The following is a 105,074-nucleotide window of genomic DNA, read 5'->3' as shown; positions in this document are numbered from 1 at the left end:
AATTCTTCACATTATCACAACATATTTTCTTATTAATTTAACAGGAAATTCAGCAATGTATATAATCACATTTTCAGAATATTCTGTCATTGAGAATGACAAGGCTGTGACACTAGACACTGACAAACTCTGTCGCAAGAAACAGGCACATTCTTCACGGGCCTAATTCGGGTGTAAATGTAACAATGTATTATTTTTTTAAATATCTTGACTACCGGTACTACTTATAATTATCATTTTGTAGATTTAAATAATATTATTTCCAGATAATTTTTATATCCAGAGAACCTTGTTGCTCCATAATTCGTTCCGACTGCACTCTGGCGATGATATGGAGTATTACTATAATATTTTAAATTTGTTTGTTTATATACCGTGTTTTGTCTATGATTATACCTTGCGATTCCATGAACGCACTCCAGACGTAATAGCTTTCTGGGTGTAAATGTGTTTTAATGTGATTTAAATAGATATTAATGAAGTGTTTTACGCTTGAAAGTTTGTTTGTGATATGTGTATAGATAGTTTTAATTGATAATATTATTAAACATGTCTGTTACACGCTCTCCAGGACCAGCTCCTGAAATATCGCATCCTACACACTCTACAAAGAAGGTAAGTTTCACACATGGAAATGAGATGTTTCTAATTGTTATATCCGCATCATCATATTTTTAATTTAATATATATGTTGTAAGCAGCTGTCATATATCGTACAGCGTATAAACATTTTTGGATGCAACTGTCAAAGATAAATATAAATGGGCGCCATGTTTTGAATATTATGATATGCGTGTGATGATGCTTTGCACCTTTGCCATTTAAATATTTTTGTAACATCGTACTAAAATTGTTGAAATATGAGGCATTGACACATTGCACGTAGCTTTTAGCAAGTGGGAGGAATAGACTTAATATATATCACATTAACATATCATACCAATCATAGCATTTTACATAACCTATTACAGTGAGCACCACATGTAAATGTGTGATATACTAGTTATATATACATCATTGTATATGTGAAGTAGCCGTGAAGTGCAATACTGCCAAAATTAAGGTAATCTTACAGAAACCGGTTATTCATTGTGGCTGCTGTGAATTTAAATGACTTCCGGAATTGGAATTGTTATTGTACTGTAGCAAACATTAGAAAGACAGTTTGGCAGTGAGAAGTAATGAAGAAATCGTGGTAAATAAGCAGAGGAGCTCCATTTCGTAGCACTTTCGTAAATTTCAGTATACGGATTCCTCACTGAAAGTTATATCTTAAAATACTAAAAAGAGTAGATTTGTCTGCGTTTGTCGAATGCGCATCATCATGCTTACGAAAAGGCACTTTTCAGTGCCAATAATTTATTTTGTGTGCACAAGGTTGAAATTCTGAAGTAAGAGGGAAAGGAAGGAATCCGTGTTCTGAAATTTATCCACACTTTGTAAAATCGTTCGAATAATCTGCATGAAAAGTGAAAGGGGACAGCTCTAGTGAGCTTCCCAGTAAAAAAAAAATAATAATAATAATGATAAAATAATTTTCACTCCATTAGTATTGAATTTTTCGTCCAAGGAAAATACTTGTCTTTACGAAAACAAGCGTTCTGTACAAGAACGGTACTAAAGAAAGGCAAATGCTATTCCTGTATTTTTTTTATTTTATTGGGTTATTTTACGACGCTGTATCAACATCTAGGTTATTTAGCGTCTGAATGATATGAAGGTGATAATGCCGGTGAAATGAGTCCGGGATCCAGCACCGAAAGTTACCCAGCATTTGCTCGTATTGGGTTGAGGGAAAACCCCGGAAAAACCTCAACCATGTAACTTGCCCCGACCGGGATTCGAACCCGGGCCACCTGGTTTCGCAGCCAGACGCGCTGACCGTTACTCCACAGATGTGGACGCTATTCCTGTAAATGTATTTAAGGTCCAGGGGAATTCTGTGAAGGATGAATTTATATGTTAGCAATACTGGAAAGTACAATTAGATGAATTACATTTCAAGAGTTATTCATTTGCAAACATGGCGTGCTCAGGATGCCACGTGAGGTTGTGTGAGTGTTTAGGTAAGAAGATAGAGGGCGAAGTAGTGGGTTTTTGATTCCAAATTGGCGTCGACCCTCAAGTTTTGTTTTGTTGTTGGTGCGTATAACTCCACTAGAAGCTAAGTTAATAAATCGTGCTTACCTTCGATAGCACTCTTTTACAGAAATAAAAAGGAGAGTAAAAGAATTTTCGTGAAAGATGAGTATTTTTCCTGGACCAAATAGGCCTATACAATACAAATGGAGTAAAATAGTATTTTACATGCATGTAAGTTTTTTCAAGAACCATTGCTCACTGCAGCAGTTTCCTTTCAGTTTTTGGTTACCTGAGAGATTTTACAAAGTGTTATGAAATGACGTTCATTTGCTTATCCAGGGTTCCCACAGACCTTGAATGTCAGGGAAATTAAATTTGGCCAGGGAAAGTCAGGGAATTTGTTTTTATAATGATGTCAGTGAATTTTTGTGAATTTCACTAAGAGTCAGTGATAAACATGAATATTAGATGATCATCCCAACGAAGGTTAACTGAGGGACAATATCATGCTCCAGTCTGCTTTAACCCAGATTGTGGTAGCACTTTTTTTTTTTGTAGGTGTTCCTTCATGGTACTAGCAGGTATGTATTTACTATTTTATTATCTTTTGTTCTGTTTCATCTAACCTACTCTTTGCAGGTATAGGAAATAGGCTAGTGCAAGATGGCATCAAAGAAAACTGTTTTCAGAGAACAGTGGCTTGATTTAAATTGAATCCTGAGTTTGTTGGCTGGCTTTGTGAGGGACCAGATATATTTCAGGGACATTGCAAACCATGTAAAAAGATAAATTAAATACTATTATAGTCGCAATCATGCCATGGTATGAAAGAAAAATTTCACAACCTCTCTGAGCCTTTGGCGTGAGACGAACTCGATAGCTCAGTGGTAGAGCGCCTGACCGGAGAACAGGAAGTCGCAGGTTCGAATCCCGCTCGAGGTTGTGAAATTTTTCTTTCATACCATGGCATGATTGTGACTATAATAGTATTTAATTCATTAATATGTCATATCAACGGACGTATATACGTCACCCAAACATCGTAAGATGAAGATTACACATGTAAAAAGGCTTTTGGACTATATAATATGGGCCGCCAGACTTTATTTTCACATGCAAAAGGAATGAAACACAAACAGCTGATAAAAATGTGACTCTGTCATTGAAAAACTTTTTTTAGTGCTGCTGATACAAATGTCTCATCTCATAGTGGTCAAAATACAAGTAAAGAGAAGTGTAGTAAAGTAGATGTAAGTCAGCCTGGGTCTATAATTTTTTAATACGAAAAAGTTTATGTAAGCGTATGTGCAGTGGTCAGGGAAATGTTATAAAATTAGCCTTGAAAGTCAGGGAAATTAATTTCCTTATTTCTGTGGGAACCCTGTTATCATTCAATTAGTCATGTAGCCTACCTATACTGAATTGCATAGCAATGTAACATAAATTAGAATTATTAGAATGTGACACTGTACATGTATATATGTATTTATTCACACTGCAATGGGTATATACCCGGTGGCAGTGGTAACTAATTACACTCAATAAAGACAATAAAAAATACAATTAATAATACTAATAATTAATACCAACAATAATTAATAATAATAATAATAATAACAATAACAGGGAACATCCTAAATTAAATGAAGCACGATCGGTTAAAATAACATTTAAAGTAAATCTAATTTGTACCTTAAACCTATGTTCGAACTAAAACCCACGAGTATGATATGTTCATATCTGCACAAGTACCTTTCAACACTACACTCATTTCGCTGTCAACTCACTCACTGCACTGCGACACATTTCACTGAGTCTATCCTGATTTCACTAACACTTCAAAAACATTTCACTGTTCAAATACTTTGCACTGCCACTATAAACTATAAAGCTTCACTGACAGGAACACGTTTCACCTACTCAACACACTTCACTGACACAAAATAATTCTTCACTGATAGAACACTTCAATAACATAGTACATAGTAACCACCTCAAAACGATATCACAGCATCCATAATAAGTAACATTAATTCTGGTGTAAAGTCTCTCCATGCATTTTAGAAGTTCTGGACATGTATAATTATACTATATGGTTTTACATGTTTTAGATTTTTTAAATTTTACGTAGTTTTGGACAGTAGCGTAATGTTATGTTGGTAGGCAATGTTTACTGCCTGGTGGCGATCAGAGTAGTTTAGTCTAGTTTATGTTAGCTTAGTTTTGCTTGGATTAGTTAAGGTTAGGTTAGGTTATGTTAGGTTACAGGCGAAATTATGTTTTTCCGAAATTTTTTTTGTGCTGTATTACATTTCGAAAGTCGATTATAAAATCGTCGTTTGTGAAAAAAAGAACGTTAGAAAATCGTAGAGTGGTCGTCCTCCAGAATTACCGGTGTTTCGGTACCTGATGTTTTAAAAGCGGAAAATACTGGATTATATAGCGAGTCCCAGAGAACGTTACCGGTGTTTCTGTCAGCCAACCAGTAGCAGGTCCCTCTTCCTGTTACTATTGCTGCTTGCATCCATGAACTCACAGCTGTTAGCCAGATTAAAACTTACATATTCGGTTTTTCCTTTAATGCAGTTATTTCTTCAGTAAGCACACGAGGTTGCTGGCTTTTCTGGTCATTTACATAACTTGTTTTATTGAACCTGCAGTTTATTCTCTTACATTGTGTTGTGTTTTGAAATGTTACATATTCAGTGCTTAAACATATACACATTTTGATAATGTACATACAGAAAAAGAAATTTTATGGTAGGACAAAGGAAAAGTTAAATTTTCTGGCTGATCAGTTCTGTTTAAAAAAGCAGTGCTAAGTTTAATTGAATAGGTTTAGTGACCAGGTTCTGTGAATGACCGGTAAAACAAACCACAACTTCGTGTGCATACTGAAAGAAAACTGGATGAATAAGGACTGCCTTGGGACATAGTCCTAATATATCATATAGTACATAAGGTTTAATTTGGGAAAGCGCTGTGATTTGACCGATGCAAGTGGTGGGTGGTGGGGACCTGCAGCTGGTTGGCAGAGAGAAGCACTGAGAAAAATTTAAATTACAGTTTATTTAACGAAGCTCACAACTGCAGAGATTATGGCAGCGTTGCCAGTGTGCCGGAATTTTGTCCCGCAGGAGTTCTTTTACATGCCAGTAAATCTACTGACATTAGCCTGTCGCATTTAAATACACTTAAATGCCATCGACCTGGGCCGGGATCGAACCCGCGACCTCGGGCACAGAAGGTCAGTGCTATACCGACTATGCTACCGAGGCCGACAACACTGGGAATCTATATATGGGCTATTCCATCTCAAATCGACCAAAATATAGAGAAAATTGACCTTGCAATTTTTAAATACAATGAAACTCTTTCTGTCCGTTGACAACTGTGATACAATGCTTTGTGCAAAGTTTGAGGCATCAGAACTTCATAGTGTTTAAATTTAAAATATTTAAATTTATCGTATTTTCATAAAATTAGCAAATTTAAACTGTTGTGATTCCGAAACCCTTTCACCCAATGATCAAAATCATGGTTTATTTTGATGCTGAGAAATTAAAGTTTATATTGACATGTAAACAGTTTTTCTTACTTTTTATGGAAATGGAGAAATTTAGATTTTTCTTCATTAAGATGCCTTTGCCCACGAAAAAAATATTTTTAAAATATATGGTTAGATTCCGCATTGAAAGTACAAATAAACACATATTTTTTTACTGATGGTATGTTGATAAGAAAGTATTGAAAATATCAAATAAAGAAAATCAATAGCTGAAGTAACCAGCTGACTGTGAGGCGGGAGCTAGCCTAGGTAAGCAAGGCCAGGAGACAAACATGTGATGTTTCGTCTAGTAGCGCATACCTGGGCTAACTTTATCACAAGTTTTCATAAACGCAGGAGTAAAATGACGCCCAATGCTAGCTTATCTTCACCTCTCGGCCAGTGCATGCGGTACTGCGTCGTTCAAGTCTAGGCGTGTGAAAATAATTTATTTAATACCCTCGAAACTTATTGCCAAGCCACTAAGAAAACAATGCCGAGTCCCTCTTAATAATGCAAGATTTTTTCTCAATATTTTTTTACATTTTTACAAATGGGCAAAAAGCCTAAAAGTAAGTAAAATCAGATTATCTGTCTCTCTGTATACAATAAAAATAAGGATTACTTCTTAACATAACCTACCAAATGTCAGCTTCAAAATGAGCTCCCATTCAATGTTCTACAGTAAACGGTTCCAGAGTTCTGAGCGCTGAAAGAGGCTTGTTTTTATAAAATACGCTAAATTTGTCGCTCAACAATACGAAAACCATTTGACTTTCGATAGTATATTTTTGCAAATGCACTCTCCTCAGCACTTTGTATAAATAGGGGAAAAATTAGAGTATTAAAAAAATGCGAGGTTTTTTACTGATCGATTTCATATGGAATAGCATATATATATATATATATATATATATATATATATATATATATGTATGTATGTATAGACACACACACACACACAGGCCTATATGGTTTTATAAGCTGATATTACTCATATAAGGTGCAATATGATACAAGTTTTTTCCTAAGTCCATGAAACATTTAAAAATTCACCATAAATAAACTATACAATGGATACCAAGTTTTATTTTATTGAAATAAATGTAAAAATCGCTTCTTCTTTCCTTCTCCCAAAATTTTTCAATGTGCAGACGTGGCAGACGTCTATCTGTGTGATGATCCATTTTGTCCCATGTCCATGTCAGCATATCACAGTCGACCAGAGCCACAGCAGTGGAGATACTTTAGCGAAGATCCTGGAGATTAGCAGGGAGTGGAGGCATGAAGACAGTATCCTTTACAAACCCCACAAAAAAAAAAAATCTCACAGGGTTAAATCTGAGGACTAGGGTGGCCACTGCATTAATGGGTCAACTTCTTGTCCTGTGAATCCTGTCCATCTTTGTGGCAAATTTTGATTTTTAGATAGGCCTATCTTGTTAGCTAGACAGCCATCTTGTTGAAAGATGTAATCATTACTCCTGTCTTCATTCAGCTGTGACATCAGTCAGTTTTTCAACATGTCAATGTAAGTCCGGAATTTCTTATACCATATCTTGATACTGTTGAAAATAGTTGCTTGCCTTCAGAAATTCTGTTCGAAATCGTTGCTGCATAGTCATAATGGTTGAGTTTCTTGCATATTCCAACACACAAAATGACTGCTGATGTTTATAGAACACCATATTTGTTAATATTCTCTCCTGGCGGGAAATCAAGACAACTATACATGCTGGGTTTTCTTTTAAAATCTTGGAGAGTTTCTCTATCTATCAGCATAAGAATTACCATCATCAATTGCGTACAGTTTGTGGTGAATTTTTTTAATGTTTCACAGATTTATGAATAACCCTATACGTCAAAGGGAATAGAATATTATAGATTATAATGCACTGCATAAAGGCTGATGGTCTCATACCTACAACGTTTTGAAGAATTGGTGTACAACACAAAAAGGGATGGTCATAGCGAAACAGTACAAGAATGGGGAAGTTTAGAACATGTAACATTTCCCCTTTTTACAGTGAACTCTTAAGAAATATACATATTGATATGTAAATATGTTTCTTTTACAGTTGCGGAGAACACCTAAGGAACGTCAGCCACCTAAGCTAAAACGGAGAAGCTACAAAGCAACCAAAACTTTATTTTCGCATGATGCCAATGGAATTTCATACCAGAGATCTAGCAGTAACAGTATCCTTGCTTAATCTTATTTTTTTTGTAAGGTACTTGATAATTAATATGTGTAATGCTGTGCACGAAATCGTGTATTATAACATGTTAGCTTTTAATTTACCGTGACCAGTGTGTTGAGCATTTCATTTAGATTTGAGTGTAGTATATGTAAAGTATGTAGCCTAAATGTTTGCTGCAACAAGTTACAGTCTTGCCTAAGTCTGTCTTGAAATTGCTTTTCACATGAACTGTTATGTTTCTAATTTCAGCGAATGCGACTGTACAATACAGTATGTCACTGTACTTTTATTGCTTAAGTTCTATTAATATTATCTGTACAATTGACACTCTGACATAATAATTGCACTTCTTTTTATGCATTTTCATATTTACTTATATTGTAATAATATTTCTTCAAGATATTATGGATTTGCACTATGCCATAAAATTGTCACAGATTATTTGACACTATGAAAGTGCTGGTAATGGAAAATTAATTGAGTTTGAAATTTAGCAAAGTGAGAAATGACATACAGTTGACGTTAAGTATCTTCCAGTCACTGAATATGTCAATTTTTTTTTCCTCTTCACCCCCAACAGACGATTAAGAAATAATATGCAGATTTCGTCTGTTTGCAATAAGGTACAGACTCTTCTTGCCATTTATTGAACTTCTGTTTGCAACAAAGAAGGTCATAGCTATAGAGATGAGTTTATTATGTGCCCAGGTACACAGTGTCTGGCATCATGGGCACAGCTATTAATGCCTTGACTCAGACTTGGCTGTGTGAAATCAGACATGCAAAGGGAAATACTTTTCTTTCAACTACATGTCAATGGAAGATGTCAGCTTCGACTTTGATTTTATATTGCTAAGAAAATGTTATGGGTAGACCTCATACTGTATATGTTGTAAATGTGATCTGAAGGAGGAGAAATTGGTCATTTTTAAAATCTGACTGCTAATATTATGGGCGTTTTTAACAGTGATTTTATAATTAAAATAACTTAAGCTGTTTAAATTTGACAAAAGAAAATGTAATGACAGTTTTTATAAGTAGTAACAGTAATATAAGTTAATGCTTAATGTAATAAAAGTTAACGCTAAAGTGTTTGTTGTAATCTGGTCATTGCATTTAGGTTCCTTTATAAGAAGTCGTCTGAATATGTGTGTTGTAGAATTTACAGTGACGTAGTTATTTCGATTTGTTGCTTTATATATATCCTTTTCTCATAAAGAAGGAGTAAAATCATATTTTCTTTAGGACACTGATGTCTGTTTTTTAACAATATTATTTAAATCAGATATAAAAGTGTAACTATATTTATTACCAAACTTCTTATGTAGCCTATTTAAAACAGCTTCTGTATTATTTTGTCTCTTGAACAGAAGTCTGTTTCTTAACAGTATCAGGAATGGATATTTGAAATATTTCGGTCCTGTAGTTGTTCAAACAGGAAGTCAAGAATCCTCTTTTTCAGAATAATTCTTGCATTAGATTTCCTATATATTTCAGAGCCTGCACGTAGCGTGCGGAAAATTCTGTTGCCACTAATATTTATGGACAAATACTAACATCTCGAAACTTCCTGAATGTAGAATTTTGTTCTTTATATTCCTTTAACTGCAACTTTTTGTACATGAGCTTCTAGTAGTTACTACTTGATCTTGTCTCGCTTTGAATAACAATTAATTCTACTAGTCGTATTAGTATTTATCATCCAAATCATAAGTACCCGAGTTTAAGAATTCCAGTTACTCCTGGGTGCATTATGTTAGTGTTTCATAAATTCATTTTGTGTTTATATCTTTCATTTCTGGCTTCTTCCAATACTAAGTGAAATGTAGAGATTTTATTACTAATACAATAAAGTTAGTTGTATGAAAGGATATCCTTCATGTACGTATAAAATAGAAATTTTTGAGAAAATGGAAACAAGAAATTAATTTTTCTCTGATGGTCATATGCTTTTTCGAAATTGAGACAAAAGGAAAAGGCAAACAATCAATTCGGATGAAGAGCAAAATGACCTCTATTTATGTATTTATTTATCAGGTGATAAGATATGTATAGGTGTGAATAATGTGTTCACAACTTGTGTAGAATGAATGTAAACACAGAGAAGTAATAATGCTGTAAGAGTAGTAAGTTCATGCTGGTACAAAATTCTTACAGAATTAAACTATACATAGATAAGTTGTGAGATATACTTTACCTGTATGTCTACTGTAAACATTGTAATAAACTAACAATAACCTTGAATTTGTAAATTACACTGAAGAGATAAACCAACTTTTTTTATGAACAGAAATTGGCAACACCATTCTTAAGTTCTGATTAGAGTAATTAGAATAAATTGTGTGTTGAAAAAAGAGAGATTATTTTCAACAACAATAAGCTATACATTATTAAAATATTTTATTTATTTATTTATTTATTCTTCTTTCGAATTTAAGTACTCTCAGATTGTTCATACTCCAGATTTACTCACAGTATCATTCTGGATGTATGTGCATGAAATGCAAGAATATTCATTATAATAATATAAGATAGGTGCAAGTCCAAGTTAGGATTTGGGGGTCGAAACTGAGGTTTGCTTTAAGTTTGCTCTAAAATTTATATCCTCCTCCCTTGCTCACAAGAAGTTGTGCCCAATGACTGCCCCAAAAATGACATACATTTTAGGTTCATTACTTATGTCAATTAATAAGGATTTTGAAAACTGCAGATTGTCAGCTGCAGAAAATAAACTTTTATTAGAGAGGATTGAGACAGGGTTTGAATTTGTCAGTTTTTGAGGGTGGTACACTTCATTGTTATAATGAGTTGCAGATTCCCTATGGAGAGATGAGGTAAGTATAGAACTCCAACAGTTTGAATTTCCTAAGTGATGCCAAAAATGTTCGCATATCTTTCTGTGATACAATGGTTATTTGAGGAACTGTGCCACATATCGTACTGTGGAGAGATGAGGTAAGTATAGAACTCCAACAGTTTGAATTTCCTAAGTGATACCAAAAATGTTCGTATATCTTTCTCTAATACAGTGGTTATTTGAGGAACTGTGCCACATATCGTACTGTGGAGAGATAAGGTAAGTATAGAACTCGCAACAGTTTAAATTTCGTAAGTGATGCCAAAAATGTTCGCATATCTTTCTCTAATACAGTGGTTATTTGAGGAACTGTGCCACATATCGTACTGTGGAGAGATAAGGTAAGTATAGAACTCCAACAGTTTAAATTTCTTAAGTGATGCCAAAAATGTTCGCATATCTTTCTCTAATACAGTGGTTATTTGAGGAACTGTGCCACATATCGTACCGTGGAGAGATGAGGTAAGTATAGAACTCCAACAGTTTAAATTTCTTAAGTGATGCCAAAAATGTTCGCATATCTTTCTCTAATACAGTGGTTATTTGAGGAACTGTGCCACATATCGTACTGTGGAGAGATAAGGTAAGTATAGAACTCGCAACAGTTTAAATTTCCTAAGTGATGCCAAAAATGTTCGCATATCTTTCTCTAATACAGTGGTTATTTGAGGAACTGTGCCACATATCGTACTGTGGAGAGATGAGGTAAGTATAGAACTCCAACAGTTTAAATTTCTTAAGTGATGCCAAAAATGTTCGCATATCTTTCTCTAATACAGTGGTTATTTGAGGAACTGTGCCACATATCGTACCGTGGAGAGATGAGGTAAGTATAGAACTCCAACAGTTTAAATTTCTTAAGTGATGCCAAAAATGTTCACATATCTTTCTCTAATACAGTGGTTATTTGAGGAACTGTGCCACATATCGTACCGTGGAGAGATGAGGTAAGTATAGAACTCCAACAGTTGGAATTTCCTAAGTGATATCTAACATTTTCGGATATCATTCTCTAATATAGTGGTTATTTGAGAAATTGTGCCACATATTGTACTCTTAAGGAAAAAAAAAATACTGGGATATTGGTTCAGTAACAGGCATGTATTATTATTATTATTATTATTATTATTATTATCTTTTTCAGTTGTAAGGCGAATATCAGGCAATATGATGATGAATTGCCTCATCTTACCAAATTGCATCTCACTATCACCAACTCCAATTTCACTGACACTAATATTAACCTCACACTTCATCCAGTGCTGTTAAGTAACTGATGTACAAGGTATAACTAAAAATGCCTTGTTTGTACCGATAGGTGTACAAATTTTATTTTTTTCAAGAGTATTGTCTAAATGATTGCAAAATATTTTATGTGCTTCATTAGGCACAGTTTCTCTATAGTGAGAAATCATGTTCCATTGATCATCTTTCATTGTTAATTGTATTTATTTTCATATGGTTATTTTGCATACCCCTCCGTTCCAAAATATGGTGCTATAGTAGAAGCTCCTGATCTATCAACCAGGTGAAATGGGAGTAGAAAGTCGAAAGCCCAATCCAGTAAAAGAGGAGTTGAAAGTCTAAGGCAGAACAGTTGACAGCTGAGTGCTGTAACTCTATTCTGCTGTCCCTGCTCCAGTTTAAAGAAGGTGGTAACTTGCAGAAGGGTGTTACTGAGGATTCTGTAGTTAAGTTTCAGGTAACATCTGTAACAGCCACCGGCATAACTCAGTCAACTGAAGTGCTTGCCTGCCAATTCAGATTCGTGCTCGGGTGCAGGTGCAATTCCCACTTGGGCTGATTACCTGGTTGGGTTTTTCTTAGGTTTTCCCAACCATAAGGCGAATACTAGGTAATCTATGGCAAATCCTCGGCCTCATGATGATGATGATGATGATGATGATGATGAAGAAGAAGAAGACTAAAAAGAAGAATTGGGATGTCACAGAGAAACTTCATCTCTCCAAATAGCATCTCGCTATCACCATGTTACTGACACTAAATAATCTAGTAGTTGATACAGCGTCATTAAATAACAAACTGGAAAAATGTGTAACTATTTCGTAAATTGAGCAACATGCTAAAACTCAATATGATGAAAAATTTTTGTTTGCTGATGTTAGTTTTAAGAAGAAAGAAAAGTGTGGGAGCAAATGGAAGGAGGAGACAATTGTAATTCAGCAGGATAATATTAAACCTGATTGTTCTAATGATATCTGACTGTGTCTGTCTGCAGCCAGATAATATGAATGGATTATTCTCTTCAGACTGCAGCCACCCACCCACCGTCCTTGACTTTAATGTTTTGGATATTGAGTTTTTCAAAGTTATCCAGTTCACTAACGGCTCTGTAGTTGATTGACTGTTTTATCCGGGCACTTAAGGAACTCGCCAGAGATAATCTGGAAAATGTTTTCCTCACCTTTAGCAGTGCGTAGAATACTCTAACCACGACGTAAATACCAGATCACTTATCTGTGGCACGCTAAATATACCTCTTCATAGAACATCTTGTTATTCCTCATCTTTTACAATATCCACCTCGCGTCAATGGAATTCCTTGTCACAAAGTATTAGGGGCTGCAAGACAACAAACACCTTTAAGAACAGCTTAAAAATAACCTGATTAGCATTTCACTCCAATCATACTGATTTAAAATATTACTGACTACACTGTTGCTTTTTTCTTTAGACATCATCCTGATTGTGCTGCATTTTCAAAATTGTCTCATAATAATCTCTTTCTATTATCTAATATCATTTGAAATATATTAACATTCTATGTATTTTAGTTTAATTCTGCTACACAGTTTATCTCAGTGTTTAATTAATAGTTCATAGTATTTTGTTGTTTAATTCGTAAATAACTCTTGTATACATGTAACTCTCATCTAAATCAAATTGTTGAATTCTTTGTAAGTTCATGCATATGTATATACACTTTTTGCTGGTTGAGTGGAAGAGAAGGCCTTACGGCCTTAACTCTGCCAGCTAAAATAAATCATTATTATTATTATTATATGATGTAACAAGGGAGAAGTCTATACAAGTTACATCACATGGGAAAAGACAAGCTGCAGTGTCAAGGTTCATTTCCTAAATCTTCTCAGCAGTGCAAATTGGATGTTATAGAAGCAGCAAAATTAGCTCTAGCCTAGTAAGGACTTGGTATTCACATAATGTAGCATGTCAATACCATATTTTTAAACACAATAATTGAAAGGATTTTATGCCATACTTTGGAACCGAGGGAATGTAAGATTGAAGTAGTTGCTTTTAGTTTTCTGCTGTGTCTGTTGTGTTACCAATTATGTTGCCATTTTTATTCCTATGGAAAGCCTTAATTCTGAATCTAGCGCCATCTCTTTACAAGCTTCCCAAGAACAGCCACTATCTAACTTATTTCAGGCAGAATTTTGATGATATGTGTCCTATTGGTGAAGGATCATTTGGAGAAGTGTTCAGGGTGAGATGCAGAACTACAGGATGCTATTATGCAGTGAAGAGATCGAAGGAACGTTTCCGTAGTGAATTTGATAGGTAATTAAAAAATGTGTTATTACAAAGATTAAAAGATAAAATTAACCTATAAGTTTAGGCCTTCGCATATAAGATTTTAGGTTTTTACTGTGTTTACGTTCAGAAGAAAATTTTTTGTTTTTCCACCATGTGTAGAGATGATTTCTCTGACATCTTACAACTGCTTATGGGTTCCATCATAACTCGTTTTTTCCAAGAACTGAAAGTATTGCCTCTTTTGTTGAATTGATTATTTTCGGGTAATCTGAAATTCTGGACCTTCCATATCTCAAGATAAAGTTTTTCTAACTTCTTTTAAATACAGAAAATCAGGAAAGCTTACCATCCTTGTTTTGTTCGTTATGCTTAGATAGATCACACTTAGACATAACAGCTCTGATGATGGAACTTATTTAATTGTTCTGAAACATATGCTTGAAAAATTGAAAATATTTTCCTCAGTTTTTACATTTTATAATTGCATGTATTAATATAATCATTTTAACTGATGCTAACAACACTGGCCAACAAAATAAAACTTTTTTTCTTTCACAATAACTAAATGAACGATCTAAGTGTCTTTGCTATGCTGAGTTCATATGAGTTGCTCAGTGCCAGAGTTGCCTAACCCACAAATTTTTAAACCTCTGATTTCTGCAAAGAATGACTGTAAACTATCATCTATATGTGTGCCAGAGTAATTGTTCTAGATAAATATTAGATGATGGTAAAGGAGAAATAATTTCCAATTGAGAGCATATAATTTAAAAAAAGACTTCTAAGTTTAGACTTAAATAACTTTTTTCAGTGTAATTGTGGTTTAGACAACTATGGCACTGAGCCACTCAAATAAGCTTTCAGATTTTTTTCCATCAAGTAGGGTTTTTTTTGGTGACACACATTTAAAAATGTTTATAGAATTAGTGCTTACATAATGCTAAATATACACCTCATTTTGGTTGCTTAAAATGTTTTATATGATGGTTTTCGGGCATATTTTGCCTTTGGGATATCACTCTTTATGGGCCAGCATACTGAGACTCCAGTGCCTTGGTATCTCCATTCCATCATGGAAATCTGCTAATGAAAATGCTCCCAATGTTCATCATTATAAGCCCAAAAATTTTCCGGAAGAAGTCTAGGTGGGAATACAAGAAGTGAATTTTTAAAGACATGTTACTTTGTATGAATTCACAAGATCACTATTTCAGAATAGTTTGCTGATTTGTGATTTCCGAGAAAACCACAGCAGATATTTTTTTTAAGATTTCCAGGCGTCTGTTTCCAGTGGATTTAACACTTTCTCAAAACTTTCATCATACAATATTACTGATCTTATTTGTGGTTCTATAAAAATTCCTTCCTTCAGTCTTACATCTCTAACTTCGGGAAATTTAGATTTTAAATAGGTATAAAATTTACTTTGTCATACGTTAAAAGTGTTAAAATTGTTAAAAAAGGTATATACCTTCGACAGACGGCCCGTTTCGACGCTATATGCCGTCGTCCTCAGTGTCTCTTGAACCACTGGTGATCTTGACTCTGCGATGTGCAGTTGTCGATGGTAGGGGTAGGGGAGTGTTGTTCCTATGGTGGAGGTTGGCTGTTTGTATGTTATGATGTATTATGACGTCAAATAATGCGTGCGTATCGAATTGCAGTTGTGTGTTAAGTATATATTGTGGGTATGCTATTATATTCTTATATATTTCGTACTGTTCTAGGATGTTTAACTGTGGACTTTTTGGTGTGATGTGTAAAATTTCCATATCTGTTTCTATATTATTGTAGTCATGATTATTGTTGGTAATGTGATCTGCATAATTTGATGTGATGTAGGGTTTGGTTATAGCTTTAATATGTTCATTATATATTGTATAAAAGGATCTTCCTGTCTGTCCTATGTAAAAATGTGGGCAACTATTGCATTTTAATTTGTAAACTCCAGTTGAATTATATTTATTTGAATGTTTAATGTGGTTATTTAAGTATTTCTGTGTTGTATTATTTGTTTTGCATGCAATTTTGTACTCTAGTTTTCTGAATGAAGTTGCAATTTTGTGGGTATTGGTATTGTGATATGTTAATGTTATGTATTTATTCTCGCGTGCTGTTTGTGTTGGTTTGTTCTGTTTTTGTTTTGCCTTTTTTTATTAGTGTGTCTATTATGTTAGGGTTGTATCCATTGTCTTGTGCTATATATTTTATTGTGTTTAATTCTTCAGTGTAGTTGTCGTTGTTCATTGGTATATTAATTAATCTGTGTGTCATTGTACGGAAAGCTGCATGTTTATGTTGTATGGGATGATTTGATGAATTGTGTATATGTGTTGTAGTTGTAGTGGGTTTCCTGTATATTTTGAATTCGTGTCTGTTATTCGTTTTGGTTATGGTGATGTCTAAGAAGTTTATAGCTTGGTACATAAATGCAGCAGAATTTTAAGTCCCAGTTTTATATGCAGGGGAGGTAGATACACTTTTTCAGGATTTACTAATGGTATATTTGACGCATTTTTAGGCTCTGCAATAAGAGATCCACCTTTAGACCATTGTTTCCTAATGTAGTGGGACTTTCTATCTCTGCTGTTCCATTCACACAACAAACAGCAGAATTTAATGTATCCAAGTTGCAAACCCAGCAATAAGGCTATTACATTTCAATCTCCACATATATTCCAGTTATATTTTATATACTGGTTTTTTTCTAGCAGCAATATCAAACTTTCACATGTCTCTTTCATTTCGGTGGCATGCTCCACATGTAATGATGGGAATTCTTACCAGTATGCCGAAGTACAGCCTTGACTAACTTTCGGTGAGTCTATGAACAATCTCCACTCATCTGGCTGGTGTTGATGACTGAACATGAATAAGTCTGCACAGTGTTGCCAACCCATTCTGAATAAGATTTCCACATTTGATGAAAAATCCTCACTTATTAAAATTATAACAAAAAAGCCTGATGTATATAGAAGTATATTATATAAAAAGTGACTCACGGAAAAACTATATCTGATGGAAAAATTCTGATTACATATTTGAATTCGGTATGAATAACTGCACTAAAATCAGTATTCAGTTTTCTTGTGGAAAAAATCGTGTTGACCAGAGTAATAAATTGATAAACAGTCAAAGCTCTCTTTTATACTACTAAGAAAATTTGAGAACATTTTTGGGAATTGAGAGAACATTGTGAACATAGAGAAACTGAAGGAACCAAATTACTATACGTATATTGTAGAGATGTAAAAATGAGTTTTCACTTTAATTACAATGAAAGAGTAATGGAACGGAGAAAAATTCTCTCCGGCACCGGGATTTGAACCCGGATTTTCAGCTCTACATGCTGACGCTTTATCCACTAAGCCACACTGGATTCCACCCCGGCATCAGAAGAATCGTCTCAGTTTTAAGTTCCAACTCTTGGGTTCCCTCTAGTGGCCGCCCTCTGCACTACGTCATAGATATCTATGAACCTAGGACCGAAGTCCACACCTGTGCTGAGGTGCACTCGTAATGAGTGACTAGTTGGCCGGGATCTGACGGAATAAGCGCCGTCTTAAATCACGAAGTGATTTACGCATATCATATATATTATTTTAATGTACCGAAGTACATATGATATTTCCATGCAGATACATTAAAATAATATATATGATATGCGTAAATCACTTCGTGATTTAAGACGGCGCTTATTCCGTCGGAGCCTGGCCAACTAGTCACTCATTACGAGTGCACCTCAACACATGTGTGGACTTCGGTCCTAGGTTCATAGATATCTATGACGTAGTGCAGAGGGCGGACACTAGAGGGAACCCAAGAGTTGGAACTTAAAACTGAGACGATTCTTCCGATGCCGGGATGGAATCCGGTGTGGCTTAGTGGATAAAGCGTCAGCACGTAGAGCTGAAAACCCGGGTTCAAATCCCGGCGCCGGAGAGAATTTTTCTCCGTTCCATTACTCTTTCATCATATTATGACGCAGAAAATCTGCATGGAAATATCATATGTATGTGTGTATGTATTTATTCACACTGCAGTGGGTATATTACCCGGTGGCAGTGGTAACTAATTACACTCCATAAGGACAATAATAAACTTATTGATTAAAAATACAATTAATAATAATACTAATAATTAATACTAACAATAATAATAATAACAACAACAGGGAATATACTAAATTAAATGAAACGATCACTTAAAATAACATGTACTTCAGTACATTAAAATAATATATACTTTAATTACAGCTGTCAAACAATTTTTAGTTTTAGATCAAAATTCAAGTCATGCAAGTCACTGAAAAAATGTTTGAGTGATGAAATTCTGACATGAAAGGTTATGAGTGATGAATTGTCAGAAATATATTCGGAGAGAGAATACCGAGTTAGTGTTTGTGACGATGAGAATGAGACTGGTGATTCTAATTATATCTCGCAAGACTATTTCTCGGCACTGTCCAGGAAACCAGGGAGGAAGACCTGTCAGATTGATGGGTGTCATAGCAGAAATGACACCACAGGTCTGTGTAAAAAGTAACAAATTTTTGTTTGGCCGCTGTTCTGAATGAATCATGTATGTGTTTGCAAGATATGATTACAATAACCAGTAGGTGATAGGTACATTCATTTCCAAAATATTTTATGTCAAATTGAGCGAACAGGAATAATTCATTGCACATGATGTTAAGAACAGAATTGCATCTGAGAAATGGTAGAATTAATATGCTAGTAGTTATACACAGTTAATAAAACAAATTTTTTCATCTAATTATAACAATTTTTTCTTAGAAGGGTGTATACCGATCTGAAATTAACTCTCAACTCTCTAATTACAGTCACTAAGTCTATAGTAAGATAATATTTCAAATAAAAGTTTCTAATAAGAGAGAAATTGACGATAAAATGTGCGGGTCAAAATGACCAGTGCTGATTGTACTAGGTAGTTTGAAAGTCCCAGTTCTCGTAGTGTTAAGTGTGAAAAAGCCAGGCCAGGTGTATGATATTTACAGAGTATGACAAGGTAACGAGACCTGTGTACTTTCCTCCAAAGAAGAAAGGAATACTTTGATGGAAGCATATTAACTTTCCTGCATCTGTAACAAAACAGAGATGTCATGTGAGTGCATACAAGCACGTCATGTGTGAGAGGTAGAGTATACCACCCTTGTACATGAACTTTTGTATTCATTTTGTGCACAGCCGTTATATACCTGATTATTTATTGTGCAAGTATGCAGATAAAATTTTGGAATTTTTAAAATCAAATACTAAAATTACTTCATTTCGAACACCCAACTTAAATTAGCATAAATTGAGGTCATATCTCCAAATTGGTTCTATTTTCTTCGCCTCTTGAAAAATTGCACCATATACATACCCGATACAATTCAGACCAGTATATTATGGATTCAGACATAACACATTGGTCCCTGTCTTATATGCATGGTATATAATAAAACGTAGAATTGTTGTATGCAACCTCATTTACAATGCTTACTTAGACCTATACTGACCCCTGCAGTGGCTGAGTGGTCAGACCTCCAGCCTATCATGCAGGCAGCCTGGGTTCATTGAAAAATCCATAGTTAAGGTACGGTTTGTTTATGGCGATCATCGTCGGACGCACATTGCCGGCGATTATAAACACTGGCGATGATTGCCGAGAAGTGGTTTCTTTATTGACGCACATCGCTGTAGATTCTCATTTGTTTATTCCTTCATCTACTATATATGGTCAAGTAAATTAATGTAGGCCACGGACATAACCTAAAAATTATAATTAATAAATCCAAGATAATGAAGTTGCTATTTATTCTAGAAAAGGGAGATGACAATATCAAAATCTCGCATGCGTATTATAAAAGGAACAAGCTACGGACTAATGAAATATTCAGGAATAGGTTTACAGAATTCTGTTTTAACACATTGATAATGAGACATCTTTATAAAAATGCTACAAAATTTAAGGAATATTTCAGACTCTCTCCTGACCAGTTTGATTATGTTTTGAGTTTAATTGAAAATGACAATGTTAAATTACCTACAAATTTTGTCAAGATCCCCGTAACTCCAGTTGAAAGATTGGCAGTAACTCAGGTTATGAACTTATTATTATTATTATTATTATTATTATTATTATTATTATGATACTGTATTACATTACATGGTGTATTCTAAACAATAATTTAAAAAAAATTGGCTAAACTAGCGCTGAGGTAGTTCCCTTCGTAATCCGCTTATACACTTTACATGTACGAACATGTGATAAGTTAGGTTTGGTTCGTTTGGGCTTTTATTATGCCTTGTATATACGATCAACTACATCTCTACAAAAAAAAAAACCGCTATATTTCAGAATACCGCGTAAGTACTTAGGTAGGCCTAGTCACAGAAAACTTTCAGAAGAGAGAATTTCCCCCTTACCCAACACTGAACGAAATTCTCTGGGGCTCGGGCGTGATAAAAATGTAATATGTAATGTAAGGGTTTATTGTTTAATTTGTTTATTAATTCACAAGCTCATATTAAAAAGAGCATTATGTTGTGACACGTATTCAATAATAATTTCGTCTTCAGACCGCAAAAAATTACAAAAGTCTTGATTTGTTTTGCAGCCAAAACGTACAGACGTGGTTAACGTGTACAGATTAGATATTCGATATTACAACATGACCTTGTCTAAATATCGATTATTGAACACGAATGCGGCGATGTGCGTCCTGAATTTGCTTCAAAAGCAACCTCCAGCGATCTGCACCGCGTCCAACGAACTGTGCTGGCGATCTTCGCTGTAAAGAAACCGTGCCCATTCATTTCAACTGCTAACAACTCCGGCGACAATCGCTGGCGATGTGCGCGCGGCGATGATCGCCATAAACAAACCGTACCTTTACACTTGTGGCAGACAAGGTTGCAGTTGGGGCTTTTCTCAGGGTTCTCCCATTGTTTTCCTATATTAGATATCTACAATATTCTGTCAACATTTCGTCATCATTCCATAGCATTCCCTGATCGCCGGCTGGTGACACAAGGAGGGGGGCTGTTCTAAGGACAAGGGGAGTTGCCTCCTCAAAACCTGGGTATGCAGCAAACCTTAATGTAGTCAGCTGATGTGGGTTTGGGGATTCACCTAGCGTAAGTGTTAGCGTAACAGATCGCATTGCTGGGCCATAGTGCCCCCCTTCGGTAAATTCCAGTCTATGCCATTCCATAGACCTATACTGAATTAGTTCATCATTGTCCTTGCAGGTATTAGGCCTAGTGGCCTGTTACGGTCTCCATCCATCTTTTCAGGGGGCATCCCAAAGATCGTCTTCCATGTCGTATATAGCGGAGAATTTGTCTTGGGAGTCTGGAACGGTCCATTCTATTGACATGGTTAAGCCATTTTTGTCTATAGTGGTTGAGATGTTCATAAATAGGTGTAATTTTCAATTCTTTTGTAATTAGTTCATTCCTTTTGTGGTCAAGCAAGCTGTAGCCGGCAGTCCTCCTTAGAAATCTCATTTCTGCAGTTGTCAGGCATTGAACATCTGAGTTTCGGACAGTCCAGGCCTCACTACCATACATGAGGACAGGTCTTGCTAGAACTTTATATGCTTTTAACCTGGTATGTCTTTGGGTTTTTGTGGTTGTGAAAACCTGGTTGATGGTTCTTAAGGCTCCATTAAAATGTTGAATATTTTCAGATATATCAGTAACAGGTAACTATGTCGAATTATAACCTAAATATTTAAATGAGTTTACCTGTTCTAACGTATTGGTTCCAATGCAAATTTTACTCCTAACTGAATTAGTTCTTATGTTTTGTAAATGTACAGTACATACTGAATTTATATCATACAGTAATAAAGGTGCATCACTGGTAAGTTTTTTTTTTTCAATGCTTGTGATGTAAAATTACGTATAGTAACACATTGTCTTTCCTTTTATCCCATCCCATAATTCGTCACTGTATTGTTCACTTTCTGGTGTATCACAGATAAGCTATAACCAACTTCCTTTTTATCGTCCTTTACTGCAATATAATGTATATGTAATGTTCCCAAAATATTCTGGTATGAAGTTAAGATTTTTAATAGTAAATTCTTCAAAATAGTCTTAATATATATCTGTTGTATGTGAAAAAGAAATATAATTCCTCAAACAACTACATGTCTTACAGGTAAATTAGTGCTGCAAATGCTCTTCTGTTCTTGACCACGATAGCACTAAGGAATATTTTCTGGTTCTTTTTAATACACTCTTTGCATCCAGTGCAGGACTACAAACTAAGCCTCACATTGACAGCCCATTGTATGTCCTATTTCTTGAGTTTTAAGCAGTGTTAATGAGTATCACATTTTTCAAATACTTGTACATCATTATTTTTTAAGATAGCTGCAAAGAGGTTGTCAGATTTATGTAATATGTTACTTGTTTGAAATAAACATTTCTTTCCGAGATAGAGCCCATATGTAATGATAATTAAGTTAATTGCAACATATCTTAGACAAAGTCGGCCTGGTTGGCGAGTTGGTATAGCACTGGCCTTCTATGCCCGAGGTTGCAGGTTCGGTCCCGGGCCAGGTCAGTGGCATTTAAGTATACTTAAATGCGACAGGCTCATGTCAGTAGATTTACTGGCATGTAAAAGAACTCCTGCGGGACAAAAATTCCGGTACACCGGTGATGTTGATATAACCTCGGCATTGCGAGCATCATTAAATAAAACATAACATTAACATCTTAGACAAATATTGCGTTAATATCTACATTACAATACCAGTATAAAAAAGGGAATATTTCATTGGATTTCATCCCATTGTGACTTTTTGACATAGAACAAGGAGAACATTTATTTTCTTTTAATAAATCGAGATCCGTACACTGAATTTCACTTCACCAAAATTTGTAGCATTATTTGGCAGTAAGTTAAACTTACTTAGCAATTGCATAAATAGCTTCATAATCGTATTATTAATGTAATGTTTGTGATTACAGAAAGCAGAAACTCGAAGAAGTTAGGAAACATGAGCTGATTCCGAAACATAACAATTGTGTACAGTTCATTAGAGCATGGGAAGAGGATGACTATCTGTATATTCAATTGGAATTATGCAGGACAAGCTTGGAAGAGTACACTTTAGTGCATCATGAACTCACACAAGCCATGCTGTGGGATATTCTTCTTGATATTGCTCTGGTGTGTTTTTAGTGTCTTTTCATTTCTTCTGACTCTGTCCTTTGAAGTTAATACTTAGCAATTTTTCTAGGACTAAATCTCTGTATGTGTTTATTGTTTAGTCAACTGTCCAGAGACAGGTCTGAAACTCACAAGTGATACCAACAAGGCACCACTAAGTTAATGGGGTAGGATGCCCAGTTCCTTTTGCCCTCCATTGTATACATCACTGACTAGTTACAAATTTAACACTAATCAGACTTCAGATGTAGACCTATACAGACAATTGTTCTTCCTCTGACACATATCGTCAAGTGAGATGTACTGTCTGATAATAGGTGTATATATGAGACAGAACCTCAATCAGAGGACATCTGTATGAGTGTGTTTATTAAATTAACACCGCTACTGGTGATTAGGGATCCAGATGTTATGTCAAACTTTCCCCATGCTTACAGCATAGAATTTATTTCCGACTTCAGTGCATCTTATCAAAAAACAAGAAAGAAAAATAAATAACATATTTTGTAACTCTTCTCAGTGTCAACAGCTGTAGTTCGGTGATTTATTGGCAATCTTGAATTTAAAATGTAACTTCTGATAATTCACAGTATTGATTGTTTTATGTCAATTTTCAATAAAACAAGACTTGAAACTTTGTACGTGAAAACATTTTATAAATGGTGTCACACTGACCTACTGGAAAAGTAAATTAATTGGGACCAGTATTGAGATTTTTTAAATTAAGAAAGACATTTAATATTTATTTTCGTCCATGTCAGTTTGAAGGAATAGAGTGTGTTTTTGAGTACTGCGCCTGTGCATGTGCACTGTGATGTTATGTGAGGTTTTATGTCCTCACAACGAGATGGCACTTTTCATATGGTTTTGTATGCATTCCCGCTAGATGGCGGTTTCCATATTGTTTGATGTGCAAACCCGCCAGGTGGCATATTTGTGTTTGCTCTATTGGGTCTGAGACTAACTATCCTAAGTTTAGTTTTGAGACGAGCGCTCTGATTCGCCAATTTAAATGTTAACGTATTTTTCTTTCTTTGCCTGCCGAGCTTGCTGATTGAGAGAGAGTTCATGACAGCACGCGGAGAGAGAGTTCACAACTGGATGCGTTGTTGGAGTGTTCACGACAGGACGTGGAGTCGGAGAGTGGCATCGGAACAGCGAACTTCGAATCTGGAGACATCTACGCATGGGAACGGGCGGTGTGTTTGCTCAGACAGGAGTTCATGCATCGTTGAGTACACGAATGCACATAAGTCCGTTCCAGTACGTAGCCACCTGAAGACTCTCGTATTCACGAATATAAGTGCTTTCGTGTACTCAACGATGCACGAACTCCCGTCTGAGCAGACATACCGCCCGTTCCCATGCGTAGATGTCTCCAGATTCGAAGTCCGCTGTTCCGATGCCACTCTCCGACTCCACATCCTGTCGTCAACTCTCTCTCCGTGTGCTGTCATGAACTGTCTCTCAATCAGCAAGCTCGGCAGGCAAAGAAAGAAAAATATGTTTACATTTAAATCGGCGAATCAGATCGCTCGTCTCAAAACTAAACTTAGGCTAGTTAGTCTCGGACCCAGTAGAGCAAACACAAATATGCCACTGGTGGGTATGCACATCAAACAATATGGAAACCGCCATCTAGCAGGAATGCATACAAAACCATATGAAAAGTGCCATCTCGTTGTGAGGACATAAAACCTCACATAACATCACAGCACTTAGCTTCCCATCTTTTTTTTTTTTTTTGTTATGAATTACTTCATTAATGAATGGTGAAATTTTAACCTTGTTTAGATTGTGCAATGATTTTACATTGCAAAATTTTTGTTTGTGCATGTGCAATTAGCTTTCCATCTTAATTGTTTTGTGAATTCATTAATGAATGGTGAAATTTTAATCCCTTGTTTAGATTATGCATTGATATTAGATTGCAAAATTTTTGTTTGCATTAATTTTTCCTTTCTGATGTGTTTTGATTGTTGCTCATTAGCATGCAATTGATGTAACTTTGGCAAAAGAAATGAGAAAACATTATGAAAGTGTACACACGACTGGGATTTTAACGTTTGTGTGTCCAAGACTGATATATAAATTCTTGAATTACAGTATTCTTATGTGTATAAGCCTATATAAAACTATGCAAAGTATACTGATAATAATGTGATATATTTCGAATCTAATAAGAAATATTGATAGGTTTTCTGTGTAGCACTTACCAGTAATTTTTTATTTTTTATTTTTTTCAATTTAATGTCTTGAATAATTGAGCTTTTCTTTGAAAAAACTAAATTTTTGTCCTTATGAATCCCGAAAATTTGTCATTAAAACCTTTATTAGACAACTATAAGAGATGACAATGAATTTCTTGATGTTTATCAAATTCACCCAAGAATTGAATGGATAACTGAAACTACGAAATCACTTACAGTACTTGAAATATATTTTACCTTGATTGGAAATTATCAGTCAGTAAATTTGTTTTCTTCTTCCAACAGGCTGTAAAACACCTGCATGATCACAACTTGCTTCATTTGGATATTAAATTGGAAAATATATTGGTGGCTCTTGATGGAACATTTAAGCTTGGAGATTTTGGTTTGGTGATTGATATTTCAAAGGTATGGCATGTATAATTTTTATTGCAAGCATTATGATTTTCATACATGAACTGTATACAATGAACCCTCGATCCATCTTTTGTAGGGGAACTGGGGGGAAAAAAATGGAAAAACATTAATACTGGGGAACCATAAAAAATTACTGTATTTACGCATGTAATAGAAACCACAGCATTATGGACGCATCTCACTGTTCTCTACAATATTTAAGAGAAAAATACATACTTACATAATCCATTTAATTTTTAACAATTATCTTAAATCAGTCAATCTTCTTAATGTATCCAGCTGTTTGCTGACAACATAATGTCCATTATAATCCACTGTAGTCTATTCAGTTGTTTTTCACGAGAAATGAAGGGTATTTTGATCGGTGTTCATTATAGATGCCTGTTGCTAGTAGCCAGAGGTGGGGTGTAGTCAATATATACTGCAGGGCTGTATCTTCTGCAACTGGTACTGATGATTTTAATTTACTTCTTTTGTGGTTTATGGATGGACAGTATAGAAGAATGTGTTCCAGATCTTCATCATGATTATTACACCACAGACAAGTAGGATTATCAGAAATGTGAAATCGGTGTAGGTACAATTGAGTGACAATGTGACCTGTTCTGGCTCTTGTTAAAAATGTTTGAACATGTCTGGGCAAGTTTTTGTACATGTCCAGGTCATTTGGTTTCTTTTGTACAGACAACAACAATTGTCTTAAATAATATGTAGGAATTACAATCTGGAAATATCTATTCTAAAATCAAAAGTTACGATATTTGAAGGCAAATTTCCGATAAGATCTAAAATAACTTTGGATAATGAAATAATGGAACAAGTGAGTAATTTTAAATACTTGGGATGCTGGATCTCATATGAACAAGAAAGAGACATAGAACATAAATTGGATGAATTTCGACATAATTATGTGTGGTACTATACAAAGAATGTTATTTATTTTATTTATTTATTTAACTAGCTAGCTAGTGAGTACAAATTACATTTATAAAACAAAAATGTTTCTAGCCACTACCGTAAGAGCCAGGCTCGTGTACGGTGTGGTCTTAGTCAATAATATAACATAAAATTTACAAGGACAGTTTACTAAATACAGTAAGTAACTTAATTCAAACCAATAAATATCACACAAGAGGAAGAATAAAGAAGAAAGAGGAAAAGAGGGAAAAATACACATTTAATATAAATTGACAATCAGACAGAAGTCTGTGATATTCAATAAAAGCATGAATATAGTAGACAGAAATAAAAGGTAAAAAAAAAAATACATTTGTTAATATTATATATCATGGATAATTTTACAAATTTATTTTTTAAAAGTTTCAATTTTAAAATATTTCAAATTTGGAAAATGGTTTGTAAAATTATTATAAAGTCTTGGGCCGAAACTAGCACCATGTTTAAGAGCTGCACTTGTTAAGAAATAAAATTAGAAGAGACACTATAATTATATTATGCAAAGTACTGGCGGTCCCTCTATTGTTATACAGGAGTGAAAACTGGGTCCTCAGTAGATCAATTTCTCAGGAGTATCTTAGGGTATACATTACAAGACCATATTTATAACATTCAAATATGAGACAAACTAAATATTTACAAATTAGAAGATACAATTAACAATATGAAATGGCAGTGGTTTCAACAAATAGATAGAATAGACAATAGTAGAATAACAAAACAAGCATTCCTATATAAATCAGATGGCCGACGTCCAGTCAGTTAACCTAGGATGAGATGAGAAGATGTCTTTGCGTCAGAACAGGGTTTATAGCCTAGCTTTGCAGAAGAAGAAGATCTTAATGTAAAATCGTACTGGATATGTCTTGTAATATCTTATTCTTGTTTGCATTTTAATTTACTCTTTATGCTATCTGCTTCATTTTGGTGTGTGCGTGCATGTCGTCACTGTGCCTGTAAAAACGACTATGTGATTTGAAGTCAATTTTATAGGAGAATGAAAAAACTTCAAAGAATGTTGTTTGTGTTTATATCACTGTGCTGAAACACTGTTCTTAAAAAATGTTAAATTCGAGTGTATGCACCAATTTCTATCAAAAGATTCATGGTCGCATGCGGAGAAATATGCGTCCTCTTTTTACATTATTGTAATAAAAATCTAAACACGAAAGATATTCATTAAAATGTGAAATGGTACTTCTATCGATTACCCACCTGCATTATAACACCCAAGTATGTTATATTTATTTACACTTACCTGACTATAGTCTTAAATTATAAATAACACATAAAATAACTATTACGTATTAATATTAATACTGACATTAATTAATTATTAGTACAGTAGAACTTGGTTATAGCGACCTCGTTTTGTGCGACACCTTGCCTATAACCTCAAATATTCTGTGGTTCCAACTAATTCCCCATAAGACATTTGCTTTTCTACCTTGCTTAATACGACAAACGTATATGCGTCTACCTCGCATATAACGTCATTTTCAACCTCAGTTTGGAATACAATTTTCTAAGAACCAAAGTATTTAAGAAATATTTTTCTGAAATCTGGCAAATCCTTTACTGTTCCCTTCTATCATAGACCTCTGGAATGCAGGCAGATTCCCCATCCCATTGTAACCTGCCCGAATTCATGCGGTATTAATGATACCTACATGCGGTCAGTTTCGACAGGAAGTTTTCACTAAGTGCACGCATTTTAACGCAGTATGGCCACTAAAAGAAGTGACACTTTAGAAGCCATTAGAATTGTGAACATTTCTATGAAGCTAGAGGAGGGAGTATGAAGCTAGGAGAAGGAGCAGTGAAATTGCAACTGAAATAATGGACATAGAATTTAATTTAGAAAGTGTATATTGAGCAAGTAGGAGACAACAGAGTAAAATGATTGATTACTTCACTCCTCAGTAAATAAGTTTTGGTGAGTAATGAACAAACTGTTTTAATACAGAATACTGTATTTATAATTGTACATGTATTTTATTGTGTTCATGGTATGCTTAAAAGTGAATACATAAATCTAAAATAGCCTAATTATGTTTATTATTGTTCATTTTCCACCTCACTAGACTGATAATATGAATCTCAGTTACTACGACACTCGTTTATAACAACATAATTTTCAAGGTCCCTTGGATGTCGTTATAACCAAGTTCTACTGTATTTTCAAATTTCACTAGCTTCCAATAACTGGCTCAGAAATCTAGTACAATTTTAATTTCATGGAACTCCAGTACCGACAATATCTGTCTCAGCTGTCAACATAACCATTACAAAATCACTACCATTTGTAATATTTGTCAGTATCGAAATTCGAAACGAAGTTAGCAAAAGAGAATTCAACCTACAAACTAGAAAATCACCACAATCCACTAGCATATGTAGTAATGGGGGGAAAAATGGTTAGGTTTCACCCTTAGGGTATGAAGTAAGCTGACCCGGACTATAGAAATCAGTTGCTGCCAGCAGACTCTGAACCTCTGATGTAATGAGGAATATCCACACCTGATGGCCTTGATCATGTAAAAAAATGCAATTTACAATGTACTGAATATTCTGTAACTCCAAAATGGCGATAGTTGCTTAAACAGCATAATGGTGATTATTTAATTATAGGAAGATACAGAAGATGCTGTTGAAGGTGACCCTAAGTACCTTGCACCTGAGTTGATGACCGGACACTTCACAAGGGCTGCTGATATATTTAGTTTGGGAATAACAATGTTGGAGCTGGCGTCAGACTTGGATTTACCATCTCGAGGACCATTGTGGCATGAGTTACGGAATGGAATTTTCCCTGATGATCACACAAAACGTAAGTATCACAATAAATGCATGAACACTCCTTATGCCTTCGCCATCATCATCAACATCACCGTCGTGACATACCTGTTGACTAAATAACATATGTGTTCGTATTTTTGGGTTTTAAAAAGTTTTATCTCAGGTGCATAAGAAGGTCAATTGATATTATAATTTGGCTGTATAAGACAAGACAAATCCTAAAATTTAACTGTAGAAAATCACCCTCTCAAAATCTTTTGCAACCTTGCATTGAAGAGCTGTAGGGAAAATTCATTTGAGGTGTTGTTTGTATAGAACAGGTTTTCTTCCCTGACTCTCAAATTATTTCTAGCCAAGCCCAGTTAGAATTGGCGGATCCAATTCCAGAACTTTTCAACTACAGTAGTGTAACAATCCAGGTACAGCAAAACTGAAAGATTGGCTTATTTTAAGGTCATTTCTGTTTTACAAATGTGTACGTCAGAGGTAATGTATGTTAAGTCCGAATTTTGCGATTTTGAGATAATAGCATTACTGAATTCCTTAGTGTGATATCTATCTGAAGGTATACTCTGTTAAGTCCTGGGACAACTTGATTTCGGATTTAATGAATTTTTATATAATAGGGATATACTCTGAATAATTTCAAGGGAAAAATTGTTCCGGGGCCGAGTATCGATCCCGGGACCTCTGGTTGAACGTACCAGGGCTCTCCCAACTGAGCTAACCGGGAACTCCACCCCGACACCGTCTCAACCTTTCCCTTTATATCCACACAACTCGCGTGGGACTGACGAAATGCCAGAGACCCACATTGAATGCACACAATCTCTGTGTGACTTGGAATTGTGGTTTTCTGTTAACGTACACAGTGACGTATATATTATGCAAATCTAGTCTTTCAGGTAAAGCTCCCTGTAAAGCAGGTTTGAATAATTTCAAGGGAAAAATTTTTTCCGGGGCCGGGTATCGATCCTGGGACCTCTAGTTGAACATACCAGTGCTCTCCCAACTGAGCTACCCGGGAACTCCACCCGACACCGTCTCAACTTTATATCCACACAACTTGCGTGGGGCTGACGAAATGCCAGAGACCCACATCGAGTGCACACAATCTCTGTGTGACTTGGAATTGTGGTTTTCTGTTAACGTACACAGTGACGTATATATTATGCAAATCTAGTCTTTCAGGTAAAGCTCCCTGTAAAGCAGGTTTGAATAATTTCAAGGGAAAAATTTTTTCCGGGGCCGGGTATCGATCCTGGGACCTCTAGTTGAACATACCAGTGCTCTCCCAACTGAGCTACCCGGGAACTCCACCCGACACCGTCTCAACTTTATATCCACACAACTTGCGTGGGGCTGACGAAATGCCAGAGACCCACATCGAGTGCACACAATCTCTGTGTGACTTGGAATTGTGGTTTTCTGTTAACGTACACAGTGACGTATATATTATGCAAATCTAGTCTTTCAGGTAAAGCTCCCTGTAAAGCAGGTTTGAATAATTTCAAGGGAAAAATTGTTCCGGGGCCGGGTATCGATCCCGGGACCTCTGGTTGAACATACCAGCGCTCTCCCAACTGAGCTACCTGGGATATACTCTGCTTACTTCTTTGTGTGTCTTATACATTTCAAGGTATACTATGGTTCCACTATATCAAAAATAAAGGGAATAGATTTGTAACTTTACCAGGAATAAAAGGAAAAAGTGAAATTTTTGTGCTCCCCCCCCCCCCCCACTTATCACAAAGCTGATAAAATGGATTTATCATACAATACTTGCTGAGGTACAAGTATGACAATAATTAATGATTTAACCTTGTGGTCACTGATACCAATAAATTGTAAGTCCTTTATTCGTGTTGAAGAACCATTTATTATCTGATTGTGAGATTGTTAATGTGATGTAAAAGTAAAATCTTTTGAAGATATATGAAACCTGCTGAATATTCCAATATTTCACATTTATGCATGACATTTTGGACACTGCATGATACTACACATGTTTTATGTTAAAGACACTCTCTTGCAAGTACATTTATTTAAGTGAAAAATAGCAGCAGTGGATTCCGCGAGTGATTTGTTTGTGCAGGTTTTCTTAATACAGTTGTTAAGAGGGAGTGGTGAGATATTAACTAAATTGCATTGGCCTTGATCAAACTTGATTAAAATTTAATTATTCGTTGCAGATATTTGTCCTGCTCTGTTTGACCTCATCAAAACAATGATGTCCCCAGCTTACACAGATCGTCCAGCAATAGATGATATTTTGGCTCATCCACATCTCAGAAAGTTGATGTATAAGCGACGCCGATTACATTATGTGAATCAAGTGGTAAGTTGACATATACTTAATGATCATAAGTGATACATTTACGGTTTACCCCGCATTTCAGGGGATTAATAGAGTAGATGCGTGTTATATCCAGTCATCTTGTTTGTAGTCCTCAAAGAACCTTTAAATGGTAATAAATAATATTACAGTAACTATAAAAACAATAAGAATAACTAACAAACCTGTATTTGATAAAAGTATTATTGATAAATTTAGGCCCAATTGTATAAAACTCCCTGACTAAAGATCAACTTTGATCGAAGATCGAAAAGTAAACCGAGTTCAGACACTTCTTCTATTGTATAAAACTTTTCTGCGATCAAATTACCTTGGTTCAAATGCAATCTAAGTTCACGTGAAAAGGATTTGGCAACATCTCATAAACAGGTGAAATACGTGATGCGCGGACCATGTTATACAGGTTTGTTCAGTGTTGCCAATCTAGCGATTTTAACTCTTTTTCAACAACAATTTCTTTTAACTTTTATATTGCTTAAATAGGGATTTAGTGACCTTTTTAGCACCCCATAGTGACAAAATTTAATCTTTCTTTGTTGATAATGAGAAATCTAGCGACTTTACAACTACTTTTTCGGACTTTCCATATTACACTCTGTTGGAGACACTGTTTTTTTTTTGCAATGTAAATAATGGCGGACAATAAGAAGAAGGTTGACTGTTCTCCAAGTTGTTATCATGTTATGGTGTTTGATACTGCTAAACATAATAAAGCTTTATAAAACGACAATTTTCGTTTAGTAACACAGTTAATTGAACATTTATGAATGTACCTATCATATCCATTAATAATTAATGGTTGTTATAAACATAATATAATTATAGGTTATGTTATTTGATACTGCTGAACACGATAGAGCCTTATAAAATATAAGCATGTTTGTGTATTAAGGCAAGAAATTGAAAGAAATATATATAAATGTACCTAACATATCTATTAATATTAATAATAATGGATATTTTATTTGCGCAATCTGTCACTCGTATATTTCAAACAGAAAAGAAATAACTGAACTTGGATCATCTAACTTAATCGGAGAAATTTCTTCAGTCAAAGTTGACTTTAGTTTGAGACAAATTAATCTCAGATTAGACTTTATACAACACAAAATTCCAAGTTCAGCTGAAACAAGGATCAATTTAACCTCTGATCTAAGATTAAATGGTTTATACAATCGGGCCTTAGTGTGTACGTGATATTGGACATAAAATTCACCTAAAGTAAATGCTAAAGTATTGTGATTACCTTGAATATGCTAGAGAGACGAAGGTATACTGCTGCTTTATATAATACCGCACAAGAATAATGACTAATCCCTTAAACCAATACAATTCCTAAATACACTTCGAGAAATCTAATATGAGTACTTCAAATCCTAATATCTGGGGTGTACCACTAATAAGTATTTGTTTGTTGCATACTTTTCCAATACCTTTGCTGCTACAGTTTTTGACAACCTTACATTTATACATTTGTTTCTGACAAACTAATATACAGTACTCATTTGTTTTTGTCTTTACCATTTAAGTATTTTGATATAATTTTTTAAAATGTGATGTTATCCCTACAGGGCAGCGGGAGGTTAGATTCCCATTTTTTCTAAGCAATCAGAATTAGTACTACTATCAGTGATAGTCCTACATGCTTCCTACCTTTACCATCAAGGAAATATTATTGGTACCGAGTTCTGTTAGAGACTAGTAAACCCCAGCCATAATGCAGTCAGAAGGATTAGATCAATGAAGAAAATCCATGACCCCATCAGGGATCAAACCATTTGCAGCACAATGCCTTATCTGTGTCGCTACAGTACACCATATAGTAATTGTGCTAGAAAAATATGTTGTGTTGCCACCATCTTTAAAAATGTAACATGTTGCAAACTTTAGTAGCACTAGAATACGTATTTAATTTTGTTAATAGAACAAAGATTATTGTACTTTAACAGACATTGATGAAACTGGTCACTAACCTCTTTATTTCAGATACAGTGAAAATAGCGACAGTGGCAATACATTCACGAACATTAGACATCTATAATCTCATCACCATTTTGTTAGATTTATCCTCTTTGTCACTTATATACAGGGTGGGTGGGAAGTAACTCCCTATTGTAATATGGTTATAAATGTGTTAATATTTATTTTATTTGACTGGAACAAATTTTGCTTTGTAGTTTAACATGGTAGGAGTCTGTGGATTAACTTAAAACTCCACATATGCTCCAGCATTTTCCACTAATGTTCGTAACCGGCGAGGGATACTTTCAATTGACTTGTGCAGGAATTCCTGTGGTATGTTATTGATGACTTGGCGTAGACGATCTTCCAGTTCATCCAAAGAATCGTGGTTTGGTGCGATAAACTTCTTCCTTCGCCCAACCCCACAAAAAGAAGTCGCACAGGGTGAGGTCGGGACTCAGTGCTGGCCACTCATGCGGACCACGGCGACCCAACCAACGTCCTGGGAAATGTCAGTCTAACCAGTCACGGACGTTGAGTGCAAAATGTGGTGGGGCTCCATCTTGCATCCAAATTAGGTCATTGATATTATCCCAGGTGGAAACAATTGGCTAAACTTCATCTTCCAACATGGCTAGGTACCGTTCAGAGTTCATGGTGTCTCGAAGAATGAACAGACCCACAAGTTTGTTGGATGTAATGCCACACCGAACTGTGACCTTAGGGCGGCTTCGAGACTTTTCAACTATTGCCCCTGGATCATGCTGTGCCCAGTAGTGACAATTGTGACAGTTCACAAACCCTCCAATATGAAAAATTGCTTCATCGCTCCAAATGATATTCTCGAACAATTGGGGCCAGTCTCCATACCAACCTAGCATAAGTTCACCATATTCCATTCGATGGTCACAATCTTCCGGCGATAGCTGTTGACAGTAATGTGGCTTCCACGGCCAGAAATTTAATTCTTTTTCCAGCACAGTTCTGATTGTGTGTCGGGAGAGACCACTTTCACCACTGCCTTGTCGTGTTGATTGTTGTGGACTTCTGGTGAACATTTCCTCAACCCTTCGCACATTTTCGTCCGACCTGGATGTTGAGGGACGGCCACTTCTGTAAATATCCGCCACAGATCCTGTGGTCATCAGTTTAGCATGACAGTTCTTGATTGTCTTTGGATCCAGTGTAGCGCGAGGCCCATGCTCTGCCCGCCACCATCTCTGCACCTGCACAACAGAACGCCAGACTTCATAGCGGGCGGCAACCTGAGCTCTCTCCTGCACTGTGATGTGGTCAGCCATTACAGATCACGTTCTACCACTGTAAAGAAAGCATGTATTAAGTTTCATAAAAAAATATTAATATATACAAAAGTTATAAGCACATTACAATAAGGAGTTACTTTCCACCCACCCTGTACAATTCCTAATCAGTGGAGAGCAGCAAGTGATCCAAGTCCACTTGGCTTCTTCTCTTCAGTCATGAATACAACATGGTTCAAATATGATTGGGACGATTTCTTTTAATACATTATTCGTCATCATTGTCTGTAGCACTGCAGTGGAGGTCTGTATTCCAATAAAAACAACCAATTGAGGGTCATGATAGTATGAGCGGTCATTTGCTGAATTCTATATTCAGCAGGCTGGCTGTCATGTGTACTGACTCCTCATGAAAGCAAAACACCCAACCGAAGCATCACTGTTGACCTGCTGGTCTCGGTAATTTGAAGTGTATCTTAGGTTGAAAACTGTCTTCGATAGATGTATTTACAGTATTCGCTATGGAAATATTAAATTGCCCGATGCCCTTTCACCTGTTTAGTGAACCTATTAGGTATACAGTCTATCAAATATTAGTCTTTATCCTGTATTTGAATGGGACTCTTGTAATATTTTGTAACAGCATTGTATTCGTAATGTCACAGGACGAAAGAAATACATTAAAGAAACCAAGAAGAAAATTCTAGATAAAATTGCACAAAAAATTTTTTATTTTAAAACAAGTAGTGATTTTTCCATTCATTCTTTTATTTCTGGAATAACTTCACCACGAATTGTGTTTGCTCTATCCTTGATATTTCATTGGATGTGGAAGAATAGAATCTTCATCCACCTTACTATATGTAGCACCAACATCAATCATTGCCTGTGATTAAGCATATCTTATTATACACTATTGTAAAAATTTTAAGCAAAGTGAACATATAGATTCGGTTTGTTTTTATAAAATAATATGATTGATATAGATTGTCTCTGCTTTTGATGAAATTTGGGATGCACCTAAAAATCTCTGTCCTTTTTATGCAATCACATACCTATTTACTAAGCTACAGTAAACATTTTCATTAGGCCTGCTGATATGAGTTTGACAAGAAGGATGTTGAATAACATCATTGATAATATAAAGCATTATTTCTTTAATGAATTGTGTTATTTAAAGATTGTTTCCTTATTTAAATGTTCAAATACATCCAGCTTTTCGTACTATCTGAAATAAAAACAAAATGGTACACCAGGGACAGAACATCTAGAAGCTTGGAAACCGTTACTTTTAAGCGGTCCGACTACCCTCTCCTCCCACTCTAGCAGGTACGGTACCATTCATCTGCAAAACATTTTCTGAACGGAAGTTATTGTATTGTGAGAGCGCAGCTGGATCATTGAAAGTAAGTGGTCAAAGTTTTCAGTTTGTAGTGCAACGAACAATTCTGCTGTGTGTGGGCTCGTCTGTAGTGACGTCACTGAAGCCTCTAGTTGTTCTCTCCCTGGTGTAACCTCCTTAGATTGGTTGTTTTGAGTATCGGGCATTAAAAGATGCTGTAATTGTAGTGTAACAATCTCGAGCACTCATGACTGACCGAGTGAAAACTTTAACCGATCGGTTATAAGTACTCAACTCCATGCGCTCGCACAAATCATTACCCAGCTGCCTTATTCACAACAGGCTGATTGGTGAGCTTCGGTTGGTTGTTTTCACGAGAATGCAAAGGTCTTCTCTACAGCCTGGGTTGAGCCTCGGCTTCCTTCAGAATCTTTCTCCACAAGTCCTTTTAATACATTATCACTGGTACAAAATTATCTCTGTTACACTTCAACTATCGAAGTATTCCACTCCAGCATGTATAACTTTTCCCAACATTTTGGGAGCTATTTTATCGCCTTTTCAAATTCGTTTTTGATTTTTGTACATATTCACATTCATAAAAAACTAATCATATTGTCATGCTTTAAACACTTCCCTTCTGTGTCATCTTTAATTCTTCCAGACAGCTTGAAATCGCATCAGGCCAAATATGGGCTATAATCTCGGTATAGCAATAGGTGCCATTTTATTTTTCTGATGGTTTCCATTCTTTCTTCGACAGTGTGATTTCTGGAAATTTAATGCAGGAAATGAGCCTTATTCCCTCTGGATTAGACCTGCTTCACTTCTTGCATAGAATGCCTGAATAATATCTTGCATTTACCTTCCTTCTGTCCTCGAGAAAATCGACATGGCTATTTATTTCCCTTCCAATCCTAGAAGAATGTCTCCATTATTTTACCAGCTGAGAATATCTCTCATGGTCTCTTCAGACTTGGTAAACTCGTATGACGTCAATCTCTTCATGATTACCAAGATTGCATAAAATAGTTCATCCAAGTCTAAATCAGTGATGACTGTTCACTTCAGGAATTCTTCTCCTTCTTCAGAACATCCCAAGAGAAGCGTGACAACCTTAATGCACATCATTTTGTTGTGTCCATCAAGTTGAATGGAACCCAAGGCATTAACCTGACTGTATTCCGGTTTGTTTTTATTGATGTGCACTATCAACATTTATGTTCAATATTCTTGCATACATCTGTACATTGCCCCGAATAATCTCATTTGCTTAGTCAGCGTTTTCAGAAGTAATGAAATTCAGTCAACAGTTATGTGGTTCATTCTCAACTTGTTCTCTTCCTTCTCTAAAGGCTGTAAACCACTCATATAGTCGAATTCAAGAAAGGCATTCTTTCCCATTTGGTTTTGAAAATTTTAATGAATTGATAATGGTTAGACCTGATTGAAATTTTAAGATGATTTGTTACATGCTCCACAATAGCTGCTGCTCACTCATGTGTCTTCGTAATCTCAGAACACAGTGAGTGGCGTGAGCTGCAGCAGAGGACTGGGTGAGGGTTGGAACAATAAACTGACAAGATTGTGGACTGTGTAAGGCATTACTGGGTTTAACCACTTCCCTTATTATCCCGAGTTAACTCGGGTTGCTAACATGTGTCAAAATTTATTAACCTGAGTTAACTCGTTTGAGTCCCATTGTCTATTTCATAGTGATTTTTTTAAGTATGTAAGAAAATTAGTGATGTACAGTGATTCTGCAATATTAAATGACCTCTTTACGAAAATAAAAAAATATGACACTTTTTTTCACAAAACTGGTAAAATATATAGTAAGGGAAGAGGTTAAAAAGAAAATTAATTTTATAATATTTTAACTACCGGTACCTTATATTTTTGTTGCACTCTTGTAATGAGATTCAGATAACGGTAAAACTACGCCACCAGCGTAGCTCAGTTGGCTAAGGTGCTTGCCTGCCCATCCGGAGTTGTGTTCAAGCGCGGGTTCGATTCCTGGTTGGGTTTTTTCCGAGGTTTTTCCCAACCATAAGGCAAATGTCGGGTAATCTATGGCAAATCCTCGGCCTCATCTCTCTCGCCAAATATCATCTCGCTATCACCAATCCCATCGATGCTAAATAAACTCGTAGTAGATACAGCGTCGTTAAATAACCAAGTAAAAAAAAAAGCGAGTAAAACTTTTGTATTTTGGGGTGAGAAAAAATTCGTAAATGTGAAGTTTGTGAAATTAAATAATTTTATATTTTGTGTGCATTTCAAAATTAGTGTTACAAGTTGTGATGGTAACTTGATAATTGTTCATTGTAATGTGCATTTTAACAGCTATCCCAGATGCAGTCATTGTACAACATGGGGCGTGCAGCTTTGAAAACCTTCATGGGAATGGTGTTGCTTCCACTTGGGTATTTGAACAATGGTGGAAGCGGAAGTTGCATCACAAAAGACTACATGAGCAATGGCTATGTAAATGGTGACAAGTTGAATGGGGAGTGGGGAAATTCGTATTCTGATGGTAAGTACGAATACATTAGGACATTGGAAATGACTTGTACACTTTAACTCTGTGCTAATATTGAACACGTCTTTCCTCTAGTCATAACCTTTCTTTGCATGTCAGTGTGCAAAATTCCATTTCTGTAAGACAAGATTCTGTTGCAGTCTTTAACAAGATGGAGGAGGTGGATTTTGCAATATTGTCCTTGAATTTTGCTTGTTGCCTTCCCATTCAAGAACTGCATTATTTTATATACTGAAAGACTGAATTTATGTCCCTACTAAACATAGTCATAGTAAAGTTTTATAACACATTTGCAATGTTTCGGAAACACTCGACAGTTTTGAAAGAGAAGTGCCACTGATATTATTCTTATTTACAGATGATAATGGTGGAAGAAGCACACCCGATAACTCGAGTAGTTCTTGCAACCTATTCAGTGCGTCACCAAATATGTCACCTATTGGAAGAGATGGACATTCATTTTTCAATATGTCAGTCCCTGATATATTGATAACAAATTCAACACCTACACGCACACCACCACAAACACCAAGAAAGCGAAGTTCAGATAGTCTCCATGATGCCATTGTACCTATAAACAATAATGTGTAAGTATCAATGCATGTACAATGGAAAATATCATTATGTTCCAATGACACTCTTAAGTGGAATTTAATTGACTTCAGCTCTTTCCGTCTAATATTGTTGCATTACATTTATTTGTTTGTGAGAAAAGGTGATTCAAAATCGTATAAGTGTACACTAAGTTTCAGGGAGTTCAGATAATATGGAAATATCCAGATGAGCTAAGTAGATTGGAAAGTTCGTAAATACCCCCACATTTCCGTACCAGGATTTTCCAGTTTTGGATTTCCTGTACTGATTTTTCCTCATGTTTAATTTTAATGAAGGAAAAAAGAGAAAAGATGAAGAGAGCAGAGCATCAAAAGTGCTGTTACGAATAATGCTAACAAAACGTATTTCTCTGCACACTCTCCCCCTATGCATGTCTGACAATGAAATGAGTGGGCCCAGGTTCAAACCCTAGTTGGGTCAAGTTACCTGGGGCCTATTCCACAAATTTATGGTGTTGTACATTACAAGTAAATTCTCTACTAAGTAGTAAAAATACTAGAGTTTCTGTTCCACAAAAGACTTTTCTACAATAGTACTTTACCACTCCATATTACAAATTACCAATGAAGTTTCATGATTGTGTTCTACAAAAGTAACTTATTAGTGAATTGTCAAGTAGTCTCTACCAATGAAAGGAGACTAATACCACAGTCTAGTATATACAGTCGCGAAGCTTGGGGTGATTTTTTGCATTTCTCGTGATAGTTGCTAGCCGCTTGGAGCACTGTGTGTACTAGGAACAATAGACTGTCTCACTGACATCATGATCTAATACAGGCCGTAAGGCAGACCATGTGACTCGCTTAACCCGATCACGAAGGGCGGCGTTTCAACCATATAAATTAATTGGAATGCATAAAAAGTAACATATATTTCTCTAAAATGTAGTGTAATTGCATTAATAAAATTTAAACCAGTGATTAGGAGACACTTCAGACATAATTCCTTGCGAGTTAAAGTGTAATATTATTTTTGGTGTGAAAATTACGTTTTTCGTATGTGTAATAGACCTACCTGCCTTTATTTCGATTAAATATTGCGAAATTATTGTACATTCATTTATGCACGATTCAATGATTTTCAGTTGCACCACACGAATATTTAGATATGTTGAAATTATAGGTTATGTTTACTGTACCAGTTGCCCCTTTCTGTCTAATTGTAGTGGTATTCAATGCCCTGCCATTCATATGGAAATATTATAGGTTATGTTTACTATATCTTATATTTCTAAATTCGCAATTATACATTATAATTAAGCATAATGTCATGTATGATACTCCGCACATTCAATTTGTCTGTATTTTAATACTACAATTGAGTATTGAATTATTGTATTTATCTACTACCTAAGAGACGAAGTAACAATCGTGCGTACACTAATTTCATGAGAGTGGTATGATAAATTTTCTGTCTTTATCAAGGAAGGTAGATGTGCTATATTAAAATCACAATGTAAATTCTTTTCTGTTAAACCTCAAAATAGCTTCCATTCTAAACTTAAAATTTTGATACGAAAAGATTATGTTAACATGTAAAATTCTCTTCACATTAAAATAACACAGTTTTGTAATTATTTCTGCAACATATTATGCAACAAGAAATAAAGGGAACTTATGGACACATTACACTAAATAAAACTTAGCTATGATACGCAATAAAGTTATAATATAATAATTCACTGAGCTCCATACACTGAAATAGAAAACCCGAACATATATTACGGCCTGGTCTAGATCGAAAAGGCATTGACTGTGCCGTATTTCGCATTGTTGTGAAAAGTTGTGTAAACTGTGAAATATTCGTTATCGGTTGTAATAACTGTAAATGGCTAAAATACAATAATTTGAGTAGTAATATGGGCCAAGGAGACGTTTGTTGCACTATAAATTCTAAGAAAAAGAGATGAGAGTTATCCTTCTTCCGAAAGATCCAGGAAGGTGAGTTTATAAAATATAATATATACTTTATGAAAATAAGCCTTATATGTATTTCGTATTTCAATAGTGGAAGGAAGGTGTTAATTTTTCAAAAGAACACGATATCATAAGTACAATACATTTTATTGTCTGCTAGGGAAAGAGTCTGTGATGAGGCGATATTAGCGATCCTGGTGGCTAGCAACTATCTATGGATGCATATTTCAACTGTTTATGTTTGCATATTTAGTAAGTATTGAGCCTTGCAACTGTATATACTAAACTGTGCTAATACATACATTTATTAATGCGATTTAAATATATTTATTTCATAATATTAAGATATATTTTGATAAATATGTCTGTAGAATGTATTTTTTTGCTTCTATTTCCTTCAAAAGAAAAATTTCATCTCCTTTGGCACCATTTCAACGAATTTAGAGTTTGTAATTTTGTAACAATTAAGTTTGGGGTTAAGATCGTTATTAGTGACATCTGTTGGCTAATATGGGAAACTATCAAGGAGCATTATGCGGGAATCACAGAAGAACATGATGCTAATTATAAGGAAGTAAATTTTTCATTATTAAAGAAGTAAACTAACATAGCCTAAATAATATTGCAGGGTTACGAAATTCACAGAATCCACGAATCTTTGCTGTAAAACCTACTTAAATACATTACGTTTAAAGAGACAAACATAACCTAATTCTATGAATGAAATACGAAGATACAGTAGCGTGCAAATTAATCTGAACAACGTAATTACTTATGCAAAAACACTCAAACGGGATAAAAAAAGGATCTAACAAGGGAACCTTCTTTCATGGTGAATTGAAAAGGCAATAATGCCGTATATTTTTGGAAAGAGGAGGCAAAACTAAGTTAGCAGGTGAAATTTTTCCACCTGAGCTCCATAGGAACAAAAGTTATGGGACTGTAAATCTAACATAGCAGTCTCAATGGAAGTGACTCAATGTTCACACAAAGGTTAAAATGAAGTTGTTTCTTAAAGCAATGCATTGCAAACGAGATATTACAGCTGTTGTACGTTTTAAATACTGGGTATTATCGCTAGGAGGCGATCACCTACTTTCAACTTACGGAGAGGTAAGTCTTGCTCAAGCTAATTCTGCAGAAAGCGCTCGACTATATGAACGATACAGTCGGCGGAAAGAGACGATTCTTCACCTCTGTAAAAATTGATTCCCTCTAATCATACAGGGGATGCTTTACGATTACGATGCAAAAGTGAAGAAGAAGAAACCTGAAATGTTAAGTACAGACGCTATGATTCCTGACCAGAACTATCAGTGTTTGGGGCCTACAGGTGAAGTCTCAAATTGATCCTGGTAACCATCTTAACTTCAGAGCTTCTGACTTGTGGGTATGGGGATTCAACCAGCGGAATCGTATCTTTCTCGTTCTGTGACGCATAAAGTGAGCAGGAACTTCGCATCAAAGGAGGCAGAGGTGAAGCAGAAATCAATTTCATGTCGAAGATGAAGCAGTTGTTCATCGATCGTGGCTTCACTTTTCGCCAAAAGTCGATTTGATCAAAGTCGATCTGAAAAAGAGATTCACTCCAGGTGAACCCTGAATTTCAAAGGAAGGAAGATGATTTATGCCACAGTAGGATCAGAGGCTGCTACAATGCACTGATATATGATTATGCCAGTCATTTCTATGGATGGACAAATCTTCTTCCTAATGTATCTTCTGTCAGTCTAATCACAGAAAAAGTTCCCTAAAAATAAACCTGCAGACCATACAACATCAAATCGGAAAAAAGTACATTCTTCCAGTGATTCACTGTCCAGTGTTGATGTAATTTTGCCCACATTAAGCGTTTTTTGCACATAACAGGGGTTAGCAGTTGCTTCTTAATAGGCTTACGAGCCCTTCGTCCAGCTTCCAAAAGCTTACGCCGCACTGTTGTGACGTGAATATTCGTCCCTGTGGTAGCCATTAACTCGCGGGTTAAGTCGACAGCAGTTAGTCTAGGATTTAATTTACTTTTCCTGACAATTAAACGATCATCTGCAGGTGAAGTCTTCCTTTTCCGGCCACAGTTTCCTTTTTCCTGGGGTGTGATGGATCCAGTCTCCCTGTATCGTTTTATGATCAAATTAACAGTAGCCAAACCAATGTGACATTCTGCAGCAATTTGCCTCTGTCTCATAGAAGAATGCTCTGCTAATGTTATAATTTTAGACCGTTTTCGTGGAGTTGTATCCATTTGTGAAGACGACAGAATGTACACAGGATTGCAGTATTAAGTCTTCAACACAACTGAAATGCTTATAAGTACAAAACGACAGGCAAAATGTCACATATTATAAAAAAACCAATGACAGACCTTCAACAATGGAATTACACGTACTACAGATGTCAGTTAAAGCGGTATGAGCAGCTGTGAGGCCAACAATGACAGAAAATGTAAAAATATGTCGTGTTCGGATTTAATTTGCACGCTACTGTAACCAGCTTCTTCATGTTATGACGTATGTTTATTGATACGACGTCACTAGTAGCAAGTCATTGGTAATGTATAACACACTTTAATTCTTTCGTGAAACAGAAAGATACAACTCCATGCTTTACAACATCTTTTATCAGTAATTGGTAATGTATAACACACTTTAATTCTTTCGTGAAACAGAAAGATACAACTCCATGCTTTACAACATCTTTTATCAGTAATTGGTAATGTATAACACACTTTAATTCTTTCGTGAAACAGAAAGATACAACTCCATGCTTTACAACATCTTTTATCAGTAATTGGTAATGTATAACACACTTTAATTCTTTCGTGAAACAGAAAGATACAACTCCATGCTTTACAACATCTTTTATCAGTAATTGGTAATGTATAACACACTTTAATTCTTTCGTGAAACAGAAAGATACAACTCCATGCTTTACAACATCTTTTATCAGTAATTGGTAATGTATAACACACTTTAATTCTTTCGTGAAACAGAAAGATACAACTCCATGCTTTACAACATCTTTTATCAGTAATTGGTAATGTATAACACACTTTAATTCTTTCGTGAAACAGAAAGATACAACTCCATGCTTTACAACATCTTTTATCAGTAATTGGTAATGTATAACACACTTTAATTCTTTCTGAAACAGAAAGATACAGCTCCATGCTTTACAACATCTTTTATCAGTAATTTGTAATGTACAACACTATACCTTTGTGGAATAGGCCTCTGGTGAAGATTTTTCCGAGATTTTCCCTCATCCCTTTAAGGGAGAAAGCCGAGTAACTTTGTGCACTCATTTCACTGGCATTATCACCTTCATTTCATTCAGACACTAGATAACCATTGCAGTTAATAAACCAATTAAAAAAACAATCTCCCCCTTTTGCTGTTTCAAAACCACCTTCCCACAGAGTTTTTTTTACAGCTTACTCTGCAGTGAGATATAAATTAATTTCCTATCCACACATATTAGTTTCAGAACGTGTCCCCAATGTTGTTTATCCATGTTTTGTTTATTGTGATTGGCATTACTGTAGGAAAGAAAATGGAAGAAAAATGCATAGAAGTTGTTTTGATTTCCGATAAACTTACATGTTCTATATTATCTGTGGTTTTTGTACGTCTGTATATTTCCAGGCCCCTGTTAACCTGGATATTCGGGAATTTGCGATCAATTTTTATACACATACAACTGTACTTGTGTAGTACTGTTGAGTCTCCCTGTCTTATTATAGGCATTGACACGTTACAGAATTTCCCTTTGATTACCTATACTATGGGTTGTCTTACACCAAAAAATCACATGGTATAATGTCTTGAAAATGAATTATCATATTGGTCCGAATATAAGCCGCATTTTTATCCAAATATCAATGTTGGAAAGTTAAGGTATGACTAAAAATTAACTGATTTATAATTCTTTACATATTGCATATACTGCGTGTTCAGTTCAAAGTGTGTCATGGCTCGCTGTATGCCGTCATGTGGCTAGTCGATGAGCCTAGAGAATTCAATCTTCCTACACTTCTACAGAGGCATATTACTTATGTGCCAGAGAAGTTGCCTAGCAAGTACGGTGTTCATTCTGAAGAGTACTTACCGATATGTATGGTAACACCTGTAGTGGCAGGAATGTGAACTGTTTGGAAACACGTACTGAGGTGAGTTTTTTCTTACTGTCGGGATTTGTGGAGAGGGTTAAGACGAATACTTACGTATTTGTTGACATTAACTTCGACGGTCAACATGGACACAGAGCATTTCATTTGTATTGTGGAATGTTGCCATACGCAACTGATGATAAATACCCTGCGTACGACTTGCCAGCACAAAACACAGTTCGAAAGAGGTTATGGTAGCACACAGACCGTACAGACCGCCATCTGTTGCTATGATGTTCAAGTTATACCATACACGTTCTCAAGTTCAGATTAAACGCCTTAATTAATAGGCAACTTCTCTGATATAAAAGCTGAAACTCACTTCAAATCGCTGACTCACAACAGTGATGTCATGACACACTTTGAGATGAATTGAATTAGATCAGCTCTTAAATTAATTTATTATTTCTTCATATAGATTTTATCTCAAATTAAATATACATGTGCTAGTCGTTAAAATTCAACTGAAGAATATTGCTGGAGAATCTTTAGTCTATTGTAAATATTCATAATTTAAATATGTATGTCACTATTGTATTGATTAAGGCCGGTTGATTGGAAGAGAAGGCCTTATGGCCTTAATTCTGCCAGCGAAAATAAAACATTCTAAAAATAAGCGTGATCTGATTAAAAATTGCAGTCTTGAAAATTCAACATACAATTCACAAAAAACTGTGTGCCACTCTGTAGTCTAGTTTATTCCAAGAATGTTGCAAAGTGTTCGGGATAGTTAAGTCTGAGTTTGTACTTAAAAATCATTTTTATATGACTGCACCACATTGTCATTCTTACCTCTCGTGTTTCAGGAAACGCATGTGTGTGTCACATGCAGAACTACACCCATACAGTGACAACAATGAATTTTCTGATGAAATATCACCCGACTGTTATCACTTCTCATTTATAAGGACAGCCACAAGAGCACGCAACCTGCTACCAATGTTTGGAAGCTGTGAAGATTGAGCTTGTACCAAAGTTAATATTTCAATTTTATGTTGAGAATGGATTTGAGGCACAAATTTAGTTGATAAGACCATAATGGTAAAACTTAAATAGAGCCTCCACTCTTGACAATATCATCTGAGTTAAGAAAAAAGTCTTACAGAATTGAACAGTGCCTTATAATATGATGTAAAACCTGAAGAGATTAAGTTTTCATATGTTATTGTAATTAATGAAGTATTTGTTAATTTTGACATAGTTCAGATTATGTCGATTTATTGAATGAATGCATTTGTATTTTGAGACAGACGGTAATATTGGGTATCACTTGGTAAAGATGGTTATTGTTAGGAGGTTGTAATCGAAAAAAAGGAACTTGATATTTAACATTCCCATGTATTATTTCTAACACTGAAATATTATTCTTTGTAAATTATTTTTCGTATAAAAATGTATATAGGTATTTAATATTTCATATCAAATTTTTCCTTTACACTAAAATCTGTTACTTTATATATAATCTGTGTGTAGAACTGATTTTACAACATTTATACTTGAATCGTTTTGTATCTCTTGTTTTCATTCTGTATTCCATGTTAAATACAAGTGTGTAAATATGTGTATACCTACAGTAGAAAGTATTGGAATCATTTTTTGGGCATATGCTTCTTCGTTAAATGGAATTCTCGTCTACAAACATATTTTGTATTAAATTTCCTGAAATCGATATTTTATTACAAGTCTGAACATAGTGTATTTTGTGAGAATGTTTATACCTCTTGTGAAAAAATTGTATAAAGTTTTCTTACGTGAATATATTTTTAAAGTAATATAGTGCAATTCCCTTATATTTTTCTGATCGCAAATCGTTCAGATCTTTATGAAAAAAATTAATCCCAGTTCACTGGATTTTAATAAACAGCGATATTTGTAATTTTTGACTACAGTAATTCTAGAAGTAACAATTTATACTTGAACCCTTATCTCTTATACTGTATACAGAAATTTTACATTTCACGGAAATGCTTGAAATCATTAAATAATATGAATTGTGTCTGTGCATTACCATTGGCATTTGTTTCCAAAAAATGTGACTCAAACAATCATTGTGATTACGTATTTATAACCGGTAACTTTAGAAAGATAATATTAAAATGAAATTGATTACTTGGCCAGGAATATTCATGTTCAATACGCAGACATTGGGTCCTGTTTACAAAAAATTATACCCAGAATAAATTATCGCTGAAATGAGACAAATAAGAGAATTCCATAGGAATTGTCTTTAGAGAAGGTTTTAGGTAAAGAAAACTTAGAAGAAAGGCTTTTTAGGTGTTTATAATTATTATATTGTTCATATGTGCCTATTATACTGTACTCCTTAACACTTTTATGGTAATCTCTTATATTTATCAAGAATTGACTATTCAGAAGAATACAAAGATGTTAAAAAACTGTAAACCAAATGGCACTGTTTGATGTATCTTTTTATGAGTACAGGTCACTGACTCTTGTAACTATCTGGAATATTGCGTAACTTTTATGCTTATTTTGCATGTTGAAAGTTCAAATTTGTTTAATGAATGGTGAACATTTCACAATCCATATTTTGAAATAAGCAAGATTAGTTTTTTTTTTCTTTTCGTGATAAATCTGCACACATAAAAGTCGATAAAAATGTTATTATTTAAACTTTAGTAGTTTTAAAAATCATGGTTTTATTATAATGTTTACATCAGTTTATCTTTGATGTGAATTCTCTGCAAATTTTGAAGTTAATGTAATTATTATTCTTTACGTAACTTTTATGCGTATTTTGCATGTTGAAAGTTCAATTTGTTTAATGAATGGTGAACATTTCACAATCCATATTTTGAAATAAGCAAGATTAGTTTTTTTTTTCCTTTCGTGATAAATCTGCACACATAAAAGTCGATAAAAATATTATTATTTAAACTTTTGTAGTTTTAAAAATCATGGTTTTATTAGAATGTTTACATCAGATTATCTTTGATGTGAATTCTCTGCAAATTTTGAAGTTAATGTAATTATTATTCTTTACGTAACTTTTATGCGTATTTTGCATGTTGAAAGTTCAATTTGTTTAATGAATGGTGAACATTTCACAATCCATATTTTGAAATAAGCAAGATTAGTTTTTTTTTTCCTTTCGTGATAAATCTGCACACATAAAAGTCGATAAAAATATTATTATTTAAACTTTTGTAGTTTTAAAAATCATGGTTTTATTAGAATGTTTACATCAGATTATCTTTGATGTGAATTCTCTGCAAATTTTGAAGTTAATGTAATTATTATTCTTTACACAGTCTTAAAATATATTACTATGACCGAAGCATTTAACATCACATCTTTTCACGAAATCTAAAAGCATTTATTCGGTGAATAAGAATTTATTTACATGAACAAGGAAGCTCCTTTTAAGAATGAAGTGAAAAAATTTTTAATTTTCTCTAATTATTGTTCTTCATAAAATCTTAAAATGCATTATTATGACTTAGGCCTATAGCTGTACATTTTTTCACAAAATCTAAAAGCTTTCATTTGGTGAATTAGAGTATAAAACCGTGTATAAAAATGATCTAGGGTTTAGGAACACAACTTCATTCTTATGCATTAACAGTTAATTTGAAAATTCTTCCAAATGTTGAATATTTATACGATAGTAATATGTTTTGGTTTGGTATTTCGTTAATTTAATTTTCAAGAAATCTATACAATAGCAGAAATTGCATGGTAATAATTGCTATCTAGATTGCACACATGATATATAGGAATCAAGATTCATTATTTATATAATGTTTTTTGTTAGCATTGAAAATTAATCTTACTTTGTAACTTCCTAATTTGTTACGTATTAATATGCCAATACTACCTCATTGTTGTATCAGATGAAACTGTTTCGATACTATGTTTTTTAAAGGATACAACTTTCTTTTTACATATGAAATTAGATTTTGAATATGTGTGTGATATCCTCGAGAGACGTGATTCGTGATCAGTACATTTGTTCTGTAGTGTATTACCAAAGTTAATATAGGTCATTCTTGACGCAGAATTTGCAAGTAGAAGAAGTGCATTCCTTTTAAGCAATATTCAGTTATTCGTATGATGTGCCTTAAATTATTTAAAGTACTAATCAAGTTCACACACTGTTAACTATCAATATATACTACTAAGTGACTTTCAAATAATTATGTACAAAAACAGTTTTAAATTCTTGTCACATGGCCTTTGTCAAGTCGCGCAAGTTACTTGTGCCATAACTCTGTAAATTGTATTGTTTAATCTAGTCCTACAATTTAGAAATTGGCTATAATGGTATAAATCACAACACCATAAATTATGGCTCCTAAAACATAACAAGTTGTCTGACTAGTTTTCTTAGTAGAGAAAAGTTCGTGGTAAAATATATTGTAAATAATTTATACAAGGTGAATTACTTCGCTCAAGATTTCACTCTAAAATATAAGGGTATAATAGCGAAACTCATAACTGTGCTTTTAGGCATGTATATTTTTAATATTTAAATGACTGAGCATACTTGGCACTTATATTTTTTTATGGCTTGTTTCAGGTATCTTGCATTATCTTCGTGTGTGAAATTAATGTTATTTGTGCAGTAAATGTACTATATGTAACCAAAATTTGATTACTTTCTAATTTTTTTGTATTTTGCTATATGGACATTGTTTTTTCTTATATTTAAATGTATACATACATAAGCAAAAAAAAAAAAACATTTCTTTCATTAGAAAGTATGTAAAGGATATCTACTAATTTTTCAGGGTAAATACATGTTTTACTTTTGCGACCTTCTTCGTCGTATTATAATTACTTATTCCAAAGCGTGTTTCTGTCTTAAATACTATTAACACACCAAAGATTGACTAATATTTTGTTTGAAATGTTTGGTATGGTACTCCAGATTATTTTCATTACATATACAATATATGTCTTTTATTTGTAATATTCCATAATGTCCATATATCATGGGAATAATGGCCATTGTACAAACACTGAGAACAGAAAATTTAATCCAAAAATTATAAGTAAATTGTTTTAAATTTGCAACAAGTTGTGAACAGATACATTTTTATTGCAAGTGCAATTGGAAATTTGTTAAAGGTATTCGTAACATTATACCACACACAAAACAACTATGAATATGTATTTATCCAATAAACTCTCTACCAGTGAGTACTATTAAATTTGACTAGTAATGCACTGAATTGAACAACATATCATTGTAAGCGTAAAACTTGCCGAACTTGTAGTTCTAATAAAAATATTAACCAATATATAACTTCTGACATCTTACTTACAGCTACAGAGACTTTCATTAACCATCATTTTACACTTCTCAAAAATAATGAATAAATGTTTTTGCTTTATTCACTGAAACAGTAAAAACATAACCATAAGACCTTCTTTTTTTGATCACTTGTGTAGAGTTTCATATATTCCACTACCAGAGCAGAGTATTCATGTTTTATTCTACATTGCTAAATAAAAGTGTTGCATATTGCAAAAACGTCAACTTAGAACGAAGTATACATATCATGCATTACTTTATAGATCAGTTATGTTGTGAAAGTAAACAGACTTCAAAAAGTATACTGTTATGCCAATAGAGTGCAGTATGATTTGACTTCGACTAGGAAGTCAAAGACAGGCATAACTATACAAGGAGTCTGTAGCAGTACACTGATTGATTTGGTTCAGTGTGGCTTAATAATACATTATGCAACGAGCCTATAATGGTAGTAATTAAGACGCGAGTATGTTTATGAAACGAGCGCAAGCGAGTTTCATAATTTTCATACGAGTGTCTTAATTACCATTATAGGCAAGTTTCATACGACTTTTTATTCTCGACCATATTTCTAACTTGAAATTATTCATAAGTATTCATGTTATTCTTATCTGACTGGGAGCGGAAGTGACCTTGTGCAATCTCGTAAATTGTGAGATGTGCGCAGACGCGAAAGTATTGATTTTTTTTTCCGAGAAACAAATATCATTGACCTTGATATAATCTAGAGAGTAAAATGAACATTAATCTTGATATAACCTGGAAATTGATTTAGACATTGAAAAACGAGATGACAAATTGAATTTATTTGAATATTATTTACAATTAACGCTAATTATTATAGTAACAGAACATAACCTTCTGCGACAGTATTGGATTTCCAGCCTCCGTGATGTTTCGCTAGTTGTCTTTCGATTGCATATCCGAGAATAATCGATACTTGTGCTTTCATATTGCTTTCTGATTGGTGGAAACCCTGAACTTTAATGAATAGGTGTACTTTAATGAGGCCCATTAAAGGGCTGCTAGGCAGGTGTATAATTACTACATTTCGGCATGGTCAAGCATAAACAATTTTACATAACAGAAGGGTCAGAATAGTCACCCTGATGGAGCAAGGAATGAGAGTGGTTGATGTAGCTGCAGTTGTCCACGTGAGTCAAAGTGATGTGACTAGAATATTGCACACAAGTTCCGTCAAATAGAATCACTTGGAGATCTACATAAAGAGATCGTGGAAGAAAAAGACTGCTAGACGGGACTGATATCTGGTCGTAACAGCACACAGAAACCCGAGGGATAATGCCACTTGTCTGTGTCAACAAGGACAGGCTGCTATAGGAGTGCGACTTTCGACACAGACGATCCACAGAATGGTGTACAACCAGAAGATTTGAATCTACCACAAAATATTCAGGATATCATAGACGCTGCTATGGAGGAATGGGACAACATCTGACAATTTGGTTAGGTATCTCCCAAATGCGAGGAGGACCAATATGTTCATGAACGTGTTCAAGAAGAAAGAGTAACTCTTTCAAGACTAAAATAATGAACAGCTCGTTTTTCTTTAAATGTTATAATAGTGTGATTAATTTAATGTTTGTTTACATACTCTCTGCCATTTGGGATAAAAAAAGTTCTGATTCCGATGTTTGTAATACAAGAATATGCAACACTTCTTTTAAGCTCTGTAGTTTCAAGGTCAGATTTTTGGGTTTGGAGAGTCATATGCAAAATCTGTCTAATCACACCATAGAAACAATATCGTGTCATTTATTTCATGCACCTAAAAAATAATAAAAGACGCTCACTGTGACCTAGCTCATTCATTTGTTCAATGATATAGCGTTAATTTCAGTGACTGGCCACTGTAGGACGAATGTACCCAGCTTTGCCCCATGTTCATATTTGTTTTGTGTTAACTACTGTGGATGAATTACAGCAGCAACATAAATATAATATGGAAAGATTGTCAGTGTAGTATGTGAAAAATATTTCTATACCTGCAGTTTTCTATTGCTTACCACTGTGTATGTATTTACTAGATATTATCGCCGCGCTCTCATGGTTAACATTCCGCAGGTCTTTGAGCGACCTCGTGCATAACATTTGACAGGTCTTTAAAATTTAATTGCATTATTATTTTCAATTTCTTATGTCGCCGCTCCAATCACTCACCTCAATTTCAATATTGCAACCAATAAGCTGCTTCCATTATTAAATGACACCTACTTGTCTGATCCACGTGGACTAAAACCGAGGTTGCAATGTCTTGTGCTGAGGACGAACATTAAGGTATGTTATTAAAAATTATTATTAAAGAGTTATTATTAAGAATTAAGAATGTCAACATACGTGTATATGAAATAATAATTATAATAATAATAATAATAGCCATTTAACAATATAACAAACTAGTGCTTATTCTTATCAAGGTAGTAGACATGGCAACGTGATACTTAGAGTGAAACCTACAGAGCAATGATCGGTCGGCAAAATTATGTTTTAAAAGCACACTGCATGTTATTGTATGATGCCGACATGTTAACCATGAGAGCTTAAGTTACCTGGCTTTTAGTTTTGTGTTTGTATGTTTAATGTTTCATTATAAGTTAAAGAATTCACACTTCAATTAGATTACCAATCAGAGGTCTGCATCAGCTGGATTTAGTTGGATAAGGCGACGGCCCAGCTGGGTCTGTGTCCAGTCTGGTATGCATCAACTACAAGGTTATGTAGAGTCGTGGGATTGGTGATAGCGAGATGGTATTTGGCGAGATAAGGCCTCAACCCATCTGAATTCTATCCAAAATCCAACTCAAGCAGTGCTATGTTCTGCGAGCAGTGATAGTGTGTGACTGCTGAAAAATTATTTCACATTGCTGCATTATGATTGTATTTATTTAATAATCTTTCTCCCTGATGTAATGTTCTAAATGTTTCATTAACAATTCTCAAAAGAAAAATTTTAATGTACATAATTCTAATACAGCAGTGTAAAGTCACTTTCTGTATTTTGTGAAAAATTTCATTCTGGGAAGATATATTCATCTCAGTTTACAATAATATTTGAAACTATTTTCCAGTCGTTCTACATCCTACCTAAAATAAATTTCAAAAAGGGTCACTTTAAACTACAAATTTGTATTTCCTAACTTGGAGTTTCAATGCAGTACATGTTCTTCTTCTTCTTCTTCTTCTTCTTCAGTCCCTTCTGCTGCTAAGCGTCGGGTTTGCCTCTCTCCATCCATTTCATCCATTTTTCCCGGTTTCTACACATTCTCTTCATCTCTACCATTGTTTTTCCTTGCAGTACATGTTTACATTGTAAACACTGAGCAAATCTTGGGATAACAGTTTTGTCTGCTAAAACATAAAACTGATCCCAAATTTTGCTTTTGCTCCTGAACTTGGATTGGGTATGCCAATTAATTCTCCACTTTTAAGTCTTTTTTGAAGTTCAAAATCTGAATCTAAGTGTGACTAGACATGGTCACATTATGCTGAAAAGTAACTGCCTAGTTCTAAGCAAGTGGAGTCTGCACCTATACGTAACAAGTCCCTACTGTTCCGAGACATTACTGCAATATGAACAATATGTGATGTCAAAGCATGTCTGTACTCTTATGCTTTTCACATCATTCCTTGGACTAGCACACGAAATCAGACCTGACTAAACCTGACTGATGCAGAACTCTGCTGCCAGTAACAGCTGTGAGATCAAATACCTTCAGAATCAGTTATAGCATGTTAGAAGACAGATTTGTTTTCTGTTAGGAATCAGGATGCGCCATACCAATGAAAGTCCCTATTTTAGTTCCTTGATAATTGTAGTATTTGTTTTGTTCATAGCTTGTAGAACGTATTTGTGTACTGACAGTCATATTTTATTAATGTAATATAAACTTATTTCTGGGCATTCTTGCACTTCCTTTTTTTTTTTTTTTTTTTTTTTTTACTCTATGTTATGAAAATGATCAGATATATTTTCTTTAATTAGGTGAAGCTATTTTCTTGGATGGATGTCTGTGTGGTGGTCACACCTTTTTCTCCTTGATAATATTTGTTACTACAGGATGAACCAGCCAGGGCTAGACTCCTAACCGCACTTACGGTGGCTGATTCATATGTAACGATGCTACCATATGCAGAGGATTTGTTCCACTTTTTTGCGGTTAGTATTGCGTAATGATGTACTCACTGAATTCACAATTCATGTTCGAAATGACGTCTTTGTGATATCTGACAGGTGCACATCTCCTGAAGACATGTCCAGCAACTCGCTGCAGTTAGTTCTCCAAAAATGCCTCGAATTTCGTGCCGGATATTTTGAGTTCCTCAAGTGATTGTGAGTTTTCTCGTAAACTTTACTTTTAAACACTCCGGTGGAACCATTGTTCGTCACTATAAAAAATTAAGATGGGGTCAAGTAGTCCATCATACACTGACTGTTGGAACCACATGTGCAAACCTAAGTCTGCTCTGATAATCGGGTTTCATTAACCTCTGAACTACACGAATTTTGTAAGGTTTTAATTTTAATTGTTTCGTATCTCTTATCATTGAATACTGTGACATCCTTACCTGCTGAGCTACATGGTGGGATGATGTTGTAGGACTTCTCTCTAGTTGGTGGCCAGTTTCATGTAACATCTCCTCAGTGAGAACATGCTTCACACGTGTTCGTTTCTTATCCAATACTGATCCAGTTGTACGAAATTTCTACACTAAATTGTAAATCATTGCTTTAGAAAGCTCTGGCGAATCAGGGAATGACTGACGGAAGTTTGTTTAAACTGTTCTCCAAGATTCGTATTTCACAAAGTTGTAAATAAACACTTGTAGTAGTCGACCTGGTTGGCGAGTTGGTATAGCGCTGGCCTTCTATGCCCAAGGTTGCGGGTTCGATCCCGGGCCAGGTGGATGGCATTTAAGTGTGCTTAAATGCGACAGGCTCATGTCAGTAGATTTACTGGCATGTAAAAGATCTCCTGCGGGACAAAATTCCGGCACATCCGGCGACGCTGATATAACCTCTGCAGTTGCGAGCGTCGTTAAATAAAACATAACATTTTTAACAACACTTGTAGTCGACCTGGTTGGCGAGTTGGTATAGTGCTGGCCTTCTATGCCAAGGTTGTGGGTTCTATCCCGGGCCAGGTTGATGGCATTTAAATGTGCTTAAATGCGACAGGCTCGTGTCAGTAGAGTTACTGGCATGTAAAAGAACTGCAGGACAAAATTCTGGCACATCAACGACGCTGATATAACCTCGGCAGTTGCGAGCGTTATTAAATAAAACATAACATTTAACACTTGTTGTTCAAGGCTATATTTCATAATGAACACACTACTGCATTCTAAATGTACGGTATACAGCTGCACCCTCACTGTGTGAACGTGTTTACATAACTAACAGCGATGGTGCAACAGTTACTACACATACGACTTTCTGCTGATGTCTGTCTAGCCCTGGCTCACTCACTCTGTACCTGCCATGTAGTTATGACACATTCATAATCAGATTTCAAATGTTCTTAAAAATCCTTATAAAGTTTTCATTGTTACTCAGGATATTCCTCCTCTTTGAATATAGCCAAACTGAATTTCGCATTTATGTCTTAAGCATAAGATCTCAAAAATCATAGCCATATTCCATCATTAACACTTAGTGATGTCTGTAAACGACATTAGTCTGTATGCAATATAAAATGAAACAATGTAGCATTTAGCCAGTTCAATATAGTTGCTTAATTGTTCCAGGGTCTGAAGCTTACTACAATTAAAAATAAAAATAAATAGAAGGAAAGGGATTCCAGAATCATAATCATAGATACTAGTTTTATTCGTCGTTTTTATATGCATTAATGGAGAGAGTTGTGCACTCTATTTTCTCCTGCATACCTCCTGTGATACATAATTTTATGAAGGATTGGTATTGTTATTAAGGATAAAGAGGGTCTAATTTCAAACATCTACATGTTTTCATATGGATGTCTCTTTACAGTACGGAGTGGATAATAATGGAATTTCTTTAATGTACGGATGTGACAGAATTGTTTTCAGTTGTGTCACAGACCTAGTATAGCATGAATTTATCTTTCCATGTAGTATTTTCATTAATGTTTCTACATTTATTCACTCACAGATGCGGAGTTTGTGGATAATTCCCCGAATTTTCTTTACTTGCGAAAAGATCTCGAAATGCAGCTTATCTGAAGTCTGATAAAGTTTAACTAATGAAGGATCACGTGCCTTGTTAAGTAATTTGGTAGCCTCCTTCATATTAAACTCATTGCGGTATATAACTGAAATGTGTGATTGTTTTATAATATGTTATTTTTATTAGTTTAAGGTTGTTATTTATATGACATGAGAGAATCTAACAATTATATTTGTCTTTATAACTTTTGCATGTAATGGAGATTTTGGTTATAATATACATTTAAATACTTATTTGCATTTTTAGAGGCGTGTACTTCAGTTTTGCGAATGCTTTTGGTGACTGTTCCTATAGCTCAGTGTTCAGTTTTTAAATGTCTTGCTAATAATGGGCACATGAATTGCGTGTGATATTTGTGTTATTCTTAATATTATAGATTGTATTACCTGTATTTCAATGACAATCAAATTTTCCATAATTATCCATATTTTCAGTGTTTATATCATTTTAGTATGTCCTAATAAACGTGTATAGAAAGTCATTTCTACTAATGTTCAATTATTATAATCAATTTAATGATTTAAAACAGCCATTACTGATCATTCGTTTAAATTTTTCGTTTTTATTAATGAGTGTAGTTTTAAATCAAAAATCATTAATATTAAAATCATTTGCATTTATTTTATTTTATCATTAGATACAGTAAATGGTACTTCACAGTGTTGTCATTTTAAGATTAATTTGTAAGTTGTAAACAAATTTAAAAAATAAATAAAAAAAGTGTGTTATGGATCGATAAAATGGTTAGTTAATAAATATATACTTCATTTCCTGATCAGTAAAACAATATATTAATGGGCGAGTTCAAAAGGGAAACAACTCAAAATTAAAGCTTTGAGAAAACTACATTTTAAAGCTGCATATTGCTATGAAAAATCCAATTAACACACTAAAACATCATTAACATAATTTTGAGTAATTTCAGTGATCCTTGGATTGTTCACAGCAACATGAAGCTTTAAAATGCATGTTTATCAAAACTTTAAATTTTTAGTTGTTTCCTTCTTGACTGAGCTGTTATAACTGTAATTGTTTTGTTAGAAAAATCACAATCAATAAAAGTGTATCATAAATTGATGAAATGGTGAACAGCACACTGATCATACAAAGTATGTTATAATTGGAACTTGAAAAATTCAGGTGGCCCAAATTTTGTTTCTGGGTCTGTACATATTTCATTCCCTTGTATCAGCAAAAGTATGTATTATCTCCTTATACCTGTTTCGGTTAAAAAGACACAATCGAGAGATGTGTATGATGAATCAGATCAGTAGAACCTCGATTATCTGTCACCCTGTTAACCAGTTGGTGGATTATCCGACTGTCTTTCAATTATGATTTTTTTTTTTTTTAAATATGAAGTACAGTACATTATGTTAGTACCCATTTTTTCTACAGAGGGTTATTACCAGCCTTTACCGTTACACAGTATGTATAATCTTTTCGCTGTAAGAAAAATCCTAATATAAACAATAGCACGTGACTGAAGTGAGGCTTCATTGGTCACTGTTTGGTGCCATAGATTCTCAGGACGTGTTCCCGCCTACTGTTGGACATTCTGTTTCATGTTAAACATTTCCCGTTACTCGTCAAGTAGGGGTAACCTCACTACTATGCATTCATTTGCTTAGAAAACATTTACTTTATATACTGTAATTAAAACTCACTTAACTTATTATATACATTTAAGACTATTTGTTTTTCTCCGCTTTTGAGAAGGTTACCACTCTTACGTTTAATAACTGCACACACCGAGGATGCAGAAGCCATAGGCTACTTCAGTACCACGTGCTTACGTGACTCCAGCTTGTTACAAGAACAGACTACCTCGGTATTACTGTTGGTATTCATCCGCATTCGCAGTACATAATAAAATATAAAAGTAGCTTTTCTTTTACATAGCATTTTACATATGAGTGAAGTTATATGTTTCATCGTATTTAACAGCTAGAATTCAATCTTTTATTTTCAAATAATACAAGATTATGGTTTCCAAATATGAACTATATTTTGCTGCGTCATTTGAGTGTTTCGACTGGGAGCCAATCACGGGTATGACAGCAACGTGCTTATGTTTACATTAGGATTTTTCTTACAGCGAAAACAGTCTAGTAGGAATGCTACCATTGCCGGCAGTAGAAACACTTACTTGTGTTACTTACTAGTCACTGTCTACTTTCAAAGAAATGATCCCAAGAATTTCCACACAATTGCAGATTCGTGCATCATTTAATCATTCTGTGAAAACTTCAAAAGAAAATGTGTTGAGCGGTTTGGGAAAGGAAAAACCGTGGCTCATCTCTCATCAGAATACGAGATTGGCAGTAGAAATGTGCGCATTTTAATAAAAATAAAACCAGGATAAAGTGCTACATATTACTGTATTTCACTGTTTTCATTAGTTATAAGCAGCATAATATTGTATAGTTCAGTATGTAGTATGAAGACACCTGCAGTACTGCAAGTCGTTTAAATTACTAAACTCCATTATTCACTTAATTTATGAGAATATTTTATAGTACGGATTATCAAATTTTTTCCTTTAAATGTTCAGTCCACCCCCTTCATTACCACGGATAATAGAGGTTCTACTGTAATATGTACTTCATTTCCTTGTATCAGTAAAACAATGTAATGTTTATCGTAAGTATTCTGTTATTAAAATTAATCATGACCTATTTTTAATTTTTAATACTTTTCTTTAGTAATTACTGTCAAAAAGAAATGTGTGAGAAATTGAAACCAATTATAGTGCCACAAATATTATACTCAACATTGCTAAAAAGTATGTGTAACTTCATTTTGGATCTTATTTATTTTAGTACCGGTACTTATTATGGTGGCTTTGCAAATCTTAAGATGTTTACATCAGACTAAAAGGTTTGTAACAATCACAAAATTAAAACCCATTTATTACACTTCAATTTTCCATATTTTACAATCCTTTTAGTCAGATCCTGTTGTGAACATCCTAAGTACATAGTCATGCGAATCATTGATTTATTCATTCCCAGTCAATTGCTTCATACTCTTATATTAGATTTTTTTTATATTAATGACGTTGAACTAAGACAATGTATTTACCAATTTTGTATTCTCCTCTGTATTACAAAACTCCATTAAGAATATTGCAAAAGAAATTATTTGAAATATATGTTTAATCACTACTTAAAAAATAAATAAAAATTTATACAATTTATATCATTCTTGTTACCTGTTTCTTTTGGTGTGAGATTTTGTTTCCACAATGTACCTGAATTGACAGACATCTTGGAAACCTACCTACTTTCTTTCCAGCTGAAAGTTGAAATACGTGCAAATAAATGCACGTGGCATAATGGTTCCTGCTTGACTGTTGGACACACAATGCCTTCAAGCTCAGGCTTGTCATCTTCCTCACATTAAGAAGGTTCCTTCTACAATAATAATATTATATGCCAGTATAATATACATTTACAACATGGAATACTGTGAAATACGAATCCTGCAATTACAAATTTTTCAGAATAACGAAATAATTTTTTAGTCCCAGCCATTTTACTATTTTTACATGTGAAAAATGTTCAGTTTAAAGAACGTGTAAGTAATGAACTATTCCGTTTAACGTAATAATAATAATAATAATAATAATAATAATAATAATTCATCCCTCAACAAAGAAAAATGTTATTTTAACGAAATTAAGCTTAACCTTTTGCAGCAGAACTTAATTTTTTTTTCATATCATGGGTAATAACAAAGCTTCGATTAGTTTTTTTTTTAACTCTGCACACAATTTCAAAACACAAATGACACTTCTATGTATACTCAAGAGGTGGTTCCTTAGTGGAATATCCGTGCCATAAAATTTAGAAAGAAAGAAAACGATGGTTCTTCTGAATAACCACTATGCTCCAAGGATTAATAAGCGATTAAAAATTACTTAAAATAAATTCGAAAGAAAATAAAATAAACTAGTTATTGCTAGGCATGGGTCACCCTTGGTTTCAGTGATTTTTCTGAATGCACTTCCATAGGTACAATTGTTGTGGTTTGAATTTATATTTAAATGAAACGATTTAATAAAATCGAACATTCGAAGGCAGTTTGTACCTAAACGTTGAGGGAAGAAGTAAAGAAGCAGGTACGGCAGAAAAGCAGTTTTTGCTAGACGAGAAATGAAAAATCATTGAACTAGACAAAGGAGAGAAGAAAAGCGACGTAAGGCCTATTGTAAAATATGCAAGAATAATTACTCAGTTGTCGAATATGCATAATTAACATTATGGTACTGATTCTTGGTCTTTAGGGAATCTGAATAATACAGACTCGGAGAGATTTTAGTTTGTTGCAGGGGCAGCTCTACAATAAGAGCTGCAGAACCGCCATTTACATGGACCTGTACAATTTAAAATGTAAAACGAGCTTTTATGTAATCTAGTTCATTGTTTCAATTTATTTTTCCAATTCATTCTCCTTCGATTCGAGATTTTACTGTCCGTAGGTGCCTTGAACTGCTCGAGAATTTTGTCTGTAGTGTACTTTTCGGATCTGTGCTCGGCAGTGTATATCATTACAGTTCCAGTGTGTTATACAGTACTGTGGGTAGTGTGATGTGATTAGTTTGACTAAGGAAATATTTTATATTAAAAATGAAAGAAATAAAAACCTAATCGACCAACCCTTTTCGAAATTAAAGGAGAAATTACACGTTAACTTAAGAAGTTAGGACGTTCTACACCAAATTTAAATATTGAAATTTCTGGAAAAAAAATCGAGGAAATCGTGTAGCCTACGAGTCATTTTAATACCGAAATGTGTAATGGAAACGATTGGTTTTTTGCTGCGCTCATGAAAACGCCTTCTCCCCCACCCGTGCCTTCTCTTTGGAAAAGAAAATAATGGACAAAGACCGGAGTGAAGGATTTAGTTAATTTTACTTAAAAAAAAAATAGAAAAGCATGAAAATTCGAAAACTCATTTCAAGTCAAACAGATTTGTCACTGCTAGAGATATTAAAATATTCTAACACAACTTGATTCTGCGTATTGGATTAATATTAAGAAAAAAAGATGGAAATGTTTCTAAAAGTAGATACATATCCCGTGGCGCTACAGCCCGTGAAGAACCTAGACCGACCAGCCGGCTGCTGGCCTCACGCCCACATTCTGAAGCAGAGGTGGACGATCATAAAAATAGATATGTTCTCTCTAAATTAATTGTGTGAAATTCTGTGCCGCATTTGAATTAGCGATGCGAGGACTTGCCGAATCAGATGATTCAACAAACCGCGGTATATTTCGGGGTTTGACTGATTTTATTCCACATTTAGATTAAACTTTCAAAGATCATTTATAGGGCTCATCACAATTCAAAGGAACTACGAAAACAATTCAAAATTAATTGCTGGATAGCAATAAAATTATTGGAAATTTTTCTTCATTGCCACCAAAGCATGACGCTGAAAGTTTGGTGCAAACTATCTTAATGGAATATAGGCTTAACGGAAATTCAGTCATTGAACCACATAAATTAATTGTGCTGGTTAATGGCGGGGCTAACGTAATGAGTGGGAAACATGAAGAATTTGTATTGTGTCCGACAGCTCATTTCTTGCGCTGTTACGCCAAAGAATTAAATTTAATAATGCAACAAACATGTTCACAAACTGGTCAAGTTACGATACTATATTGCAAATCTGTAGGAACTCCCAGCTCTGTTTTATAATTCCGTCAGCCGGTACGGGTGTAGGCTAGAAAAGTTGGCGTAACGAAATTCGGTAGGAGTTAAAAGCGTTCGAATGATAGAAAGTTCCTGATGGTTGTTCATTCAGGTATCTACATGTGGGGCTTATCTCTACTACGTCTCATAGCTGTGCCGGGTGGGAGGTGTACCGCACGGGGTGGGTAGGTCACGCGGATGATTAGAGTACAATTTTGGGTGCACAGTCAACTTTGAGAATGGGCTGTAATTACACGCGTTATCCGATTTAGATGCAATAAACAGCATGCATTTGCTAAATACACTATTTTTGATGCAGAACTGCCAACCTTCGAAACCGAGGGTCGCTACTAGTTTGTTGTTACCACAGTCTAATATATATCTATTAGACTGTGGTTGTTACTACAGTTGGAAAGTTCGCTTACACGATCATAAAATCGTAGGTCGGATACCAATGAACGTCAGTGTACCTATCACAGTCTAATATATACAGTCGCGCAACTCATACGTATAAAATATGCCAAAATTTGACAGCTGCCGCGACAGCAGCCCTCTAGCGGCGGGCAAGTTAAAAGTGTGCATACGACATATGATAACACATTAGAAAACGGGTTTTGCGTAATTTATTTTATATTTTTATGCTATACAGTAAGTGTATATGGCTCTTATTAATTTTACTTTAGAATCCTAGAAGAATTTCACACGCAGTTAATCTACAAGTTTCAGAAGCTGGGAATAAACGTAATTCTTTCTGCTCCTTACAACTGAATCATGGCCCTGATCATGTATCATGGTTTGAAATAATATAATTGTTCGTACATGGACGGTTAATTCTATTCATTCCTAAATATATTTATGAATCATTGGAACTCTATATTTCCTGTGAGAAGAGTCAAAATTAGTAGCTTCAAAATTGTAGGGTACATCGCGTGGTGAACTCCTCTCCCTATTTCCCGAGAAATTAACTATTTTCCATACCGCAGATTGGGGTAAACTCGGCCGCTGAAGTAAACTTGAAAATAAAAAAAGGGAGGATTTAAACTTTAATATGGCAGACATTGATTTATGAAGTTCATTATTTTTCTATTTCTTAAGAACCGGTATTTCCTTTATTATTTTGAGTCACAAATAGTGCTGATATTATGGTTTAAATTTGTATGACAAGTTTACCGCATTTTGCATTACATTTCCAGTTTTCACACATAAGCTTAATTTTAACTTATCCTACCTCTATAATACGTAAATTACATGCACTTATTATGACGTAGGTGAGAACAAATAAATGAGCACACAATTTTGTTGAAAAAATTGTAACTTCAATTAACTCAGAAAATGTAGGCCTAATTTTATTTTCAGAGCAGAAGTGGTGTAAGTCAAAAATGGGTAATGATTCTGTAAATTACAGCGCAAAGTAGCAGTTAATATTGAATTTATTTAAACTATTAGTAGTCAGTGAATAGCACGAAGGATATATTAATTGCTACTTTGCGCTATACTTTACAGAATTTTTACTTTAAACCTCATTACCTAATTTTGACTTACACCACTTCTGCTCTGCTCACTGGAAATGTAAAATAAACATCAATAAGAGTCATGCAGGTTATTACAGAAAAGATTGCTTTTTATATTAAATTAAAAAAGGCTCTTTTATTTCTTGAGAACTTAATACGTCTGCCACGTGAATCTACACCAACACATCAGAAATTTATCTACACAGTATGGATTTATTCAAGAAATGAATATTTTGCAAAAGGATTACAATACTCCATGAATTCTTGAAAAATTAACACCATGATTCCTACTTGAATGCAATATAACATTCAACTTTTGGAAAATATAAAGAAAAAAACACGAATACAAAAATTATGGAATTACTTACATTAAAAACAAAACTGTAGATACATTATCCAAAATTGGAATGGTTACACATTTACACATAATGATCTCTGCAAAAAAAATAATATAATGTAACAGGTATTTACTTTGTTTTTATTTACACTCTCCTTCCTGACATACAGATAGGTAACTGATAACTAATAAATATTTTATAGAACACAATACGTAGGCTACCTACAATATGGATTATTGGTTATGACTGAGTTATGATTTTCTCTTGGTGTTTAGGGAATCTGAAGAACGACAAATTCGGAGATTTAAACCTGTTGTTACTGCAATTTTCGTCATTGCACACATTGCCTTTATTCCGACGCATGATTAAAACGTTATTATAACATCTCGCATCCCTTCAAAGCACGTGCTGGCTGTACGAGATTGTATCAATCCTATGACCAGTGCCTTGCCTGCCGCTTGGGCGCTAGTGTCGCGAATGTTGGCAAAAAAAGTGTAGAAGTTGCGGGACTGTATATATTAGACTCTGGTACCTATCACAGTCTACATACCTATGCTACATACAGTCGCACAACATGACATTTGACAACTGGTGCGACAGTACCGCTCCAGCGGCAGGCAAGTTAAATGTGTGTATAGTACATATAACACAGCAGAGAAATGATACTGTGTAATTTATTTGATATTTTTATGCCATACAGTAACCGTATATGGTTCTTAATAATTTTATTTTAGAAACTACAAGACTTTTACACCCAGTAATGGGGACGCCAAGTAACGTAGGTGTAACAATCCACAGAAGTTTCTTGCTTTCAGCATCCATTAACATAGACCTACACGCTTCAAAATGATGTAAACACAATGTAATAATATTGTAAGCCTACAAATAAAAATAATCGAAACTTATATCTAATCTTCTAAAACTTATCAGTATTTTCTACTCCTGAAAGAAAAAGAAAATACAAGACGTAAGGTGGACAAGTTGGCCTATAGGTAAATAACCTGTATTACTTTAAAAATAATATTACATCGATTGTACGTTTTTTCCACATATATTTAAACTATTTTTTTTGACAAACGAATAGGTAACTGCTAACCAAGAAGTGTTTTATAGAACATAATAGGCCTACTACCTCATTGGTTATGATTATGAGTTATGACTTTATGACCGCTCTTGGTCTTAGGGAATCTGAATAACTACAGACTCGGAGAGATTTTAGTTTGTTGTTACTACAGTTTATAGCACTAAACACATTTATTATATTCAGAGACATCATTAGAACGTTATTAACAACTCACACCCTTTTCATAAGAACGTGCTGACATTAGGAATATTGGTCTTTGGTAGCAATCCTACGACCTATTGCTGCAATTTATTCGTTAATTGAAATTAAAATTTCTTCATCAAACCAGTGCATTCATTTGTTCGCATGTACGTCATATTAGCAAAAAGGGAATGTAAATTAATCGTATAAGTAGGATAAGTTAAAAGTAGGCCTACTTGTGGAAACTGAACATTTATTGCAAATTACGGTAAACTTAACATGAAAAACATAATACCTCTATTGTGGCTTAAAGTAATAAAAATGCCGGTACTTAAGGAAATAAAAAGTGAACTTCAAAATATATTCAGTGCATCTCATATGGGTTAAATGTGCTTTTTTTTATTATCAAGTTTACATCAGCTGTCGAGTGTACCCCAATTTATGGTATGGAAAACAGTTAATTTCTGAGGAAATAGTGTGAAGTATGCAACTCGATAAGATCTGCCATAAAACATATTCCCCTTCCCCCAGGCTAAGACTGAAATGACGTCCTTTTTTTGAGGCTACTTATGATTTCTTTCACAGGAAATACTTGCAGAGTTCAAATGATTCATAAATATATTTAGAAATAAACTGAATTTGCCATCCAGGTTCGAAACATTACATACCGTATCTCAAACGAGGATTCATTTGAAAGTAAGAAGCAGAAGAATTTAAATTTCTCAATTTCTCGAACTTATAACTTTTTTCAGATTAACTGGGTGTAAAAATCTTGTGGGTTTCTAAAATAAAATTAATAAGAAACATATACAGTTACTATATGGCATAAAAATATCAAAGAAACTACACAATATCATTTCTCTGCAGTGTTATTTTTTTCACATTCAGCAATTTATTGATAAAGTACCAAAACAAGTATGTTTTCTGCCTTTTCATATTTAGTGTAAATTCAAACAATAATGCACAAATATTGTTCATGTCGAGCTGTCAAAACAATTGGGCACGGAGACATTAGTGTAAATGTTAGGAAGTCGGACGTTGTGGAAAAGTGCATGTTATTCACTTAAAAAAGATTTTGGTGTTCTGTGTTTCTTGTAGAAATTTGCATGTATTGGCCAAGACGCTTGATGAATGGATTTTCAATTGAATTTGCACTGTTATAAAACTTCTTAACTTGTTCACGTAATGAGTCTTTCAGAAATGTCATGTCCAAATCAAAGTGTATTTATCATTTGCGTAAAAGTTCATTGAGCGAGTCCTTGCGGGACATGCAATTAGGTGATATTGTGGGCAGTGCTGACCGCACAGCCTGCAGGAACACTGGGACGATGCCTGGCGATATCCTCTTTGGTCACAAACTCTATGATGAAAGCCATGTGCCGCGGTCCTCGTGAAGACATGCCAGAGTTCGAAGTTTGGCCCTTTCCAGTCCTTTGTGTTCATTGCGGGCGTCCGGAAGAAGTCTGGGTCAATTGCAGATGCCTTTTGCTCCCTGTCTTCGATGTGGGCTTCGTACGCTGTTGTGCTGCCTAGGTTGTTGTTTGCCCTCAATTCCCTGATGAAGAAGTCGGTGTCTGCTAGTACGTACAAAAGTCTTGTCCGCGCGGTTTTTGGTATTCGTAGTGCTCTTTTTATGTACGTAGTCTTTACAGCTTCCAGCCTTTTTAGGTTAGCCTTGGTGAGGTGAGCCCATATTTTGGTCACTGCATAGCATGCTATCGGTGCTATCTTGATATTGAAGAGTCTTAGGGCTGTTTTTAGGGACAGTTTCTCAAGGTTCTTGATTTCATATATGGACTTGATTGCTGCCGTGCATCTTTCCTCTATATGCTTGGTAAATGTTTTCCCCGTTACTTGCATGGTTAGTCCTAAGTACCTGTAAGAGTTTACCATCTCAAGGTTGTCGTTGCCACATGTGAAGACGTCTGTTCTGGCTATGTTTCCTCCTCGTCTGAATTTCATAACCTTAGTTTTGCTAGTGTTTATTTCTAGTTCATTTCTTTTTGACCATTCGCTGAGCGCGTTGAGTCCCTGCTGAAGATCTGGCCTGTTTCTGACAGCATTATCATGTCGTCGGCATAAAGCAGCATTGATATATCTTCTGAGGCCACCTCTTCGATCACGTCGTGCGTCAACAGGTTAAATAGCATTGGGCTGAGGGGGTCTACTTGAAGAACCCCATTCGTCTGGGTTATAAGCCCAGAGCGGCCAACTTTGTCATTAACCGTTAGCCGGTTGAAGCTCAATATGTTTTCTATTAGTTGTAGATAAGGGTTTCTTTGTCCTAGGGTATCTGTTAGTTTCTTCATTAGTAATGTTCTGTTGACTCCATCGAATGCTTTGGCATAGTCCACGTAGATGGCGTATATGAAGCCTCCGTTTGTGTTTGTTGCATGCCATATTATGTCGAGTACCCTCTCGATTGCCTGGATTGTGGACCTGCTGGTGATGAACCCAAATTGTTCGTCTGGTATATGTAACATGGCTGGAGGTAGAATGCGGTTTAATAATAGCTTCGTGAGCACTTTGCAAGGGGCGCACTCGAGGGCTATCCCGCGATAAGCGTCGGGCGAGTTCTTTTGTCCTTTTCCCTTATATAACACCTGGATGATAGACTCCCTCCACCTTGCGGGGATTCTCCTCTGCTTGATACACTCGTTGAATAATCCTGTCCATAACACCAAGCTGGGGCAACTTAAGTTAGGATCGGTAAAATCAGCATTTTGTAGAGCATAAATTTTCTTCTTAGACTGAGAACAGGAGATTTGAACAGGGGGTAAAGATGAGATATTGAGCTCTTGTTACAGAAGTGTTTTCATATGATTGTACTCTACATACATTTAACTGGGCTGCCGCTGGAGCGCTACTGTCGCAACAACTGTAGAGTTTTGGCAAAAAAAAGTGTCTTCTCTGCTCGTTGGTGGCAGTAAATAATAATCTTTGGCGAATAAGAAAGACGTCAAATTACCGACCTCGTTGGATAGGACGTCTATAAAGCAAAGAACTTGGAACAACAACAACAACAACATGGAACATATTATGATAGGTATTAGACGCAGGTGGTTGGTTTGGTGCTTTTGTTTATAATACATTACAATCGAAGGCTATACGGAGTGTCATTTACCTACGTTGAAGGTAATTGCGGCCTTTTAGAAACAAATTCCATGTTTCAATTAATTTGTCGCTCCGTTTCTCTTAGCATACCGAAATATGTTATTAATTTCTAAGCACATGCCTAGTATCCAATCCCGAATTTAGTGGGTATTTTGTAAATTACCATTCAGTGTTTTATGAAAAAGTGCAAAGAGTTGCATTATTTTACGAATAGAAAGATGTTTCTCTTTACCGTCCTTACCGGAAAAAAATTTGATTTCCTTCTCTACCCTTCTTCATTGATCCTCACAGATAGGTTCAATGTCAGCAACAAATTTAGGTAGGGTTTGATGAGGTAGATTAGTGACGACCAATTCCATTGTCATGAGGCAGTGTATGATATAGATTAGTACAAGGAGCCCCACGGTCAGTGATAAGGTTATGTACTGTAGAATTTGATGAAGTAGATTAGTGATAAGTAACCCGACTGCCAGGGATTAAGTAGGATTTAATGAGGAAATACGTATATTGAGAAGTAACCCCACTGTCAATTATGAAGTTAGGCAGCATTTGGTGAGGATATAGATTTGTGACAAGTGAATATCAAGACTATATCTTTTGTTTCTTTATTCAGTCATATTCTATCCTAGTCATTAGGAAAACTTGCAACGACGTCCTTATTTCTTTATACTTTAAATAAATTTGTGATTTCCAGGGAATTAATAGTGTATCTAAAGGTTGCGTGCCGCTATATTTAATATTGTGTGGGTGGTTCCAGCATATGATCTTTGATTTAATTTTACTACGTAACTGGACATAGATTATGAGCGTATGAATTTTATTTAATAATTTATCAAGTTATTTGCGTAACAGATGCTATGAAAGAAATGTGGGTGAAGAGATTAAACAAAAATATTGATGTGTATGAATATCCTGGTCCCGCGTGGATGTGAACCTAATTCAGTCGTTACCCGATAGAGTGCAGTGGAATACTGGCGTCGGTAATAAATATTTTATATGCATTTCCTTTGTTTGCCGAAGGCGTGGATTTCTGAGTCTTGTTTGGATGCGTCATTTTTACTTGGTTTGAATATGACTACTTCATAAAAATTGGTCGAGTCTGCTGCCAGTAACAACATTGCAGAGCTATTTACGTCTTCGAAGCCAGGTACGATGGCTATTGGAAATCTAAGTTACATAATTTACAAGTTTGGCAAACTACTTTACCTACGATAACAGAGGTTTGATGAGTGGTTAGGGAAATGACAGGCTGAGGTCTTTTAGAGGTCACCCATGGTTAGGAATATTCTTTTGTTTGGTTGAGTCTGATTGAAGTAAGTTAGAATGGACAACTGTTCAACATTAGAATTATAATTAATACTACACATTGAAGATATTCAGCTAGTATATTAGAAATACGTATTATGTAATGTGATGTGGTAGATACCAGATAGGGCCTATAGAATTATTGGAATGGTAACATGTCCACTACAAGGAAATCAGCATTGTAAGGATTTTGTCTGTGGTTTTAGGATGTGATTTGTTTTTAATATCCGAGTGTAAAACAGTTAATAAAGTAAGTAAAAATGCATCTATAATATTATTTCGTCGAAATGGAGAAAACTAGGCCATTATTTAAAATTGCTCTACCAAAGAAAGGTGGATAGCAATGACTCCCCACTAAAGACACTACAGGACAGCCTGCGAGAGGGGATTTTGGGTGGAGAAGCGACATCTAGTAGAGGTGATTGAAGTAATAATATAGAGCTCGTAGATGGCATTACTGTCTCCAACTTCCTCCCTCCCGCTTTGCTTTCCTCTCTTCCTTCCCCTTCATTCCTTCTCTCCTTTATCTCCCCTACCTCTTCCCTGCTCTCTCCCCTTTTGTGTCATCTCCTCTCCTGTTTCCCCTCCCCTCTTGTCTTCCTTAGCCACTGGCGTAGCTTAGGTGGTAGAGCATTTGCTTGCTGATCCAGAGTTGCGCTTGTGTGTGGGTTCGATTACCGCTTGGGCTGATTACCTGGTTGGGTTTTTCCCGAGGTTTTCCCCATCCTTAAGGCAAATGTCAGGTAATCTATGGCGAATGGACTCCCCTCTCCTATCATCATCTTGCTGTCACCAATTTCATCAACGCTAAATAATCCGGTAGTTGATGCAGCGTCGTTAATTAACCAAGTAAAAAGAATTGTCTCCCCTCCCCTCTCTTCTCTCTTCCTTTTCCTGTTTTCTCTTTTCTTCTCCTTTTCTATTCCTCCTCTCCGTCTTCTCTCTTCCCTCAGTACTCACAATGTATCTGTTTTGTATTGTTGCGCACAATTATATGTATTATTAATTTCTTATCTTACGGAGATTTGAACCTGTGACAGTATCCATTGATGTAGCAAATTCACATACGCTAACAATCAATAGCTATAATACTGACATTTAAAATAATCTCGTGAACAGTATAGAAGGTGAATAAAATTCCGTCATATGTGGGAAGCACAAAATAGCTATATACTAAATCATTTAGAATAATGCAATCTAAAAAAAAAAAAAAAACACTCTTAAATTAGGTACAGTCAATCAATTTAATATTGGGCCAATGCTATCTTACTATATGTGCAGAATCACATTTTACATTAAAATATAAATATATTGTAAAATACATGGATATAAATATATTGTAGAATTAAAAGTAAGAAAAGTAAGTATTGTACTGTAGTCACTATAACGTGGTAAAAATATTTCAATCATCAGGAGACATTATTTGCATTATTTTTCTTGAAATGCCGTAAGAGTGCGTTAATTTAATATTGGGCCGATCAGTGTTATTATCCACTCAAGGTATTCAGTTCAGTCTCAGGTGGAGGAGTCTGGTGCGGTCTCTGTGTTGTGTGGATGTACCGAAGCTAACAAGAGTGGAATGGGGCGAAGAGGGCCCAACATTACGTTTGAGGAGCGGCAACTCATTATATACTATCGTGCAAGAGATAAAAGTCAAGACAAATAGGCAATATGCTAAATTTGTTCAAGAGTAGTGTTGGAAATATAAGACGATACGAAAAAGAGGATAGGATAGAGAGTATACTACAAACAGGTCAACCAAAGAAAATATCTGAGCGAGAAGAACTGTTCGTAATAAGAATGGTTCAAACTAATCCAAGAATAAGTGTACCAAAACTTGCTTCCGAATTGTGGACAGGTTTAATAAGAAAGTACATCCAGAGACAGTGCGTTATGTAATTAGGAAAGCATGGAACAACGGCAGAGCTGCCAGAAAAAACCCATACATAAGTAAATTGAATAGAAGGAAGAGACTTCAATTAGCAAAAGTATATGTTAATAAGGATAAAAACTGGTGGAAAGATGTGCTTTTTACGGATGAAAATAAGGTAAATGTTTTTGGTTCTGATGGTAGGATAACTGTATGGTGCAGAGTAAATGACGAACTAAAAACTAAATACTTGCAGCCTACAGTTAAACATGTGATGGTCTGGGGTGCATATATTTAGCTGGGATAGGGGAGATGGCCTTCATGGGGGGTAAAATGAATCAAAATGACTATCTGAATCTCCTGAAGAGCAATCTTCATAAGAGTGCTGAAAAGTTGAGTATTAGAGACACTTTAAGTTATACCAGGACAACGACCCAAAACATAAAGGCTTGGAAGAACAGAATGTGGTTGTTATATAACTGCCCGAAAGTAATAGAAACACCTCCACAAAGTCCATACTTAAACCTAATCGAAAAATTGTTGGCAACAGCTGAAAAGGGGACTAATAAAATCAAAACACGAGCTCAAAAAGAGACTGCAGGAAGAGTGGGCATTCATTGACTCAAATAATACCCGGAAAATAATGAGAATATGCCGCATTGGTTGAGGGCGATCATTAGACAGAAAGGGAATCAAACTAAATTGTAGGGATTAAATTTTTGTACATACGAGGAAACGTTTAATTTATCTGGCCCAATATTAAATTGTGTGCATATATATTAGGTTATTTTTTCAGAGAGTTTTATCTCTTCAAGTAACAATTTGTATTTTTTGTACGAAGTCAGTTTGTGTTGTTTAAATTGAAATGATGTTCTGAGCTTGAATTTCTTGTATATGTTTGTTTCAAATGTCAAATAAAGACCTACAAAGTGGTAGTACGACATTGGCCCAATATTAAATTGATTCACTGTATCATCTTTTATTCTCCTGTCAAAATCATCATAATGCACTTTGCTATGTTCAAGTGACGGATGCTGTTTCCCTGGTATCTGTGAAGATTTACCAACTTCTACTTCGTCTTTTGAAATGAGATTACATTTCGCACAGAAACTAGCACATAGATTACAACTAGCATATTGGGTTATGTTAGTACGTGTTTTAGTTTATTTGTATGTAATTCCTTAAAGTGCTTCCTTATATTCTAACCTCCTCTCTTGCTTTTGTTTATTATCGTCTCTGGTTGGGACAAGTTACCTGGATAAAGTTTTCTCTGGGGTTTTTCCTCAACCCTGAAATGAAAATGCTAGGTAACTTTTGACACTGGACCCTGAACTCATTTCACTGGCATTATCACCTTCATCTCATCCTGATGCTAGATAATCATAGCAGTTGATAAAGGATAGTAAAATAACCAATTAATAATAATGTTAATAATATAATTAATTGATTAACTAGTGGACTTACTCTTGTTAATTATGTAAGATTTGTCCGGCTTACAGCTGTTTCAGTGCTTCACGCACTATCCTCAGAGCCTACTAGATCACGGCATCATCTCGAACTTCTCTGCCTGTTATGTGGGTGTGTTTGATTGTTGAAAGGTGGAGTCAAATAGTGTGTACTGAAATTGATCTGTGTTGAGAATTTGATCGGGGTGTGTTTCAGTGTGTTTGTATATTTCGTATTGTTCTAGTGTGTTGAGTTTTTGGTTCTTGGGTTGTATGTGTAGGATTTCCATGTCCATATTTATGTTATTGTACGTATGGTTAGCATTGGTTATGTGATCGGCGTATGTAGATGTATTGTGTCCTCTGGTTATTGCTTTAATGTGTTCTTTGTAGCGTGTTTGGAATGATCTGCCTGTCTGTCCTATGTAGAACTTATCACAACTATTACATGTGAGTTTGTATACACCTGTGTGGTCGTATTTATTTGTTTGTGTTTTTTGTGTGTTGAGATGTCTTTGTAGTGTGTTTTCTGTTCTGTATGTTATGTTGTATTTCTGCTTTCTGAATGAAGATGCGATCTTATGTGTCATTTTGTTTTCATATGTTAGTGTGATGTATTTCTTGTGTTCTTGTGTTTGTGTTGTGTTCTGCGTGTTTTTGTGTTTGCTAAGTTTTTGTTTTGTCTTATTATGTTGTCTATTATGTTTGGGTTGTATCCGTTTGTATGTGCTATGTATTTGATTGTGTTCATTTCTTCATTGTAGTGTTGTTGGCTCATGGGTATGTTGAGTAATTCTCCTGAATGCAACATGTTTGTGTTGTATGGGGTGGTTAGATGTGTTGTGTATGTGTGTGGTGGTGGTGGTTGGTTTTCTGTATATTTTGTAGGTGTGTTTGTTGTCGATTTTTGTTATGGTGATGTCTAGGAAATTTATGGAGTTGTTGTTTTCAAGTTCTAGTGTGTATTGAAGTTTTGGGTGTAATTTGTTTATATATTGGTGTAGTTTGTGTATTTGTCTTTTGCATCCTTTGTATAGTATGAGTATGTCTTCTACGTATCTGTGCCAGTATATTATGTTGTCTGCATATTTGTTGTGTTCATTGTTGAGTATATATGTTTGTTTTATGTTGTGTAAAAATATCTCTGCTAGTATGCTGGATATGGTGATCCCATTGGCAATCCTTCTGTTTGGGTCTAGTATTTGTTGTTGTGTGTGAAATAGTTTTGCTTTGTTATGATGTCTGTGATTTCGATGATTTCTTCGATGTATTCTTGTGGTGTGTTGTTATGAGCATTTGTTTTAGTATTTGTAATGTGTCCTGTATTGGTATATTAGTGTATAAGTTGGTGATATCGAAAGATGCTAGTGTTGCACTGTGTGGTATGTGTTGTTGTTTTGTTTTGTTGACGAGGTCAATAGTGTTCTTTATTGTTGTCTGTTCTCTGAATTTTATGTTGTTTCTGATGATTTTGTCCATGTGTGTGGCTAGTTTGTGTGCTGGCGCCTGTTTGTAGTTGATTAGGGGTCTGATAGGTATGTTTTCTTTGTGTATTTTGGGTAGTGCATTGAGTTTAGGTGCTGCTGGTTTGATTGGTTTGAGTTGGTGTTTCATGTTGTGCGGTATTACGTGTTTGCTTTTGTTGATTGTGTTTTTTACTGTGTTGTGGTATTGTGTGGTGGGATCTTTTTCGAGTGCTGTAAGCCGGACAAATCTTACATAATTAACACAAGTAAGTCCACTAGTTAATCAATTAATTATATTCAAGTGTTAAAAGTAGTGTACGCAAGATTCAACATGGATAATAATACATTTCCAGTTAAAAAAATCATTATCAGAGTTCCTCACATCACTTTCAGGGCCTTGTTTATTTCTTATAACAGTGAATTATTTAGAAAAAAAGTTCCGCCTAAACCATTTTATATGCAGACAATACTACTTTTCTTGCAGTTGGACATAATAAAGAAATAGTGGAACAGAGGCGAATAACAGTAATGAGACAAGCCATTCTTTGTTTTGATGCAAATAATATGACATTATTAATGAACAAAAAATCGAAAATATTTCTGATGGAACTGAAGTTGTAATTCTGTTAGACATCTACTTAGATAACAAGTTTAAATAGAAAGCCCATATTAGTTCTCAAGACTAATTTTTTGTTGCACAAATTAAAAACGTGCGAGGCTATTAGATGCAAAACTCGTCTTATCCAATATTTAAAAAAAGAAAAATGAGTTAAGCACGTTATTGCATACCTACTTGATGTTCAATAGAGTATGGAATTTGTTTCTACATGAAAACTTACCTATTTACAGTTTTATGAGGTCTTGAAAATAGTTATTAAATGTATAACTCGAATAATCAATTATAACATTCGATGCAAATCTTGCATGAACCTTCCATAAAGTTCTGAGCAAATTCATTCTTATCTCTGGGTTTATGCACCTTCAATGGAATGTCTCAAGTAAAACCTGTCTTGTACTGAATTGAAAGAATTTTTTTTTTCAAACTTTTGCATATTTCATCTGTTTTACTCCAATAAAAATTTGAAATGTTCTCTGTAATAAATTTGTAGGACAATGTTTCATTCTGTAGCTTCAATAATTGTCAAATAATAATAATAATAATAATAATAATAATAATAATAATAATAATAATAATATAATAAAGATATGCTAACATATAATTAGTTTACTTTCTTCAAAACTTGCCTTATCCATATCATTAACTAGCATAACTGGAGCCATCAGCGTAGTTCAGTCGGTTAAAATGTTTGCCTGCCAATCCAGAGTAGCACTTGGGCGCGGGTTCGATTCTCACTTGGACTGATTACCTGGTTGGGTTTTTTCCGTGGGTTTCCCCAACTGTAAGGCGAATATCAGGTAATCTATGGCGAATCCTTGGCCTCATCTCGCCAAATACCATCTCGTTATCACCAATCCCATCAATGTTCAATAATCTAGTAGTTGATACAGCGTCGTTAAATATCCAGTTTAAAAAAAGTATAACTGGTCTTATCCAAAAATAAAATTCAGTTTATGCCCATATTTTTGGGTTTTGATTTTTTACAAAATTGGGGTTTAATACCATCATACAATTTAATAACATCATATTTTTTGTTTCAGTGACCAATAGTTTAAGTTTCAGCAGTTTTCTTGCGAATTGTGGAAAATCATTTAATATGGACAAGGCAAGTTTTGCATCTAGCCTCATGTATCAGTTTAAACAAAATTATTGCAACATTCTCATTTATTGTGTGACTTTTATGGGACAGTAGCCCTTTGCTAAAGCCTGCCTTTAAATGACTGTCTTCCTTCCACTCCTATCCCTTCACATTTTAACCATTTAAGAATTTTAGCACTGATGTTGTGATTAGTTTCTCATATCAAATAAGACGAAATTTGTAACATCTTGGTTCCCTGTCTCATGTTCGAACATTGCTGGATAATAATACATACATATCAGACAAGAATTCAATACAAAGTAGACACTCCATATGTAAGATTGAGTAGAACAATCGACTCTTTTAAATATTTTTCAATTAAGTTGTTTAATAAATTACTTAATGAGGCAAGAGAATGCACTTTAAGTAGATTTTAAAGTAAACTAAGAGACTGGCTGCAAGCATACTCTTCTTATATTGTCGAACTAAGAATGTCTCACCCATGCTCACTGAACGATTTTTATGTGAGAAATAAAGTGTATTTATAGACAAGTAGACTAGTGTTTTATGTATGTGCTTTTTATTTATTTTCAGACGAGCTAAGCATTTGTGATGCAGCTGAATAATAAAGTGAAGTGAAGGGATCGATTTGGATGATGGTAAAGTGTGATACATCAGGTATTTAGATTATAAATTGGACATTATTGTTTATAAATAATCATAATAAGCCAGAAAATTGAGAGAAATGGGGAATAAAAACAAAGATCCTAGTCACTTACCAAGCAGAGGTAAGCGAAAGGGACGTGTTCCCACTAAAATGACTCCAGAGGATGGCTTGAGATTTTCGAACACACGACTGTCTACAAAGCGGAAAAACATGCAGAAGTTGAAGATTGGTACTTCTGTGAAACATTGTACAAACATCAGATGTTCTTCAAAAAGAAGTCCAATCTTACAGTCGGTTCGGAAAAGTAGTCCTTTAGTAAAGCCGTCTGTTTTTGGTGAAGGAGCAGTACAACAGCTGAAATGTGGAGGAGATAAAGTCGTTTATGTAAGAAGATATTCAAATGATGCTACACAGTCAGGAGCGAAACCTTGCACTGTGACATCATCAACAGCAACATCATCAAGCACATCAGAGTCGTGTGCAACACACATGGACCTGAAAGTAAATCATCTTGACAAAATTTGTCTTAAACAATCTCATGCCATGTGCAAACATCCACTGAAAGTAAGAATAGATAATCAGTCAGTATTTCCAGATTCTGTTAATGAACATTTTGCAGATCCATCAAGCAGTAAGCATCAATTTGAAGCATCTGGCATCAGTAACACTAACAGTGAAGGGGAAAGTCCTGCAATGGGAAGTTTGCAGGAATTGAAGGATTTGGACAGTGAAAAGTGCGGCAATATATTACTGTTACAGACTGAGGTAGAGTTTGAGGTTTCTGACGAAGAGTTTGACGAAAGTGAATTTACCATGCATACCCGCCACATATCTTGCAGAAGTGATGATAAAGTTCCTCAAAACCCAGAATATATAAAGGCTATAATGACTTTGAGTATGAAGACCTCGGACAGTGATGGAAAACTAATGACACCGGTGAAAGTGCTGTCCAGTTGCAATAAAATGTTGTGGGAATCTTTTGAATTTATTTCGATGCCAGATACAAGACTGACGAGCATGACATTTTGCCTATGCCCTTGTGCTAAAACGGTACTAATAAAATGTAAACTGATTCAATCACCATCTGTATCCTACAGAGTGGAAGAAATTGAAAGACTGTGGCAGAAGAAATTTGGTTTGGGCTTGAGAGATATGCACATGCAGCTAAGTGGTCGTAGTGAAAATGATTTTGGTCTTCAGCACCATGAACTGTTTTTGTTTGCAACCTACGAATGTGCACGTACTTCCGTGACACGCTATATTCGCAATATTATCCTAGATAATGAAGATAAAGTATAGAGTATGAGGTTATTGAACACTCATAAGAGTTTTTTATATTTTAATGAAAGGCAGTGCTCATGATGTTAGAGTATTGTATCAAGTTGTGAGAGTACTGTAGACGTATCGTACAGAATTTTATAGACGTGTTATCAATCTCTCTACACAGTGATTAACAATGTTACCATCAAATAGGAGCTAATTTTTGTGGTCATTTTGAGTAAAAATAATATCTGTACAATTATGTGAACATTGGTCTGAATCTCACTATTTCTGCTACAAGAATTTAAATCATTTTCAAAGTATTATTGTGATGTACAGAAGTACGTATGATATTTCCGTGCAGGAATTCTGCATTAACATATAATGAAGGATAGGTGGAGCGGAGAAAAATGAGTCACTCTTAATGAGTGCATCTCTGCACATAGTGTGTTGGACATTGTGCCACTGTCACACATTTATGACACCGTGCATAGGGTTGACCACAATGGGAAACTAAGAGGTGGAACTTAAACTGAGAGAATCCAATCCAGCATTGGAACTGGAATCCAGTGTGGCTTAGAACGTAGAGCTGAAAACCCGAGTTCGAGTCCCGGTGTCAGAGAGAATTTTTTTCACTCCACCTATCCTTCATCACATTTTCAAAGTAGTCTAATAGTAATTCTGTAAACTGTCGTAAATAAAAATACTAAATTCCAAATCAAAAACTTGTATTATAACACAAGTGCATGCTTACAGTACAGAATGTTGGAATATTTTGTCTTGAAATTATGCAACTTATTTTTTAGGCTGTAAAGGAACTTTTGCAATTTAATTTCATAGATACTGAAGCAAATTTAGAGAGATGGCCGTATCTGTGACATGGAACAGTACAATGGTGTTTGGGTAAAGGGACTTAAGTCACCCATGACTGGTGTACTATGATTCACATTATCATTTACAGTAATGTGCTTCACAAAATTGAAAATAATTGTATTGCACTTTGAAAATTGACCCATGTTCACATCAATTTTTTTACTCAGAATTAGGCTCTGCAATTGTCAATATAACATGGTGAATCACTTTGTATCATTTCATATTTCATTTGGATACATTTGTAATAGGGACCGGATTTTCATGCAATTACATATTTTTTTTCCCTGGGATTAAAATTATATGCTTATGCATTATCTATACGGTTTATCACTTTTTGAGTTCATTACATATGGTTTTAAAGTGCATATAATTGCATATTTTGCCAAATTTTATAAATGCATCTTATTTTCAATACTTTAATGGATATGTGGCATTTATAAGGTTTTTGAAGCATTTTTTCCCCTTTCAATTTAATGCTTTTCCCGAACTCAAATGCAAACTGTTACACAACTGTATGACAGTTGTAACAAGATAATAATTCCCTTATTTGTAGGGTGAGTGACATTAAATGTTTAAAGATAGCTACACTGAGGAATCCCTGAAACTGTAACTTCTGGTTTTGTATGTATGCATGTTTGTCATTTTCAGGGAAAAAAAGAAAGCTGAAGAGACAATAGGAGGAGATAGTTATGAACCAATACGTGCATCTTCAAAGTGACGAGTTTTGTGCCGTTTCCTTTGTTTAGTTAATGTCATGAAAATACAGAGTATAAGTATACTATGAGAGTTACTTACCTTGCTTGCTAACAGTTCTTTTCAGGTTCAGTATTTCTGAGTAAATATATACATGCTTCTTTAATATCTGTGCAACTCTTTCCATCGGTCGTACCAGATAATCAGGAGGTCATTTTAGTTCAGACTGCAGTAGTGCATACTTATTAACTGTCTGCTTCGATATTAACAGCTTCGTAGTTTGGATGTAAGTGCACATGATGAAATGCTCCCTCTCAGTACTTCTGGCACCAACTGTTCATCACATATTATTTAAAGTAAACCATACATTTACTCATGTTACATTTCCATTCGTGTATTTTATAGCAAATAATTGGTACATTTTGCACGAAGGAATTTAGTGTATAAAATTGTATTTTTTAATATACATTTTAAGGTTTTAATTGTTTGAATACATTTAAATTCCAGTTTTAAATATATATAGTTTCATGCATGCATACGCCTCTGTATATGCACATAATTTTGCCTTTATATCTGATTTTCATTTCTTAATTTTGTTGGTGTTTTATGTTTAAAGACAGATCTGTTAGTAGTTCCTTTAGATGTCACCATTAATCAATGTATTTCACTTGAGATTCATGTGAATACTCTTATAAGTATGTGTAATATTTGTTTGTTTTGTTAATGTATACAATTTTTCAATTATATTCATTTTCAGTTGTTATTCAAGGAGAATTTAATAATTTCATTGAGTAGTTTAATATCAAAGGCGGACATCTGACCTCAGATCGAAATTTAGATAATGTGGATTCTTATACATTTTTTCATGCTCTTTTCAGTTATGGTGAACTATATGCAAACTCTACCACTACATCTTTAAAAATAAATTGTATTAAAATATTACAAAGAACACTGTGAAACAAAAAGTGCCTCTAGGTCAAAACTATGGAGACAACAGATGTCTGTCTTTGATATTAAACTACTCAATTGTATAATACTGATAACATATGAATTTAAAATTCTTGATTTAACACAGTAATCTCTCCATGTTTTGTTGATTTTCCAAACGACATAAAAGTTATCAACAACAAATTTTATGTGTGTTTTAAACTGTTAATTTCATCCTGGAGAACAGGATTTTTCTTGAAATTAATATCATGCAGGTTACAATCTTTCGCACGCTTATGTTATTTTCTTTTTACTGTACATCACATTGAATTACTTTTTGTATGTTAATTTAATATATTTATTGTTACTTACGAGTTATGATATTAGTATTGTCACAATACATGAACCATCACTCTCTTGCCAATGTCTCTTTATTTATAATTCTTTAAATAACGAAGAATTATTTAAGTGTTGTGATTGTACATCACACTATTATTTTTTATTCTTTATAAATTTGCCTAGTGAAAGACTGAGGAGGCATGATAATGAATTTTTACAACGAACTTACTCTGATTGATTATTGTTCTTGAAGGAAATGATTGAGGACTGAATGTGGTAAACGATGAAAGTGCCGAAACTCCCTATTTCCGTTTCTTTACATGGAATGATAGTATGTGTCATGCTTTATAACCTGACAAACGTAAAAATTGCTAGAACAATGTGGTTTAGTTATAATATTTTTCCAAAAGTTTCGCTGGTGATCAATGTACAGCAGAGTGACCTGGGGAATTCTGAAATTGTCTCTCCTAGACATGCGCCAGTTTCGTTGAAACTTGCAGCCAGCTTATTCTTAGTTTATTACAGTGAAATGTCAGTATAACGAACTCGAGAGGGTACTGTAATTATTTTTGCTATAGTGAAATTTCGTTAATCCGAAAATTAATTAAATTTGCCTACAAATTGTGTCCCATATTATGGAATAACAGATACTGTACCTGGATTAAGCTACCATTTGTTTACGGCGGTCATCGCCAGTGATTATAAATCCTAGCGATTGTCAGGAAGTGGTTTCTTTATCAGCGTACACCGCTGTCAATTTTCATTTGTTTTGCTGCCATAACGCGATTAAATATATCTACATGGCCTTCTCTAAATATCAATTATTGAATATGTATGTGGTGATGTACGTCCTGAATTTGCTTCAGAAGCAACCTCCAGCGATCTATGTCGCGTCCAACGATCTGCATTGACAATCATCGCTGTAAAGAAACCGTGCGCATTTTTTTTAACTGCTAGCAACTCCAGGTGACAATCGCCAGCGATGTGTGCCAAGCGATGATCGCTGTAAACAAACCGCAGCTTTAGGTTATACTGTATATCCATATTATGTTGCAACTTCAATAAGAATAGGTACTGTAATGATAATTATGCATATTCGACAACTGAATAATTATTCTTGCATATTTTACAGTAGGCTTTATTTCACTTATCTTCTCTTCTCTGTCTACTTCTTAATGATTTTTCCTTTCTCGTCTAGCGAAAACTGCTTTCTTGTCTTTTATTCAGCCATACCCGCTTCTTTACTTCTTCCCTCAACAACGTTTAGGAACAGACTACCTTCGAAAGTTCGATTTTATTAAACTATTTCATTTAAATATAAATTCAAACCACAACAATCGCATCTACGGAAGTGCATTCAGAAAACTCACTGAAACCAATGGTGACTGATGCCTAGTGATAACTCATTTATTTTATTTTCTTTCGAATTTATTTTAAGTAATTTTTAACAGCTTATTAGGCCTAATTTCGTTAAAATAACATTTTTATGCCATCCTAGCATTATAGTTCCTTGATACACTTTGGCACTGGATTTTGTCTTATTTTTTACAAGAATGGAGCTGAATGGCTTCAGCATAAATCACGCCACCAAACCACCAATGAAGAGGGGATGAATTTTTGGAGCTCTCTCGTGACCTTTTGAGAACTAGACGCATAAACCATTTCATTTTGCTGGTTAAAACTCTCTTTAATTGTTAATTTTTTTTCATTGGTGAAGAGAATCCTTCGATGATTATTGTTAGTGTACCACTGCAGAAGACATCTCAGGATCTTCTGCTGCTTCTTCAGTTGCAGAGTAAGAAAGTGCCCAGTACCGGTACTTTGATGAAAAGCTATAAGTTCCAGATCCATCACTAAGCACCTGGACATCAGTCTTTTCGAATATCGTTTTGATCTCGAGTCAGTCTGCTTTTGAAGAGGATTTTTGTGACTTTGGGCTGTCACTGCCTTCACAGCCACCACCCTTCTCACAGTTTTTGGGTTCCCCCTACGCGGATGATCTTTTACTGATGTGGTCTTAGAAAATCTCTGCGTGGTCCAATAGACAAACATTCTGCTCCTTAAGCATTTGTAAAATGTCATTAGCTGATTTTCCAATCCTATAGATACCTATCTTAGCAGTATGAATTTCTTATTTTCCCCATTCCATGTTTAAAACTTACTGTAGGTACTTTCTCTTTCATGGCTGGTCAAGGGAGAGTTTCAACACTAAGGTGCTACACACAGTATATATGATTTTAGTGCAATAAGTAAGATGTGTCACTAAGAGTATGTGGAAATGGTGAATTATGGAAGTGCTAGTATTATAGAAAAACATTGTTTGGCAAGATTTCCACAAGTTTTCTTCGTGGCACTTTAATTTTTCAATCTTTTCCATATTCAGTCCTCAGTTTATTTCATATGGAAGCGTTTTTTTTTTTAAACTAATTTTATAGGTGTGACTGGCAAATGAACATGTAGAGATTCCTATATGAGTGAACTCCTTTGAACCGAAGTTGTTAAGTGGAGTGTTGTGAACTTGCAACTGAAAAGCGAGATGGAAGTTCATTTGACATGACTTCTTTTTATAAAAACTGTTTCATGAGTTGCTGTATCATACATAGTGAGAATGCAATTTCAATTTACATGAAGCTTTTACAGTTTAATATTCTCATTGTCGCAGTCATGAATAGTGTCTTAAAAGCATTGTTCACTTGCTTGTAAAAAAAATTCTTTCATTTTTATAGTAGTTTTTAGTGAGTTACAATACTACTTTCAACTGTATATGATTTCCATTTACATGTTAACTGTTTGCTTTGCAAGTGTATAAATGGGATTCTGCTCGATTTGATATCATAGTTTTGTATTTGTGTGCTACATGGGGTATGTACCATATTAATCATTACTCCCTTTTTACTTTCTCATATATGATAGTATAAGTACAAAGAAAGTGTTACAGTGTTTAAGAAAATTCTGTCTCAAGATTTTAACTGAATTATTCTGTCTCCTTCTGAAGAAGACTGGAACAGGGGTGTCAAGGTCAAGTAAGTCTTGGGAGCATTTGTAGCATAAGAGAAATTGGAGGAAGAAAGCAGAGAACAAATAAATTTTAATGCGAATTATCTCTGAAAGTGCAGTGTTATATTATAATTGGCAAAGGAAAATTAGTACATCATATATGAGAAAGTACTGTACCGGTATGTGCAAATGATATGCGTCAATATTTTTACACATACAGACATTTTTATCGAGATGTCTCTGTAATTTCTGGTTACCTAAATTATTTTGCAGCATGCCTAGAATGTTCCTGAAATTTTTAGGATGAATTTTCTGTGATAATACATAGGTACGCAGGGTTGATGAAGTACCAGAGGAAGAGAAACCAAGGTGAAATTGAAACTCGCTTTGGCTAGAAATTTATACTGTCATTCACACAAGACAAAAATCACTCAGTTCTGCGGGATGTCTGATCAGAATGAGTTTCTGAGTTGATTAGAATTTACATCACAGGTCAGAATAACTTCTGAGTGATGAGAGAAGAATACTTGAGCAATAAAATGTTGGAGTGTAGAATCATCCTTAACGATGTAATTTAAGGGAAAAGACCTACAGGAAATCTCTGTTCTCATATTATTTTAAGTACAGCCTCTATTTCCCTAACATAGTTTCATATCAATGTATGAGGCCTTTTAAATACATTTTCACTTTTGGCCCTTATGATACAGTCACAGACATTAAAAAATGCAAAAATGTAGTATTATAAAGAAAATGATATATCTGCTCTCAAGAGTATCACAGAATCACAAATCTTGTATTAAATGAAAGCTAAAAACTGCTAATCAATTTTGTTTGATGATTTTAAGAAATTTTTGTTATTATTTTGGATTTTTATGAACAGAAAAAAAATTGCACGTCTATTTTTAACGTATTCTTTAATTTGAAATTTGACAGTTTCCGTTTACAAAATTGTTCATATATAATGTGAGAATATTCCCTTGAAAATTTTATTCCATTATCTCTATTACTGTCTGAGATATTACATATTAAATGTTGAAAAATGTAAAGTAAACAAACTTCAGATATTCAACGGAGAAATTTGGGCACAGAGTAAAGGGACTGGAGTGCAGTGGCTATTTAAAAATTGCGTAAAATCAGTTATTTTCATCCTAACGACCTTGAAATTTCGCTGAAATTAAGCAGTACTATGAAGTATTTATAGACTAAATATAAAAAAAAAAATTTAATTTTGACACACTTTAACCATCCCTGTAGATCCTTTCCCTTGATTAGATACTTTAGTGGTGAATATAAATATAATATGGTAGTTAAAGTTCCTGCCTATCATCTTTGAATTTTGTGTATCTATAGTTCAGAATTACGACATAATTATTATATACTTGCAAAATCATTATGATAGCTATAATTATTTTAATAAGAATAAAGTGAATCTATATTGAAAGATCTGTACTCTGCATGAATCGAAGTTACGATATTTTCCAAGATCTCAATCTGGAATATTTTATATTAATGAGGGTATTATCTATATTAATTTGTAGTTTGGTTTGTGTAAGGTACATACTTAACGACTGAACAAAGTTTTTGGCAGTGTTTTCATGATAGTACTGAAGTTTGTGTAACTGTAAGTATAACAAAGGATGTTAGACTAAAATTATATGGAAAATAGTAATAATGAAACTTTTTTGTTTTAGTAGGTTCTTGTGGATTATTATTATTATTGTTATTATTATTACTATTATTATTATTATTATTATTAGTATTATTATTTTTGTAAATTTATCTGTTTAATTACTGTGGTAAATCTGAGGACAGTATTATGAAACAACAATCAGTTTACCACGGTAAATTACTGCAGAAAAAATCAGTTTACCAGAGTAGATCTTTCACTACCGTGGTAATGTTTTATGAAACAGGCTACAGATGTTTCAGCATCATTAGGTCTGTCCAGTGTGTAGTCAGTGACGGATAAGCAAAGAAAATCACTTTTGGTAAAAATGTTAGAGTTAAAAGGATATATGCCCATCTTTGAAAACCAGTTTAATTTTCTGGGTGTGAATGAAATCTGAAAATCGTCAGAACATAAGGAAGGAATTTCATATATAGTGATAGTCTTGTCAGAGTGAGATAGCAGCCAGAAATTGAAAGGGTTTCATCCTATGACTGCAGTGAGGTGGGAATGTCAACATGAACAGAAATGTGGTATCATGATTTTACAAGATCAGAAGAAGCTTTTGAGAAATGGAACATTTTGTGTATTTTACAAAGTAGTCCACAAACTTTGAAAAATTGCCAGCTGTCATCCACTGATGTGAGAAGAGCTACCACTTCCACTAGAAATCACAGTCAACACATAATTGAAGGGTGTAAACAACAAAGGTTGTACGTGCATAAAACAACATTTTTCAGGAGAGACATTTTGCTCTGTTCAGATCATGTACTGCTAGTGACAACTGTGATTGCATACATTAACTAGGGCCAACTTCCACCTCGAATTTCAAGAGATAACTTTTGTAGGTTATTGGCCTTCATGCATACGATCTGTTTTGACAAACACTTAAAAATGGCTCTTAAAACTTTTGTAGTTTACACTGTTCAATTCTTCAAATAAACACGGGGAAAAATAAAAAAAAAGATGGAGTGATTTATTTCCTGTTGCAAATTGTAGCTTAAGTTTATCTTCCAGCATAACTGGCACTACTAATCTGTTTTGTCCCTTCTGACATTGTGATTTTTGTAGGCCAGATTCGTTTACATTTCATATTTGATTTGCTTCAAAATGATACTTTGCCAGCACATCACTGAAATTTTTAAAGAAAATTCTATGCTGTTGGTTTTGTTGAATGAATTGGCATGTAACAAGCTTGTGGCTTCTGGTATTCTTAATGATAGTTGAGGATACTAATTCATAAAACGATGCCAGTTATATTCTGCAATTTGTCAGTGCTTTCAAGACTCTGGGAATTTATTTTCCCTTGCCAATGATGCAAATCGAAAAGCCAAATTTCGGGTCTGTATGACAATGAGGCCTTAATACAATTTTTGCGTCCTCCTGCACATAACTTTCCTACAATTTTTGCTCTTCTCCAGTATGAACCTTTGGAGTACAAAATTTTGGTGCAATAGTAGGTACTGTCTTCCTCCGACGAGTTTAGTTCTGGGACTTGAGGTATTCTTGCCATCGGTGCAGGGAGGGTTGCAGGTAGATTCTTTTGTTGCTACAGACAAGTTGTGCTGAGTAGAGTGGGAAGTATTAATCGTCCAAAAATTATGCGGTCTTCAGTTTGTAGTAGTGTGTAAATATTTCATATACATATTGTTTACCTAGGCCTATATGGTTTTGTTATTAATATATTAAATATATTGTTGCAATTTTTGCTCAAATATCTCCCTGATGTTAGCTATGTTAATATTATATGAATTACTCATATTAAATATTTTACCGTAACAAGTCATTTTTAAGGAAACATGCTGTGGAAAAGTTTTTGGTTTTATTCTATTGGAATTTTAGGATGTGTGATTGGTATCGTGAAAAACAGATTCCTATAATGTCATGTGAAAATCATTTGTTGGTGATATCTTAAAATATAAATCAAGTAGTTTTACTTCTCAAGTGAGTTCAGCAGTACAGTATATTTAAATTGATTACTTTACAAATTTAATTCAATTCTACTAATCACTAAATTTTATAGTATGATTCTTCTTCTCATTTATATTATTGTAGTTTTATTATGACTTTTCTTTTTATTTATTTTATTGTATTTGTATTTCTGGTGATGTGATGGCCTTAACTTCACCAGAATAAATAAATAAATAAATAAATAAATAAATAAATAAATAAATAAATAAAATTTTCTACAATGTTTTCCTTCTCTGAACACGTAAGTACGAATGGTTGTATCTCTGTCTCGCCAAAAATACGTTAGAAAACTAATAGGCATACTGCTCTCGTAAATTGGACGAATGTTTTTAGTATGATTGTACTTCCTTCCAGACTGCCGCTGTCACTGTTCCCTCCCACTCCAGTACCGCGCTAGGCTAGTCGGAACCGCATTCCTCTCAGCACTAAACTCCTCAGAGGATGACAGTACTACTACTCCTTGGGCTGCAGCTTCTGAATGTAGGAATATATTTGTGCTTAGTATTTGCTTATCCAATTCAAACTTTTTGGTGGTTGACCACAAAGGACCACCTTTAGAAAATTCAATTATCGTAGCCCAAGATCATCATGGAGAGGTCCACACCTGTGGAGTAGTGGTTAGCGCATCTGACCACGAAACCAAGTGGCCCGAGTTCGAATCCTGGTCGGGGCAAGTTACCTGGTTGAGATTTTTTCCGGGGATTTCCCCTCAACCTAATATGAGCAAATGCTGGGTAACTATCAGTGCTGGACCCTAGACTCATTTCACCCACACCCGCATTATCACCATTTCATGCAGACGCTAAATAACCTGAGCTGTTGAGACAGTGTCGTAAAATAAGCCACCAAAAAAATCATGGAGAGACCAATTGTCAGTTCCCCCCCCCCCTCCCCTAGAGTTTAGTCATGTCTCACATGTGAAACAAATAAATTCTACAATTCAGTGTCTTAAGTCTCATTTTGATTGCAATATGTGTTGAAATAATTTTAATCTACAATTGTTGCATTATGTTGAAACTTACCTTGTCTCAAGCCTCTCTAGTCTCCCCTATACAACCAAATAACCTACATTGTCAAAGACTTTGGTCTGTCACATCTTATGAAGAAAGAATGACATGTATGTATTGGCATGAAATGTTACTTGAATAATTTAGATATTTTAAATAAGTAAATTGGATTACTTAGTTGAGTCAGTGATGTAAACGCATATTACTTTTTGTTTTACACATATTGGCCTAAACTTCCTGCCACACAGTGTGGAGAAATACTGTGAATGAAACCTTTTGGTTTATGATTTTTCATAAACATTACCCAGTCCCACGAGTTACAAGAATTTATTCATACTTAACGATGAACACCATTGTATTTTGGTGTTATGCAAGCAGTATAATTTGAGCGTTAGATATGTGGTAAGGAAAAATTGTATATTTAAATGGGGCTGTTCATTGTATACATTTCACTCATTTGTAAGATCTTTTGTGCCAAATATCCTTTATGAATTTTTCTTCCAAGATTGTTCTGATACTCAAAAGTTTGCAAGTAGTGTGTGTATGAGATGGTATGTGCAAAGTATTTCCTGCACAGTATTTTTAATTTTACTTAATATAAGTGTGATTAGAGATAATGTAATTCATACTTAAAATACATTATTATAAGCTGGTACAAACCAATTGAGTTGCAATGCTAGGGTTTGTGAAGATTTGATTTCATATGTTACATTTGACACCATTTCAAGAGCAAGAGTTTTCAGATATATTGTGATTGTTAGTCTTTGAAAAATTGCCCACTCCAAAAATACTTGACTTTGAAGTATCATATATTACAGTGTAAAATAATAAAAAAAATGCTAGTGACATCAACTCAGCAAAAATGACCCTTATACATGTCTTTTTCGATGTCACTGTATACTGCTATTGAAGTGTTGTTAACTTGTTACGATATATTTTACATAAGTAAATCGGATTATATTCTTTTCTAATAAGAAATTGACGGGTTTCTTTGAATCCCTATAATTGCGTGAGATGGTTATGCTGTAAGTAATTGTTATTGTGAGCTTGGTTGGAATTGTAAAAATGTTTCGCACCTTTAAATGAAATTTTGATATTTCTTTCATTTCTGTTTTTGTACTCCCTGCAATTAAATTTAATAAGGTAAAATTTTCTCATTAATTACAGCATAATCGCATCCTCATTCCATAAGGCCCAGCCCTGGGACAACAATGTAGTTATTGATGGTTGAAACAATTCACACATCAATATGTCGAGGGGCAGAGAAGGCCTGACGGCCTTATCTCTACCAGGTTAAATAAATAAATATGTCGCCTATGAATGTTTTGAAATTGTAATGAATAATAGTCTAATACCGGTATATCATTAGAGAGAATTGAATTCATTTAGACATTAATACCACAGTTGAGTAGGCCTACTTTAGAAATAGACTATGTTGAATGAACTGTTTCTGTCTTTATACTCCCCTCATTTATTAATCATCCTCTTTGTGCACTTAAAAATAATGAATCTATCATGATGTCATATTAAGTTGTTTCCTCTATTTTGTATTACAGCTGACTGGATTCGAAACAACTTTTTTAAAATACAATTTCAAGTCATCCAAGTACTTTTGTAATTAATGACGTCACCATATGAACAAAGTGTGAACAGATATCTGGAATGTCAAGTGCTTAAACGTTACATGTTAAAATTATTCTAATATTACACAGGAAAAATGTTACTATTTACTTACGTCTTATTAAACATGTAGAAATACAATCATATTTACAAATCGTTGGTTTAGACATAAAACTCATTAAGTATAGGTCTCATGATTTTGAGATAATTCAGGTTTTTTTTTTTTTTTTTTTTTTTTTTTTTTCTGTGTATAATATACCTTCTTGAAAATAATTCAAAGCTAAAATTTAGACAGCACATTGTGCAAACATGCCACTGCAATAAATACTTTTCAGTCATTGTTTATGTTTTCTTGGAAATAAAATGGCTTGGTCTATTGGTGATTTTGTCTTTGAATATTTGTGTAAAACTCGCACTTAATTCTTAGAATACACGTAGAACTATAAAACTTTATTTTTACTGTGTTAACTTTGTACTGGAATGTAAGAACGAACAAAATAATAATAATAATAATAATAATAATTATTATTATTATTATTATTATTATTTCTGTTTTAAGAAAATAAATTTCAACATTAATTGACACTTAACATTATAGGTGCAATGTGTAGCACATCATTTAAGAGTCTTCTAGAGTGAATAGATTGTACCAGTAATGCAGGTGATCTGGTATGACACCACTTTCAGAAAGGTGAATTGTATTGTATTGTATAGTGAAACCTGTTCAAATCGGAACCTGAATAATCCGGAATCCTGGCTATTTCGGAACAATTTATTGGTCCCGGCGAAATTTGTATGTATTATGTGTAATTTTTCCTGAATAAAACGGAAACTGTCCAACGCGGAAATGGAAACTGTCTGCTACTGTTCAAAATGGAAACAATATTTTGGACACACTATATTTTGTAACTATATTTTTAAACAGCTTGTAATTTCAAGAAATATACGAAATATGTAGGTCACTAAGATAAAAACAAGTTTTCTTTGCAAAATTCTAGAGGGTACGAGGGTGTGTTGGCCTGTCGGTCATAAATTTTATTACCCTGTTGGCTAGGCAGACGAGTCCCTTCAAAGATTTTCAATGCTTCACACCCGTATACTGTCGTAGCTAAACAGAGCGCAAGTGTAGTGATTTCCAGGTAAAAAAAAAAAGTTGCATAAAATGTGGCATTAACATTAAGTGATGAAATAAAAGTTATCGAGATAAAGGAAAATTAGAAACAAAGTCTATGTGAAATAATATTGAAATACAGTTGTGGAAAACTCAGGTGTGACACTTTAAAAAAATAAAGATCATAATGAGTGAGTGGCGTGCGGCCAATATTGGTGACACAAAAGGAACCAGAAAGCAACTGTTTATGTGGAAATAAATGAACTGTTGTGAGAGTGGGTTCTTCATGACCTTTCAAAGAACAAGCCAATTTCTGGATGTTCTGCAAAGCAAGCTATTGAACTGGGAAAGAAATTAAATAAACCAGAATTCAAGGCTTCTACTAGATGGCTCCTAGTCCAATTAAGTAATAATGTGCAGTAATATGCAGTACAGTATTAGAACGTAGTGTTAGATATTAAATATAATGAGATTAGTAAACTTTAGTAATGTTTAATGACTAATGAGTGAGTTACGATAATATTTATACAGAAAATGAGATTTTAATCAAGATGATTCACCAACGTAATAAGTGACAGAAAGCTGATTTAATGTGATGAGTGTTAAATGGAATATTTTGTACTTCTTGCAGTTTGGGACATGCCATTTTATTCTCCACGTATATGAATGACAAAATATTCCATTTTAATGTCACACCTGAATAATACGGAAACCTGTCCACAACGGAAAAAAAATTAGGACCATGTCACTTCCGTCTTGAACAGGTTCCACTGTATTTGATTGCCAACATTTACATCCATGTAATGTGGACCTCACAATTTTTGTATCCGGTGCCACAATTACGTTCATTACAGATATACCTTATATAGACGCTCTTATAATTTGACTTTAGACCCCATTTAAATTGATTATTATTTCCATCTTTAAAAAAACCTAACAACTTGATTTAGAACATTAAAAAATTCTCACCTTTAAAAACTTAACAACTTGATTTAGATCATTCAAAATTGCCACTTTTACGACTTTGTTCTTGATTTTCAGTACACTTATATCGAACACATACTGTTTCTGATAATACTTGTTACTAAACATACTACCCCATTGTCCAATAAGTTCATTATTATGTCTGTTTGTTGTGTGCATTTCCTTTTTCAGATCTCACTAATTTTCTACATATTATACTTGCTATCCTAGCTAGCATCCTCTGCCAGACTCCTCACCTATTTTCAATTATCACTCTCGCTCTACTTAACTTCCTGTTACACTTCTCTAATTCATTCAGAATTGACACTTTTATCAGTCTGTTCAGATCACTTAGACTATATCGAACACACACTGTTTCTAATAATACTTATACTAAAGAAAGGTGAATTAGATCTTTTTCCTTTGCTTCACTTATTGGCAACAAATTACCGTAAGTGTGGTAAGCAATGAAATTTCTTTATGTGGCCGTCCTTGTCCTTGAATCAGTATCTTGCACTCTTCAGTGTGACCGTATTTGAAGAATATTTTTCTGGGTTGCTTCTTTTCATAAAAACAGTTATTAACAGTTTAGCTTTATTTCCAGATTCATTCTTGCTCCTGTTCCGTATTAGGCTCTTGCTCAGTTTCTGGAGATCACACAATTTATTTTAATTTCTTTTACGTGGTAAGGAATTTTTCCCTTCTCGTTGCTTTTTTTTGGATCGGGAATGTTTAATAAGCTCTTTCCGTCATTCAGTATATAAACAGATCTATATTTCTTTGCATGTTCAGTTGGCGAGTGCATTGAATCGCATTCCGTGAAGCTGTGTCCAGAGTCCAAGAATTTATGTTCAGTTACCTTCATGTACCAGTATTAGATGCAACAGAGAGTAGAGCGGTTGTCAAAAGCTGCTTAAGATTTTTGCCCCTGCACAGGGTTGCCAGATTCTCCCATCAAGAATCTTGGACAGATGATGATACTGCGTACCTTAACATGACTACATTTTTGAATTCAATTTGTAATACAACTTAGATTTCTTTCTTTTTATGCATTTCAAGTAATTATATAGCACCTGTCTAAACTTTTAATTTTGTAACTTTTTGTTAGATTATGAAATTTCCTTGGAATTATTGATAAAGTCTGGAAAAATAATGTCATATTACAGCCTGATCTATAGAGAAAAAATGCATGGTACAGTGTTTAAATTCTACCAATAATAATCCAACTTCCAAAGAGAGCAAACAGCCACCGGCATAGCTAGGTCGGTTAAGGTGCTTGCCTGCTGATCCGGAGTTGTGCTCGGGCACGGGGTTCGATTCCCGCTTGGGCTGATTACCTGGTTTTCCCCAACTGTAAGGCAAATGTCAGGTAATCTATGACGAATCCTCGGCCTCATTTCGCCAAATATCATCTCGCTATCACCAAATTCATTGACGCTAAATAACCTCGTAGTTGATACAGCGTCGTTAAATAACCAAGTAAAAAAAGAAAGAGAGAGCAAAGAATAAAGATACTGTATAATACCTAACACATACTACAGTATTATCGTTTTTATTTCAACACAATCCGATAGCAGACACCAAGCAGCAATGACTACGACGTTGAACATAGGTTGGACACGGTCTTGAAAAAATAAATAAGGAATTTTAAAAATAACTTTATAGAAATGAGCAAAAAAAATTGTATTTTTTTATCTTTGTGACATTCCAGGACAAATATAACTCAATCCAGGAAACAGGACACACCATTAAAATCCAGAACAATCCTGGGAAATCCGGGACGTCTGGCAACCCTACCCCCTCATGTATCACAGAAAAATGAAATTTCTACTACTGATTCAGGAATAGGCCTACTTTATAGTATTTCAACAGAACACTTCGTATCTCAGAGCTCCCTCTGGCTTTGCCGTTTACCTCATTCCATAGTGTTATTTAAGGCCAAATTCAGACCACATTGTGTTCTTGTAAGAAACATGGTACAAGTAATAGGATAAACAATAGGAGTTTATCAGCTAAATATTATTAACTGGTATAATTTTAAGCCAAATTGTTTTCATTGCTGCCATCATAATAATTACCAAGCAGCGCTTTGTCATAATAATAATAATTATAAAACAGTGCTCTGAATTTCTAAAAAGTAATAGTGCTAACAATTTTGAAGCTATTGAAAGTAAAACTCATTAAGTGCTGTAATGAAGTTTACCTGACACACAATTTTTAAATTTCTTCATGTATTTTGTCACTAATTGCTTAATGAGTTTTTCTGGAGAACAGTTTCAGAAGAAATGCTAGTAGTGAATTCTTTCACAAAAAAAAAAAAAAAAAAAAAAAAAAAAAAAAAAAAAAAAAAAAAACTTAGAAAATATTAATGAAATTAGGATAATGTCCTCCAGGCATAGAATGACAAAATATGACCTCAGAAATGTAGAAAACTATTTTTTCACCAAAAGTGTACTTATTGATATTTACCTCTAAACCAACGAAGTGTAAGATGATAATACCACATAGTGTACCTAGATTTTCACTTTTTCATCTGTGTGCTTATTTCCAGATGTGCAACTCTTTGTTTTTATATTTGATGACATTGTACTATACGAAATGTTAAATTACACGTATAAATGCTAGGGTTATCATCATAAACCGTTTCTGGTTAACAATTGTTATTTTTCCAAAACTAGTGGAATGGTCAATTAACAGTTCATGTATCATTTGAAGTAATTACTCGTATTATAAAACATTCAAATTCTAATTTACAATTGAGGTGCATTTTCACAAACTCATTATCTATTTTTTTTCAGGATGTATGTTTTTTAAAATACATCTATGTCTCACAATGGATTTTATTTATAAAAAAACATATTGACACCTTAAATTGGAATAGATGACGGTATTTGGATATTAATTTTATCATAAAATATCGTTGAAAAATTAACCAATTTCTCGAATTTTCACAAAACTTATTTTCTTTCTATTTTTATTATATGCTCTGTTATTATACAGTATGTTGAGTGCAAAGTGTCAGTCATTTTAACACAAACACATTAGTCAGGTGCATATGTGGAGCCCTCTACAAAATGTCTCAAATCACAGGATTTAGACTTTTATTACTGTTTGTAATTTTTCCATTTTATCCAGTTACATAAGTGGAGCTCTTTGCAAAATGTCTGAAATCACATGATTTAGATTTTCATTAATGTTTTGGATTTTTCCTTTCTATATAAGAAGACTCAGCATGCAAAATCAGTTATTTCAGTTCTGTGGGACAGTCGAAGTACATTTGCTCAACAGATACCAGATTAAGGGGAGAGGAGAGACAGTATGCTTGTCAGTTGTCATGTCAGTGTGTATCGGTCAGTGGTGGCGGAGTGAAACAAAAATTAACTTTGATTTATTTGAATGAAACAAAATAACAGTAATTACTGTACATCTGTAGCTTTCACATACATCCTGTGACTACATTCAAAATAAATGTCTCCAGTTGCAGTAATTTCTAACATAATTTGATACTATACTCACATCATGCCTCACTGTTACAAAAATGCATTTCAATACATCGTACAGTATCCCATATATATCTGAAGGTATGGTAAAATATATTTATTTGGTTTCAGTGCATTACAATGTTGAATGACAGCATTGACCTTCAGTCATATAGCTATCACTCACTTGGTAAAATATATCGATGGCTGAGAACCAGACTGTTCTAAGTCCAACTTTTTATAAGAAAGAAATCTGTGTTTCATTGTGTTCCATTTCTTGTCCGCAAATATGAATTGAACAAAATTGTAAATATTCCTCTCCATAAGATTGCTAAGAAGCTATTCCAAATTGTTTCATGAAACTTTGCATGTCAGGAGTTTAAAATAGCTCTCTTGAAAAAAAAAAATGTAAAATGGACTTGAAACAGTCTGGTTCTGGGCCATCGATATATTAAGCTACATACATATGAAGAAATGGGCGGCCGGGTAGCTCGGTAGAGCAGCTGGCTACGGACTGGAAGGTTCGGGGTTTGATCCCAGGTGGTGACAGGATTTTTTTCTCGTTGCCAAACTTCCAAAACGGTCCCGAGGTTCACTCATCCTATAAAATTGAGTACTGGGTCTTTCCTGGGGGTAAAAGGCGGTCAGAGTGTGGTGCCGACCACACCACCTCATTCTAGTGCCGAGGTCATGGAAAGCATGGGGCTCTATCTCCATGCCCCCCAAGTGTCTTCATGGCATGTGACGGGGATACCTTTACCTTTTACATATGAAGAAATGGCAAATAAGAGGACATTCACATCGTGCATTGACATATCTTGGTCTCCACACATGATCGTTTGGGACTTCAATATCAGCACATTTATAGTCATCATGCAGAGCTTCCATGGCATTGCCACTGGTTCCTGATAATTTCCGATTCTTATAGAAAGTAAGAGTTGAGTTGTGTAAGAAGTTCAGTGCACTTTTAGTCAGGAGTATTTTAATAACCTTCATATTGAGTTCTGCAGTCTTTCTCACTGAATTGGTTGCTGTTGCAGGTTTGTTGCTATAATTGCATCCTCTTTTGAGAATGAATGTCCGCATTCTCCTGTTATTGAAGTACTTTCTTTTTACCGTGACCATTGTTTTAATATTGTCATCCCATTTTAGCCTATACACTAGAATTTGATTCTCTTTGTTGTTTCTATAGATGCCAGTGATTTGTATGTATTCTGGTATCTTGATTTCCAGTCATGATTGGTCCAATAGATTGGATAAACAAATACGTATTGTTTAATTTTGGTTTAATAGTTTAATAAAGATTTTTTCTGAATTTAAATACATCATTTTTATTTATTTGATTACATTGAAATACTAGGCCTATGTGTTTTGATTCGTTATAATGACTGCAACATTGTCCCATCCAGCAAAATGAATTGACAAATGGATTACTGTACCTTATTCTGTTATCCTTCAGTCATTGAGTTTCGTTGCACTTCCTTTTTGGATCCTATATTTCTCTCTTCTGTTGACATGTAACCTCTTATGTTTTTCTTAATGTCGCAGTATGAACACTCACAAAGACGTGCTGTAATGTCCGCCACCATACACAGGATTGAACTGTGTGCACTGCCTTCCACCCCAGGTGTGAGTGAGGGAACTAGTCTCTTGCCTTTCACCGTCACAAACAATTGTGAGCTTTATGTCGAAATTTAGTCCTATGCCATGTTGTGGTCTAAGGCATCCTGCTTAGGACTTGCGTTACGGAATACAAGGTGGTTCGAGTCCTCATGTGGGAAGAAATTTTCTGGCGAAATTTTGACCCGTGTATGGGACTGGTGCCCACCCAGCATCGTGATGCATTTTGGGAGCTATGATTGGTAGCGAAATCTGGTTACGAAAGCCAGCTATAACGGCTGGGGGTATCATCGTGCTAACCACACGATACGTCCATTCTGGTTGTCTGGTCGTCCACCTCTGATTTGGCATATGGCCATGTGGCCAGCAGCTGGCTGATCGGTCTGGACCCTTAAAGGGCTGTAGCACCATGGATTATTATTATCATCATCATTATATTATGTCGAACTTTAAATAACTGGTTTTGCATGCAAAGCCTTCATATGTGTGACACACTGCAAAATATTGTCTCAAATTACTTGATTTAGACTTTCACTTTCATTTTTATTTTTCCTTTTTTTTTTTTTATTTAGATGCACATGTGGGGCTCTTATGTTCCTTAAATCTATATAAATACTTGTTATGATAAAAACTAATTGATTTAAAGTAAGTCATAGATGCAGCTTTGATTTTGGCAACTTGTATACCTAACATATTCGCCAAAATATTAAATAATAAACAAAACACCATTTAATTGTACTGACAGCATATGTAGCTGGATGTTCTCGCATTCTGCCTTTTGACAAGTGTATTGTTATGTTACACTTTGCCAAGTTTGTATTCCTGTCTAATGAAAGTATTCTGATGTTGAAAAATAAATATTTTTTTCAGTACACTTTTTGTTTTATTTGTTGTACATGATTGGATCGGTGTTGGTTCTCAAAGGGTGAATAGTGAGACAAGCTCACACTGCTTACTTACGCCAATCACACAGGACATTCCACATCAAATCGGAAAAAGAACTTAAAATTATTGATGTTGCGTTTTTTTAAAACTTTGACATTTTTATACAGGATGGAAGTGAAATAACCCTGCAGATTATCAGATTGAATAGCTCATGCTGTACATAACAAAAAATGCAATATCATATTGATGGAAAGTTCATATATTTTTAGAAAAAAAGTTTCTTTTCCAAATGCTTAACACCCTATTATTTGGGAACTATTGTGAGTTGGATCGTAATTTTTGTCCATATTCATAGAAAATCTAATAAATAATTTTTTACCCCCCCCCCCATCGTTTTTCAATAGCGTGGACGGTTTTCGTGTAAATTTAATTTAAAAACCACTAATTTCAAGTTACTGATGCGAGCAGATTGCAACGTCGTAGCGACAGAGGAAGACTTGCGTAGAAAGACAGATCTGAGTTCATTGACCTCTTACATCTTTATTACGAGATGAAAGACGACTCTGTTAGTGATGATGTTGCCAGACTGCTGAAACTTCCAATTTAATTTTGTAATTAACCGTGCATTTAGTCACGAAACGTAATATAGATTTTCTATTCCTTTAAGTGTACCCTGTCACCCCTTTCAGTCTGCAGGGTTATTTCACCTTCACCCTTATACACGTAGGAAAGAGTCAAAATAAAGATTATATAAAATATAGATCCCTGAATATAATAGATCTCATAGAAAAATTTCCTGAATTTATCACATAAACGAAAAACTGCCTAATTTCGACGCTGATATTTATTTCAGTTATTCCTAAAGATGGGAAATTGAATCAGGTATCATTTTCAGACATAATTAGAGTCATTCCATGTGAAATCCTCAGATTTATAAAAAGAACTCGTGGCGATCTATTTGAATATTTTGATGATATTTTAATTATATGTAGTATGGTATGAATAATGATTAAATCCAGAGTTTTTCTAGTCTGTGTTTACCGGTTTCAGAAATACGGCCATCTTAATATTGCAGGCTGCAGGTGGATTCCGCTATGTAGGAATTACCAGAAACATTAAAACTGTACTGTGTATGTCGGAAAATATTGTATATAATTAAATGAAAGTTTCAGGAAATGAAGTCCATACTCAGGTCTCATATCTAATAAAAGATAGAGTGAAAATTCTGGTCTTATCTTTATAATAATTAAATATTTTCGTTTTGTTACAATAAAAAGTTGCTTAGCCTAATATAAATGAATAATTTCGAGGGAAAAATTGTTCCGGGGCCGGGTATCGAACCCGGGACCTTTGGTTTAACGTACCAACGCTCTCCCAACTGAGCTACTCGGGAACTCTACCAGACACCGATCCAATTTTTCCCTCTATATCCACAGACCTCAAAGTGGGCTGACAACCGTCAAGCAACCAACATTGAGTGCACACTAACTCTGTGTGACTTAAATTGTGGTTTTCTGTTAACGAACAGTGACGCGTATTATGCAAATCAAGCTTTCAGGTATAACTCCCTGTGAAGTTGATTTGAATAATTTCGACCAAAGGTCCCGTGTTCGATACCCGGCCCTGGAACAATTTTTCCCTCGAAATTATTCAAATCAACTTCACAGGGAGTTATACCTGAAAGCTTGATTTGCCTAATATAAATGGTTTGGAACATGCGTTGGGAAAGTCAGACAATTTCGAAATTTTAATGATTATTTACTCATAATTTAAGGAAATTGTTGCTAAATTTTCTACATGTTTTTCCAAGATTTACAGGAGTATCAGTAACTTTCTTATACTACATAAAATGATAGTTTTCTGCTGTTATACAGGTGGCATACAAGCATCATAGTTTACAAAATATAATGATTTATAGCTTCATAACTAAACAAATATAATTATGTTGTTGCCTACTTTCACAATTTGTGATGAGAAATAACTATTACACATTAGTATTTCAATTCTCGTTATGAATAATACAATTAAAAATACTCCTGTAATGACAATTATGAGAATTCACTTATTTCTTACCAGACATAAATATAAAAATTCTTCAAGTGTTATAATTTGTTCTGGTATGGTCGCTGAAGACTTGCCTTGCCACAAGACATTTTGTTGTTCCACCAATGGCATCGCATGGGCCTTTTCTGTGGCTTTTAGCAAAGAAATTCCATGCAACTTGAATACCAAAATATTCTTCATGATTCAGAATATTTGCGAAATTTTTCCTGTTTTTGTACTATGAAACAGTTCCGTCTTTCTGATGGTGTTGACATGAATTCAGCATTAGCTTTTGAAATCTATAAGAGGTAGCTCTGTCATGAGAGACAGTCACTGGAAAAGCACAATGATATAACTTTAGGAACTGAATGGCTGTTATTATTATCCAAACTTAGCACCACATGGTGAAGTGTCACATGTTTATAGGACGAGTTGTAGCCATAAAGGAGTAGTTTTCTGAAAAATGTACGAGGCATTCATGTTGTATGGTTTCCTTCTTATCTTTTCTAAATATATAGCTTGGTAACAACTTTAATTAATGTGGAACGGTCTGTGGTAACCCACTGTTTATAAAATACTTCTTCCATTTGTAAACAGTCTTGCACTTGTAGCAGTGATCATACAGGTTCAGGTCCAGGACAATCTTGACATTCACCTAAGAAGCAGTCCTTATATTCTGTTGAGCATACCATTTTTTCAAGTAAAGTTTTCGGTTTAAAATCACTTGGCAGCAGTAGCGGCTGGTGGTCAAAATAATGAGTGTGCTACAATTTCTATATTGGCCTGCTGTATACACTTATATGTATTTATCTTAATTTGAGACTCACCTAGTGACGAAATATGAAATCCATACGACGTTTCTTCCTACTGCAGAACCTGTCAATTACCCTGGTGTTAAACCCTCCATCTTGGACGTCATACTCTTTTCTATTGACAGTGTTACTTCACAGAATGGATCCTGTGAATTGTTGGAGGCTATGTATCGTAACAATTGAACAGCTCCATCTATATTCCGGAAGGCAGGTGTTCCGTATAGAACTCAAAGTTGTGTCTTTAACACTCTTTTGTTCAGTACAGTATAGCTGTTGACAGCAACTTCAAGTTAGCGTTCAGGAAAATTAGGCTATCCAAAAATTTCCAGAAAATTTGCTGTTTAACAATTTTGTTGCATCTAGATAGCTTAAAGACTGGAAATGGTGAGTAGTTTTCTGAATTATACAGTCACATACCTCCTTGGCTTCAGTTTTCTGGGATTCCATTCTCCGTCGCTTGCCGACTGATTCAGGAGGAACCTCAAAAACCAGGTAGACGGTAGCAGCAGTCGGACACTTGAATTACCAAATAGGCCTACATTGTAAATAGTTCCGAGTTCTTCCACAAACAAGCATTTTCTCGTTACGCTTTACTTTTGCAATCTCCAAGCTGTGTTGTGCTGAAGCTGACTACAGCACTTCCCCGCGTAAAAATAGCCAATCAGGGCAGTGATTTCAGCTTCGCACGTGCGCATTAATTGTCTACATTCTCATTTAGAGTTTTGAGTAGCACATTGTACCCCCTGAGGCACCAAAGAGCTAAGAGCAAAGACTAAACACTCTATAACGCGTCATGAACATAACCACGGAAAATTGTCAAATGGCAGATCAGATACTATGGTGGTATTGCAAATACATTATTTGAGCAAAAATTATCATTGTGCTGTAGCACTGTAGCACATAAGGACGGGCCGCCCCTGCTTAGCAGTTGTGTCCCTTTGACCGTAACTTCAAGATTTTGATGAATGACACACACTGACTGTGTTCCTTTTGGTCCTGCCAGAATGAACTCTTTTGGGTGGTAATTCTGAAATTTGGAAAATCCAATTGATATTACAGAATATTTAATTATCAGAGACTAGAAGTTTAGGCATTATAAATCATTAAAACAGGCAGGCAAAGAGGCATCATAAATAGCTAAAATACGCAATAAAAGGCAATTACAAAAACCTTGCACTTTCCACAAAGGGATTTCGGCAGCAAGAAAAGTTTTACATAAGTCGAATGCAAATTGAGATTTTCGACTTGTTGTTGCAATTACTGTTGGAAGCAAAGAAATCTTCTTCCCAGTAGCCTTGGAAAGTGCATTTTTGTGTTTGGTTGTACTGATATGTTGCTATATGAAATATTTATTTTCGTAGTTCACTGACTGCTCACATATTTTGCATGTAAATACAGTAGCGTGCAAATTAATCCGAACACGACATATTTTTACATTTTCTGTCATTGTTGGCCTCACAGCTGCTCATATCGCTTTAATTGACATCTGTAGTACGTGTAATTCCATTGTTGAAGGTCTGTCATTTTTTTTATAATATGTGACATTTTGCCTGTCGTTTTGTACTTATAAGCATATCAGTTGTGTTGAAGACTTAATACTGCAATCCTGTGTACATTCTGTCGTCTTCACAAATGGATACAACTCCATGAAAACGGTGTAAAATTATAACATTAGCAGAGCATTGTTCTATGACACAGAGGCAAATTGCTGCAGAATGTCACATCGGTTTGGCTACTGTTAATTCGATCATAAAACGATACAGGGAGACTGGATCCATCAGACCCCAGAAAAAAGGAAACTGGCCGGAAAAGGAAGATTTCACCTGCAGATGATCGTTTAATTGTCAGGAAAAGTAAATTAAATCCTAGACTAACTGCTGTCGACTTAACCCGCGAGTTAATGGCTACCACTGGGGCGAATATTCACGTCACAACAGTGCGTCGTAGGCTTTTGGAAGCTGGACGAAGGGTTCGTAAGCCTATTAAGAAGCAACTGCTAACCCCTGTTATGTGCAAAAAACGCTTAATGTGGGCAAAATTACATCAACACTGGACAGTGAATGACTGGAAGAATGTACTTTTTTTCCGATGAGTCTCATTTCGAGGTCCACGGCCACCGTGTTTCTTACGTACGGAAAGGATCCGAAAAAGTAACAGCAGCTCATCTCCAACAAGCACCCAAATACCCCCCCCCCCCCTAAAGTAATGTTTTGGGCATTAATACCTATCAAGGGAATGATGAATTCTGACAAATATACTCACTTATTGGAAACCAGAATCGTACCCCAGCTGCAAAAATCATTTCCGGATAGCAGAGGTATGTTCCAACAAGACCTGGCACCATGCCATACGTCTCAAAAAACTACAGAATTCTTCAACAAGAAGAATATTCAGGTATTCCCCTGGCCAGGCAACTCACCCGACATCAACCCCATTGAGAACTTGTGGTCAATGTGCAAAAGAAGAATGCAAAAAATGGATTGTTCTACAAAGGAGAAGATGATTTCTGCCCTCATTGGTGTATGGTTTCGCGATGAAGAAATGAAGAATATTTGTGGGAAATTAGTGGAATCCATGCCAAATCGTCTCAGAGCTGTTATTAGGAACAAGGGAGGCCACATAGATTACTGAGATATGTCTTAGATCCTTTTTTTTTTATCCCGTTTGAGTGTTTTTGCATAAGTAATTACGTTGTTCGGATTAATTTGCACGCTACTGTACTTTACCGTCAGTACAAAGTATGTCGGATCCAAAAGTATTAACGTAACTTTGCAATTTACTGCGTAAAGGAACACTGAATTTCGGCATCTTGCTGCTAGCTACAACAAAGTCGCAATGAAAACTGAAAGAAAAATAACGTTAGACCCCACTCATTGTTGCCTTGTGAAATAAACACAAGCGATAATTAAAACGCTTACTGTTATACATTTTTGCACAGCAGCACTCATTGTTGCAAAGAGAATATGAACTGACTGAAAGACAATAA

The 105,074-nt window shown here is 34.7% G+C and overlaps 2 protein-coding genes across 2 annotated transcripts; both read left to right on the top strand.

The window, feature by feature from the left end:
* The first annotated feature begins 414 nt into the window (after window positions 1–414).
* LOC138707621 (membrane-associated tyrosine- and threonine-specific cdc2-inhibitory kinase-like) lies at window positions 415–60,123 on the top strand. Its single transcript, XM_069837284.1, has 10 exons — window positions 415–615; window positions 7,708–7,828; window positions 14,047–14,230; window positions 23,197–23,398; window positions 25,894–26,016; window positions 29,614–29,812; window positions 31,974–32,119; window positions 39,050–39,239; window positions 39,604–39,832; window positions 46,748–60,123. Exons 1-10 carry the CDS (start codon window positions 550–552, stop codon window positions 46,902–46,904), a joined length of 1,617 nt encoding a protein of 538 aa, XP_069693385.1. The 5' UTR covers window positions 415–549; the 3' UTR covers window positions 46,905–60,123.
* A 9,139-nt stretch (window positions 60,124–69,262) lies between these two features.
* On the top strand, window positions 69,263–84,780 carry LOC138707620 (uncharacterized). The gene is made up of 2 exons (XM_069837283.1): window positions 69,263–69,393; window positions 77,750–84,780. Exon 2 carries the CDS (start codon window positions 77,901–77,903, stop codon window positions 79,119–79,121), a length of 1,221 nt encoding a protein of 406 aa, XP_069693384.1. The 5' UTR covers window positions 69,263–69,393; window positions 77,750–77,900; the 3' UTR covers window positions 79,122–84,780.
* Window positions 84,781–105,074: the final 20,294 nt, after the last annotated feature.

The sequence above is a fragment of the Periplaneta americana genome, chromosome 10 (genome assembly GCF_040183065.1).
Source record: "Periplaneta americana isolate PAMFEO1 chromosome 10, P.americana_PAMFEO1_priV1, whole genome shotgun sequence".
Lineage (NCBI taxonomy): Eukaryota > Metazoa > Arthropoda > Insecta > Blattodea > Blattidae > Periplaneta > Periplaneta americana.
Note: the sequence above shows the minus strand (reverse complement) of the source record. Positions and strands in the feature narration are given on the sequence as shown.

What these genes read in the sequence shown, in the direction of transcription:
- LOC138707621 (XM_069837284.1), top strand. Translation starts at nt 550, where the DNA reads ATGTCTGTTACACGCTCTCCAGGACCAGCTCCTGAAATATCGCATCCT. An exon ending in CCAGAGATCTAGCAGTAACA is followed by an intron (nt 7,829 to 14,046) that starts GTATCCTTGCTT and finishes TTCTGAATCTAG; the next exon opens with CGCCATCTCTTTACAAGCTT. An exon ending in TTCTTCTTGATATTGCTCTG is followed by an intron (nt 23,399 to 25,893) that starts GTGTGTTTTTAG and finishes TTCTTCCAACAG; the next exon opens with GCTGTAAAACACCTGCATGA.
- LOC138707620 (XM_069837283.1), top strand. Translation starts at nt 77,901, where the DNA reads ATGGGGAATAAAAACAAAGATCCTAGTCACTTACCAAGCAGAGGTAAG.